This window comes from Lygodium microphyllum, chromosome 25 (assembly GCF_053477565.2).
Source record: "Lygodium microphyllum isolate KBCC chromosome 25, Lygodium_microphyllum_v1.1.10, whole genome shotgun sequence".
Classification (NCBI taxonomy): Eukaryota; Viridiplantae; Streptophyta; class Polypodiopsida; order Schizaeales; family Lygodiaceae; genus Lygodium; species Lygodium microphyllum.
This window is the reverse complement of record NC_141159.1, coordinates 16,384,163-16,528,341: the sequence shown is the minus strand read 5'-3', so window position 1 is coordinate 16,528,341 and position 144,179 is coordinate 16,384,163. Positions and strand designations below refer to the sequence as shown.

Genomic DNA, 144,179 nt, shown 5'->3' with positions numbered 1-144,179 from the left:
AACTGTCACTAAGATGGCTTCTAAATCTCGAATGACATTACACATTACACATTAGGTACATTAAATATACATTATCTTATATAATATGGTATAATATATCTTAGTTAAATTTACTAATTATTAATAAAATTATATTATATTATATATATTAGTATTTTCAATTGTTTTTTTATACTATATTCCATGATATACATATAGTATGATATATAAATATAACATGACTTAGACTAAAATAGTATGATATAAAAATACAATATAATATGATACATTTTACTATTATAAACAAGCAGGTACTATAAGATTTCTAAATATCAAACCAAAGTACCAATTATCTTTTTTTCTCAAATAGATTTAAATTGATGGTAAATTTTCCTTAATCTTTATAGCTTCATGTCATAGAGAATAAAATATTATATTCTTTGGAGGTCCTTGTAGTTTCAACATTTAAGCATGAGATCAATGTTTCTCATAAAATATCTTTATCCTTGTTTTAATGTGAAATACATGAAATACATGTTTTAATTATTTGGTTAAATATTTTCTTATGGAGATCACAAAGGAGGCTGTCTATCCTTGTTGTCATGTGGAATACATTCAATAGAGGCTTCGATCATTTGGTTAAATCTTGTTCTATGGACATCACAAATCACAAACAATTATTATCCTTGTTTTCATCTAGCTTATATATAATGCATGTTTAAACCATATGGCTAAATCTTTTCTTGAGTATCACAAAGACTTTTAATCCCAAAGTGTAAAATACTTAGAATAGAGGTTTTGACCATCTAGCTACATCTTTTCTTACAAAGATCACAATGATTTTTTATCCTTGTTATATGTATTTTGCTTAAGGTTTTGACCATATGGCCAAATATTCCTTCCCTAATGACCTTGGAATTCAATTTTGATCAAATAGCCCTATCCATCTTGCTCCCTTTCATAAATTTTCTTTTTTAATCATCCTATTTCGACCCAATGATTTTATGTTATTCATTTTTCTATGTTTTTGTGTTCGTTCTTTCTACTTCTTTCATTTTATGTGTGAACGTCCTTTAACTCCACTAGAACTATGTTCTGACCTGACAATTCTATCCCACAAGTTTCCCTTCACCTTTTTTATTTTCATTGCACTCTGTTCCGATACACAGATTTTCTGGTATTAATTTCAAACTCCATTTTCATTGGTATTTTTGTTGCTTTTTCCATGCGAAAACATCCTACCACCCCTAGAATTGTATTCTACCATACACACCCTCTCTCTAACTTTTTGGTGGGTTTTTTCATTTGCATTCTCCTTTATTTTGATTGTCGGATTTTTCTGTATTAATTTTGATTCTCATTTTCAGATGTATTTTTATAAATTTTCCCATGAAAATGGGTCGTATCCCTATCAGAACTGTGTTCTAATGTGACAGATTGGTGCGACACTTTATCTTGTATACTTTTCCTTTTGACTGCCCTTCTTTTTTACCTACGAATTTTCCAATATTAAATATTGTGTATGTTTGCAGGCTCGATTTTTGCATTTTTTCCACATGAATGCCCTTAATGGTCACCGAACATCTCGTTTTACTTTTTAGCCCTCCTCCGCTAGTGCTTCGACATATTTTTCCTTTTTGTTGTTCATTCACTCAGTGTTTGGTTTAATTGCTATTAATTTTTTCATAATTTGTATTCTAACATTTTGTGTATTTCTTTGTGAACCCCAGCATTTTTGCACTTTCCTGTGCATTGATGTATCCGTGACGATGGTCTTTCCCTACGCATATGTTATGTTCACCATGTCAACTCGGTCGTCGCAAATCCTCCTCCCCCCCCCCCCCCCCCCCCAAACGGCCCGTGTTCATACGCTCAACGAGGGGGAGGGGATCCTTATTCTTTTACAAAACAAAACAAAAGTGCCACACCATATATTACACAACTTTATTTTTAAAAAACAAAAAAAACAATAAATAAATAAATAACAAGAAGAAAAAAAAAACGAAATAAAAACCAAACAAACACATCCCCTTCCTCCCCCGACACCCCTCGCCCTCTCCCGCTCTCCTTACCCTGCATTCCCCCCCTTCTCCTCCTACTTTCCCCTCCACATCCTCTCCCTCCTCCAAATCTTCCCCCGTGTCTTCTCCTTCCTTCCCTCTTCCCCCTCTAGGATGACGACCTCACTGCCCCGCCACTGCATGGCAACTACGTGTGGACCCAAGCCGACTGTCGCCTGCTCTACCTCACATTAGTCATACCTCCTTCGTATAATTCCCAACACCTCTATCGTCTGACACTTGACGCCACCTGGCGTAGCCATCGCCACCTGCAACTTTGCCCGCTGCCACTTGGGATTGAGCCGCCCGCCATGTTGCCTCACCTATACTACCAACGACGTCCAAGCCGCTAGCTCCGCCATTAACATCGCCAACCCCCCACCCACTTAGGGTGTATCCCCTGCCCGTTAGCTGTGTGCTTATCCCACCATGGGCGTCGCCTATCCCCTGCCCATGTGGCCATCTCCCCCCAGCCCACCACCCACGATGAACCTCTGCCCGCCGCCCACGGTGAACCCTCGCCCAACCAGTCCCCTTATCCACAGTGAACCCCAACTCAACCAATCCCCCCACCCATTCCCTACTGTCTCGCCCATCCCTCCTTGCCCACCCCTCTTTCCCACAGTGCCCACCCGTCCAACTTGGAGGCCTAGCACCTACCCCCACAACCATCCCTCCAAATCCCTCACCTTGTCGCCGACTCTTCAAAGGTCTTGTTCGTGTGGAGGGTTTTTCAACCTCATTAAAAGCATTTGTGATTGCGATCGTTTATGCACGAGAATGTGCGTACGGTTTTGTCCATGAGGTGGTGGAGAGCTTACAACTATTCACATGCAACCCACAGTGTTCGTGACCGGGAGGTCAATTGCCACTTAGTTGCCATGTTGTTTGTGTAGTAGGATTTTCCTATTTCTTTTGGATTGTTTAATGGTAGGAATTCGCACATCACACTTTGTGGGTGTCCACACGCCGCTAGGTTTTTGACTTTCCCTCCTTCACATGCACCATCACACACATTTAATTGTAATTAAAAATCAACTGACTATTGCACACACAAAATAAAGAGAATGCACATCCTAAATCTTTAATTAAAAAGAACCAACTATTAATTTATAAAAGAAACCCCGTTGTTGCACGAGCACATAGCACCATAACCCACTTATTTTGGTAATTTAAAATCCATTCACAGTGCATGTGCAGACACGCTATATACACACAGTTAATTTGTAATTAATAATGAACTCCCCAAAGTCACACATTCATGCGCTTTGCACCATAAATCATATAACTTTTTAACAAACTGAATTGCATTTTGTAGAGACCCCTAGTATAGTCCAGTAAGTCTAAGTAAGGGTTGAGCTCCACAAATGACTCACCATGCATCAATGGAGTCATTTAATAATGAACTCTGATTCATTGATCATCTAATAAAATGAGTCGTGTAGTCACTCATCCACTTCACCACACCATAGATATATGCCTTACATTTACGAGGATTGTGATTTTTCTTGGTTAGAGATAAAGGTCTTGTCTATCTATATTTATTGTGATGGTGGGAGTTTATGGTTTAGTCTTGATTTTTGTATTGTGTGTAGGATACGGTATGCATGGGCTTTTATTTTCTTTTTAGTATTTGATTACGAGATTTTCAAATGCATGTATGTGTGCATCGCATGAAGCTTTCAGTCGCATATGTGCATAGATCATGTCAAATTTTTCGTAGGATGTGACATGCTTGGGGAGGTTTGGTCTAGTCCACATAATGTGTTGTTGTTGCTATTTTTGTTTCCCCTATTATTTATCTCAATGGTGGTATATATGGGTTTTGCATGAATCCTTCCTCCTTTTCCTAGTTTTGTTTGTATGTGGATACTCTAGTGTAGTCTAAATGGCAACTTCTTCCACTCCCCCACTTGTGATCTAGCATGTACCATTATTGGTTCATGATTATTATCTTCTCTTGGATGCTGACTATATTCAAAAGGCTAGTCTTCATCTCTTTGTGGCCTTGAAGTTCCCTCTAGGGATGCAAAGCTCTGTTATTCTTTCTTGGAGAGTTACAAGAAGCTTTTGTACTTGGTTTATGGCCATTGAGTTTTTCTATCCCCTATTTCTATCAACTGAGGCCTTGTTCATGCCTTTTGCAGCTTTCCCTATGGCTAGTGGCAATCATTTATTATCCACTACAAACATCCTTTCCTTGTTGCAGAAGGAAACCTCTACTCCTTTGGTAGCACATAAGGTTATCACTAGTTCATGATTATCAGTGGCACATATTTCCTCTCCTTTATAAAAGAAATTATGCCCATTTTTCCAAGACCACGTTATGTCTGGCAAGCCTACTTCAAAGTGTTTGTCCCAAGAACTCTTCACGGCCTCTATTAGGATCCTATAAGAGGTTAAGCTTAGTTGGACAACCTTCTTGTTGGCCAAGATGGATCAACACTTTTAGCAAGTCATCAAAGGTCAACTCAATAATGTGTCCTATGGGATTTTTCTTTAGAAAATCGTTTAGTTGGCACCTCCCCTAGGTGGCATTCCTATGCCTAATCCTGTTGCCCTTCCACAACAGTCTCCTCCACCTTCTCCTTCTCCTCCTATGGAAGTCAATTTAGATCTAGCGGATGTACCGTCTACTAGAATCATTCGAAAGAAGAGTTGTACACAAGGTCCTTCTAATCCTCTACCTGCATCAACCTCTGTGGTACATATTCCGATCCTTGAGGTGTTTGGTAGCTCCCTTCCCTCATTCTTGTCTTATACCAATCTCTTTGTAGCACAACAAAAAAAACAACTAGATCCATAGATTCCTCCTTCCATACAAATAGTACATTTTGGATCTATGTTGTCTGAGTTAGTTTCTGGTATTCAGAATGCTTTCGAGACTTCTATGCCTTCATATCTTTAGAAAATCTATACATGAATGTATATCTCATTGCAAGACAAGGTGGATTCTTTGATTAGTCAGCTAAGTAAGGCTCTTGAAAATTTAGCTTCTAAAAAGATTGCTTTGAGTGATATTCATACACAAATGATTGTAGATATAGCTTTGATGGATTCATAGCAAGCCATGGTTAAAGAAATAGAAGCTAAGGTTGCTACTTTTTAGAGGAAGAAAATGTGTCATTAACCAAAGAGAAGAATGCTGCCCTTGAGGAAATGATTGAATCACCTCGCAAGCTTGGTATTTGTGAAGGCAAGCTATAGCATTCTCAAGAAATTGTAGAGTTGCAAAAGATTTTTATTAATGAACTTCATCAAAAATTTGCCACTCTTTATGTTCCTCCTCCAGCCCCCATGATGTCTTCTTTGTTATCTAAGAAAGAGCTAGATCATTTGCAACAAAAGGCTAAATTGTGTGATGGATTTTCTACCAAGGTTGAGTACCTTCAACAGCATATGAATTGTGTCCAAGAAAATTTTGTTCATTTTGTTGAATTGGTGTCACCTCCATTATCATTTTGGATTAAGTATCAACAACAGCACTTTGCGTGTACATCTCCTTGAGTAATGTAGACTTAGAGCCTCCAAAGGATGGGTGACAGAATATGTGGTCAGCAAATTTACTCAAAGAAGTATCTAACAAATCTATTCACGAGTTGATCTCTCATGAAGCTGAACCATTATCTTTTATGTATCTCCAAGGAGATCTGCACATCCATGATAAGGAGGATATGAATCTTTATGTAGGAGATGTGATTTTGTAGATAGTTATGTATGTCCGCTCAGCTGAAATGACTTTCATTGATGGCCTGAAGAATTATCATCAGTAGACATTATGGTTTAAAGGCTATGCTTGGCATCCTCCTTTGCAAGATAATATTCTAGAGCCTTGTTGTCGATAGAGTGTATTTCACAAGTCCGATATTCAGCCACTGAGATCCCAACTATTAAACCATATTGCTGCTAACAATCCTTTATTTTCTGAGGATTTCTTTTCAGCTTTTGATTTTTTATGTTCCATCTTTCCTTATGATCCTCATGATATCTTATCGTATTCCTTAATTGCTTGGCAATTACCATTTTAAATTGCCATCCTCCAATCTAATCTAGATAGTATCTCTCTTTTATCTTTTACCCCTGTCATTTTCCCTCACATTCCAATTTTTACTACATGCCCATTTATTGCTAATCCTATATCCTCGCCTACTTCTATTGAACCTACTTCTGTTGTTCAACCTATTCCTTCTATTTTCCCATCAGAATCCCATCAAGAATTTCTACTTTCTTTCCCTTCTTTCCCACCCCGATTATCCCTTCAAATATCTTCATTTTATGATTTATCTTACCCACGTCTTCACTGTTCTCCTATTATCCCTTTACCATCTCCATTTGATTATATTAATTTTTCTCCCCAATCCGTGATGGATACTTTTGGGTATAACAATTATATCATCCATTGACGAGAGTGGAAATTGAATGGTTATTTGATAGGACCAACATTTAATTCGCCTATCATTCCTCGTTCCTGGGACAATTTGGCGCAATGTTCCACTTCTTATCTACAATTTGCTAGAGCACATGCTTGTTCTAAGGATACTTTGGTATGCTTGGCATCTCATTTTTGTTGATATCTTGCTTTTGTGCATCAACAATCTCACCTGAATACGAGGAAGAGTATTCCAAACCTAATGAATAATCCAAATGAGGATGTGATTGTTGCTTAGATGAATATTCTACATTATTTTGCACAAGTTTTTCCTAGTAGATTCATTATCTTGTTGGAAAGAATGTGTTGCTTACAATTTCTTTAAAATCTGCCTCTACATTTTGTGGATGAGAACAAAAGCTTGGAACATCTTAAGCTGATTATGAAGTTCAAGAAAAAATATATTCATCCTACATAGCCGCTAGACACTCTCTTGTATGTACTGATCCTTTTTAATGGAAATCTTTCTCTTTACTCTTCAAATTTTTAAGCGCATCTGCAATTTTGACTACATTGTCTTGTGTCCATGTTAGTTGTGCATATGTTTTATGGTGTATATGTGGTATTTTATCCCTCTTGGACGAAGTTGAAGATAAAGATGAAGCTAATTGAGAAGATGACTAATGGTGGTTCATGATTCTATCTATGAGATGGATGCTTATAACGGAAGAAAACAAACCTCTTATATCCTTGAGGAGTTTTTCATACTCTTCTATTTCTAAGGTGTGATAAAGGATCAAGGTGTTTTTCCTTTTGTTGCAGTTCTTTACTTGATACAGGTTATAGGTTGGAGTCATGTTCGGTGGTGTTTCTTGAATATGCTAAAGAAGATCAAGTTGAGCTATATTTTGAACTTGTATTCTCTTTTTCCTTAGTCGAGACGCGGAGCTCCCTGATTAAGCGTAGGGATATGTTGAGGGTTAAAATGACTTGATTTTTTTGGTTGACTTTTGTTGATGATTTCATGGTACTATTAAGAGAGCATGTGAGAGAGTGTGTGTATGTGTGTGTGACATAGCCACATTTATGCAAAACAATGTATATATGAATGAGCCTGATTGTGACAGAAAGCTATGGAACCTTTAAAGAAGAATACTATGTGATGATTCTCATTCAAAGTGATATTTTCCCTTGTTTCTTTATGGTATATTGATAAATTCTATGAAGAATATGAAGAGCCTAATCAATTTAGTTCTAGTTAAAGCCATGGGAGAATTGTTTCTATGAAGCTGCGTGAAGTTTTCTTAATCCTAGTGTTCTTTTCCTTGTTGTGGTCACATCAAATATGAAAAATATATTTGTTGATGATACAAGAAAGATTTTCTTGCAATAGATTCCTCATTTTCTTGGTGTTTCTCTTGGGGCTCCACCATTAGAGCTCTACCTACAAGAGAGAGGTGGGTTGTTCTCTAATAGATTACCTTCCACTAGATGGGAAACCCTAACTTGAATAAATTCTTGGGTTGCTATGATGTGGAATTCCATCTAAAACTAATGTACTTGACTATTTTTCCCCTATTTACCCACCTCAAGTCCAAGTGAACTCTTCAATAAGTGTTGAAGATTGGTTCTTTAAGAAAAAAACTCATTTATGATAATTGATTTTAGCATGTATTTTCATGAGAAACGCCTCTAGTTCCAATCTCACTCTCTCAAGTATCACCACATTATTCCCAATGTAAAGGGATAAAAAATTTATCTACATGCTTTAAATCAGGCAACTTTGCCTCTATCCATATTGTCACCCCAATGCCCCTTAAGCCATTGACTTTCACTTGAAGAAAGTAGGACATTGCCTTCATAAAAAGCAAGAGAAAGTGGGAAACAAGGGGACAACCATGTTTTACATATCACTCTTTGCAAAATTTCTCACCTTTTCTTTTTGTTATAATCATTTGCCTACTAATAGCTAATATGTAAAATGATTAGACTCCATTATACAATATTGAAGAAAGCCCAGTCCATGGTATCCACCAAGATTTCCTAGTCCATCCTACCATAGAGCCCACTGATCTACTACTAAATAAATATTTTGCTTTGTAATCCCTGATAGGTGATGAAGAACATCATCTCACAAGCCCCATGCTATTATCCCAAGTGCTTTATTATATTCTCTTTTCCAATTTGGATCATTAGGCTCCTCAAAATCCTCAAAAATTTGCCAAATGTCTTTTTGCATTAGGTGATACATGATTTTCATTTTCCAAGTGTAAAAACCATTGCCATTGAGTTTTTCCATTGCTTCCTAGTCCAACACTCTCTCAAAATCTAGAAGAAGAAATATAGCTATCTACTTACTATATCGGGGCTCATCGGGTACCCTTAAAGAAGGGAAAATATGCTCTGAAATGCTCCAATGTCATAAAACTTTTTAGTCTAGGCTTTTAGTCAAATTTTCCCTTAACTCTAAGAAATTAGGGTTAAGTAGAGAAGGTAGGAAAGTAGTTGTGTGCACATCTTTCACACATCATTTGTACTTCTCAAGTTTGAGGATCTCTCTAGGACCTCCCAAAATTCATTAGGGTACACCTAGTATGACGATGAGTATTCATGCATTTCCCATTGTACACCTTTCTCTTATTTCTAACAATGGCCTCCTTATGCCAGGACCATTATACTACTATGAGATATTGTTGAGGCATGGTTGTGGCTTTGATCATTTCTTCAAAGAGGCTCAACTATATGGGATTATTTTGGCCTCTTCTTGTACCTCACCAAGTATATGTAGTTGCCACCATTTGGAACTACTGCGAATATCAAAGACTTTGTTTCCTAGAATCACTTGACTTTATGTTGTTGCATGCGATTGGTAGGGGGGGTTCGTGAAAGTCGCTCACCGTAGGGACACTTTGGGATGGGAGAATTCAACATAAAATAATTATTCAGAAGAGTTTAGTTTCAAGTCAAATGCAAAAACAAGTTCTTGAGTTAAGATATAGGCAAGATACATATTCAAAAGACTTTTCAGATATGATCAAAATCAATCTGAGAAAGAAGAAAAGAAGGTGAAATCGAGGAAGACAAGGAGCAGCAAGCTCAAATTCAAAAGTCACTTCAAAGAAATCAATGACGATCTTCAAAAGTAGGCGAGAAGCTTAAAGCTCAACTCAAGCCAATCTTCATAACGACTTGCGATGATGAAACTTTGATGTAGGTGAGGGGTTTAAAGCTCGCCCTCAAACCTTCTCTCCAAATTTCAATGACTGCCTTCGAAGAAGGTGATGGATACTCGAAGAAGGTGAGGGATACAAGCTCAAGCTCAAGCCTTACACACTTGATTTGATAATTTCTCACCACTAGAAGCTCTCTTATATAGATTTTCCTCCTCTTCTCTTTATGTAGTGCTTTTAGCTTTTCTTAACAAAGCTTTGGGATTTTCATCCCATAATCCTTCTTTAAAGGCTATGTAATCTTTAATGCAATAATAGCTTTTAAGGCTATTAAGCAAAAAGCTGTTGCTTTGTTTTCTTCATCATAAAGCAATCTTGGTAGCATGTTTGCGAGTGCATCTACTACTCTGGCACCCACAAATTCAAGTCTCCATTATCGAAGTCAACAGTGAACATTTGGAGGGGTACCGACACCAATCTCACCATAATAATGAGCATCCAGATAATTCTCCACCTCCAGCCACCATAGCTTCAGAACAAATGATCTTTGTCCCTCATAATCAAGTTTGAGCTAAGTGCGGCCGTTCCTCTACCACAACAGCATGTAGATACAAAGAATTAAAGAAAATCAGTTATTTACTGTTGTTGCCTTGTCTCTTCTCTCTCTATCATGCCCCTACATATCTTCTCTCTCTAAATTTCAACGTAAAAATAATAGCAAGAATAAAATTTTTAAAGAAGGATTCTGAGAGGAGAGAGAAACTCAGAATAGGAGAGAAAATTTCTATTCAAGGAGAGAGAAAGACTAGAAGTAGGGTGAGAGACAAAAAGATGAGAGTGAAAGGAGAAAAAGCCATGGAAGATGAAGAAAAAATATTGGAAATGAAGAGGACTTCAATTATTGAATGAATAATGAAAAACAAAATCATTTTATATCTTATACTTATGCTAGTATGGCCATGAGTATTATTCTCTCATTAGGAAATAAGTATCTATTCTTCAGTTCATTACAATTCATCCCCAACCACTAAGAGTTGTTGCCCTCAAAAACAAGAAAGAAGCTTACTACACTTGATTTCACATATATCTTCATAAAATTTTACTTGCAAATAATGAACATCATGTTATCTACAATAGTCCCTATTGTAGTAAAATTGAGATATTGTGGTATCTATAATAGTCCATATTGTAGTTAAACTAAGACAAATATTGAGAGGCTAATTCAAATCGAGAGGGCCTCATATAAAAACAAAGATTGTGACATGCAATTTCAGTGCATATAGATAGTTCATCTCTAAAAATTGATCATGCCCAAAAATTATTCTAAAATAGTAAGCTGCCTATGAAAAACTATCTCCAATGAAGTAGGGGCTAGATTTGTCTAATCTTCGATGAAAAGTGCCTCTTTGAGATAGGACCCAAGAGAAATATCATTGGTTGATCTTCTATGAGACCCATGGCTTCTGAGCAAAGCTTTTGGATATAAATAAATGGAATAATGCCATAGATTTTTCCTTTTTTTTCTCTATACAATCTTATCTTAAAAAGAATTATGATTCAAATTAACTTAGCTTGTTGCAATAAAGATTAAAAAATGAACCATGGAATGATTTTTAAGTCTTTTGTACCATGTACCAATACATCCTACATTCATAGGATTACTCTCTATAAGAAGACTTTATGAAGAACTTGGAAAGTCTCTAATCTCCCCCAAAAGATATTATGTGGAGAGTGGCTGACCTTGGTATGACTTCTATCTCTTCATTGACGTTGAAAGACTAGCGTTGCTTGAGACTAATCTGAAGCAAATTCAATATATGGAAGAACTAAAGCTCATGATAATTTTCCTATTTGAGGAACCTAGGGTTGACGCTAGAATAAATGTAAATGATTGGAATATCTATCAAGATCGCTATATATGATTGAGTAACTAACATCCTCTCTCTTGATAGGATAGCAAACCCAGGCTAACTAAAATAAAATATTTATCCTGTTAAAGGATTCCTAGAATTGCCCCAATAAATACCATCCTCTCAAAGTCCATGAGAACCCTCCAATATATAAAGAAATATTTGTCATTGGCTTCCATAACTAAGTCCCTAACAAGTATTTTAGCTGTGAGCAATGTACATATTCCATGTAATAGAACTTGAACTTTTTTTGGTGTGAATAATCACGTATAAACTTGATCAAAATTTTCAATATCTCTACATGTAGTTAATTTATCTTATTAGAAAAAAAGAATTTTCTTCTTAAACATGTAAAGCATCTCATCTTTAATAGTGAGGGTCCTAGAATAAAAACCAATGCTAAGTCCTAAATAAAACAAATGGAGGACTATTTTTCTATTTCTTGGACAAGTATAGCCAATTAGCCTATGCTTGTTGACTCCATCTTACCGGAAAATCTCATCTCTGGTGAAAATAATGGACCTACCTCTAGTTGATTTAAGTGATTAGAAAAGAAAATAAGTTTTTGCTTAAATAAGTAAAGCATCTCAACTTTAACAGTGAGGGTCCTAAAATAAAAACCAATGCTAAGACCTAGATTGGAAAAATAAAAGACTAATTTTGTATTGCACGGATAAGTATAGTCAATTAGACTATGCTTGTTAAATCCATCTTACCGAAAAATATAGTCTTTGGTGAAAATAATGTTGTCGTGACAAGGCTATCATCGAGACCTCCTAAAAATGCCATATTAGAGAATTTAGAAATCTCCCAAGTTCCACTTTCAAACAAGGAGCAAGGATTTGACCAAGTGGCTAAATCTTAACCCTATATTTCGGAGTTGGACTTGGTGGGATTGCATATATAGTATCTAGGGAAATTTTAACCTTTAAGTAAGTGGATAAGATTTGACCATGCCTCCAAATATTAATCACATTAGCAATTTCCAAACTTTATGAGAATTTACAAACTCTTGAATATGTGGTTTAAACCTAGGAGTAGATTAAAGTGAGAATGGAAGGGAATCCCTATCTTACCAAATCCAAAAGATATATGAGTTCTTCATCTGTTTTAGATAACAAGGGTTGACAATGGAAGGTTACTACTCCCACTTTACTACCCTCCTAAAATATGTCCCCAAGTTGAAAAAGATATAGCAAGTAGCTAGATTTTTCCAAGGCATGAACCCATCACTAAATGGGTAGTTTAAAACCACGAAGGCCTCCAATCGTAAAAGGATGCCCTATTGTGAGCTTGGCCCTTCAAGTAGACTCACTCCCCAAATGCAACTTTTGGGTGATCCCGCACCTTTTGAATCAATGATTCCCTTACACACCAAGGAGGGCCAAAGTCAACCTCTAGATACAAAGGGGTCATCTAAATATTTCCAATAATACCCAAACCCAAAACAAACCACACAATAATAACAACCCAAGCACTCTTAATATGAATACTAACCAAGTTGCTCTTTTGATGCAACTAGCTAAGCCCTATAGATAGGAATAACTTCAACAAAACTGTGGTCCAAGACAAGGAGTAGGACGGGGTGTGCATGATTGTTCTTAATTCCTAGCTAGAGAAGAAGGAGAAGACCCTTTCCATATATGACGAAGCAAAGAGATGCATCATCCATACAATAATCAAGAGACTAGATGTCAATATTTTGCCTTACAAGTTCCTACAAATCACTGAGATAAAACCCTTCAAATCCTCATTGATTGTGATGCCACTTATTTTTTGGGCTAATGCAGAAGAGACAAAAAAATATTGGATATAAACTTGTTCTATTTAAAAAGTTGCAACTCACTTCGGCCACAACCACTGACCTTATCTCTCAACAATCCAGTCTAACTAACCATGCATCCTCCTCTCCAAACCAAGAAAGTAAGAATATAATACTAGCTCTAAGATGTATTGAAATCACTTATCTTACCCTTTCGTGTTGTAGTTTAAAAGCTTTAAGGATGGTAAATGGTTCCATGGCCCAAGCAACAGAATCCAATGCAATTTCCTCTTTGTATCCACCATGAACACACCAAGTCTAAAAGCTTGTAGAGAGGAAGACAAAATCAAAAAAATGACAAAGAGCTTCACCTTCCCTCAATCCCTCACGCTCAACACACCTCTTACTTTCTCTCACTCAAAATAGAAAGATTCAATAGTTGCACTAATAGAGGTTTTGCAATTGGGATGCACCAAAAGGATAGATACAACGGAGACTTTCCACCCTTATACATATACAATTTAGGGTAAGGGTTAGTTCACTTTTGTAGGGTGGCACCCCATTTGCATTCTAGGATTTACACCTCACTTTGCATTGTGGGATTTGCACCATTCTGAACTAGACTTTAGGCCCTCGTTTAGGCATCTCCACTTTGTTGGATCTAGAGTGGCAAATCTTTGAACCATGCATGATCCCTACTCTAAATAGATCTATGCTACACTCACACATTAACATTTTCATGTGCGTAACCTACCAAATAACTACAGGTGCCATCAATACACTATGGGTAATAAATACAATGTGCACTCGTATTGTGAGTCTAGCTCTCACACAATAATACATCCTTGAATATAATGTGTCCTCAAAGTATGGAATAATAAAAATGACCAAAAATAATACACTAAATCTTTAGAAATAATAATCCACTATAAAATAAGTTTGGAAATTATGCTTTCACTTTGGTTTGATATTTTTTTCCCCCCTTTATATTTCTATTAGTCCCATGGCACTCACATGAAAGGTAGATGTGGAATGCTGGGAGCACCAATAAAGTGGTCTAGAAGAAGTAATAGTCTTGATAGATGAGTAATACTTTCTACACATGAAGAACTCTAGATGATAGAGGGATGATAAGAGTAATATCCCTATTGATGAACAAGTAAAGTTGTGTAAGAGGATGTTTTCTTGTTGACTGTACATAGTATCTTGTAGGATTGGAGTGGATGGAAAATTTGATATTATGGTTGGTAATACAACTTCTAGAAGATGATATTCAAGATGGTAGTACACTGTACCAATGGGCCTTTTCAATGGATCAAACTTGTATGGTCTCTGGAAAACGATTTGAAGATTACACAAGTTGGGAGATAGAAGAAGGAGGGATGGCTCACGAGTCTTCACTTAATTCTTATGCCTATAAAGTAAAACCTCATGTGAAGTCATTTCTTAGGAAGAGGGCTAATCTTCTATTTATGCACAAGACATAGAATATTGTTGTTTTGGGACATGAATCAAACTTGAAGTAAGCCTAAAGTATTGTCCCCCAATTGAGATTTATTTTCTTGAGAATACGCTTCGAGGAAATTTATCAATCTTTAGATGTTTTTCCCTTCTATATCCTTTTTCTTTGATTGAGCAATTGCAGTAGGCTATTGCTATTAAATTTTTTGTTTGGGTTGAGGTGATAAAGGTTCCTTGATCATGCAAGATTTTGACTAGTACAATGGACTAGTAACTTCTTGGGGTGGTTGCTTGGCAACACTTGAGGGCTCTATCTTCTCTTTCTTTGGACAATTTATCTGAACATGAGTAGCATGACTAGGAATTGGTTGCTCAATTTTTTCCTCTCCTGACTCGTGGATTTCTCATACATTGTAGATTTCTCTTGTGGACTAACAATTGCATGAAGTAGTTACTCATCTAGAATTCTAGGCTAAGCTAGCTTTGCTAAATAGTCAATTTCCGATTTTCAATATCTAAGATAGTTTGGACATTAATCTAGGTTTTTGTTTAGCTCTCTTTCTCTTTCACTTTGATTAGGCTTTGGTCAATGGAGGTGGCTTCAACAATGTAGGTCAATGCAGGTGGTTTGGGCAACCATATCTGGTAGTTTCTAGCATAAAATCCTTGCGCATGCAGTTATGGTTTGAAAATCCATTGTGGCTTTGTGCCAAATCTCCACTGACACTTTGCTAGATTGTGTGCCCTGAGTCTCCTTTTCATTCTAGATGCAATTATATTCCCAACAGCTGGAAGGCTTAGTGCAGTGGTCCTAGTAGCTTTGTCTTTCCCTTGGTTCCATAAGGAGTCTTACTTAGAGGCTCTCCCTTGTTAGAGTGTGAGTTGAGTAGTTCCTTTAGAAATTTTTGGGCATTCTCACAATGGTTTTGCTCTAGCTCTAAGACATTCTTTTTTCCCTTTGTCGGACAAGAGATAAGATTACCTTGCACAAAAGAATTGACTATCTTAACATTCTGTAAACTCAAGTGTATTCTATGTGTTTCCTCATCCACATTACACTTGGTTACATGCTTGAAAGGTCTTCCAAGTAGCACTTCCATACCCATATCTTCTTGGTTTGGAAGCATATTGAAAATTATCAATAGCCACAGAGTCTCTATTGTCAAAAGAATCTTGTATCATCCTAGGAGGGAATGAGGTGATCGATTAGAAAACACAAGATCAATGAAAGAGATAATGCACAAGATGTAGCTAGCAATAGGAATACAATTGTTGAGCGCCAACTCACACACTTAACAAGCTTCGTCTCTCCACACCAAGAATCTGCATAGCTATGGTGGAACGAGTAAGAGCAAGAGAGAGAGAGACATACAATATGTGGAAAATCACTAAAAGAATAAAGAATGAAGTAACACTGATGGGCACCCACCAATTGCAATGTACAGGTTTGCGGGTATAATATATACGAGCGGTAAGACATAGGTGCCTTTACCCCCAACAACCTCTCACTTAAACGCGAATGTGCCCCTAGTGATGAGAGAACAAGAAAAAAGTGACAAAGTACCTATGTATACAAGTACGAGTGGGTGAGGAAAGATATCATCTCATCCAATGCCCATCAACTTCCTAAGGAAGGAAGAAAAACATTGCATTAAGAGACTTTTAGTGAACAGATCTGCACTCAATTCATCCATCCTCTAGATCACCAAGAATAGAAATACACGTGAGCTTTAATCTTCAATTTGGATATCCCAAGACCTCCCTCCTCAAATGCTCTTAGTTGCACCTAGATTATCAGTCTCCGTTCCTTTCCATAATCATTACCCCCATAAGAGACAGCTAAGATTGCACTTTGTTTTCATCCAAAATGTTGTACCAAAGTAGAGAATTAGAGATATATCTACAAACATAGAAGAGTACATTATTTTGAACACCACTACTTTAGCTTGAAAAGATACAAGCTTCGCCTTCCATTTTGATATCTCTTCTTTAACTTTATTTTCTAGCGAGTTTGCACTTTGCTATGATACAAAAGTTCCCGGCACCTTGTCTATTACCTCCAAAGCCCTATTTTTGTAATAAGATATTTACTATAGTACAAAAGTTTCCTGCAACCCTATGTCTATGAATTGTAGATGCTCTGTTTAGACCTGCAAGAGCTCCCTGTGTACCACAAACCTTGCAAATACATATAGGTCCTTAAAAAGGGTGATAGGACACCTACGACTATAACATATAATCCCAATAGCGACGTTTAAAACGACGAAATTATTCATGGAAAAAATCACCCCTGTCATCGCTCTTCGCGTCGCTATTAGCGACGCGATCGATTCGTTACTATTAGCATCGCTATAAGTGTCGTTGTTTGTGTCGCTATTTGGGTTAGGGATATTTGCATCCTTATTTGGGTTAGCGACGATTATAGTGACAATTGCAGAGTAAATTTCCGACGCAAATAGCGACGGTTACAGAGGGGAAAAAAAATAAGGTGGTAAGGAATGCAACCTTGCCACCCTTCTAGCTTTATGCACCAAATATTCTTGCATAATTCATTTTCCAATGTCACCTACACCTAATGTCTAAAAATTGTGTATCAGATTTTTTTTTAAAAAAACTAAATCCTTTGATTGCAAAAGCTAGATATAATTAATTCGAAAAGGTATTTCGTAGTGAGCTTTTTCATCACTTGCTTAGGCCCGAGAGGAAAAAGAGCTTGTGATTGCAAAAGTAGATATAATCAATTCAAAGAAGTATTACTCAAGGAGCTTTTTTATCACTTGCTAGGCCCAAGAAGAAGAGCTTCACTTCAAGCTTTCATTATAGTGAGGACCCTGAGGTATGAATAAGTCCCATTGATCTTCTGCTCACTCCAGCTTATTCCTAACTTGTCCAAGTCTTTTTGGGGGAGCATTTGGACATATGTAAGAGTTATACCATGGTGTTGGAGCCAGAAACACTTATATAGGGAGTGGTAGTGTCTCTAAGCTCTACTTCTTCCTTTTTGTTTTTACATATGTTTAAGTCATCTTCCATCTCTTCTTTCTTGTCTTCATCCTCAATCTCAATGGATGGAGGTGTTTTAAGATCAAAAGAATCAAGCTCATCCTCCCCCTTCTCAAACTCCATTTCTTGAGCTCAGACTAGTTGTTGTACTCGAAGTAGATCCATGAAACGAACGAATTTCTCTTTACCAAGTGATTTGGTAAAGATATCGGCTACCTGGTCTTCTGTCTTCACATGAAGTAGATCAATGCATCCTGCAAGTACCATTTCTCTAATGAAATTATAATGAATCTCTATGTATTTGGATCTAGCATGATAGATGGGGTTGCTAGCTAGCATCCATATACAACTCAGGTTGTGTACATAACCCTCACGCTACTCCATATATACCTCTTCAAGCAAGTCACCATTCAAGAATGCATTTTTTACATCCATTTTTCATAATTTTCAGCCCTTAGAAGCCACTAATGCAATGACTATTCTCACCATTTCCATCTTGGCAAACCGAGCTAAAAGTCTCCTCATAATCTAGGCCACATTGTTGTGCATATCCCTTTGCAACGAGCCAGGCTTTATACCTTTTCAACGAACCATCTGACTTGTATTTCTCTTTATAAACCCATTTTCTTAAAGACATCGAGTACCTCATCCTTGTACTTCCGAATGTACAGGCATGTGTATCAATTGAAATCATCTATCGAACCGACAGTAGATTCTTGCAAATTTTGTTCTGCCAACTGTCCAATCGACAATAGATTCTTGGTAATAGAAGGTACATGTAGTACATCATGTAGGCTCTTCTTTCTATCGTCATAGCTGCAGCAGTCTACCTTCCTACTGGTGGGCTCATGCCCAAAATCTTTCCATCCCTTTTAGCTCCAAGTCTTGCATAACTTCCCAAACAACATCCTTATGAAAAGATCTTTTCGGGATGAGAAGCTCATATCCGCACTGCATTCTCCTTATCTCCCGAAGGGGGATAGTGCCCGGAGTCTGTCTCCTCTTCTTCTCTGGTGGTCGTTGTGCTCTTTGGGGAGCACCTGTTGTTGCTGCACTAGAGAAGGCTCCACCTTGTGCTCCAGGTGGCGGGCTTTGGTATGAGGCCTTCCCATGATCGAGAAACGGGGACATGCTTGCTTGGTGCCTGCCCCATGCAAGCTCGAGGAGGGAAAGATGGAGAAGAGATAGAGGTTGGGGGTTCCCTCCTTCTCCTTTGTAGTTGTCCCCTCTCTTTTACTGGATGTGGTGGCAATGGTACTCGCAATGGCAGCCTCTCTCTCTCTCTCTCCCTCTCTCTCAATCTCCCTTGTGTTGATATGTCTCCCTTCTTCTCTCTATACATCTCTTCATCAACAAAAAGAAAAAGATAAGTAAAGAAAAGAGAAAAAAAAAGAGAGAAGAGATAAAGCATTTACCTCAAAGCTTGAAGAAGAATCCTTTCGCGCTTTTCTCCTTCTTCTTCTTCTCCTTCACGGGTTCCCTCATTCTCGTTTGCAGTTGTCCCCTCTATTGTTGTGGTGGATTGGCGGTGGCTGTGACATTCTCTCTCTCTCTCTCTCTCTCTCTCTCTCTCTCTCTCTCTCTCTCTCTCTCTCTCTCTTGCGCATGTTGATCTCTCTCTTCTTCTCTCTATACGCTCTTCATCAACAAAAAAAAAGAGAGAAGCAAAGAAAAGAGAAAAACAAAGACAGAAGAGATAATACACTTACCTCAAAGCTTGAAGAAGAATCCTTTTGCACTTCTCTCCTTCTTCTTCTTCTCCTTCACGGGTTCCCACCTTCTTCTTTGCAGTTATCCCCTCTCTTTTTGTGGTGGATTGGCAGTGGCAGCGACCTCTCTCTCTCTCTCTCTCAATCTTCCTTGCACACGTTGATCTCTATTACTTCTTCTCTCTATATACTCTTCATCAACAAAAAGAAAAAGAGAAGTAAAGAAAAGAGAAAAGCAAAGAGAGAAGAGATAATGCACTTACCTCAAAGCTTAAAGAAGAATCATTTCATGCTTCTCTCCTTCTTTTTCTTCTCCTTCATGTGTTCCCTCTTTCATTGCAGTTGTCCCCTCTTTTTTTGTGGTGGATTGGCGGTGGCAACTCTCTCTTTCTCTCTCTCTCTCTCTGTCTCTCTCTCTTGCGCACATTGATATCTCTCACTTCTTCTCTCTATACATCTCTTCATCAACAAAAAGAAAGAGAGAAGCAAAGAAAAGAGAAAAACAAAGAGAGAAGAGATAATGCACTTACCTTAAAGCTTGAATAAGAATCTTTTCACGCTTCTCTCCTTCTTCTTCTCCTTCACGGGTTCCCTCCTTCTTTGAAGTTGTCCCCTCTCTTTTTGTGGTGGATTGGTGGTGGTAGTGACCTATCTCTCTCTCTCTCTCAATCTCCCTTGCGCACATTGATCTCGCTCACTTCTTCTCTCTATACACTCTTCATCAACAAAAAGAAAGAGAGAAGTAAAGAAAAGAAAAAAACAAAAAGAGAAGAGATAATGCACTTACCTCAAAGCTTGAACAAGAATCCCTTCGCGCTTCTCTCCTTCTTCTTCTTCTCCTTCACGGGTTCCCTCCTTCTTCTTTGCAGTTGTCCCCTCTCTTTTTTACTTCTTCTCTCTATACACTCTTCATCAACAAAAAGAAAGATAGAAGTAAAGAAAAGAAAAAAACAAAGAGAGAAGAGATAATGCACTTACCTCAAAGCTTGAAGAACACTCCTTTCACGCTTCTCTCCTTCTTCTTCTCCTTCACAGGTTCCCTCCTTCTTCCTTGCAATTGTCCCCTCTCTTTTTGTGGTGGATTGGCGGTGGCAGCAATCCCTCTCTCTCTCTCTCTCTCTCTCTCTCTCTCTCTCTCTCTCTCTTGCACACGTTGATCTCTCTCACTTCTTCTCTCTACACACTCTTCATCAACAAAAAGAAAGAGAGAAGTAAAGAAAAGAGAAAAACAAAGAGAGAAAAGATAATGCACTTGCCTCGAAGCTTGAAGAAGAATCCCTTCGTACTTCTCTCATTTTTTTCTCCTTCGGGAGTTCCTTCCTTCTCCTTTATACTTGTCTCCTCCCTCTTCGTGGATGGCGATAGTGGCGGCGGCCTCTCTCTTCTCTCTCTCTCTCTTGCCTGTTTACAAACCTGTAAAATGCCATGCTCAGGTTTTGACACTTTTTTATGAAGCCCCTCTCTCTTCCGTTTTTTATTTCTCTCCATCTCTCTTTTCCTTCCCCTCCCTTGTTCTCTCTATTTCTCTCCCTCCTTCCCTCCTCACTCTCACTCAACTCATCTCATTGCAAAGAAAATCAAAGATAGAAAATAAAAAGCTTAAGAAACAAAGATATTGAAAGAAATGTCACCCCACCTCTCTTTATCTCTCTCTCCCCCCTCTCCCTTTACTTTTCTTTATTAACCTTCTCTCTCATTCTCTCATTGTTTTCCTATTTCTCTCTCCCTCTCTCTTGATCTCTATTTTTTCTCTCTCTCTCTCTCTTTCTCCCTCTCTCTCTCTCTCTCTCTCTCTCTCTCTCTCTCTCTCTCTCTCTCTCTCTCAAATCTTTAAGCTCTCTTGCTCTCTCTTTCATTTTTTCTTGCAAATATTTTCTCGGCAAATGTTACGCTCGGGTTTTCAAAACTTTTTTCTCAGATCGGCATAACTATTTGCATCGCTATTTGTGTCGCTATATGCGTTGCTATTTGCATCACTATATTGGTCCCTATTTATGTCACTATTTGCGTCGCTAATTTAAATAGCGACACCGCTTTTTTGCGTCGCAAATGGCCGTCGCTATTGCCCCATTACCTTGTAGTGTACAATTATAAAAGTAAACCTATAAACTAGTGGATACCTACTGTGTAAACTTGTAAGACCTAAAGGAACTAATAGATATCAAGAGAGCAAAACACAATATTAGTGAGTTTGGGAATCTCCCAATTCCCATTTTTTGAATACTAAAAAGGTGGTGCCCGGATAATATGCCCATAAGTTTCTCAAATCCATATGATGTGACCTATCATTGGAAAATGCTTGAAAAATGAAATCTACTAAGCTATAGAGCGCTCCATTTTGAGTTATAATGTTCAAGTTATGACAAATCCAAAGATTTGACCATGTGTCCCAAACTGATGGAAAATTCCCATATTCCCCAATATGGTGTTGCAAGAAATACCCTACTCCTCTTCCACTATTTGTTCGAATGTCTAAATGGGTTGGGATACCATTGTACCACTGTCAACCATGGCCAAAAATGATATACATGTACATTAACTTGAAATTTGTGTGGATTCTGAAACTAGAGGGGTGTGGCAAGTCCCTCCTCAAGCCGATTGATGCACCCCATTAGGGTCATAATGAGAAAGGGAGGGCCACCTCTCTATTGTCTTCGTAAGTTACATGGCATTTGCTTTGTCCTCTGCGGAAATGAACATGGAAAGTACATGCTACTTGGCTAAGAAAATAGTAATGCTATGAATTAATTGAAAAACTCTTTGAATCTTGTAATGAAATGCAAGTGAAAAATAGGAATTGATGAATTGAAATGAGCTAAGGATAGGGTATTACCCTTTGCAGTGGCTCATTGCATAGCATGTACCCCACTTACCATTTTCACTAATATTTTTAGCCATGTAGTATCAATGATTAGCCAACAAATCAAATTTCATCTTAAGTATAAAATGTAACCAATAAATCAATGCTTGCAATTTATTTGTATACTAATATTGAGTGGACAAGATAAGAAAATATGAAACAGTCACAATCAGTCCTATCTTAGGCTCTATAAGCTCTTCAATATCAAGTTTGATGATTAATTACTCTTAATCTCCCTTTTTCCAACAATAGCATTCGCTCAAAAATAGGATAATAAGAGAGATTAAAAGCACTTAGTGATAGTAATACCTGTTGTTGGTGATAAAGAGTAATGAATAGACTTCAACTAATCAATCTAAGCCCAAACTTATCAAAATTGAGTATCATAGATTCAATTTCAATCAAAATTTAATCCCATAATAATTGCCCAAATGTGTCCTCAGCTTCTAGTAACGAGGAATGCTCCAATGGATTATAAGAACTCCATGCTTGATTAGAAGACTTCAATCACCATAGGAGAAGAGCCTTTGAGCAATGAAGAAGTACTAATTCTCCATGGATATTAAAAATTGATGAAGATACCAAGCATTCAAGTGTCCAAGTGATTAATCTTTATTGAAACTCAAATTTGAAGGAATTCGTGGCTAGACTGTTTTCCCCAAATTGGAATGAAGAAATTGCTTCAAATCTTGCCAAGAAGCTCCAATGTCAACTCAATGATGAATGTAGATGCCTATCTTCAACTTCTTGAGGCCAAGGACCACAAAAGCCCTCTCAAATCTTTAAGAAATGGTCAAAATGTGCTTGTTGTCCTAAATCTACCATAGCTAAGGATATGATATTAAATAAGAAACTATTTTACCATAAGTTCTTAGGATGGTAATGTCCTTGGTAATATGACTATAATGTCCTTGGTAATATGACTACAAGGAGGGTCAATGGAACAACAAGAAACAAGAGTGACCATGTTTAAGTAGCAAATAGTGTAAGCTCATAGTCAAACAAGACTAGGAGGTCCTCGAAAGAAGATCATTCCTTCTTGCTAATATATTACATATGTGACCAAAACTTAGAATTCGTAAAACATGAACTAATATAAAGAAGGGTAAAATTCACAAATGTTAAATTGAGGGATCATGAAGTGATTTCCTTCGTAAGCAGAAGAGTGCTAATCATAAGTTTGTGTAAAATGATAATCAAAATATTGTTTTTAAATCCTCATATATACTAGTAGGATAGTAAAGATAATATGGTTCATCTAATATGAATTCTTCATGATTGAATAACATCTACTCCTTTTATGAGTCCAATGTTGTATCATCTTTGGAATAATGTAGTTGTATTTACTTGACATGCATTGAATGTCTTGAAAGCATTATATATGCCTTCACATGGCTATTTTTAGTTTTAGTTGAAAATGAGCTACCTTGAAGTCTATAACATGGCTATATGTTCCTTGAAAAAGAACTACCTTGAAGTCCATACATGTTAGGCAAAAAAAAGTGAGCAGGCATTGCATCTCGAAGGTCTTTGCTAAGGAGAGGTCTTTGCACCTTAAGCTAAAAGGATAATCATCTAAGGCAAAATATCACCTACATAAGAAGGTTCCCTCCTATGGTGACCTGGGTACTTGTGGGGCTCTAATCATACACCAAAGTCTTAAGATGGAGAAAGAATGTCCCTCTATTGAGCATGATGTATGATTATCAAATAGGACTTGATTCTAGAGAAGTTAACAATGGATTGTCATACTAGTATCCACAAGTAAGATATTTATCTAAAAAACAATAAGTTCTACAAGATGCACAAATGAATCTTCAGATCATTGTTTTAAAAAGATTGTTCTATATTTTCTTTAATTAGTACATGCCTAGAGTCTATGTAATGAATCTTACATAAGGGGCTAATTAAGGAAGTCTTGTATACATATTGATACTATGGCAAGAGTCTTAATTAGAAACTAAAAAATGAAAAGTATGCTGGGTGAAAAGCAAGTGGATGGTGGTCTTGACAATACTATCCAAAGGATAAGTGAACACCATTAGTCAAGTAGCTTTTCTACATAGTTAACTAGGACTATAGTTGATTCCTTATGATTATCTAATTGTTAAGTAAAAACGCAAGCTAACACTATTTCAGATGACTAAATGTGTAACTATGCTACAAAAGTAGGTTGATACAGCTTCTCTCCATTCATACTCTCTTTGAACCAAGTGCAATGTTTACTCTTATCATTGATTAGTTATCAAGTTACCCTTATTAAATGTTCGTTAGAATCTCTCTTACAATCACTATAGAGATATATAGTTCTCAAGTTGATGCTTGTATACTGAGGCCTTTGATGCTTTACTATGAGATAGACTTGAAACTCTTTCAATTCACTAAGTTTGTTAATCCTTTGGGGATGGTACCCCTAAGAAAGGCATCAAAAGTGGCTACTAAATTATACCTCTTCTAGCCTAGTGAGAGGTAAATACATTACAAAACATGTTTTTAAACGTAGAATCAAGCTAACATTGTATTTTCCAAGAAGCCTTTTGAGAATCAACAAGTGATGGTAACTACAAGGGGAAACAACACACTCTTCCATGAGAGAAGTGATGTAAGGTTAGAACCTCACTTTTGGGAAGAAGAATATGATAACGCTAGCTATTTGTTTAGCTTTTCTCCCAAAACACCTTCATGCATCTAGAATAGGCTTTTCCAAAAGTTGCAGTTTTTCAAAAAAAGTGTGTGCCAAAATTGATTTAATCCTTCCAAATTATCATTTGCATGAAAACCTACTAAAGTTTCCTGAATTGTCAACTTAGATCTTATTGGTTTGGCTCCTCTATCAACATGTTAATTCCTTGAATTTTCTCTATGATCTCCAAGGTATTGAGACCAATGCAATCTTTGTTTCATTTGATAGGGATAGCTCATTAATGTGGGACCATGTATCAATCCATGTGCACGTGCAATCAAATGCACAAAAAAGCACACTAGTACACATCAGTGTACGTTGTCATGATGCTATGCATTCACTTGCTAAAAGTTTTGAAAGATGGATATATGATAGTTTTTCAATGGGAATAATGCCCATGTCACTATCAATATGTTTTGGGTTGCTTGGTATGCTAGATTGAACAACTATTACATGCTTCTTTCTTCTTCACTTATTAGGTAGAAGTGTTTGGCTTATCATAAAAGGAATTAATATGATAGATTATTATAGCAAGTATCACATCTCCCTTTCAATTTGTGATGGCTTATCACATAAGAGGAATTAGTATTTTAGATTTTTATAACAAGTATGACATCTCCCTTTCAATTTGTGATGGCACATATATTATAGGTGGCACATATAATGAAGCACTTGATATTTCACATCTTTGATATGTAACACCAAAATGAGAACACTGGCTTGCTAGAATGGGATGACGTTAAAGATGGTGAGGCTACTTATAAGATAGCTGCACATGCTAGAAATTTAGCCAAATAATATCCATGTTCCAAGACATGGGATGATCTATCAAGAAAATGTCATTTTTGAATGTTTCTCTCTCCTTGGATTCGGTTACATGGTACGGATGAAATGAATGGTGAGTTTCTTGCTACTAAGAAAATTGTCAAAGGTGAATAGTAGGTAGAAGTGAACAAGTTTACAATCTTTTTGGGAAAAGGTATGAATGTATGCTTTCTGGAGGAGTGTAATTGCATGATTGGAGATGGGTAGTTTACAATCATCATCTTACATAAGGGGCTAATTAAGGAAGTCTTGTATACATATTGATACTATGGCAAGAGTCTTAATTAGAAACTAAAAAATGAAAAGTATGCTGGGTGAAAAGCAAGTGGATGGTGGTCTTGACAATACTATCCAAAGGATAAGTGAACACCATTAGTCAAGTAGCTTTTCTACATAGTTAACTAGGACTATAGTTGATTCCTTATGATTATCTAATTGTTAAGTAAAAACGCAAGCTGACACTATTTCAGATGACTAAATGTGTAACTATGCTACAAAAGTAGGTTGATACAGCTTCTCTCCATTCATACTCTCTTTGAACCAAGTGCAATGTTTACTCTTATCATTGATTAGTTATCAAGTTACCCTTATTAAATGTTCGTTAGAATCTCTCTTACAATCACTATAGAGATATATAGTTCTCAATTTGATGCTTGTATACTGAGGCCTTTGATGCTTTACTATGAGATAGACTTGAAACTCTTTCAATTCACTAAGTTTGTTAATCCTTTGGGGATGGTACCCCTAAGAAAGGCATCAAAAGTGGCTACTAAATTATACCTCTTCTAGCCTAGTGAGAGGTAAATACATTACAAAACATGTTTTTAAACGTAGGATCAAGCTAACATTGTATTTTCCAAGAAGCCTTTTGAGAATCAACAAGTGATGGTAACTACAAGGGGAAACAACACACTCTTCCATGAGAGAAGTGATATAAGGTTAGAACCTCACTTAACCTTCCATAATGTGCAATGGAATTATTCTCAACCAAATTTCCAGTGTTGCCAGTTATCAAAACAAAGATGTGAGCCCTACCAATTAGCGAGGAATCTTCTTGAGAAACATCAATCCAAAGCTCTACTCCTATCATTGATTTTCCCATCAACCTTCATCTTTCCATGCTATCTCTCCCTCTTGCTAACATGTTGAAATTGCTTCTCTCTCTCCAACACAAATCTTGTCTCCCATAATCATTGAAATAGATGAGATGGCTACGACTCTTTACATAATTGATTTTTGGTGACTCGTGGCTTATTGCCTTTATGGACATTCTTGTAGTGTAAAAATCCTAAATTTAACCTCTTTGCATATGGAACAATGCTACATTAGAATTCTCTATGCATTTCAATGATTGAGTGTATGTGTGTGGTGGGGTGGATGAGTGTGCATGCGTGTGTACGTATGTGGGTACATACACTTGTGTCCAAGTGCGGGCTACATTATTTAGTGAGATATGTCCAAAGTCCATAATAACATGATTGTCTACTACTTATCCTATGTCTTTGTGTGTCTTGAAATGATTCATGTGCTTTATGTTTACATAGCTTCAACTTATACTCTTTGGTTTTTCTTAATGGCTTTAGTAGGGCAAGGATACATCGCATGAAAATGAAGTGTGCATGGCCAATCAAGTTTTATTGGTAGATCAACTTGAATGGAGTCAAAACTAAATATGCTAACCTTGTAATGTTCACTTTCTATGTAACTCTACGTATCCCTCTTCTCTTGCATCTCAAATTTCATTTTATTGACATGACAACCATTAACAATATTATTTGTGTTGCATGGCTAGATGGGCACATCTTGTGAAGGTATACGTGATGTAATTCTACTCATATTGATTTCTCTTATGATATTTTATACTAACCCACCTTATAGACCTTTGTTTGTCCCTCTAGAGTGCTATCTTTGCATTGGGAGTATGATTACCCATGGTATAAAGCACTATTTGTACTCCATGTTGATCTATCTATTCATTACACTATTTTGTATCTATATGATTGCATATTGATGCATCACCATGCTTTTGTATGTAAATCGTGTATATATATGTTACCATCTTTATAATTCCAAAAGTAAAATCTTTATGTATACATATAAAAGGTTTTACTCTCGAGATTGTACAAATATTAATGTGTTCGCACACGCACACACGTGTGCACAAAGAGAGAGAGAGAGAGAGAGAGAGAGAGAGAGAGAGAGAGTGTGTGTGTGTGTGTGTGTGTGTGTGTGTGTGTGTGTGTGAACATTTGTATAATCTCAAAAATAAAACCTTTTTCTTAGCAAATCATCTTGTTTGTGGTGGGTAGCTTTAGTTGTTAAATTGTTCCAACATGTTTTACTATTTCGAAGCTTGAGTTGTTTCCTCTCAATCTATCTTTATCTTCAAATTTTGAATGGATAGACATGACTTTATGATGATTTTGGAAATACTTTTAACTTTCTAACAAAAAGAACAATTAAAGCAATATGCACAATGGGATAAAGCTATAAGCACTTGCATGATTCTAATTCATTGTTGAGATCTGGCGAGGGAGGAAGCCACTTAGCGTAATGCTTTTCTATAAACTTTAGTCTACTTGGGATGGACCCAATTTGGATATTCATTTCCATACTCTACATTTCATTTAAAAAGAATCTAAGGTGAATCTATTCAAGGAAATACCACAAACATAAATATAGATACAATCAACACCAAAGCCTATGGGGGGAAGTGAATTTTGTTCAGCAACCCAATCGGTACCTTTCATGCCACCAATTTTGTTATCATGCAAATTTTATGGTTTTTTCTCTTCTCCAATAGATGGGATTTGGGATATTGTGTCATATTGATTCCTCCTTTCAAAGCCATTTGATGCCTAAAATTGTCAAACTCAAGGCCACAAGTTCCATAAGCAAAATCTCCAATCCATATATGGCTTTCTTATAGCATGCATTAGAGATATCATAAAAGAACTATTGAGATTTATTTAATTGATAAGTGATCATTCAAATTATATCCTAATCATCTAGTGATATTTCCATGAACAACTTTGTGTGATGAGCTACTTCACTACATGTAACTTGTTTGTAAGTGACAAGGCTATCCCTTAGATGATTGTGAATCGATGCTACAAAACATGTACACAACATAGATGGGATTTGGGATATTGTGTCATATTGATTCCTCCTTTCAAAGCCATTTGATGCCTAAAATTGTCAAACTCAAGGCCACAAGTTCCATAAGCAAAATCTCCAATCCATATATGGCTTTCTTATAGCATGCATTAGAGATCTCATAAAAGAACTATTGAGATTTATTTAATTGATAAGTGATCATTCAAATTATATCCTAATCATCTAGTGATATTTCCATGAACAACTTTGTGTGATGAGCTACTTCACCACATGTAACTTGTTTGTAAGTGACAAGGCTATCCCTTAGATGATTGTGAATGGATGCTACAAAACATGTACACAACATAGATGGGATTTGGGATATTGTGTCATATTGATTCCTCCTTTCAAAGCCATTTGATGCCTAAAATTGTCAAACTCAAGGCCACAAGTTCCATAAGCAAAATCTCCAATCCATATATGGCTTTCTTATAGCATGCATTAGAGATCTCATAAAAGAACTATTGAGATTTATTTAATTGATAAGTGATCATTCAAATTATATCCTAATCATCTAGTGATATTTCCATGAACAACTTTGTGTGATGAGCTACTTCACCACATGTAACTTGTTTGTAAGTGACAAGGCTATCCCTTAGATGATTGTGAATCGATGCTACAAAACATGTACACAACATAGAATGAGAAAAAGAAAATAAACATTAATTAAGATTACTGTTATATTTCCCATGCTTCTGAACATTGTTGCAATGAAGCTGCAATCACAATGTGAGTCATCTAAAGTTAAAGCACCTCCAAGATACATTGTTTAGACCCTTGGAACTACTATAAGAACTTACAACGCGGTGAATTAGGCATCCATGTAGGAGAATTGTGAATGCCAATGCTCTAAACTCCTCCATTCTACCTTTAGTTTTGCCCATGAAAGCCCTTTACCTCAATATATTTGTTATAACAATTTTGAAGTTCCTTTATAATCTTATGATCGGCCGGAAAGGCCACGCATTCTCCGTTTTCAATTTTGTTAATACAGTGAACTGTGAAAATATTAGTTATGCCCGAACAAGTAAGCTGCCTTTGTACTCAAAATGGGAGAGAGAATTAAGGCGAAGACATTATAAGCTGATTCCTCCTGCCGTCTTCAGAGCACATACTTCACGTCCAAGATGACTCCTGGTGCATCGCCACCACCTGCACATTGATCCAAAAGTAACAAGAACGACAAAAAGAAGAATAATAATATAATGTTCAACGTTGCCTGCCAACCCACCACTGTGTACATCACCACCCTGCCATACCGACATCATGCTAGAAATCCGGGTCGTTGATTATCACCTTGGCTCTAAGCATGTCGTTTTCTCGTACCAGCACTTGGACCTGGAAATACAGGCAACAAATCGTAGTAATCGATCCTTCATAGCATGCAGATTCATAATCCTATTGCATGCGAGCAGTCGGAGGCGCTAGTGCTACTTTTTTGCATAAACATTGCGTATAGGCTACCGACATGTGCGACAAAGGAAGGCTTGCGTGCACATGTAAAGTGTGTACAGGCTACCGACGTGTGCTCAGTGCGCACCCAAAGATCTAACTTTTGTTTTTGAACACGAGTCGTTTGTGCCTACCTTCTCATTTAGTTCCTGTATTTGTTCCATCAGCAGGTTGGTCTGTCAACAAATTGAGATACAACTGTCAAACATCACGATACCAATAGCTATATATTTCATTGAGCTGTGTGCGGCTCTCAGTTTACCTGTCTTGATCGTACACGCTGTCTAGCCTCTCTCAGCTGTCTTTCAAGCTTTTTTATCTCTTTTAATTGTAACTTTTGAAGGCCTTCACCCATCAAGCATCTACAACATGTAAATATGAGCATTATCGCTATTGTCAATGTGCTAATCAACCAGCGAAGTAATTACCCTATCTCCCTATTAAACACACGTTCTTGCAAGGCTCTTTAATCAAATCACACTATGGCCATACCTGACAGCATCCTGCACCACATTCAACTCGCTCTTACATCTTGTAGCTTCTTGTTTCCAATACTACAAGAATAAACAAACATTTGAAAATGGTGTCTTTCACAAGTCATATAACCTAACCGAGAAATTCACATTGAATATAGGTTTTTCACAATACTTATTGTCATACAATTGACTCCATAGTCATGCTGGTAAAAAGGAGCTTTAAAAGTAGTTATGTCGTTGGTTTCTAGTACAAATGCAAAAGTCGACAGTGGTGTTGAAGTACAGCACTAAAGTCCAAGACGGATCTTGAACTGTAACCGCAATCCACCAATGGCCCTGAAAACGGCGAATGAAGCTAGTAATAGTAAACACAGGTCCCCAGCACCTACACAACATACATCTATTAAGGTCCATGAAGATTTCAACTCTCTAGAGGATGATGGAAGGCTGACGTTCGACTGCTGGGCGTTTTAAACGAGCGCAAAATGCAGCTGGAGATACATGTTATGTTTACACTTGAATTTCTTATCTTTGAATCTACTTTCCATCTTGAGGATCTATTAGTACAGGTCACATTCCTACGAAAACTTTGAGGCCTGTGAGGATGCTGAACAATTTTGTGCACATCTATCCTTTTCGCGATCACGATTTTAATCACGGTTGTAACATGCTCCATTCTCTCCATCCTCTACTTCTTATGCATTTATTTCTACTTTTTCTACATTAGAACCTTAACATCATAGCCAACTTTAGCTCCTCCTCCTTCTGCATCGACATCCATGGTTTGAGATGAGTTTTCTTTTCCCACTCGATTATACAAGTCTAGCACACTAGTTATCAAGGGGTCTTACACATTCCATCCTTGTTTTCCTAGAGACACGGACACATTGAACCACATGCCTTAGTCCAATGCCAATTTTTAAAAAATATCAATAATAAGGCAAGTCAAACATCATACTACCCTTAGTCCAATGTCTTGATTTCACTAGGTGATCTCTTGGCTATTTCAAAAATAGATATTTTTTGCCTATACAGTTTGGTAGGACATGTGAATATACACCGAGATTTCTAAAGAATACACTAGATCTAGCGTACAAACATGAATTGTAACACAATGAACTTGGACAATAACTCAGGGAAACTAAGAAACGAATGAACCAAAAAAGGATTGAATACAAATACGGGAGCTCAAGGAGTAAAGACTTTATGACAACTACTATCTTTCATGAGAGCAAGATGAGAGGGAGTGTCTACCTTTGAGAATGGACTACTCATACTAAGATAAAAGCTAATGCAAAAGGGTGAAGATGGTGAGATAAGAAACTATGTACCAAAATGCAAAAGTTTAAACATAACCATATATTTCATAATGATAGACTTTAAGGTAAGGATGTTAATGACTATTGATGTGGTACCATAATGTACAAAAATCACACAAGAGTAGCAGCTTTAGAGTGTGTTATATGGTAAAAGAAGCAACCTCAAGCTAGAACAAAAAGAGAAACTAGGAAGAGGAAAAGAGTGGCCTAGCAGCGACATGCAAGAAAATTATAAATTCTTGAAGAGTAGAGCACATATTGCAAACTGACGGGCACCACTGAGATGATGAAGTAGCCATAGAGGAGGTTTCGACAATAGCTCCAAGGGCCAAAGAAACAACTCTAGTAGATGGGTTGTAGCATGCAAAATAAGAAGCACTAGCTGATGATGAGAATGATTATGATGATGGAGAGCTTGACAATGAATTTTAGAATGAGGGGATGAATGTTTAAAGCCCATAATTATAAAAAAAAGTGTACCAAACTACTATATTGAGGATTTCCATGTTCTAGGGTTCTCTCAGCTTCTATTGAGTTGTGCATTAGGAGTACAAGTCTTAAAGGTGGTATTGGAGCTAACTCTGGATGATGGAAAAAGACTCACTAGATCAAAGAACTCCAAGATTCACTTTTTATTTATAGTAGGTTACAAGGATTTGGTTTTCTTTAACCATAGATTCTTTGTAAGAAGACACTTTGTATATTGAGCTTGTGATGTGATAAGAACTCCAAGATTCACTTTTTATTTATAGTAGGTTACAAGGATTTGGTTTTCTTTAACCATAGATTCTTTGTAAGAAGACACTTTGTATATTGAGCTTGTGATGTGATTTGAGTGAGCACAAGAAATGATAGAGACAACACTTGAGGCAGATAGGATCACTTCACCAAGAGCTTATTATTCTCTAAAGCAATATAAATTCTTTTCAATCGATGGTTTCAACACATTGAAGGAAAATTGTCAAAATATGGGATAGTGTATGGAGTAATGTTTTGAGAGATACAAGTGATCAATGGTCCTAGATTCAAAAGATGAACATCTCAATACAAAAGTTTTGCAGGGTTAGTATTGTTTTGGTGTTCCCATCACAAATTTCACATGGATGATCATAATACATTAGGTAGGACTACTCACTTACTTCCACCTGCATTGTTGATATCTTAAATCCTTTTTCCATACAATGCCTCAACCATCCTAAGCATTTCCTTCCACCTTTTCTACCTATCCCTAACCATTAACCAGATCCTCACATTGCTCTCTTTGAGGAACAACATGTGATCATGGTGACAAAAATAATCATTCCAAAATTTAACAAGAAAGATGGAAAGCTTGTCTACACTTAGGCAAGACATGAATGTTTCCATTGCTTTAGTGTCGCAAATAAAGAGATGAAATATTCTTCAAATTGGAAGATTCTTCAATATGAACCAACTCTATATTAGAAGTTTTAGCTAAAAGCACATGCAATGAGCACTTGGGACCAAATGTGTGTGGCCATTCTTCAAAACTTTAGTCCAAAGGACTACAAATTGTAAGAATGAAGGGAGTAGCAACTTTAGTCCAAAGGACTACAAATTGTAAGAATGAAGGGAGTAGCAATTTTTTCGGTACAATTAAGAAGAGTTATTTTGTATGTTTGTCACTCACTTCACCAAATATCTATTGGTATACCCTTTCCCTACTAAGGCTAAGATAGCTTTCCATTTTTCAGGCTGCTTGTACACCAAAATCTTTATTGATGTGAAGGGTAATGTCATGATTTCTTGGAACAAGCCATGGAGTTGGCTAAAATCTATGAGAAGTGGTAGTAGTGCAAGAGGATGGGTTAACCTAAGAAAGTTTCTTCCTAGGAGGTGGAAAAGAAGTTAAATGAAGAGAATAAGGGTTTCACATGCAAATAGATACAATGTGGTGCTAAGAAATGGCCACGAAATTTTACTCAAAGGACCAAATTCTAAGGCAATAGTTAAGAACTTGGAGATAATAACATCATTCACCACAACATTTATCTTAAAATAGCACCCTTAGGGGATGTGTATCTTATTGCTTGGGGTTTCATGACCTTGCTCTTATGCAAGAAATAGACATAGGCCATTTGACACTTTGGTTGGTGGAGAGTGGAGCATTTGGGAACTTGATCCAATATAGGATTCTCGAGAGATATATCTTTGCATAATGTAATAGAAGTTGTGGGGAAAGATTTTCACCCAATGAGAAAGAGAAAAATTAAGAAATACCAATTAAGAAAGTAACTGGAAGAGTTATCGAAATAGAAGGTTTCAAGGTTTGACTCTCTAAAGGTGGCTTCTCTTCTCAACTTCAATATGATTTCAAGAAAACCATGGCTCAATGAACACATGGGCTTGGTGAATCATTACTCATGTCTAGTCATTATTTGGGATGGGACTTGGTAGGTCATGAAGACCTTGCATGGAACGTTTGCACCCTCCACAAGTTGAGCTCAATGAGTTGCCATTATTTCTCCTCTCTCAAAAAAGTGGGTAGTTTGCAAGTGCAACAAAGGTTATGATGGTGTACTTGACAAGTTTTCTTCTTCTTCATAGCGGATATGTGGACAAATGGGCATATTTCTAAACATTGGGTTCTTTTTTCTTGAGCGAATTACCTGAAGAGTTTCCCCACATCATGATGAGAGGACTTGAGCATTGAGCTAGTTCTAAGCATAGTTATCTCCTTGTGTTGTACGATATTGATTGTACCATATGTCATTGGACATATCCATACGATTATGTATCGTCAAATTGGCCGTTTTGGGCCACTGCATCCAATAGGTTTTTTCATATTCCTATGCATTCTTACTTGTGCCTTCTTGTATCGGTGTCATCTAACGTGGCACTTTAGGGGGTGGGAAGCCTTGGTTACTTCAACCCAACCAATGTTCCAACTATACACTCCTCCCTCGATCCCCTTTGGATTCCATCCGACTGGCTAACCTTACTGAGCACCATGGAGGCAACCCTCGAAAGAATCGTAGCCTCCCTTCAAAACCTCCAATAACAAATTCAAGTCTTGAATAAACAATGAGTGCAACTTCAAAGAGAACACCCTATGCATGTAGGCTTTGCACTTCAATAGATGTAAGACCATATCTGAGACTTGCAAAACAACATACGAAGTGATCAGATGATTCTATGTATTTATCATCCCCCAACAAGAGAACCCAATATCAGCATGCTAGAGAAGTTCAATGGTGAGAGTTCAAAGTTCCAAGGGATTCTTGCAACAAGTAAAGCTCTATATCCGCATGCAATCGAATAGGTATCCAAACAATGCTTCCAAGGTGGGATTCATTGAGACTTTGCTTTGTGGTCAAGCTTTATCATAGTTCACCCCAATCTTTGAAAAGAATATGCAAGTACTTTATAACTATGAGGCATTTCTTTGCAAGCTCACTTTCACATTTGGAGATTCTCGCTTTGGTCGAGTAATAGAAACAAAACTTTGGAAGCTACAACAAGGTACCATCCTACTTCTGCTTATGCGTCTAAATTTAGGCAATCAATTTGTGACCTCACTTGGTATGAGGATTATTTTATCAACCAATTCAGATAGGGTCTTTGAGATGACATCAAGGACCTTATATTCACTATGCTTGATTCAAGAAAACTCAATGATTATATCATGCAAGCCATCGAATGTAATAATCGAGTGTTCGCAAGGAAGCAAAAAAAGCAAGCAGAACGAAGGCCTTTCCAATGGAACCGAGCCCCAATCAAAGACCCAATCAAAGAAGAAACCAAAGCTAAACCAATGCAAATAGATATTACCAAATTCACAACTGGAAAATGAGGATGTGTGGTTGTAAATGAGACTGTATAATAGGACCTTGATATAAGAAAGGGTCTCTTGATTCCAACCACAACCATGGAAACTTTCCTTATCACAATCCAGATGATCCTGCTGAGAAAGGCCCTTTTCCTCAAAGCCTTGGTCAAGTCTAGGACCTTCACATGTCTCATAGATGATGGCTTTTTGAATAGGTACCAGATTCCAATACTGGAACAATCCTCCACCAACTAAAGTCATGGATGGAGGACCTCTAGCATCTGGAGATATTACCAAGGAAACTCGACCACTCGTGGTAACTCTTGGCGATCACAAATCTAGAGTATGCTTTAATGTCATATCCAATCCCACAAGTCCAATCATCCTTGGGATGCCTTGGCTAAAGAAACACAACCCAGAAATTGATTGGATTAAGCAAAATATTATATGTTGTGAAAATCAAGGAAAGTAACTATATCTAGGAACCAAAGCATTTATGTAGATAGTTAGGTAAGAACCAACCTACTTGATATATCATATGCCAACTCAAGAATCTAGTAAGGATGAGTCAGTCGTCAAGCTACGTTTGAAAAGAAGAATGCAGATATTGCCAAAATACACACCATATAATTATGCTATAGAACTTCATTAGGGGGCTAAACCACCTTTTGAACCCATCTACAAGCTATCCCTTGATAAACTAGCTGAACTATAGAAGAACACTGATGAGAACTTACAAGATAACAATCAAAATAGATACCCTTTGCTGTTGATAGTAGAGCTCTTGGACGCCCTGGAGAAGCGAGGATCTTCACAAAGATTGATCTACAAGGGGCGTATAATCTTGTATGGATCAAAGAAGAAGACAAATGAAAGACAACATTTCGCACAAGGTATGGTCACTTCAAGTATGTTGTTATGTCATTCGGTCTCACCAATGCTCCTACAATATTTCAACAAATGATTAATAATCTCTCCCAAGAGCATCTAGATGATATTACAGCTATATACTTAGATGATATCTTAATATTCTCAAAAGATCCAAAGGAATATGAGCACCATGTAAAATTAGTTTTGGAAAGCTGAGAGAAAAAGGATTATATGCAAAACTTGAGAAGTTTTTTCCATTTAAAAAAAGTGAAATTATTGGAGAACAATGTCTTAAAGAGACAAATCTTCATGGACCCCAAGAAAATTGAGACTATTCTTGAATAGCAAACATCCACATGTGTTCGCACTATCCAATGTTTCCTTGGATTTGCCAATTTCTATAGGATATTTATTAAGGATTACTCAAAGATAGTCACATCACTCACCAAACTCACAAGAAACTCAAAGTTCTCATGGACCCTAGAAGTCCAAAAGGCCTTGTAAAATATTACACGGCGCAGCGAACAGAATCTGAGAAAGAGATAGAGAGTACACAACAGATAATAGGAGAATCAGTAAATTCTTTAACTTCAAACAACTGATACAAAGATGGCTCTGTCCACCCGTACGCTTCCACTGAGTGAAGCTTAGATGGCGATCTAGACAGAAGATAGGTGAAGAGCTTAAGGCTAGCTGGAACAACAACTCTGACTGGGTGAAAGATGAGTGAGAGATGGCTGCGAAGGGGTTTAGCTTTTATAGCCCGCGAAGGTCGTTAGGTCGGCCTGCTGACCGACCTACCATATGAGCCTCCACTAGTCGGCCAGGGAATATTCTAGGGAATATTCCCTTGACCATCGGGCCGGGGGCGCTGCCCCCGGACCCTCGCCAGGGGGGCCGCTGGCCCCCCTGGGACCCCCCAGCCAGGGGTCGCTTCCGCGGCCCCCGGACCCCACAATAGGGGCCCCTTTTAACTCCCTTACCACGCAACTCAATGCAATGTGCCTCGAGTTGCTACCAACTTAACCACTCTGTCTAACCCAAAGATTAGACCCACAACAGTCACCTTTTTGCCATCCGGTCACATAGACCTCATCTGATATACAAGTCAGGACTCAACCAATGTCCGGGCTCACATTTGGCTTCTCCTCATAATGGGGGCCTTACAACTTTGAGCACCATGGATCATTGGTAGCACCTAATGAGGGTGGGGCATTGATCATATCTAACACCCCCCCTCAATGTCCACCTATAGGTGAACTATCTCCTTGGCCCAATGCCGAGTCTCTGAAGATGAACTTGAAGTAGATCCTTCGTAAGTGCTTTGGTGAAGATATCTGCTCCATTCTCCTCTGTTGGACAGTAGACCAATTCCACTATCCCATCCTCCATCAAATCACGCACATAGTGATACTGGATCTCTATATGTTTGGTGCGTGCATGAAACACTGGATTTTTGGCAATGGCGATGCAACTCTGATTGTCACATCTCAGCACAGTTGGTTCTTCATCCTGCACTCCCATATGCCATAGAATCCTTCTCAACCATACGGCCTCACATGCAGCAAAACAAGCTGCCTTGTACTCTGCTTCGGTAGAAGACAATGCCACTGTTGGTTGTTTCTTACTAATCCAAGAGAAAATTACTGAACCCAAAGAGAAACAATAACTAGAAACTGACTTCCTGGAATCAATGTCTCCTGCCCAATCTGAGTCACAGTTCCCCACAAAAGAAGTTCCGAAACTGTATGTGATACCATAGTCAAGAGTTTTCTTCAAGTATCTGAGCACCCGCATCCCAGCCTTCCAATGACTCTCATGAGGTTTGTTTGAGAACCTGCTCAAAACACCAACAACAAAACTGATATCTGGTCTGGTGTTACACAAGTAGATCAGACTGCCGACCAACCTCCTATACCTCCCAATGTCTGCTAATGCTGATGTATCCTCGACGGATAACTTTGCATTCACCTCCATAGGTGTAGCTATCTCCTTGCACTCAGTCATGCCAAATGCCTTCAAGATCTCCCATGCATACTTCTTCTGAGAGATGAAGATCTTTCCTGGCTCTTGCCAGACTTCAATCCCCAAACAATAGTGCACCAAGCCCAAGTCTGTCATTTCAAACTCAGAACTCAAAGCCTTTCGAGTTTGGTTGATCATATCTTCATAGTCACCTGTAATAAGAAGGTCGTCCACATATAGGACAATCACTACAGATTTTTTACCATCCCTGTAAACATACAAGTTAGCATCTGAGGCACATCTTTTGAAGTTTAGGTTTAAAAAGAACCTATCTATCCGCTGGTACCATGCTCTGGGGGCTTGTTTCAGCCCATACAATGCCTTCTTCAGTTTACACACTTTGTTCTCAGAATGGGGGGCCTCAAACCCTGGTGGCTGAGCCACGTACACCTCCTCCTTGAGGTCACCATTTAAGAACGCTGACTTAACATCCATTTGGTACACTGGCCACTTCTTGTGGGCAGCCACTGCAAGTACCGTGCGAATAGTGGTCATTCTGGCAGTTGGGGCAAATGACTCTTGAAAATCAAACCCTTCAACTTGTGAAAATCCTTGGGCAACCAGTCTAGCTTTGTACTTTTCTAAGGTACCATCAGCCTTGTACTTTACCTTCCAGATCCACTTGGTGCCAATAACCTTCCGCTTTGCTGGTCGATCCACTAGCACCCAAGTGTCATTCTTCATTATGCTGTCATACTCCGCTTGCATAGCATCCTTCCATGATGGATCTGCAAGTGCTTCTTCTAAGTCAGTTGGCTCCTTTACTTCTCTCATAATCTCAACCATCAAGGCCATGTTGACTATGTGAGCAGAAGCCCTCCTTTGCTCCTCTATTCTCTGAGACCTCCTTGGTCCGTCTGCCTTCTCCTCAACAGATGCAGGCATAGGATTATTGTGGTCATAGAGCTGCTTCACCCAGCGCGGCAATGGCTTTTCCGGTGGGGTGATGTCAGGTTGGTGAACTTTTTCCTCATCATCTGAAGATGATGCTTCCTCCTCCTTAAGGATAGGGATAGCTCTCGGGACAGGTTCATAGTGGACTACTTCTTCGCTTGATGATAAAGTGGAAGACCTTGCCTTCTCCTCCTCCACTGTATGCGGCTCCTCCTTGAACACCACATCACGGCTCGCGATGATCTTCTTTGCCTCTTGGTCATATAACTTGTAAGCCTTCTGCTCATCACTATAACCCAAGAAGATACATTTTCTGCTTTTTGGTTGTAACTTGTTTCTCTTCTCATCTGGAACATGTGCATAACATTCACATCCAAAAATTCTGAAATGTGAAACAGATGGTTTCTTACCAGTGTAAGCCTCATGAGGTGTTTTTCCCTTGAGAGCCTTTGTGTAGCTCCGATTTAGAATGTAGACTGCAGTATTAACAGCTTCAGCCCAAAAATGGTTAGGCAATCCCTTGCCCTTTAGCATGCATCTTGCCATCTCCACAATGGTACGATTCCTACGTTCCACAACACCATTCTGCTGAGGTGTGTGAGGCGTCGTCAATTGACGCTTGATCCCTTTGCTCTTGCAAAAGCCTTCAAACTCCTTTGAGTTGAACTCACCACCACCATCTGTTCTAAATTTCTTCACACTTTTCCCTGTTTCATTCTCAACAAGTATTAGCCATTCTTTAAACTTACCAAAAGCTTGAGCCTTATCACGAAGGAAGTACACCCACATCTTCCTACTGTAGTCGTCGACAATTAACATAAAATAAGAAGATCCCCCCAAGGCATGTGTAGGCATCTTACCACACAAGTCAGCATGCACCAACTCTAGAGGAGCATATGCTCTATTCTTGCTTTCTTGTGGAAATGCCTTTCTCTGTTGCTTGCCCATCATACAAGCTTCACATGGTTCCTTCAATTCAGTTATTGTAGGTAGGTGAGCAACCATACCTTGCTTTTGTATCTCCTTCAATACTGCAAATCCGATGTGTCCAAACCTTTCATGCCAAAGCTTACTTGTGTCCACTCCAGCGGTGGCTGTAAGAGCACTTAGCTCATACAGGTTGTTCCTTCTTTCTCCTTTGCCAACAATTGTGCCAGCACTATCAATAATTTCTGCACCTGTCTTCTTGAACCTCACTTCATGACCAAGATCAGTTATGGCAGCAACTGATAAGAGATTTCTCCTGATTTCGAGAACATACAACACATTTGAAAGCTTTTTGACTTCACCATTTGCAGCAACAAAAGAAATAGTACCTGTGCCCGCAGCAGGGCATTTAGCATCATTTCCAACCGTCACAGTGATGGATTCTTGTAGAGGCTGCATAGAACTGTATAGACCTTTCTTGTTGGTCATGTGACGGGAGGCCCCACTATCCAACACCCAAGAGTCAGTGGTAGATTCTTCTTGCGCCGAGGAGCACACTTCCTCAATGGTCGCCATGAATAATTCCAACTCTACTTCAGCCGTATTGGCTGTCTCTTTCCCTTTAGTTTTAAGGGTACCATTCTTTTCATCTGCCTTCTTGACACGACAATCTGCAATTGCATGTCCTTTCTTCTTACAGTAGAAGCACTCTCCTTGAAACTTCTTCTTGCCGCCCTTTTTCTTTTTGTCACCATCATTTTTGGTGGAGGAAACACCTTTGCCTTTTGCATTGGCAGAGAATGCAGCATCACCATTGTTGCTTCCTTCTCGGGCTTTCAGCCTCAACTCCTCCTCCATTAATAATGCACAAAACTCCTCAAAAGTCAAAGCTTGAGGTCTCACCTGAGTATTAAGGGCAGTTACTAGTCCATCAAACTTTTGTGGACAAATCCGAAGACACCTCCGAGCTAGCTCTTCGCTAGTCTTTTGTATCCCAGCGCTAGCCATCTGGTCGCGCAGATTCTTAATCCGAGTGATGAATGCTTCAACCGTCTCTCCTTCAGCAAACTTCTCCGCTGCTAGTTGATTCTCCAAGTTTTGAATCCTTGTTTGGTTTCGTGTTTCATACTGACTCCTTAGTACATTCCAAGCCTCTAACGCTTTGGCTGTATGCTGAATCAGAGTCAAAACACTGTCAGAACAGCTTGTAACTAAGGCACACAATGCATCTGCATTCCTTCGTTTCCAAGCTCGTAGAAGATCTGCATTCGGAGGAATCATCACACTAGGATTTGATGGGTCGGGGATAGGCTGTGGTTCTGCGTCAGTCCCCAGCACAGTCTCCAGAAGCTCATAAGAATCAAGGATAGTTGTAATTTTGAACTTCCACAAGGTGTAGTTTGTACCATCTAACTTGCCTTCGCTGAAGGTTAGTGGACGAATCCTCAGTGTTTGAATAGCCGGTACAGCAGCACCACCTCCTGCACCGCTTCCTGATGCGCCAGAACTGCTTCCCGGAGTCGACATCGTTTCTCTTTGCTGTTGAAGCCTTTGCCTCTTGCACGCTCTCCGATCTCTAGAGCCCCCTGGGCTCTGATACCATGTAAAATATTACACGGCACAGCGAACAGAATCTGAGAAAGAGATAGGGAGTACACAACAGATAAGAGGAGAATCAGTAAATTCTTTAACTTCAAACAACTGATACAAAGATGGCTCTGTCCACCCGTGCGCTTCCACTGAGTGAAGCTTAGATGGCGATCTAGACAGAAGATAGGTGAAGAGCTTAAGGCTAGCTGGAACAACAACTCTGACTGGGTGAAAGATGAGTGAGAGATGGCTGCGAAGGGGTTTAGCTTTTATAGCCCGCGAAGGTCGTTAGGTCGGCCTGCTGACCGACCTACCATATGAGCCTCCACTAGTCGGCCCGGGAATATTCCAGGGAATATTCCCTTTACCATCGGACCGGGGGCGCTGCCCCCGGACCCTCGCCAGGGGGGCCGCTGGCCCCCCTGGGACCCCCCAGCCAGGGGCCGCTTCCGCGGCCCCCGGAACCCACAATAGGGGCCCCTTTTAACTCCCTTACCACGCAACTCAATGAAATGTGCCTCAAGTTGCTACTAGCTTAACCACTCTGTCTAACCCAAAGATTAGACCCACAACAGTCACCTTTTTGCCATCCGGTCACATAGACCTCATCTGATATACAAGTCAGGACTCAACCAATGTCCGGGCTCACATTTGGCTTCTCCTCATAATGGGGGCCTTACAACTTTGAGCACCATGGATCATTGGTAGCACCTAATGAGGGTGAGGCATTGATCATATCTAACACTTCTTGACCTTGAAGACTACTTTCACCACTGCCCCAATCATAGTCCACCACCTTGATCCTACCAAGCCATTTTTCTTGGAGACCGATGCATCAAACTATTTCTTAAGAGCCATCTAACCCCAACATGAAGATGATGGTCATATGCATCCAATGGCATTCCACTCAATAAATTTCTCCTCTCCAAAGATAAACTATGAGATCCATGACAAAGAACTCCTTGCCATTGTAGATACTTTTGATACCTAGCGTCATCATCTAGAGGGTGCAGGCGATAAAGTTATCATCTATACAGATCACAAAAATCTAGAATAGTTTATGAAAACTCACATCCTCAATCAAAGACTATCCCGTTGGAGTAACTTATTATCTATGTTTGACTTTGTCATCACCTGTTGCCTAAGACAACAACAATGCCAATCGAATTCTTTATCAAGAAGATCTTACCTAGAACCGAAGAAGGGAGAAGGAGATTTTGATCAACCACAAAAGATGCTCTTCAATCCAGAGCACCTCTAGCTAGCATCCATCTCTAGTTGTCATCAACACAACCATACTTTAATCTAGTTAATCCATGAAGCCCTGGTGCATGATGATTTGGACAAGAATGTCGAGAGAAAAAATCAACAAGAAAAAGGAAATGAAGTTTGTGAGTTTTAAGAAACTAATGAACTGTTATACTATAAGGATCCACTTTACATCCATGTAGGAAAGTCGAGACTCCAAGTACTCCAGCAACGCCATGAAACCCCAACAACAAGACAATTTGGCAATAATAAGACTTTAGAGCTTATTTCAAGATATTTTTGGTGGACGTAGGCTTCGAAAGAAGTTAGGAATGTATAAAATTGTGTGATACTTGCAACATGACCAAGGTATCTCGCCACAAATCACATGGCCTCTAGTAATGCTTGCCTATTCTAGCACGACCCTAGTCTTCTTTGTCATTGCATCTCATAATAAACCTTCCCAAATCAAACAAATAGGACTCTATTCTTGTTGTGGTAGATAGGTTCGTGAGAATGTCATATTTCATCCCTACCACCAAGACCATCAGAAATTCAACTACCACTAGACTCTTTCTCAAATACATTTTTAGATTACATGGACTCTGAATGACATCATCAGTGATAGGGATCCCCAATTCATATCTAGTTTTTTGGAAGAGCCTCTGTAACCTCCTTGGAGTCCAAACCAAGTTATCCATAGTCAATCATCCATAGATTGATGGTCAAACAAAATGGGTAAATCTTCTTGAAAAAATATCTCAATTGCAACATCAACTACCATTAGAATGATTGGTTTGAGATATTTCCCATTTCAGAGTTTACTGATAATAATAGTATCCATGCGTCTACCAAGAAAACTCTTTTCTTTGCAAACTATGGCGTGTATCCAAGGATGGATGTACATCTCTCCAATCAAGTAAAGAAGCTTGCTGCCCAAGATAAACCTCAACACCTAGCAGATATACACCAAGAACTCAAGCAAGAAATCCAAAAGACTCGGAATAAGTACAAACACTATGCGGAGAAACATCGTCTCCAACATCAAGCATATAAATTTGGAGATAAAGTATGGTTACTCAAGCATAACTTCCAGATAACAAGGCCCTCCACCAAGTCAGACCACCAAAGATTTGGGCCATTCACTATTGTAGCCTAGATCAACCTAGTTGCTTACCGATACCAACTCCCCAGGACTATGAAGATCCACCCAGTCTTCCATGTTTTCTTGCTTGAGCCATGCCATAGCTCACCACTGAGGGTAGAAAGATCTAATCCCCCACCACCTATCTAGATTGATAATCACAAAGAAATTGAGATCTAGTATATCTTAGACTTGAGAATCTTCAGAGGTCTATTCGAATACCTTGTTCACAAACACTGTAAAGGATATGACATCAATCAATGCACTTGGAAACCTACAAAATATATCCAAAGAGCACCTGTCAAAGTTCAAGAATTTTACAAGAGAAATCAAATGAAACTTGGACCAAAGCACTAAGCCGCTCTTCACGGAGCTCATCGTTAGAGGAAGAAGTGATGTCGTAGACATGCTATGATCAAATGTACAGATTAATTCTTGCTCATACCATATGAATCCATACCCATGCAAACACACCCTAAACAAGACATCCTCAAGCAAACCATACAAACCCACCCTTGCCATGTCATTATCGAGCCTTCTACAAGATATGCCATATCAATGCCTACATCATCGATGATGTTCTCATAGAACATTCTAGAAGATATGCCATATCATCACTTGCATCATCGATGATGTCATCATAGAATATTCTAGGATATCTTTAGCCACCCTCCCACACCCATAAAAGGAGAAGCTTGCCATAGAGCTCCTCAATCTTGCCAATGCTAATCTTGGGACCTCACGGGGTCCAAACCTCCAAGTAGGTAACTTCGAGTTGGAATTCTATTTCTATCTAGTCATGGTATCTAGTCATGTTTTGTGTTCCATTATACGCATATTGTCTTGTCACCTTGTAATCTCATTGTATGAGATCTTGTCTAGTATTGTCTTGTATCTTGTTCATTCCCATCAAGGGAGATCTTGTGATTCTGATATCTTGTATCTATACCTATGGTCCCAAGTTGTGGGATTCTTCATATTCTATCAAGTCCTATTGTCCATATCTACGGTCTTGAGTTGTGGGATTTCTCGTATCTTGTTAAGTTATCATTGTACCTTATGTCCCTACATGGGATTATCTTGAAATTTGAATTCTTGTAACAAATCTTACATCTAGTCTAGTCTCTTAAGTATAGTCCAGTGCTCCCATAACAATACCTACCTATTTCTCCTAAGTATTGAAATAATTCATGTGCAATTTAGCATAGCTTCCATTATTTTAAAAAATGATGCATGTGCAATCCAAATTGAAAAATAAAGGTATAAATGATTGTTTGATAATTTATAGATAGGGCATAAGCGATTTATTCATAATTGGTTAGGTCTAAATTACATGATTGTAATCCAACTATCCTGTATATAGTTAAATACAAAAAACATAACTAACTTTAAATAACTCAATCTCAAAGTACATAATTTCAACGTAAGTAACCCGTATAAAATTGGATGTAAGACACAATTAACTCCAAATAATTGATTGGAAAAGTATTCAATTGCAATGAACTATCTTGTATATGACTAGAAATAAAGCATAAGTTGAAGCAATTCCAAAGTATACAAATGATGAAATATGCTTACAACACATGTTTAAATTGATAAAGTGACACAATTCAAAAGAATATAAATTATGAATAGTGTTTACAATGCAACTATACCTTTTCTTATAACAATATCTCATGCATTAATGTTTGATTGCCTAGCCTCATCAATCTTTGTAGGGCCTATATCATTATGTAAATTCCCTTAACTCATGGATTACATGAGCTTACCAAGGACGTGGTCAATAACCCACTCATCTCTACATTATCTTTTTATCATCTCAACTCTCTTGGCCTCAAGCTCTTTTGGCAAATCAACAATATTCTATCATCCCTAGTCTTCTTCATTTCATAGCACTTTTTTTTCTTCTATCAAGATATCTACTTAACTAGCTCAAGTTGTAATGAATTCACCTAACTTACTTTCTTGCATGTGATGACTCAAAGGCTCAAAGATTGTTCCATGACTATGATCAATACAATCCAATGCCATCTCTCCTTTCATATCCACCACCCAACACACCAACCAATTGAGGAGATATTAAAGAATATGAGCAAAGAAAGATGACAATGAAGCACTTCACCTTCCTTCAATGCCTCACTTAAGACACCTCTCACTCTCTCAGTCACTCTCAACACAATGGAAGCAAGATGATAGAATGGAAATATTGAATAGAAAGCTTGAGTAGTTACACTAACAAGGCTTAGGCAGCATGGCTGTGCGAAGAAAGATTAATACAAGTGAAACTTCCCACCCTTATATAAACACAAGGTTAGGGTTTGGGTTTGCACCCCTTCTACATTTAGGGTTTCCACAACTGTGAATTAGGATTTGCACCCTCTTTTGGGTGTCCTACCCACTTAGTGGGGGATTTAGGATGGTCAATCCTCATTGCTTGCTTGAACCTTAGCCTAAATAAACCAAGCCTATGCTAATCTAATCGCACATACATGTGCGCAACCCATGCAACACTTGTAGGTGCAACCAATAAAACTACGAGTAATAGATATAATCTACAAAAGAGTGAGCTTAACTCTGATGACCAGGAAATCAGTGCAAAAATAGGCACCAAAATGTGCTCACATGGAAACAACTTTTTGTAAAATGACTCATTGCAAATGTACCCCTTTGTCAAAATTTCAAATATGAAGCAATGTAAAATGAGTAGTCCAAAAGGCTCACATTAATAAAATGTTGAAAGGAAAAGGAAAGGTCAAACCCTTTTGTCTCATTCCAAAAATTGAGAGGTCTTTAGACCTTAGCCAATGTATGCAAATTTGAATTTCATAATTCAAGAAAAGAAAAGGAGGTGGTTGCAGTCGTGGGATTTAGGAGGTGGGAGGTTGAGGTGGTTACACCCTCTCTCTTCCTTTATCTTCTCCTCTCACGGTTCATTTCTTCCTCTCTCATTTTTGGCACAACTCTCATCTTTCTTGTTCTTGCTTCCCTCTCTTGTGCTTTCATTGCAAGATCTCATGGAGAGTGAGGAAGAGGAAGAGGGTGAGGATGGAAGAATTGTCCAATTTCTTGTGTGTCTTCCTCTTGTGTGTTTGGAGAGCATGGTTCTTGGTGAGAAGAAGGAGAGTTTTCTTGCAGGTTTTGTGGCCAGCAAATGTATTTGCAACCTCTCTTGGCCGGTTCGTGGTTCTCATGGTGCCGTGGCAGGGTGCTCTTCATTTGGTGCACTGGCCGGGAATTGGGGTGGCTATGGAGCTTGCAAGGATAAATGGGCTTCTACCATTGCAAATCTGAAGCCAAAGATGGTCAAATAGAAGAAATGAACACGGAGAGGTTCATAGGCCACCAAGGTTTGCTTCAGGAGCCTACAATGTAGTTTCAATTTGAAGAGATTTCAAGAAGGATCGAGAAAGATGGTGAATCAGCGTGTTTTGCTTTGTTCTGGGAGGTGGTGTGCGATGAGCACAGGATCAACCCCACGGGTGCATACCACAGTGACTCGGACCTGCAAATGGAGTGTATCAAAGTCTACTTCAACGAGGCCAACGGTGGGCTATGCCTCACGTGCCCCGCGCCGTGCTGATGGACCTAGAGCCTGGCACCATGGACAGCGTTCGCTCGGGGCCTTACGGCCAGATCTTCCGCCCTGACAACTTCGTCTTCGGCCAGACCGGCGCCGGCAACAACTGGGCCAAGGGCCATCTGGGAGGTGGTGTGCGACGAGCACGGGCGACCCTCTGATCTGCACCTCAAGTTCTTCTCTTCTCGAATGTGCGTCTGTTACAATTCCATCGTCTTATCCATCCAAAATTCACGCTTTAATCGATAATCTTTTGAACAAATACCTTCTTGATGGTGGTTCGTATGCATAATTTCCTAAGCCTTAAGTCATACCTTCTCTTACCAAGCCTATTCTCTAGTATACACAAAGTACTTCCATGAATTTCCTTTTAGCTTTTGTTTTATTCCTAATATTACCTCCCTTCCTTTTCCTTTCTAAAATTAAACTTGGTGGAGTACATCATTGCCATATCTTTCATGAGGATTTGCTTTATTGTGATATCTTTTTCGAGTTCTCTTTCTATGCTTAATGAGTGGTTATCTTTTAGTTCATGCTAAGTGTGATGTCTTTATGTGCAAATTGTGTGGAAAGCCCTATCTTTTGCCTAATGTATGATTTTATGTGGTATGCTCGTAAACTAGGCTCCCCGTCCTAGTTGTGTGTGTATTTTTGTGATTATTTTCCTTTCCAAATCCAATGACAATTCAAAGACAATGAAGAAAAGAAATGAATATTGAAGAAAGAGGATGAAGATTTGTCCAAGCTGATCGTGGTTCTTCTTCGAATTTGTTCGCGGGGACGCTTCACACTTAAGCATGGAAGGAAATGATGACCAGGAAATCAGTGCAAAAATAGGCACCAAAATGTGCTCACATGGAAACAACTTTTTGTAAAATGACTCATTGCAAATGTACCCCTTTGTCAAAATTTCAAATATGAAGCAATGTAAAATGAGTAGTCCAAAAGGCTCACATTAATAAAATGTTGAAAGGAAAAGGAAAGGTCAAACCCTTTTGTCTCATTCCAAAAATTGAGAGGTCTTTAGACCTTAGCCAATGTATGCAAATTTGAATTTCATAATTCAAGAAAAGAAAAGGAGGTGGTTGCAGTCGTGGGATTTAGGGAGGTGGGAGGTTGAGGTGGTTACACCCTCTCTCTTACTTTATCTTCTCCTCTCACGGTTCATTTCTTCCTCTCTCATTTTTGGCACAACTCTCATCTTTCTTGTTCTTGCTTCCCTCTCTTGTGCTTTCATTGCAAGATCTCATGGAGAGTGAGGAAGAGGAAGAGGGTGAGGATGGAAGAATTGTCCAATTTCTTGTGTGCCTTCCTCTTGTGTGTTTGGAGAGCATGGTTCTTGGTGAGAAGAAGGAGAGTTTTCTTGCAGGTTTTGTGGCCAGCAAATGTATTTGCAACCTCTCTTGGCCGGTTCGTGGTTCTCATGGTGCCATGGCAAGGTGCTCTTCAAACTCTCATAAAGTAATACATCCATGATGATATGATGATGTACAATAATAATACAAGTGCATTGATGTTCCAAAAAGTAATACATTGAAGCTTCAAAAATACTAATCCATCAAAAAAGAGTATCTACACTTGCACTTCCAATTTTCCTTCTCAAATTGTTGGTAACATTTTATTTTTCCTTGAGATAAGTGCTAGTCCCATGGGAATCACAACGTAGGTAGCATGCAATAGCTTGCACCAAAGATGCAAAATGTTGGAAACAATTAATGTATGATTAATGGTCTTGATGGAGAAATATGAATGTTGCTAATGAAGGACTTTGGATGTGCTATTGAAGATGAATGTGTCTGATGAAGAATGGTGTGATCAAGAACTAGTAGTGGAGACTAAGACACTCCAACTCATGGTATAGATGATGTCCAAACATTGAGGCTCACCGATGATGGTAGCCTGAAGGATCAAGGATAGCTCCATTAAAGAAGAAATTATGAAATGGAAATGAGGTAGAAACCACAAATGTGGATGCTTCTTCTGATCTTCAAATCGCCCATTGCAATAACCTAGAAGCTAGCTCCCGCGCTCCTTCCCTAAAGTGTGTGTCTAACATACATGTGTAGTGATTTGTGCATGTGCAAGTCCAGTGGGAGATGGGTCGCCTCCAAGAAAGCCGAAAGTGTTGTCCCTCACTTGAGGACCCAATTGGTGAACTGTTATTGTGCACTGCAAAACATCAAGGTGACAAGGTATTTGAGCAAGCCCTAAGATTGTGCAGTGAGGGAAAGGCTAAGGGGCTAGAGGTAAAGCCAACCAACCAAAACCACTAGATGCATCCAACTTGAGGACCCTTAGGTGCAGTGAAATGTGAGTGCACCTAACTAATCATGAAACTTTTTCTCTCTTTTTTTTCTTATGTTCCTTACTTTTCATTTTTTTATTTCTTCTTCTTTTTTCATGTGAATGTACAAGTTATTCACTCCACAGAGAGTGGAAACAAGGTAAGTGAAAGCCACCCTTTGCTCAAGAGATATGGCTTAAGAAAGGTTCAAAGATCAATGGGTGATTTTGAGTAGAAAGAGTCTATAAAATAGACAAATCTACTATCCACCATATCCTTAGTAAGGCTACACAACAATAAGATGGAAAAAGTACAGCTTGAAAAAGAAGTTTCACCATGGCAATGCGGTAAATCTTGTGTTAATGTCGAAGAGCAAGGGAGGCAATCCATCCTCATAGGGAGTCGGTGGCTGCTGTAAGAGCTTGACTATGAGGTAGAGGTAATTGCAAGTAAGTATGAAAGTAAGATCTAAGCGATTTGAGTACACTTTAAGGAAACTGGTTAAGAAAACTATCCTTTCAAAGCATTCTTGGACCTCCGGTACCATTTTTGGTATTGGTGGTGGTTCATGAGTCTCCTCTATGGCTCCCTTCTCCTATTCAACAAACTCTTGGGGGTCTATGTAATCAAAATAAGAAACCATGTTTGCAAGAGGCTCTACAACAGTGGGGCCTTCAGCAAGTGATTGTATGTCACACAACTCAATGGATGTTGGGTGTACCATTCCTACATCTCTCATATTTTAATCATTATAGTCTATGTCATGCGATTGAGCAATCATGTGGCTTCGAGTTGGGTCAGATGTGAATAACAAGAGCCCCATTCCCTGGTCAAAATTGGCCGAGGAACCTGGTGCTAGTCCCCAACTGAGCTTTGAGTTCCTCCATACTACTTATAGTCCTAAATGATATGGTGCATATAGCCTGCTGATACAGCCCTTGCGATAATGATAATGCATGTTTATAGGCAACTGCATGAAGCTTAAACTAGCATTGCTTCATTTGTAAGTAGTTGTTGTAGCCTCTTCTCATAAGCTCTAATAGCTTTCTCCTCAACTTGATTGACATCAATAGTCCAACTCGTTCTGACAGTATCTTGCAGCCATGTGAAGGTTTTCTTCATCTATGCTTGAATCTAACATGCTTCTACTAAGTTTCTAGTGAGAGTCACTGCCCTTTTCCTTTCCTCCTCCCATGGGACCAAAAGATCCACAACCTAAGCACATATAATTTATTCTCTTTTCCTCATGATCACAACTTCTTGAGGCTGTTCTCTCAGCCCCTCCATCTTCTTTTTGTTCTCTACAATCTAGGTTTGTAAGTCTTGTAAATGTTGGGTTGAGTGCCTCAAAAATTCTTGATGAGACGATCTCTCTTCCTCGTACTTATTTTGTAATTCCATTCTCTCCAAAACTACTTGTTCCTTGTCCTATTTCAACTCTTCACATAAGAGCTCTAATGTGGCAAGACCACACAATTCACTAATGTCCTTGTGTAGTCTTTTGAGCTAGTGATAGTCTCAACATGTCCTTGCTTCTCCATATAAGAACTGACTGTAACATCTTTATTTTGTTTACCTAGTTCCAACTTGTTGACCTTGGCCTCCATGGTATGTATAGTGGTCATGAGAATCCACAATCTGCCAGACCCATCACTGAGTTTTCTTCATGAGCCTCCCCTTGACCTTCATCAAAGTCTCCTCCCTTTCTAGTAATTACTTTATCTATTCCCTCTGAGATGGAGGATGCCTTTCTTCTCATATTTTCATCAAATGATTCATGCATGGCTATGGTCAGTGCCTCCTTTTACTTTCGAGGAGCTTCCTTAATGTGCTAGGTATCGTTTGACAAGTCCTTGAGGGCCTTTTGGTAATATTCTTGGTATTTTCCTTTCTTTCTCCCTTCCTGGCTCCTTTTTTGGATGGATTGCTGCCTACTTGGCCCTTTGTTTCTCTCTTGGTCTTGTCTTCCATTTGCTCCACCTCTACCACATCTAGGTCCACTTAGGTTGACTCAAAGAGTCCTAAGGCTACAATGATGATTGTGGTGAGAGAACTATCATAGTTGATTATGCAAATCTTGGTCCATGCAGTAGTAGGCTTCTCATTAGGGTTTTTGGGGAGGGCTCAAGGTGCCCTTGCAACCAAGAATCATTCAAATTTCCCTTAACGATTTTACTAGATAGTATATCTTTTGTGAATCTCTTGGGTATCCTTCCTGAATGGATGCTAGGCCTGTTGTAAGCAAACAAGTGATGAAAAACTTATGCAAAGATCCTAAGATCCTCCTCCTCAATAGATGAAATCAATAGATCATCTGAAGTAATTACACACTTATCGCTCCATCATGGATCTACCAGTTTAGTTTTAAAGGGTTTACCATGCTTCCCCGATCCCCGATCGAGACTTAAGGCTTGTTCCACTTATTTTGGTGAGTACCACCTTCCCATTTTTCTGCCCTCCTCCTACCCAATATCTCATCATTTTTGTTTTAGTCTCAAGCAGAGAGTTTTGCAAAAAGTTATAACAATTAGCAAAGTGAATAGGCCCATTGGTTGCCCTAATATAATCATTTAGCCCACATGTAGCCACCAACTCCTTGCTTTAAAGATACCTACTTAGAATATTTTCCAAGTTGGTAAGGTGACAAATCTTCAAGCTTCCATAGCCCGAAAAACTAACTTCAAGACCCAATTCTTTGCATTGCTTCATCGTAAACACAATCTTTTCATCATTGTAATGGTCAATGGACACCCTTGTAGGTATGTTTGCTGGTTTGTCGGCTAGAGAAATCTACATAATAGGCATATGCTTTTAAAAAAACTAGACCACATCTTGAGAAAATTTTAGTTAATCCTCACAAAAAGTTACAATAAGAACCAAATCATACCGTTCACACATGCCAACAATGATTGACCCTATTCCCCCCTACAAGCAATGAACACAAGCGAGTTTCATAGCTCAAAAGGGCAATCAAAGGACTGGCAAAGATGTTAGTGCAACTCAACAAAAAAGAAAGAGAGACACAAGACAAAGTATGGGCAAAGAAAACACAAAGACAACAAGGCCAAAGGGAAATATGTGAAGGAAGGGTAGACAACCACCAAGTTTAAATGTTGGGATTATATTCCAATTCGAAAAAATGCATCAAGGTCAAATGGACATAGAGCCAAACCACAGAAATAAGTGGTAATATCTATGAGGAGACACGGACCAACAAAGAAACTAGTGACATGGATTTTCTCCTCAAGAAGAATCTTATTGAAAAATGGATGGGGTTGCACGTTGGATGGCACGTCCAAGTCATGAACCAAAATGATGGAATGGAGTGAAAGAGGCAAATGATATGTAGGATCAGCCCGATGATTACTAATGGCAGGTCATTGCTCAACAATTTTCATAAGGTGACTACGAGCATGAGCGATCTCAAGAGGATGGCCATACCAAATGGGTAAGAAAGGGCAAGAAGTGCTGCATTGGGCCAAATGGTTTGCAATCACAGTAGCATCATCACATTTTGTCGTAGGAGCGTAAGAAGAGATGAAATGGAAGGACTGGAGATGCTTTGGAGGAAGAATCTTGGCATATACTAAGCTTGCACCAAGATACTTTTGCAAAAGAGATGTTCATGCTCCTCCCACGTGGGATTCCATCAAGTAGGAAGTTCAAGCTCCTCGTTCTCAGCAAGGTCGAGGTCAATCATAGCAAATAATTTTGAAAAAGTTGTAAACATAGGGTCAAATTTGAGTAACCAACTAGCTTTGGAGGAGTTCTTCAACATGGCCAAGTCTATTGCCATGCCACTAAGAGAGCAACATGCGAGCAAATATTTGACACCAAAAGGGGTAGGAAGAGCAATCGAACTAATCTAAAGATGAGGTGGAACCAATTCCCCATGTTCATGTTGAATTTTAGCTTGGGCTACCTGATCCAACTAGTGGACTAGCCATGAGGGGTGGCCAGAAGCAGGATGCCGTAGATCAGTCTGAGGGCGCAAGAGTGGGTGTGCGAAGAAGGTCACTAGGTAAATGTGGAGAAAAAGATGGACATAGGGAGTAAGAGAAAGGCAGTATAAGTGACTCCTCCGACAGTGGGTGTGCAAGTGGGATGGAAGGGGATGGAGAATTGAATGCTATAGAAGATTGCATGGTGGGAGTTGGGAATAGATGAGAAGCTCACGCACAAGAAGTTGAGCACTTGGAGCTACCAAGAGTATGTCTGAGGACAAATCCTTAGAAGAAATGACACATAAACAGGTAGATCATTTGAAAATCCAAATGTAGACATTACCTTTGTAATAGCCTTGGGCCTTCAAGAGAGCATAGCCCATCCAACACAAGGAAATTTTGGGCTTGGGAAGAGTCTTGTGACATCAAATTGGCCACCTATCTATGGCTTTGAGAGTGGGGAAGGTGGAGATGGAATTGATAACGGGAGGCAAGGCCGCCACTAGAAGTGAGCAAACTTTGCAAGTGTGGGGTTTGAGACTCAATTAACAATGAAGGGTGATGGTGGGCGTGGAGCAATTGACAAGATAAGGAGCTACAAATTTGAGAAGGTGTGGGATGAGAAGATAGCACTTTCTTGCAAAAATATCCCCATGACTAAAGGCAAAACAACATGGGCACTTCGAAATTGCAATGTAACGCGCTGATTAACATAGTTAATGGTGTATGGAACATGATACTTAACAAATCGACCCAAGAGAAGGTCCTTACCCACATACTCTTAGTTTAGAAAAAACACGAAAAAGAAGAGGTATGCTCTCAGTTGAAATAGTAAGCAAAAGCTTACCTTTACCTAATAGCATGGTTGGCCATCATAGGAATGAAGCATAGTCTGAGTGGGTGTTAAGGTGGGTTGGTCCAAATCCAAGAGTGTTGAAGTTACAACCTTCATCAATGAGAGTGTCCGTAGTATCTTGTTTGGTGGCACTCAAGTGGATCCAAAGGAAGGCCAAGGGAATGTCAAGGTCATCCTTGGGGTCAATTAAATAGATTGAAACAGCTCGTACATGGAAAAAGAAATAGGAGTTCTACGGTGGGGAGGTGAAGCTAATTGAGGAGTATCATCCCTCTTCTCAAGTTTCTCATACTATGTTTGTTCAATCACCATGATGGCACTAACAAGAACATGAAGAGGGTACATGGGACGTTCATGCAAGTAAAATGGCCTGGGGGTTAATTCCTCTTAATGCGACTACCATTGAAGTGGCCAATTCCTTCCCCATCTAGGGTTTCAAGCTTAGCATGGCCTATCCTGCTAATTGGACCAACACAATAGTCCTTGACCACGAAGTTTCAATTTTCCTTTGTGGCCCTTAAGAGAATACAAGAGCACTAGGTCACCTTTGTCAAAGGTATGTTGTTGCATGTGTTTATCAAACCAAGCATTACATGGGGCCTTTTCAATGAGTGTATGGCTGGCCAAAACAAAAGTTTCACTGAGGCGTTCCAACTCCACAAGGCAATTGGTTCAACTAGGAGTGTTGCCTCAATGCTCTTGTATTGCAAGGCAAAGACTAGGGATGAGAAAATCAAGTAGCATAATGGCATCAGTGCCATAGGTGAGTCGGAATGGAGTCTGTCCAATTGCAGCCTTGAAAGTTGTGCGGTGAGCCTAAAGGCTAGCCATAAGATTATTATCCCAATCAAAGCATGAAGCAGAAAAAATCTTGGTCAAACATAACCTTGTTGTTGGACTCAACTTGGCCATTGGCCTAAGGATAATACGAAGAGGACTTGCAATGGATAATTAGGAAGGTAGATAGCTAATGCTCAAAAACCTCATTCGAAAAAAGGTCCCATTATCACTAACCAACTCAATTGGGCAGCCAAAGTGAAAAATCACATGTTCTCACCACAAGAATCTAGCCATTGTATGAGTGTCATTCTTGCCGGTGGCTCGTGCCTCAGTCCATTTAGTCAAATAGTCGATTGCCACAATGTAGTGTGCTTGTGAATACTGGGCGACAGAAGTGATAGGTCCTATAAAGTCAATCCCGCATTTTTCAAAAGGTTGTCTAGCAATGACAAGTGATAGCTCCATCTTGTCCTTGTGAATAGGAGGTTTGGTGCGTTGGCACTCATCACAATGCTTAACAAAATGTGTTGTGTCCCTAAACAAGGTGGGTTTGTAAAACCTTGTGTGATATAGGTTGACCATCAAAATGGCCACAAACAATGCCTCCATGGGCTTCCTTGAGCACACACTCCATGTCATGTTCACAAATGCATCCTCAAAGGAGACCGACTTGCCACCCTAGTTGATAAAGTTGAGGAGCAATCATCTGGTGGGATTGGGTCTTTAATCAACATGCAAGTGAGACAAGCCTTCTCAATTGGGTGTCCACGCATGCCCTTCTCTAAGATAGAAATAATATCATTTGCCCAATGGGATGTGAGATCAGCCTTGAACAATTGGGCCTCTCGTTGAAGTCAAAACAAATGGGCATCAAATAAATCATCATCAATGCTAATTTCCTTTTTTCCATTGGTCAATTGAGACATGTGATCAGCCATATAATGTTGCTTTCCTTTCCACACAACCACACAGAAATCAAAGTCAATCAAATGCAATAACCACCAATCAATTCTTCCCAATGTAGTACATATCTTGTTCGCAAGTTAAAGTAAGGCTTGATGATCAACAAAAAACGTGAAGAGAGTACCAAGAAAATAACGTAAAAAATTCTTAAGTGCATAAACTATTGCTAAACCTTCCTCTTTAGTGGTGGAAATATTCATTTTAATCTCAGTGAGTGTTAACCAAGTTAGCACAAAATAGCTCCAAGGGCAATTTTGGATGCATCAATATGAACATGGAATATGATTGTCCAATCTGGGACTCGTAAAATGGGTGTAGAGACGGGCCTTCTTTAGGGTCTCATAGGCATTGTGGCATCCAGTAGTCCATTTCCACACAACCAAAACTTTATAAATTAATTTGGAAATAGCAACATAGTTCAAAATAAAGCGGCAATAATAGCCAGTATGCCCAATAAAGCATTGAATACCCTTCAGATTGGTGGGAGGTGGAAGCTCCATAATAACCTTGATCTTAGCTATATCACTAGCAATGCCATTCTTGGACACAACATGTCCTAGAATAATTACATGCTTTACCCAAAATTGACATTTCAGTGGTTTAAGGGAAAGCTAATACCATCCACATCTTTCAAAGACAAGGCAAAGCTTGGCTAAGTTCTCTTCGCTACTAGCATGGACACAGAGGTCGTCAAAAAAGACTTCAAGCCACTTATGCAACATGTCTTTAAAGATGGTGCACATCAATCGTTGAAAGGTGGCAGGTGCCTTGGTCAGCCCAAATGCATGGCACTATAAGCAAAGATGTCCCACTTAGTGGCAAAAGCAATCTTGTGCGGCTCATTTGGATGAACCTAAACTTGATTGTATTTGAAGAATCCATCAAGAGAGCTATAAGCCTCTTTCCAAGCCACTCTCTTAATCATGTAATCTGTGTCGGGCAACAGATAGTGATCACATTTGGTTTCTACAATTGACCTTCTTATAGTTGACATATACTTGAATTTTGCCATTCTTTTTTAGTACCATGAGAATGGGTGATACCCAATTAGTATGCTCAATCTCATAGATGAATCCCGTGTTCTCCAATTCATCCTTCACATGCTAAGTATAGCAAGAATTTATGGGGTAGGGCCTCTACTCGGCAAGTTTAGCATCTCGCTGCATGGGAATAGTGTGAGTAACTACTTGAGGTGATACCCCTTTGAGATCTATGTAAATCCAAGCAAGCATGTCACAAAATTCCTTGAGTAATTAGATGAGAACCTCCTCATCTTCTAGGCTTAAGTCCTCAACAATAAAGGCAACTTTAGGCATTTCCCCCCTCATTAAGGTCAACTTCATTTACTTTTATTAGGCCTTCAATAGATTCACTAATTGTGCCCTGGGTTTGGCACCAAGCATAATGGCAATCCAATCCCCTTTCTTGAACCTAGTAAAGTGTTTAGGGAGATCCTAGGGCGTACATTGATCAAAGTCAAGGTTCTTTTGAGCTTTCTTAAGATTCTTCTTTTACAAGTGAACCAACAAGTTCATCTTAAAGCATGAAGCAAGGGTAGGCTAAGGGGTTTCAGGATTTGAGTCAGTGCTAGCATCTGACGTAGAATCAAACTCCTTGAAAATTGGTGGAGCATCAAAAGGTAGGTCAACTAAGGGATTAGTAGTGAATAGATCAAGGTTGGAAGCGGAGTCAAAAGTGTGGGACTCCAATTGAGCACAATCCATTGCCTGCAAGTACTCCAACCATTCTAAGTAGGATATAACATGGACAAATCCATCATCAATGTGCAAAGTGAGGTGTTTGGAGGGTTTTTGGTCAACTATAATTTTCTCAATTGTTGTTCCCTCAGGTTCTTAGTTTGTATCAGAATCTACATCACTTTTATACTTAATCAATTCATATTAAAAGTCACTATCCTCCTATGTGTTCAAGACATCAAGGGAATCATGGAGACAAAAAGGCTATTATGATAGTCGAAAAACTTGATGTAGTTCAGTCTAGTGCCATGTGGGACATGTTAAGATCTCTCTAAAGATCATTAGATTGGCCTTGTCCACATTCTTGAAGACTGGTATCCATGATGAAAGGAGTTTACCAAGATCAAGGAGATTAGTAGGCGCACGAAAGCATTTTGGCTTAGATGTTTGTGATGGTCCAACATGCATCAGCAGTAATGGCACAAAAGAAAGTTCAACAAGAATATCAAGCTTGTGTACAAGTGCTTTCCTAAGCCCATATTGACTCATTAGCTTCTTTGTACTCACCTTCCTCAGTGAATGGCAACTCCGAGATGACAAGAATAGGAAGCGAGTCATGCTCATATTCTAGGCATGGAACATATTTATTCAAGTGTTTCTATGTTGCAGACAAATGGTGTCACCCTACATCAAGCTAGAAATAGCATCTAGGTCGACTGAGGTACTCTTCCAACTATCCATTTGAATATGCACATCCTCATTATGGTTCCCCAAAAATAGGACACCGTTTTCCCAATCTTCAATGAGTCGTGTATTCCGCATCCAAGGTCGACCAATTAGTAGGTCATAGTCAACTTCTTTCATGACCACAAATATAACATAGAACTTGACGTCAGTAATCTTGACTGGTCACAATCCTTCAACACACCCAAGGGACACCTTAAAACCATCAATAATGGTGAGATTAAAGTAGAGAGGCTCAATCGAAGAGTTTCCCCACATCTTAAGCACTCTTTGATTCACGATACTTAAACCCACTCCGATATCTATAGTACATCCTTGCGTGGAATCATCGAAGACTTCCATAGGTAGAGCTGCATGTTGTTCAAAATCTTTCCAAAAGGTGGCAACTCCAAGAGCATCTAGGACAAGGGTAGGCGGGGACCTAGACAATGGATTTTCTTGGATTAATTTCAATAGGATATGTCTCATTACTTTCATCTATCCAAGTCTTGAACATGGTCCAAATGGCAAGATTGTTCTTGAAGAGCATGGCAATTAGGATGGAGACACTTATAGAGGCTAAGGCAGCTAAAAGCCCAAGGTCTACTTCCTAATCTTATAGCTTCCTTGACTAACCTTGGGTGAGCCATCATGCACCAAATTAAGTAGCGGATCATCCAAAGGTGTTAGGGCCAATTCTTGAGGCCAAGTGAAGTGTGATATTGATGCCATGTGGTTGCAAATTTTCCTTGGCTTCTTTAGCCCTAATTTCATTCTTGAGCCTCTTTCACCCAATTCTTCACTTTGCTAATCAACTTAAGTTGATGCTCAAGATCAAGGTATTCACATACTTTGGCTTATGCAACCATTTTTTTGTGTGGAGAAAATGTAGCGTACTCAGTACTTAAAGGAACTACCAGACCTCAAGTGATCCCGTCACTCATTGAGTTTGAGAGCAACAGCCTTAGTTCTCATCTTTGAATTCTTCTTTCCAATGATAGAACCAATAGCCAAAGATGGACCAAGGATACTAATGCCACCTTTCTTAGCTTGCACATGGGTAATGGCATTAATCGATATGGGAATCACATCATCATCTCTCAGCATTTCAATTACAAAGGGAGTTAAGGGCATAGTGGGTACTATAGCTTTGCTGGAGCTAGCTTTCCTTTTGGCGAAATAGAAATAGATATAAGTTATTATGCATTCCAGACACCTTTGGTCAAATTTATTCTCCTTTGGTTGTTCTTGTTTTTTAAGGGCACCATGTGATGTGACCAAGTTGGCCACAAGTCCAACAAGAAAGAGTCTTTCAAGGTTGCATCAAGCAATGTCCTCGACCTCATGCTAACATCATGATTGGGACGGTCTTTAGTCCATAAGCATCATGTTTCCTTCTTCATCATAAGAGACATATGGGTTGGTATAATCATCATCCTTGGTAAGCTCTTCAACAAAATGGATTGGAGTATCACTAGGTGGGTGAGTTATGAGCAAACCCGGAGGCCGTGGGATGCACAATGGATTAATGTCGATCGACAAGCTACAAGTTGTTATTTGACAGGATTAAGAAGAGCCCTTTGCTACGGGCTTGGGTATGGGAGCCCACGATTGGCATATGGCATAGCAAAGGGAAGCCGCCTAGGAGCTCAACATGTAGATGCCTTGTGACCAAACCATCCAAAATTAGTGCAAGCCCTACTTTGTCAAGAGAATTCAAAGAATAAGTGATCACCACCACAATGTATGCACTCTATGTTTGATCGATATGGTCGAGTCTGCCTGAATAAGTCAATGATTTTCAAGAGCTCTTATTTTTGTTTCATCATGTCGGATATGGGATTTTGAGTTTGGATGTTGCCTATCTCAAGTTTTCCTCTACTAGATTGGGAGCCAAATTCTAAGCCACCTCTTTTCTTGCCACAAGTTCTCTTTTCATCATATGGATTATGAGATTTTGAGTTTGGATGTTGCCTATCTCAAGTTTTCCTCTACTAGATTGGGAGCCAAATTCTAAGCTGTCTCTTTTCTTGTCACAAGTTCTCTCTTTGTGTTGGTCCTCTATTCTGATTGCTTCATCTAAGAATCCATTGAGATTTGTACAATCTAGCATAGAGTTGCAAGCCAATGCCCCATTGAGCTTTTCATCGTTGATATCCTTGATGAAATCCCTCCTAACGACTTTGGTAGCTCATTTTTTGGCCAGTGGGATTCTCTTGTAGAGACATCTCAATCGAGATACATAAGCTCGCATGTGTTCTTCATCCTAGTGCTCTATGTTCATGAGTGGAACAATTAAATTGTCTTTATAGCCAGCCTCTACAAATTGTTTAATAAAGAGAGTCTTAAGAGATGCAAAGGAAGCCTTCTCCACCGCATCCAGGACAGTGAACCAAGTATGACCCTTCTTGCCCATGCAAAGTCCAAAATCTTGAGCTTGTATGGCATGGCCAATAAGGTTATTGGCCTCACAAACTTGCTCAAATTTATCTATGAAGCTGTATGGGTCATCTCCAACATGATGCTTGTCAATTTTATTAACCACTAGGGGTACCTTGGCTTGGTTTCACTGAGTAGGTGTGTTACCATTCCACTCATCAATGTTTGGGCCATATGAGCTCCTACAGTGAGTAGATCCATGTGATCAAAGAGCCTACGTTAAACAAGGTCCGTTAGGGTGTCAATGGTCAATCCTGATAATCTTGCATTCAACAGCATGTCCTTGATCCCATCAATTTCAGATTTCATGTCAAGAAGTTCTTGCTTTCTATCCATTGTGTATTTAAGGATCTTGCTAAAAGTACTAGCTCCTTGGTCTTTAAGGGTCATGCGTTTTTCCTCGAAGTTAGTAGGGAAGATTCAAGCACAATAAAAGTAGGCAGCTTGTTGGTAGTTGGCCAAGGATTCTTGAACATCTCTTAAAAGAGAGTCTAGAAATGTGGCCTCATCCATTGTGTTAGGTTGGGGACCTAAGGTTTCTCGATTGGCCAAGTCAATCACTTGATCACGGAGAGCTATGAGATGTGTGGTCATGTGGATTGATCCTGTGAACAAGAGAGGATCCAAGGTGTGATATGGTCTAGGTGGGTTTGGGACTAACGATTTTCTCTGAAGGGGGAGAGGGAATTACTTTGCCATTTCGCAAGCACATATAAGGAAAGGAGTGTAAGCTTGGAGCTTAAGCCGTGAAGTGCTACGAAGTGTTCTATAATCTAAACCTTGTGATGTGAGAAGCTATTGGTTCATGTACTTGTCTTCAACTTTACAAAATTCTTATGTAATTCTTAAGGCCTTTAGGACGTTCTTTCCAATAAGAACCTCTAAAGAGAAAATTTTGCAAGCTATGTGGAAATACTAGAATTCCAAGACAGTGAGGTGTGTACAATGAGGCTTTGTTCCTTTCAAAATTCAAAGTACACTTGTGCAAAAAATTCCACAAAGCCACACTATCATCAGAAAGATGGAAAAATATCAAGACGAACCAAATAAAAGAGACAACAATAAGACTCTTAGAGGCAATTTTGCAAAGGTAGCCAAAACAAGACGTCTAGATGCACCTAGATGCAATGAGTAGAAATGGAGGTTGTGTGAGGGTAGACAAGTGTGTGTGAAATTATGTGTTTGGAGTATTGTGTGTGTGTGTGTGTGTAGAGTGTGCTAGGGAATGCAAATGTGTGCAAGTGATCAAATGCATGCAAGTGAACTAGTGTGTGTAAGTAAAGTACGATGAGGAAATGTGACGTGAACCCTATTGTGTGTGAGTAAACTAGTGTGTGGGAGTGAACTATTGTTTGTGATTGAATTGATGTGTACGAGTGAACACAAATAGTGAGGAAATGTGATGTGTATCCTATTGTGTAAGAGTGAACACTAAGGTGTACGGGTGATCTCAAATAGTGTAAGAAAATGTGATGTGTATGTGTGTGTGTTATTAAGAGAATGGAGGTTCAGGAGAGGGGTGAGTTTACAGAGTGAGTGAGTGTGTGCATTAGTGAGCATGTGAGAAATGAGTGAGTTTTGAGTGTGAGTGGAAGGTAGTGTGAGTGAACAGTGAGTATGAGTGTGAGTATAGTGGTTGATGTGTGTATTGACACATTGTGTGTGTATGAACTTTAATGTGTGCATGTGAATTTTAATTGTGTAAACCGGTTTTTATATGGGTTTGTGCAAGGGTCGCATGTGTGTAAATGTGTGTGTGGTTGTGTGCATGTGTACTGTGAGTTTGTGCTGGTGTGTGAATGGTTGTTAGTGGTGCCTCTTTTTTCTAAAAAAATAAATCAAATTATTTATGTAAAGTAAGACTTACCTGCATCAACTATGTCCCTCGATCACACCACCATCATCTACATTATCATGTTGCCATCACCTATGTCATCACGCCACCATTTCCTACGTCATCACATTGCTCGCTCCAAGGAAAACGTCGCATTGAGCTAGTAAGAGGATCATCTATGTTATCGCATTGCCATCACCTATGTTATCGCACCACCATCGCCTACATCATCACATTGCCTGCTCCAAGGACAACGTCGCATTGAGCTAGCAAGAGGGTTGCCACAATGCTGAGGGAGAGGGAGGGAGAAAAAATTTACCTAGCCCAACACTAAGCTCACGCCCTTTGCGAGAGTCAACACCGCCTTGAGCCGCAAAGAGAGGGCTACCCTAATGGCAATACAAACAAAGAGAGAGAGAGAGAGAGAGAGAGAAAGAGAGATTTATCTCCCTAGTTCCTCACTAGCCTATTTACCCTTCATCCTCTCATCGACCTATTCTAATTTTTATTTTTATTTTTATCTTTTAAAATAAAGTTCTTCTCTCACTTTTGTCTTTTTCTTCCTCCTACCTCAACCTTTCTTTTTATCTTCTTTCTCTACCTCTTCTTCTTTTTCTTATTATTTCCCTCCATCTTCTTCTGTTCTTTTATCTTCTCTTATTCTTTTATGTCCTTCTTCTAATCTCTCTCGTCTTGTCCACCTTCTTCTTCTTTCTTAGAACCTTCTTCTCCTACCTCTTCTTCTCTTACGCCTTCTCATTCTTTTCATCTTAACCTTCTTCTTTCTTCTATATTGTTCCTTCTACTCCTTACTATTCTTCTCTTTCTTCTTCTTACTACTCTTCTTCATACTCCCCTCACCTATTCCCTCTATAACTTATTCATTCTCTACATCAACAAAAAAATAGCGTCATGAGGCAAGTACAAGGGTAAGCAATATATTTGGTTTCCATTAGATCATGAACATGTAGTATGGAACCACCGATAAAGGCAGGCTAGAAAGAAAAATCTTCATTAAGCAACCTTGCTATATAACAACATGCCCAACAAGAAGAGTACCTTAGTTTTGTGTTTTGTGTTTGAGTTTTTTAGTTTTTGTGTATTGGGATTTTCTTCTACTCTACCCTATTCAAATCTCAATCCAAAAAATAGATTCCTTCCAATTTGGCCTTCATAACCTAGCCGAACGAGTTTCAAAATGCTAGCCACAAACACGGATGATTGATAATCCCATCCACACGCATGCACAAGACTCCTATTCTACAACACAGTATGAGTGTGAGAACCTCGACAGTTGCATAGTCCTTGGTTCCGACAATGAAACCAAAGTGTTGGGCCAAACACACTTACAATCGGGACTTTGAATAAAATTCTATTGTTTTGAAAGTTGCAACTCACATCAGCAGCAATCTATCAGCTTCTCTCTTAGCACTATGCTCTAACTAATCAAGCATCCTCCTCTCCAACCCAGGAAAGCAAGAACGCAAGACTAGCTCAAGTTTTAATGAACTCACCTAGCTTACCTTCTTGTGTGTGATGACTCAAAGGCTCGAAGATGGTTCCACACCCATGATCAACACAATCCAATGACATCTCTCCTATCCACCACCTAGAACACAATGAGTCGAAGAGATGTTAAAGAAAATGAGCAAACAAAGAAAAAAACAAAGTCCTTCACCTTCCTTCAATGCCATGCTTAAGACACCTCTCACTCTTGCTTAGTCACTCTTAACACAATGGAAGCAAGATGATAGAATGGAAAGATTAAATAGAAATCTAGAGTAGTTACACTGACAAAGCTCAAGTAGCATGGATGTGCCAAGAAAGGTGAATACAACTAAGACCTCTCATCCTTATATAGACACAAGATTAGGATTAGGGTTAGGCTTGCACCCCTTCTACATTTAGGGTTTCCACAACTATGAGTTAGGATTTGCACCCTCTTTTGGAAATCCTATCCACTTAATAGGATCTAGCTTGGTCAATCCTCATTGTGTGAACCTTGAAGGCCTAAATATACCGAGCTTATGATAATCTAATCACACATACATACGTGCAACCCATGCAACACTTGCAAGTGCGACAAATACAACTACAAGTGATAGATACAATCTGCATGAGAGTGAGCCCAACTCTCACAAAGTAATACATCCATGATGATATGATGATGTCCATGAGCATAATAATAATACAAGTACATTGATTTTCCAAAAAGTAATACACTCAAGTTCCAAAAGTACTAGCCCATCAAAAAATCATATCTGCACCTACACTTCTAGTTTTTGTTTTCAAAATACTATTGATAATGAGAACTTCAATATTATTTTATTCACACTTGAGGTGTCCATGACCTATTCTTCGCCTTTTAGGTGACTTGCTCTTGGTCATGTTACATCACCCCTTCACAGCTTGTCCTCCACCTCCACCCCAGACTAGCATGAGAGGCATATATATGATTGACTAGTGATCAATAAAGAGCTTCAGCTAGAATAATTCACACTTGGATCCACCATGCCTTGTTCCATCACCCCTCCATAGCTTATCTTCCACCTCCACCCTAGACTAGCATGAGAGCCATATATATGAGTGACTAGTGATTGATAAAGAGCTTATGCTAGAATCATTCACACTTGGGGCCACCATGGCTTTTTCTTCACCTTACAGGTGGGCTATCCCTTGTGTTGAATCCCCCCTGCATGGTTTCTTCTCCTCACAAAAAAACTACCATGAGATGATTATATATATGAGTTATGTACGATTTATAAAGGACTTTAACTTCACTATTGAGTTCTTGTACTTCATTGTAAACATCTTTTAAGTATTATATGTAAGCACGCTTTATTCCACAAAAAAAATGTACAAAGAAATCGTCGAGTAGAAGGAAGAGACATTATGAAACCATTGTATTCATCTCATGTCTAGATTTATACTAAGGTTAACAAATTTGTGGTTAGGAACACTACCATGGTGGATAAAGAGATGCTCATTGAGAGTAGAGCTATTTAAGGGACTTTGGTTAGGAGTCCTAACTTGGTTGGTGAAAAGGCTTTTTGGGCACAATGGTTTAGAAGTTCTCTTCTTGTAGCAAGCAATGAGCTACTGGTATGTAAAACTAAATGAAAATGCAAAAATGATATCTCTTTCGCTGAAGTATTACTAAAGAAACAAAATTTCATAAGTATACTGTGGAAAATGACATGGTCCGATAATAGCACTTAAGAAAATTATTGGATGTTAAATATCCAAGCATATATTCATATAGAAATTAATGTAAAAAATATGGCTATTTTTTCTAGATCTATCAAATGCAACCTTTCAATTTCCATTTCTTGCTCAATACATTATTAGTATGTTCAAAGTTTACCTCAAGGGAGCTTGCTAAATGAGCTTGATCACATGTTCCAACATTTATTCTTTCGTATCTCTCTAATATTTTCTCCATGCTAGGATACATATACATTCATTTTAGTTCTCTCTCTCTCTCTCTCTCTCTCTCTCTCTCTCTCTCTCTCTCTCTCTCTCTCTCTCTCATCACACACAAAGATGCAAAACATACTTTTGGATACAAAGCTGCCAAACATTATGTTGAAAGAAAAGAACATCACATCATGATGGTTTCTAGGTGTTTCTTATGCTTTTAAGAAAAATCTCAGATAGAGTGTCAAATGAAATGTGCACTGAGGATATTAAAGGATCTGATGATGAAATGAATGATGTCTCAAAGGAAAAAAATAAAATAAAACTATATGCCAATGCATTATGTGAAATAAATGTGTCAATGAATACATTTTGAGATGAAGTGGATATCAATGATTCAGGTCATAAAGCCAACATATTTTGCCATTTTTCTACTAATATTACATGTGTAGACAAAAAACCCTCATGGGGATAGTATTGTTGTAATATGTATCCTACTAGGAATATAGAACCATCATTGGGATCCTAACTATGTGTGGAGAAAAATCATGTTGTTTCACTAGCTAGTTTGTACTTTATTTAATATTTATGAATATTTGACTGATAGTGTGTAGATCAACACCCTTACTTACAATTTTGTCTCACTTGGGCACATTTATACAGTGCATTGGCTTGATAATGAGCTTATAAGATGTTCCATAAAGCAAATATATAAGTTCTATTTATTATGTTGAATGTGCTAACCTTTAAATCAATCCTTGTATACATTGGGTGTTAACCAAAGTAAGAATTCAAGTTATAGGGTTTATTTTCCATCCATACAAATAGAGGAGCTTATATACTGGAGAGAAGTGGAAAAGTAGTGAGAAGCCAACAAATAGAAAGCACATATTTGTTAGCCAAGTGGGTTATGAAAAATTTGATGCCTTCTTCAAACAAGATAATCAAGTAGATCAATAAAAGCAAACACAAATGATTACATTTATAACATCACACTTTTTCATAAATACATTTGCATAAGCCAAGTTATCCAAGCAAACCTCAATCAAGTTTTCAAATAATCCAAATCAAGTTTTGTGGAAGATCTAAGCAATCCAAGAAATATACTAAGAATCTAAAATATTCTATGGATGCATATCCATCTAATATTTTGAAGTATACAACCATTGTTTCATTTCAACTTCTATATTTCAATGCTAGTGCAATAGCTTAAAATCTAATATTTGGAAGTATACAACCATTGTTTCATTTCAACTTCTATATTTCAATGCTAGTGCAATAGCTTAAAACACATGCCATATAAAATGAGGCATTGATGAGTTACTATCATTTTGGATAAAAGTACATCTCAAGGATGTTACTCTTAAATCATGATTAATCTCTAAATATGAACTAGTATGATTCTATAGCACATTTAATGTGAGCGATATGTTATGCACTCACGAATGGTAATGTAATAAATACAAAAAGTGAAAACTATTAAACCATTGATCATTGTATCAAAATCCTAAGATATAATTGAAGAGAATAAAGATAGAGTTTTCAAGAACCAATGTGCCCTTATGAGCAAACATTTGTCCTATACCAAGCTAATCCCAACTAGTTCAAATGAGATTACAATGTGTCAACATTAACTAGTCAACCATGTTCAAGTCCTTCACAAGGCCATCCAAAATCCTTGGAGTGCCCAGACATGGTCCATGAGGAGAGTCTCTAGTCCACAATGATGTGACAACCTAATAAGAGTTACTTTTAGGTAATCTAACATTACTTTAGAATTCACTATATTTCTAAGTAGTTCCACTGTACCCTTTGGGGCTAGGAAGTACCTATATCTACCAACCAAAAGTACATCTTGGTTCATAGAGAACATGGGTTGAGTTTTATGAGACTCCATTGATTAACAAGGAAGATAACATCATGTTCTCTTACGAGAGTTCTCTCTTGATATAGTAATCGTTAGTCATTACTATATTACACAATAATTTGCCTTATTCAGTCCATCCATGCAAAAGTCGTGTTTGTCAAGACTCAAGATGCCCACTTTCCACTCAAACTAATTAACTTATCCAACTAGACCCCATAATATTTAGTTATTTTTATGTAATAAATCTATGTATCACACCATAGAATATGCTAAAATAGCTTTCTTAATTTATCCTTTTACACAAGGACACCTTTAACATTTCTAATGCACAATGCATAAGCCCTAAAGACAAAGCATCCTTTTAATTTTCCATAAGCATTAAACATCCCTTGACTTTACTTAATAATTTATTTATTAAATTACCAATATCTACGTCAACCATTTACTATGTCTTCAAAGACTAGTGTTTTCTAAAATGTCTCTTTCACTTCCCATGAGGCTTAGGCAAGTGACAAATCTTATTCCCATATGAAGTCAGAGTACATATATGATTATCTTGCTCAAAGCTCCACTAAGTTCTTCGTGTGCCATAATGAATGGTTGCATTGTCATGTTGGCCATAACAAATGATTACATCGACATGGTGGCTATTATTATCAATTGACCTTGAACCTTTATATTCAGTATTTTGAGCTATTTATTTCCTGTTTTAGTACTACTGATAGAGTAATTGGAAGAGATCCACTATCCAATAATATACACACATTTTGCTCTTCTACATGCATAATGCGAAGAATTAGCATGTTACCTAGGATCACAATGAAAATTTCAAAGAATACCCATTCTAAAATACAACCCAAAACATCACTTCAAAAAATCACTTTATTTCCTTGTACCATGGCTAGTGATTACAACAAATTAATGACCTTAAGATCAGCATTTTAATTCTTTTCTTGTGAATTTCTAATGATTTTAGAGGGATTGACAATATACCCCTCTTTAATGATATAGAAATAATTGAATAAATTCCCCTATAGTTCTCTTCTCATCCACTTAAAACCACTAATCCTCCATCTTATGAGTTTTTGATATAAACAAGCCTTACTTATCTTAGGTACACATAGGACTTCTTATGTAAGACTTACTAAATTGATGAATCGATATTTTTTTTCAAGACTATCAAACAAATCCATTGATATATTTTCACTTCTTCCTCATTTCTTCCTCTATATAATCACACCTATATAGGTATAGCCTCCCTTTCATTTTGAAATTATATAACCATCCCTTAGTCTAGCTCTCCTAGCTGCCTTTGCTTAGCTATACCTTGCTTTTATCAATTTGATATCTTTCAAGATATATTTTTACTTCTCAATTATTATTACCGCTAGATAATGTTATCTAATAGCTGTACCATCATTTTCATTTGATTTACACTGAAGGAATTCATCTCATCCTTTATCCTTCATTTACCTGACCTTGCTGTCGATGGAGTATATGCATTATCCTTATCTACTCTTTCTTCCCTAGCTTTATACTATATTCTTATGAGTTGGTCATAAGCCATATTTTATTAATTTTCTTAGTTATCTCTTATTATACATTACTCATTTTAAAGTCCTAGGCTGTTTTTTCATCATTTGGACCATTAAGTAATTTACTTCCACTTTCATTAGTTATTATCAAGATTTTAACTGACACTATAAGGAAATATTCCAAACGTCCCATGGTATGTAAGTGGTCCTTGTTTAGATCAAATTTTTGATATCCTAAGGTTCATTATATGACCTTTGTCTATATGTCCCAATTCTTAAATTGGCTTTTTAGTTCTTAAGTAGAACATTGTACTAAACTAGTTCTTATCTTACCTTTCCCTTTTTCTTTATTACATGATTGTTTACCAAGACTTTTAGTTAACATATTAATAAAAATAAATAGACAAGAAGGATATGATTTTCTTGTCACAATGATGTGACTCTTCAAATGGTTCCTGTGAGAGTAGTGTTGACTCTTCTATTTGGGACCATGATCCTTTCTTAAATAACTTTTTGAAATGTCTTGTACATGTCCCGAAATTCTCTTTTTAAAAGGTGACAGACACTCTTGACCACACGATGCATAAAGTAGGGTAAACATAATGCTTTTGTGAAACAATGAATTTTAAAAATTTTGCATGTAAACTCGACTAAGTTAGAGTCATCACCTTTTGGCTAATGTATAGATGTGTTGTCTTGTGTAAAATATCAAATGGATAAATGCAAATTTTTTTATTTATTCCCCTCCCCAGCTGACTGTTGTGCTGGAAGGAAAGGGGAATAGAAAGAAGCCAGAAGCTCCTCGCTGGGAGCTCGCAGGGAGTAGTGCCATGCGTGCTGACACGAAGGAGAGGGAGGATCCCCCTCCCCTCCCCTATTTAAACCACTGCATTGCTGCCGCTAGAAAAAAAGAACGGCATTATCATAAGGGTGACGTTGCCCAAAGCATCCGTGAGTGAAGGAGGGGAGGGCTGATATACGTGAGGGTAGTGCTGTCTGTGCCGCTTGAAGGACTGAGAAAGGGACCCCCCTTCCTTTACCTTTTATTAACCCCCCCCCCCCCCCCCCCGGTTTTAATTCCCTTAAGCCCCCTTTCATCCCCCTTGTTGTTGCCTCATCAAATTTTTCCCCTGGGTTTAAAATCCTACTAACCCCCCTTTCACCCTCACGCTAAAACCCCTTCCTTGGCATTTCGGAACCCCCCGTGTTAAACCCTTAAGCCCTTCTTTTGGGATTATTAACCCCTCCCCCCAGTTTTTTTTAACCTTATAAGCCCCCTTTTCCCTCTGAAAAAACTAACGCCTCAAATGTCTTATCTCCCTCCGTGTTCTATAAACCCTTAGACCCTCGTTTTGCGTGGATATTGGAATCACCTTTTTTTTTGTTGTTCCCCGTGTTTAAACCTTCTCTAACCCTCCCCTTATGGCATATTGAGAACCCTTTTCTCCAAGTTGACCTAAGGGTCCTTCGTCCTTACTTATAACCTTTATGGTTACTATATTTCCTTAGAGTTCTCTCCCGCATTTGTGTTTTTTTTTCCATCCCTTTTCGTTCCTCGTTCGAGCGAGTCATTAAAAGACCATTAAGCCTTCCCCATGGCTTCAATAGGTCTTAATCGTAGAAGACTCTGAAACACCCTTTTGAATTTCCCTGACTTCCAAGGAGGGAGCCTTCCAAAAACTACTATCGACAAGCAGTGCAAGGAAGCGACGGTGGAATTCCTAGGAGGAGTTGTGGAGCTGCTTCCACGTTCCAAAAACTACAATTGCGATGCCTCCTAAGAAAGTCCAAGGCGTAGTCGCGGGAGGGTCATCTCCCGGTATCCATGTGGATATCTCACCCCAAAACCAGGTTTTTCTTCTTGGCTTTAATTCAATTTTAAGTCAATCATGAAAAGGAAAATTGCTAGAGATGGGATATATTTGTTCGAGTTATTTGTAATGAAGGATTTTAGCTTATTTGAATGAATGATAATGTATAGAACTTAGTTTTCTTCGAATAGCATCGAGCATTATAAATTACGAGCAAGATTATCTATTTACTATAGTAGTATATTTTAGTTAATTCCTAAAAGGTATAGAAATTATATCTTGCACCATTAGTCTTATTCCTTTTCGCAACAAATCATTGTAAATGATTAAATTCATGAAAGGTTTCTTTCATTGCTCAAATTACTAGGAAGTTATCTTTGCTAACTGCACATCTTAGCAAGGCAAATGTTTGTTATTTAGCATGAGTTCATATGTAAGGAAAACGGAAGTTTAAATTGAATTGTATTGACTGAAAAGTAAATTGTCACAAGGATAGCAAAACTGTGACAAGACGATTAACATTACCTTCCAAAAGATAACTAAACCAATCTAAACATAGAAATATTCATACCCTAAGCACTTGACTACTTTCCTTATTGTAGGGTCAAAAAAAATTCGTAAAGATAAAAAACTAGGGCTGTCCCCGAGATCCTTAAAAAGAAACCCTAGACCCGACATACGTCAGCTTAAAGAATCTAAAATGGATTATTCCATCGCAGGACTTGCACAGCAAGTACGAAATCATTTAGTCTTGTGATTGATTCACAAGGAAAAAGGGTAAAAATCCTCAATAAGGATGGCAGATCCCTACGCAAGTTATCTTGCAAAAGGACGTATTTTTGGATATCCTTCTAAATAAGGAAAGTTGTAAACCGGAAACTAGCATATCTAAGGAACTTTAGGGTTGACCAAGTTGGGTTAATAAGGTACGCCCTACACCGAAATGTAAAGGATCTTACCAATTTACAAGACACCTTGGGAACGAGTGCTGATACACTCAAAAGGAAAGAACACTTCCTTAGCAATTTGCCAACCAACACGGTTGATTAATGAAAATGTTTGTGCTTGCTAGAGATTTTAGGGCTCTATTTGAATTATGAATTACAAATTAAATGAATACCTATACTTAAGGGTTAAAGGCTTGAAGGAAGAGGCAGTTTCAGTTACCCCCGACTACCTACCTAACCCTAACCAAGGGGGTTGTTCACCGTGCCAGGAACGTGGACCGAACCCGCCGCAAGAGGTCTCTCAGTTGAGCTCTACTTGGAGTAGGAGGACGTTTGGGTGCCAGGGGGGGCTCTGGCCGTAAATCCCTCGCCTTCCGGGTCCTGCACAAGAGGCTAATGTGACTCGGGATTGGATCTCGAGGCCCGCATACTAGTTTACGGGCGGAAGCTTGGATTAATGATCCCTGGGGATTACTGGATAGCCGTAGGCCGGATTATGGACAAGCCTACGGGTAGAACTCTGTAACGTGTCCACTAGAATCATCCCGGACACGTCTTAGCAGTCCATCGAGAAGGATGTCTAGAAAGCTCCGCCCGGCACTCCCATGGAATGTTACGGGACTTGCGATCTAGGTCTTCCCGCGTCTGCCACGTAGCGGAAGTATCCTGGCCGTTCCCACTTAGGATCGACCTGAATTTGGGTTTTCCTGTTTGGTCATTATCTAGCAACAACTAGCGTCAGACCCGAATGAACTACGTTACGTAGAAACGCCCGGTCTGAAGCGGATTCAAGCTGCACTTGGTTCAAGGAGAATGGGAAACGAGAGGGATGCAAAGCTCGACCTCTCTGCCATAAGGCATAGTCCCATTCCGTTCCCCTAAAACAGCGTAAATCGGGTAATAGTTAATTCTAGGTCATCGTTCTCGTTACTCGTTTCGATGATGACTATCATCCTCTGTTCGTCGAAGACTTTGAGAAAAGTTCCCGGCTAACCGAGACCACCTTTCCATAGGACAGACCCATGGTCCATCCTCCGCACTTTCCTCGGTTTGTTTTAGTTATGTAATTACCTACCACATTAGTTTGACATATACAAACAGCTTCTTTGATTAACCCTGTTATGCACTGGTTCCTTCACGTAATCTTATCACAGGACATAAAGAATACAATGTCAAACAACTCCTTTGTTATCATTATATCCTTTTATCTTCGAAATACAAGGAGTTCCCGCCCGTAGGCGTATTCATAATCCCCCCGAAGGCTTTCCAGTAATCCTTCCTGTGATTACTATCCCAAGTTTCCGCCCGTAGACTAGTATGCGGGCCTCGAGATCCAATCCCGAGTCACGTTAGTCTCTTGTGCAGGGCCCAGAAGGCGAGGGATTTACAGCCAGAGCCCCCCCTGGCACCCAAGCGTCCTCCTGCTCCAAGCAGAACTCAACGGAGAGACCTCTCACGGCGGGTTCGGTCCACGTTCCCGGCACGGTTCACAACCCCCTTGGTTAGGGTCAGGCAGGCAGTCGGGGGTAACTGAAGCTGCCTCTCAGGCACCAACCTGAAGCTTTAGATATATTTTCATCCTTTAGTTCATTGAGCAAACAATGCAAACAGTCCTTTCTAAACTGTTACAAGCACAATCAATTTCAATGGTCGTTTAGCTGGCAAACTGTTAAGGATTGACTCCTTATCTCCGAATGCAACCCGCATTCGATCCGGAATCAATTGCAACTTAGCAAGATTCCTATCATTCTTGGGTTAGGGTCATACCCTTCCAATACATTAGGTTTATTGTGGCAGGATCCAGCGACCATGATAGCAACTGTAACGTGTCCACTAACATCCTCTACGACACGTCTTAGCAGTCCATCGGAAAGGTTGTCTAGAAGACTCCACCCGGCACTCCCATGGAATGTTGCGGGTTTTGTAATCTAGGCCTTTCCTCGTCTGCCCCGTAACGGAAGTGTCCTGGGCGCTTCCCACTTAGGATCGAATGGAATTGTTGGTCATTTGCTAACAGCGTCTAGCGTCAGACCTGATCAAACTACTTTACGCACATCGCCCGGTCTGAAGCGGATTCATGCTGCACTTGGTTCAAGGAGAATGGGAAACGAGAGGGATGCAAAACTCGACCTCTCTGCCAAAAGGCATAGTCCCATTCCGTTCCCCTAGAACAGCCTGAATCGGGTAATTTGTATTCCTAAGTCATCGTTCTCCTTTCTTGCTTTGGTGATGACGATCATGTGGAAATATTACATTCTTACCGTGTGAGGGGCGTGAGAGGGAGGCTGTTGAGAGGCAGAGGCCGGCCGTGTGAGGGGTCATGCTGGACGGAAGGACAATGGGGGACTGACGGCCGTAGGCAGAAGACAGACGTGAGGAAACAATGGACGGAAGGCTATGGGAGGAGAAGTATGCCGGACGCTGGATGGTCGCCAGGCTGCCATGAGGGGAGGAGCGGCCGTGAAGAAGGATGCGGCCGTGATGAAGCTCGTGAAGGAGAGGCCACAAAGGCCCGTGAGGAAGCTACCGTGGAGGGTCGTGAGGGCCGCCCAGACCTACCACCAGCGCCACGCCAGTCGCCAACGCTGCCGCCCAGCCACGCCACGTGCCGCCAGTTGCTGCCGCCTGTCCGCCAGCCGCCATCCTGCCCGCCACGCTGTTCACGACCCACGTGGTTCTGTGAACCAGAAGCTTCTTAGAAGCTTCTTCAAGAAGCTTCGAAGGGGGCTTCTTAAGCCCCCTTCCCACTACCTTCTCCCCCTTAGATCTATCCACATTTCCCCGGGAAATTTGAAGAGAAGGAGGCGACACGGGAAGCCTTCATGAGCCCATTTTATCCCGGGATTAATTCCCCTTTCCTTTTTGATCTCACACAAGCTATGCTCTAGGCGGGTTTTAAAGGCCCTCCCACTACATTGCCCATCGGTCTATCCACACACACCCCGGAACTTGAAGGAAGAGGAGGCGACGAACCCTCTCATCGATTTTTCCATAAGCCTCTTGCCCAAGATCTTGTAGAGAAGAAGAGGAGTCCTTGAAAGCCTTTTCCCAATATCTTTAATCCTCGGGATTTTGAAAAATAAAGTGAGGAAGCCCATAAAGGCCATCCCACTAATCACCCCCAAGGCCGGTCCTTGGATTTTTGAAAGAAGAATAAGAACTCTAAAGTCCTATTCTTACAAGGCCCATTTGCAAGAGCCTTTTTCCGCGGACATCATCAATCCTTCCTTAATCCGGAATTTCAAGGAGGACTAAAGCTCTCAAATCGCCACTGTCAAAGGGATCTCATAAGAATCCCTAAGGCCCGCCAAGGCAAATTCCGCAAATCGGAACTTCGGTCAAGGAAGCCATATAACAAAGAGAGTTGCGCATACAAAGGAGGCGAGCCAAGGTCATAAGATTACAAGCCAAGGCAAAAAGTTGAAGTCCACAAAGGCTGGCTGGAGATCGAATTCGCGATGGTCTCTAGGAAGGTCACAAGGTGCGATGCGGAAGGCTCAACCCGAGCATACGTGGATATTTTCCAGAGTCCGCGAGTCCAGGTTTTATCTATTTGGATTCCACACAAAAGTATTGAATTATTCACGATAACTTCATGGATTAGGAGGCACTCATGCATGTCAAATGCAACTAGTCAAGTTAAATGCAATTAGGACATGAATTGGCTATTTGAACATTATTAGAAATAGCTTAAGATATGGAAATTGATCATTGGTACGTTCAAAGGAATGAATGAAAAGAGCATAAAGTGTCTATGCATTTGTAGGACCTTATTAGCAAGTTTCCTTTTGTGCATTCAAAAGTGACGAGCCAAGGACAACTGTTGCCTCATCACAAGGTTGAAATTATTGAGGTACACCTTTTTACTAGGCATGGAAAGATTAATGGCATGTCCCATTTTTAGATAGATCTTCCTTGTAATGATTCATGAGGAAAAGTTAACACCCATGAGATGTTATTCGAAGAGGAATAGAAGGGCACAAACATGATCTATGGACTTGCAAGAGGCTTGATTATTTGAGGTAAGTCCTAGTAGGAGGTCCTAGGAAAAGTTAGTAACCAAATTATCGTGCACCAAGGAAAGATTGTATGATTCGCCAATGCATAAGTTTCGAGAGCATAGACTACAAAGTATAGGCTTGATTAATTAGGAAAGTTAAGTATTTGCCTTGAAGCAAATGACTGACAATAAACTAAAGCGACATGGTCGCTGGATCCTGCCACAATAAACCTAATGTATTGGAAGGGTATGACCCTAACCCAAGAATGATAGGAATCTTGCTAAGTTGCAATTGATTCCGGATCGAATGCGGGTTGCATTCGGAGATAAGGAGTCAATCCTTAACAGTTTGCCAGCTAAACGACCATTGAAATTGATTGTGCTTATAACAGTTTAGAAAGGACTGTTTGCATTGTTTGCTCAATGAACTAAAGGATGAAAATATATCTAAAGCTTCAGGTTGGTGCCTGAGAGGCAGCTTCAGTTACCCCCGACTGCCTGCCTGACCCTAACCAAGGGGGTTGTGAACCGCGCCGGGAACGTGGACCGAACCCGCCGTGAGAGGTCTCTCCGTTGAGTTCTGCTTGGAGCAGGAGGACGCTTGGGTGCCAGGGGGGGCTCTGGCTGTAAATCCCTCGCCTTCCGGGCCCTGCACAAGAGACTAACGTGACTCGGGATTGGATCTCGAGGCCCGCATACTAGTCTACGGGCGGAAACTTGGGATAGTAATCACAGGAAGGATTACTGGAAAGCCTTCGGGGGGATTATGAATACGCCTACGGGCGGGAACTCCTTGTATTTCGAAGATAAAAGGATATAATGATAACAAAGGAGTTGTTTGACATTGTATTCTTTATGTCCTGTGATAAGATTACGTGAAGGAACCAGTGCATAACAGGGTTAATCAAAGAAGCTGTTTGTATATGTCAAACTAATGTGGTAGGTAATTACATAACTAAAACAAACCGAGGAAAGTGCGGAGGATGGACCATGGGTCTGTCCTATGGAAGGGTGGTCCCGGTTAGCCGGGAAATTTTCTCAAAGTCTTCGACGAACAGAGGATGATAGTCATCATCGAAACGAGTAACGAGAACGATGACCTAGAATTAACTATTACCCGATTTACGCTGTTTTAGGGGAACAGAATGGTACTATGCCTTATGGCAGAGAGGTCGAGCTTTGCATCCCTCTCGTTTCCCATTCTCCTTGAACCAAGTGCAGCTTGAATCCGCTTCAGACCGGGCGTTTCTACGTAAAGTAGTTCATTCGGGTCTGACGCTAGTTGTTGCTAGATAATGACCAAACAGGAAAACCCAAATTCAGGTCGATCCTAAGTGGGAACGGCCAGGATACTTCCGCTACGTGGCAGACGCGGGAAGACCTAGATCGCAAGTCCCGTAACATTCCATGGGAGTGCCGGGCGGAGCTTTCTAGACATCCTTCCCGATGGACTGCTAAGACGTGTCCGGGATGATTCTAGTGGACACGTTACAGTTGGTATCAGAGCGAACCAACAAAGGATTTGTTTGTAGGAAATTTTAATAAGAGGAAGTAAAGCAAATGTTGTGTCCCAAACATTTCCTTACTTTGAATACTGTCTTGCAGAATTACGAGGCGTGGAACAAGTTTTTGGTGTTCCGGATCATGTTTATGACTGCAATGCACTCTCCGCATTATAGGCAGAGAATTGAAATGATGAACATCCTAAACCGCACTTACAATCCATCACCTGTGTACATGGAACAGAGATGGATGGGTGTTTTAGGGATCTATTACATAACTGCCTATCGACCTGCGTACCTTCAAATTAACTTGAAGAGAATCAAGTGGATGGAGGATTTGAAGATCGTGAAGCTGTTCATCTTTGTTGAGGCTCACGCAAACGCAACCCTACAGGTTGGAGGTCGAAGGGTTAACCAGAATAAGTATGTGTACGGAGAAGTGATTCAAAGAATCCATGCCGACAGAATTAAGGTTTTGGGACTTCATGAGAAGAAGGGATATCAAAGGAAAAGATACCCTAATCTTCCAATGAACTATCGATTCCTGAAAATCGATGACCCTAATCTGTACTACTACTCAGTTCCTGTAGCTGAATGCAATAATATCTTATTCTCCTCGAATTAATGTATTAACTTGTTCATCGGCCCAAGAAATAATTGTACCACGAAAGGGCTATGCTAATATGAATGGAATAAAACTTTTTCCCGATTGTCTTGACTATGAATATTGATAAGGAAGTAAAGTGATTTGGTCACTTGATTGAAGGAATACGTGGACGTAGTTCTGAAGAGTTAACAGAACTCCCACTTCAAAGAGAAGTAGATCATGAGATCAAGCCAGTAATAGGAGCTGTGCCAATTTGAAGAGAACCTATAGAATGTCTATATCGGAAGTAATTGAGTTGAAGGAACAACTCAAGCAACTACTAGATTAGGGCTACATCCGTCCTAGTAGTTCCCCATGGAGAGCTCCAGTCCTATTCCAGAAAAAGAAAGATGGGACACTTCGATTATGTATTGGTTACCGTGGGTTGAATTAATCAACAGTCAAGAACAAGTACCCTATTCCTAGAATAGATGAGCTTCTTGACCGCCTTCAAGGTGCAAAGGTCTTCTTCTCCAAAAATTGACCGCAAGTCAGGCTACTATCAAATCAGGATCAAGGATGAGAATATTCCAAAAACGGCCTTCAATACAAGATATGGGCACTTTGAATTCTTGGTTATGTCATTCGGGCTTACAAATGCACCTGCCACCTTCAATAGATTAATGCGGGATATTTTTAGGCCATATCTTGATGATTTCGTGCTTGTCTTCTTCGATGACATTTTAGTCTATTCTAAACAGGAAGAAGATCATGAACCCCAACTACGGATTGTGTTGGAGACAATGAGGTCTCATAAAGTTGTATGCAAAAATGAAGAAGTGTGCATTCTTCAAACGTCAGACTGAATATCTAGGATTCATAGTATCATCAAAAGGAATATCAGTGGATCCAGCCAAAGTCAGAGATGTGCTTGAATGGCCAATACCAGTATCTGTCAAAGAGATACGTAGTTTTCTTGGCTTGACAGGATGGTATAGGATCTTTATCAAAAACTATGCTTTGATTGCAGCACCTTTGAAAGACTTACTGAGGAAGCAAACATTGCTTGGTCAACTGACGAACAAACTAGCTTCGATAGGTTGAAGCAAAGTTTGGTATCAGCACTGATCCTAAACTTCTAGACCACAGTAAGGAGTAGGGGTAGTAACTGATACTAGCATGCTTGCCTTAAAGATATGTGCTCATGTAGGAAAATCATCCAGTAGCATATTCCTCAAGGAAATTGAAGAGTCACGAAAAGAATTATGCCACGCATGACCTGGAGTTATTAGCTGTCATCCATACTCTAAAGTTTTGGAGACACTATCTGTTGGGTAACAAGTCTACTCTAGTAACCGATCATACGAGGCTCAAATGGATTTTACCCAGAACGAGCTCAACATGAGGCAACGTCAATGGATGGAAGTATTGGAGAAATATGATTTTTAAGATCAAAGTACCGACCTGGAAAGGAGAATGTAGTGTTGTAGCACTCAATCGCCAGGCATTCCTTAATTCATTAACCTTGCAAAAATCTATCAATAGCTAGGTCTTTAGCTACAGAGGTAAACGACCTAATACTTGAGCTAGCTAGAGAGGAAGGATGCCATGATCTAGCCTAACAAAGGATGCCAAGGGAAGTCTTTATCAAGGACCAGAAACAAAAGCTAGAGGCTAAGTATCGTGAATTTTCTATCAGTAGTGGACTTGTCTACTATAGGATGAGAGTATGTATACGAGCAAGCCAGTTATTTAAATGGAAGATATTGTGCAAGCTCATGATTTCACTTTCTCGAGACATCAAAGCTATGAAGGATAGACAGAAGGCATACACGGATTTGAAGTGTCAAGATAGAATAATTGAGGAAGGAGACATGGTCTTCATTCACGTATGCCCAGAGATGAGTTCTCTATCCTTAGGAGATTGTAGGAAGCCAAGTCCAAGGTATTGTGGACCATACGAGATCCTTAAGCGCCTATGACCTAATGTTTATAGACTGCAACTCTTTGAAAACCCAAAGGATCATAAGGTATGCCATAACAGTCTATTGAAGAATGAAGTATGTACCTAGCACTAATCATGTACTTGATGACCAACAGATTGTAATGCCTAGTCAAGGAGTCTTTGAACTAAGGCCGGACAAGATTTTTGATGCTAGGGAGAGACAACTGAGATCCAGAACCTTGAGAGAATGCCTCGTCCAGTGGAAAGATCATCCTAAGGAGGATGCTGCCTGGATGGATAAAAGCTCTCTCAATCTTCGATATCCCCAGTTTACCTCGAGATGAGGACATCTCGATTCTTCTAAGGGGGAGAGAATGTAATATTTCCGCGTACGGCGTACGGTAAATATTAACTCTCCGCACGTCATATGAATCTCGTGCAAGGATTATCACTGGTGCCAGCAGTTGATCTATAGCTACACGCGGGGAATAGAGACACTCCATCGTACGAGAATAGGGCCGGGGGATTCAAACCGCATAACCGCGTGAAAACAGTCTCTTGGGAAGAGGTCAAGAGGATAAAGGTAAGATTATTGCAAATTTTTTTAATTTCCCCAGCCGATGTGTGGCTTGGGGAAAGGAGATGGGTTAGCATGGGAAGGAAGGATGGGAGAGAGGCCATGCATCTGACCACAAGGGGGAGGAACCCTCACTCCCCTTGGCCTATAAAAACCCCCTCTTGGGGAGGAGGAGGAAAGGAAGGATGGTGAGAGGGTTGTCGTATGCCGTGAAGAGGAAGGACTGTGGTGAGATGCGCCGGCCGTGGTCGTTACTGCTGCGGACCGTGTGAGGGGCGTGAGAGGGAGGCTGTTGAGAGGCAGAGGCCGGCCGTGTGAGGGATCATGCTGGACGGAAGGACAATGGGGGACTGACGGCCGTAGGCAGAAGACAGACGTGAGGAAACAATGGACGGAAGGCTATGGGAGGAGAAGTATGCCGGACGCTGGATGGTCGCCAGGCTGCCATGAGGGGAGGAGTGGCCGTGAAGAAGGATGCGGCCGTGATGAAGCTCGTGAAGGAGAGGCCACAAAGGCCCGTGAGGAAGCTGCCGTGGAGGGTCGTGAGGGCCGCCCAGACCTACCACCAGCGCCACGCCAGTCGCCAACGCTGCCGCCCAGCCACGCCACGTGCCGCCAGTTGCTGCCGCCTGTCCGCCAGCCGCCATCCTGCCCGCCACGCTGTTCACGACCCACGTGGTTCTGTGAACCAGAAGCTTCTTAGAAGCTTCTTCAAGAAGCTTCGAAGGGGGCTTCTTAAGCCCCCTTCCCACTACCTTCTCCCCCTTAGATCTATCCACATTTCCCCGGGAAATTTGAAAAGAAAGAGGCGACACGGGAAGCCTTCATGAGCCCATTTTATCCCGGGATTAATTCCCCTTTCCTTTTTGATCTCACACAAGCTATGCTCTAGGCGGGTTTTAAAGGCCCTCCCACTACATTGCCCATCGGTCTATCCACACACACCCCGGAACTTGAAGGAAGAGGAGGCGACGAACCCTCTCACCATCCTTCCTTTCCTCCTTCTCCCCAAGAGGGGGCTTTTATAGGCCAAGGGGAGTGAGGGTTCCTCCCCCACGTGGTCAGATGCATGGCCTCTCTCCCATCCTTCCTTCCCATGCTAACCCATCTCCTTTCCCCAAGCCACACATCGGCTGGGAAAATTAAAAAAATTTGCAATAATCTTACCTTTATCCTCTTGACCTCTTCCCAAGAGGCTGTTTTCACGCGGTTATGCGGTTTGAATCCCCCGGCCCTATTCTCGTACAATGGAGTGTCTCTATTCCCCGCGTGTAGCTATAGATCAACTGCTGGCACCAGTGATAATCCTTGCACGAGATTCATATGACGTGCGGAGAGTTAATATTTACCGTACGCCGTACGCGGAAATATTACAAACTCCTTGTATTTCAAAGATAAAATGATGAAATGTTAAAAAAAAGAACTTGCTTGATATTGTTTTTCTATGTCACGTGATAAGATTATGTGAAGGGACCAGTGCTTAACAGGATTAATTAAAGAAGCTGATTGTTATATGTCAAAATTAATGTGTTAGATAATTACATAACTAAAACAAACCGAGGAAAGTGCGAAGGATAGGCCATGGGTCCGTCCTACGGTTGGGTGGTCCCGGTTAGCCGAGAACTTTTTTCAAAAATCTCGAAGAACAGCGGGATGATCATCAAAACGAATAAGGAGAACGATGACCTAGAGTTACGACTTACCCGATTTACGCTGTTTTAGGGGAATGGAATGGGACTATGCCTTATGGTAGAGAGGTTGAGCCTTGCATCCCTCTCATTTCCCATTCTCCTTGAACCAAGTGCAGCGTGCATCCGCTTCGGACCTGGCGTTTCTGCGTAAAGTAGTGCGCTCGGGTCTGACGCTAGTTGCTGTTAGCTAATGACCAATCAAGAAAACCCTAATTCCGGTCGATCCTAAGTGGGAACGGCCAGGATACTTTCGCTACGTGGCAGATGCGGGAAGACCTAGATCGCAAAACCCGTAACACTCCATAGGAGTGCCGGGCGGAGTTTTCTAGACATCCTTTCCGATGGACTGCTAAGACGTGTCCTGGATGATACTAGTGGACACGTTACATCTTGCACATGTCTGACATCCTCTCTTTTTTTAAGGTAATAGATACTCTTGTCCATAAAATGCATAAATGGAGTAATCCTATGCTTTGATGAAATAATGAATTATACAAAAAAATCGTGTAAACTTGACCAAGCTAGAATCATCAACTCTTGGCCAATGTATAGATGATAGCAAATTCCATGCTTAGAAAGTCACACTTTATTCAAGAAATAATTAGAGCATGAAGCTCTCATGGTATCTACATGTTCTCTATTTCAATTCCATGACGAGACAGATACTAAGTCACATGTCTTAGAATATGATATTTCATTCTTCGCAAAATCGAGTCTTGGTGCATTTAGGGTATTTTCATACGTCAAATTTCCAAGTATGGGATAGTGATGGGCTTTCCATAAGATCTTCTTTGATTTTAGGCACTTGATTGTTCATAACCGATTTTTGGAAGCACACATAACAATCCTCAAGATAGTAATACTTGATTTGGACTTAGTCTTGCTATAGATCCAACTTTTTGAAGTTTGAATACCAACTCTTGATCTTCTAAATTCAAAGGAACTTTCTTCTACATATCTTCTAAGATTGGGATCTAGGCATAGCAATTAAAACAATTATGGATCCCCTAGTTATACATGCTTTTTGCCTTTAGGGCACTGATGAAGCATAGTTTTTGATGGAGATGCCATACAAGCATGTCTATCCTAGAAATCCATTGGTCACTCTCACTAACTAGGTGGTCACCATGCTAAAATATCCTAAAATCATGCATCCTAGATATTTAATATCTCATCCAAAGAAAACACACACTCTTTATTGACACAAAACTTAATCTCATCCCTTAAGTACTATCTTCAAGTGCTATCGATGTTATTCATCTAGCTTGAAATAGTTGAAGATCTCACCAAAGAATACAAATATGAACTCATGATGGTTTGACACAAAAATATCCATAGAAATCAATTTGAAGAAATTAACATCTTTTTAAACCAAAAGTCACCAACAAAAAACTCATAGTATCCACATTATATATCGAAGTTTGTTTTGGAGAGATTCTTATCATTGATCCTAATTTAATAATACCTGATGCCAGGAGGCATATCTCACAGTGGATTCCGTGCCACGGTGGATTCCGTAAACTTTGTTGAGAGGGACTAATATACAAAGTGGATTCTTCGTGCAAGAAGTTGATAGGGACGCCTATCCTTTTCGGACATTTCATTAGTTTAGTGTGTACATGGTGATTCCATAGCGGGTGATTTCACAAAATGCATATTAAATTAATAAACGTTTATGAGTTTAGAGTGCGCATTTGTAATAAATTAAGGTTCGGATTGATTTCTAACCAATTGATTTATTTATGTAACTGAAGACTGTAAAGTATTCACTTTTGTCGGTTTAATTGTATTATTTTACTAACGATTGTGAATGCTTCAATTGATGTGTAGAGATAGCAACAGTGGCGGAGGAAAGCATTGGAGGATAGCATGTATTCGAGTTGTCACTTATATTTTGATCGGCGCCTACCTTAGGCATGGCGTCTATATTTTGTCGCGCCTATTTATTGAGAAATTGGATATTTGTTTATTATTTGTATACGCATAGGCACACGCTTATGATATTTGTATTTGGGCATTGTATTGGGTACGCCTGATTCTTTGGACGCCCATCCATTAGCTTTATTTCTATTTTGTGCTAAAGCAAACTCAAAAGCCAAAAGCGTGCTATTTTATAATTTGGGCTATTATTTGCGCTTGAAGATGATTAATACATAAAATACATGCTTTATGGAGCGCTTACACAAGGCATGGGAGGAGATTGCACCCAATTGGTCTCTTATTCATATCGTGCATACTTTTTTACCTTGCGTTTTGTGCAAAAAGTAGAGTTCTTTTGCTCTTGGGGACCTTCCGACATTCATTACGCAAGCATACGGCATCCGATCTGCGCACCAGTGGTATCAGAGCGAAGATGAGATCGAGAGCTTCCAATCGCTACTCATCTTGTGCAAAGGCAGAGCTCCTAGAACGATCGAGCTCTACGGTCAATCTCATCGCGAACGGTTGATACGGGTGGACTCCTGGCAATCAAGAATCTCTATTTCCAACCTCTAATCGCGAAGGACCGGCCTGCAATGGCAGAGGACCACTCCTGCATCCTCTTATCCAAGTCTTGGATATACAGAGATAAGTCATATCTTTTCTTAAGCTTCAAAGCTTAAGTTTTTAAGTTATAAAGCTTACCTTAGCTTGAAGCTTTAAAAAACTTCAAATAATCAAATCGTTGATCAACGGCAGTAGGACGTGCAACGCGGCGAAAATTCCTCCGAGGACATATTCATATCCTAAAAGTTGACAACTAGTGAAGTGAAGAAGCTAAAAGCTTCTTAGTAACCTAAGTCTACTAAGGTTCTCCAACTCTTCAAGTTCAAATTTTCCTATCCTACAAGTTCTGTTAGTCATCAGTCACATAAATCTACCAAGTTGAACAAGTTTCGTAAGTCTGTAACTCTGCAAGTCAATCAAGTAACCAGAAGTCAGAACTGACTTGTGCCCAAAATTCCTATAAAAGCTGCTCCTGTGCAGAAGTTCCAAACTGCAAAGTTGTTTCCTGGAAGGTACTGTACGCATATGCAGACTTACTGAACCAGTTTCAGCACACGCAAAAGGTCAAAGCGCAAATTTTTCAAAGATTACAAGTCCCGCAATAGCCAAAGATGAAGATTGTAAAAGCCACACACAAAAATATAGAAACCTTGTACACCCGATCTTGAGCTACGCTCATCCCGCTAATTGGATTTTGAGAGTGTGAGATATTTTGAAGTTTTGCAGGATGACAGAATAAAATATGGATGATTTGATAGCTGAAGGCGATCTTCCTGAACCTACGATGGAGCAAAAGTTGGATTTAATTATGATGCAGTTGGATAAAGAACGACGAGCCGGATAAACATTGCAAGTTCAATTGGCCAATTTACAAAGATCGACTACCGACAAAGAGGAACCACAATCCAAAGATCTTATCCGATGTACCATCGATGCGACTCTCGAAGCTCAATCATTCCGCAAAGAAACAAAGATAAGTAAAAGAAATTTCAAATTCTGTACTTTCAATGGCACTCGAGATGGAAATACTGTTCTTGCATTCATTAGTCAATCTGATGATTACTTTCATGAGGAAACATACGCTAAAAAAAGATAAAATCAAGTATCACTAATCATTTAGTGGATAGAGCATCTCTTTGGTGGACCGTGGTTCTTAAGAGCATAGATTGTCCCACTACCTGGGAGAGTTTCAAAAAGAAGTTTATGCAGAATTTCCTTCCTCCACAATTCCATGAAAAAGCCATAAAGCAATGGGACCTTCTTCAACAAAGAGATCGTGAGCCTATTCCTCAATATACCGAACGCTTTTGGAATGCATTACTCCAGTTACACATGCTTGAAGACGTACCTGAAGTGACTCACAAGCGCAAGTATATGTCTGGATTACTTGGGCATTACTACGCTGAAATCAATATGTTCAAGCCTGCAACTCTTGAAGATACAATTTCTTTAGCTCATGACACTGAAGACAAGCTTCGAGGAAGAGACAAGCGTCCACAACAATTTCAAGCCATTGGTAACTATGGATCTAAGCAATTTAATTTAAATTTTATAAAATTCAATCAAGGTCGATTTCCTTCATCATCTTTTCGTAAGTCTTGGGTAACACAACCTGCTTTACCATCAAATACCAATCAAATCCCTAAGCCAACTTCACAAGCAAATCCTAATATTCCTAGACTTCCTGCCATTGCAAACAATATATCTAAAGCCAAACCGATAGTGTGTTACAAATGCCACCAACCTGAACATCTAGCAGCCAATTGCCAATCAAATAAGCCACATGTCCATATCAACTATCTTGGAGCAATGGAAGATGAAAAACATGAAGAAATGCCTGACTTTACAGAAGATGAAGACGACATTACTATTCCTTCAGATACTTTACCAGGTATGTCAACTCCACATTCTTTGTTGACAATGAAATGTTTAATGCATGGAAAAGAAAAGATTATTTTGCATGATGATGGAAGTACATATGATTTTATTTCTGCATAGTTAGTGAAAGAATTGAAATTACAAACTATTTCTACGCATTATCGCATTAAAGCAGCATTCTTAGGCACAAGGTATAATGGAACACAAGAGGTGCATGATCTAGAAATTCAAATTGGTGAATATATTGAAAAAATGAATTTTCTAGTTGTAACATTACAGTCCAGTGATATTATTCTAGGTATGCCTTGGCATCATCAAGATTATCCTGATATAGATTATTCAACGCATTCAATTACTATTCATTTTCAAGGAAAACATATTACATTATATGGTATGCATGCATCTAATACTTTTCCACTGCTTTCTCATACTCAAGCTAAACGTGCATTACGCAAAAGTAGTAAATCTTATCTAATTTGGGTGAATGAACTACAAGCTCAAGAAAAATATATGTACCCTAAGCATAAAGAATTTCTTGCACAATTTAGAGACCGTTTTGCAGAAAATCTACCACCTAATTTACTTTCTTCACGTCTTGAAGACCACAAAATAGATTTAATTACTGGTACACAACCACCTTGTAAAGCACCATATAGACATAACCAAATAGAGCAAAAAGAAATTCAAAATGCAGTTGAGGAATTACCAAATAGACGATTGATTAGACCTAGTAGTTCTCCATTTGGTGCACATGTTTTGTTGATAAAGAATAATAATAATACTTATCGTATGTGCATTGACTATCGTGCTCTAAATAAAATTACTATAAATAATAAATATCAAATTCCTAGAGTCGATGATCTTATGGATAAACTGCAAGGTTCTGCTATATTTAGCAAAATAAATCTTAAATCTGGTTATCATCAGGTGAGATTAGATAAGTCTGACATATTCAAGACTACATTTAGAACACAATTTGATCATTATGAATTTTTAGTGATGCCTTTTAAACTGACTAATGCACCTGCTACATTTAGTAGAATAATGAATCGCATATTTTTGAAATATCAACATTGTGTTATTGTATTCTTTGATGATATCTTGATCTTTAGTAAAAATGAGAAAGAACATTATGAACATCTGTCCTTGGTTTTCAAATTGTTAAAAGATAATCAATTATATGCTAATCCGAAAAAGAGTGAGTTCTTTAAAACAAAAATTGAATATTTAGGTCATATTATGTCATCAAATGGTATTAAGGTTGACCCTAAGAAGATAAAAGCAATATTGAACTGGCCTATACCTAGAAATGTGCATGAGTTACGATCTTTTCTAGGTCTTGCTAGTTTTTATAGAAAATTTGTGCAAAATTTTTCATTACTTGCTTTGTCTTTGACTAAGCTTTTAAAAAAATGTATTGTTTATCATTGATCTGATAATCAACAGAAATCCTTTGATTAATTGAAACATGCATTAACCCATGCTCCTGTATTACAACTGTCTGATTTTAATAGAACATTCTTTTTAGTAGTTAGTGATGCTAGTGGATCTGAAATAGGAGCCATACTTATGTAAGATAATCATCCCATAGTCTATTCTAGTTGTAAACTGAAACCCTCCGAACTTAAATATTCCACATATGATAAAGAATTATTAGCTATGGTACAAGTTTTAAGAGAATGGAAAAATTACTTAATGAGTTCTGACTTTATGATCAAGACTGATCAACAAAGTATTAGACATTTACTTAGCCAACCTCAAATATCTGACCGATATATCAAATGGATAACTTTTATTCAGAGCTTTCATCCAATTATTCAATATCAACCAGGTAAAGAAAATATAGTGACCGATGCATTAAGTAGAAGACCCACCATTCATAATATCTCTGTTATATCATTTGATTCTCTAACTCCTATGAAAGATACTTATCATCAGGACATTACTTTTCATGCTGATTGAAATAAATTAGTTGAAAATAACTGGATTCCTATTGATTCACTGTCTTATAATGATGGATTCATGTTTTATGAAAAGAGATTATGTGTTACAATTCCATTCAGATATTTTGTTTTGAATGAGATTCATTGTCCTCTATACCAAGGTCATAGAGGTATCATATCTACTTTACGTACATTAATTGAAGATTTTTATTGGCCACCTATGGACACTGATGTATCTAACTTTGTTTCTGAATGTTTCATTTGTCAAAGAGTTAAGAGACATCATGGTAAACAATATGGTTTGCTTATGCCTTTATCTATTCCATCAAGACCATGGGAACAGATTTCTACGGATTTTATTACTGATTTACCTAATACTAAAGCTAACCATGATATGATTTGGACTATTGTAGATAGGTTTAGTAAACAAGCATATTTCATTCCATATAAGAAAACTTTAACAGCATCTCAGGCAGCACAATTGTTTTTAAAAACTGTTTTCACTAATCATGAATTACCAAAAGTTATTATTTCTGATCGTGATTCTAGATTTTGTAATAACTTTTGGATTACTTTGTTTGCTAACCTAGGAGCAAAAATTGATTTCTCATCTACATTTCATCCTGAAACTAATGAACAAACAAAAGCCACCAACAATACTATTTTAGATCTTTTACGTGCTTACACTATTTCTAAACTACAAACATAGGACACACATTTACATTTACTACAATTTGCATATAATAATACACCACACACATCTACAAAGATAGCACCATTTAAAGTGATTTATGGTTATAGATTGTCTACACTTGTTGCATCTTTATCAAATAGAATTCACAGTGCTGATGATATTGCTACTATCCACGCTACTATTTTTTATAAGGTTAAAGTCATGATTGCCAAAGCCCAGCAATCATATATCAAACAAGCCAATAAGAAAAGACAAGCAATGAATTTCAAAGTTGATGACTATGTTTGACTGAGAATAGAAAAACGTAGATTACAAAGTGTAGATAAACACCCAGTTATGAAATTAGCCCCTAGATTCTATGGCCCATTTAAGATCATTCACAAAATCAATGACAATGCACTCAAGTTAGAATTACCACTTCACTGAAAAATTCACAACACATTTCACATTAGTTTATTACGACCCTTTAGAGACCAATTACCTATACACCCTGTTTATGAAAACCCACCTTTGTTAGATAAAGAGATTGAAATACTTGAACCTGAAGCTATTCTAAATACTGACTCTATGACCACTAGAACTGGCCTAAGATATTCTAGATATTTAGTCAAATTTAAAAACCATCCTGTAGAGGAAGCCCAATGGATGCACGCTAGAGACTTAAATGCTTTCCCCACTCTGTTAGCTCCACATTGAGCTAATAGCAATTGATCTCAATTGCTATCCCACCCCGGGGGTATGATGCCAAGAGGCATATCTCACGGCGGTGGATTCCGTGAGGTTTTACGGTGGATTCCGTAAACTTTGTTGACCGGGGCTCATACACAAAGTGGATTCTTTGTGCAAGAAGTTGATGGGGACGCCTATCCTTTTCGGACGTTTCATTAATTTAGTATGTACATGGGTGATTCCATAGTGGGTCATTCCGCAAAATGCGTATTAAATTAATAAACGTTTATGAGTTTAGAGTACGCAGTTGTAATAAATTAAGGTTCGGATTGATTTCTAACCAGTTGATTTATTTATGTAGCTGAAGACTGTTACGTATTCACTTTTGTCGGTTTAATTGTATTATTTCACTAACGATTGTGAATGCTTCAGTTGATGTATAGAGATAGCAACAGTGGCGGAGGAAAGCATTGGAGGATAGCGTGTATTCGAGTTGTCACTTATATTTTGATAGATGCCTACCTTAGGCATGGCGTCTATATTTTGTCGCGCCTATTTATTGAGGCATTGGATATTTGTTTATTATTTGTATATGCATGGGCACACGATTATGATATTTGTATTTGGACATTGTATTGGGTACGAGGCATGGGAGGAGATTGCACCCAATTGGTCTCTTGTTCATGTCATGCATGCTTTTTTACCTTGCGTTTTGTGCAAAAAGTAGAGTTCTTTTGCTCTTGGGGACCTTCCGGCATTCATTACGCAAGCATACAGCATCCGATCTGCGCACCAGTGGTATCAAAGCGAAGCTGAGATCGAGAGCTTCCAATCGCTACCCATCTTGTGCAAAGGCAAAGCTCCTAGAACGATCGAGCTCTACGGTCAATCTCATCGCGAACGGTCGATACGAGTGGACTCCTGGCAGTCAAGAACCTTTATTTCCAACCTCTGATCGCGAAGGACCGGCCTGCAATGGCAAAGGACCACTCCTACATTCTCTTATCCAAGTCTTGGATATACAGAGATAAGCCATATCTTTTCTTAAGCTTTAAAGCTTAAGTTTTTAAGTTATAAAGCTTAGCTTAGCTTGAAGCTTTAAAAAAGCTTCAAATAATCAAATCGTTAATCAACGGCAGCAAGACGTGCAGCGCGGCGAAAATTCCGCCGAGGACATATTCATATCCTAAAAGTCGACGACTAGTGAAGAAGCTAAAAGCTTCTTAGTAACCTAAGTCTACTAAGGTTCTCCAACTCTTCAAGTTCAAATTTTCCTATCCTACAAGTTCTGTTAGTCATCATCACGTAAATCTACCAAGTTGAACAAGTTTCGTAAGTCTGTAACTCTGCAAGTCAGTCAAGTAACCAGAAGTCAGAACTGACTTCTGCCCAAAATTCCTATAAGGATTGTTCCTGCGCAAAAGTTCCAAACTGCAAAGTTGTTTCCTGAAAGGTACTGTTCGCATACGCAGACTTACTGAACCAGTTTCAGCACACGCATAAGATCAAAACACAAATTTTTCAAAGATTACAAGTCCCCAATAGCCAAAGATGAAGATTGTAAAAGCCACACACAAAAATATAGAAGCCTTGTACACCCGATCTTGAGCTACGCTCATCCCGCTACTTGGATTTTGAGAGTGTGAGGTATTTTAAAGTTTTGTACGATAACGGAATAAAATATGGATGATTTGATGGCTGAAGGCGATCTTCCTGAACCTACGATGGAGCAAAAGTTGGATTTAATTATGATGCAGTTGGATGAAGAACGAGGAGCCGGGTAAGCATTGCAAGTTCAATTGGCCAATTTACAAAGATCGACTACCGACAAAGAGGAATCACAATCTAAAGATCTTATCCGATGTACATCGATGCGACTCTCGAAGCTCAATCCATCTGCAAAGAAACAAAGATAAGTAAAAGAAATTTCAAATTCTGTACTTTCAATGGCACACGAGATGAAAATACTGTTCTTACATTCATTAGTCAATTTGATGATTACTTTCATGAGGAAACATGCGCTAAAAAAAGATAAAATCAAGTGTGTCACTAATCATTTAGTGGATAGAGCATCTCTTTGGTGGACCATAGTTCGTAAGAGCATAGATTGTCCCACTACCTGGGAGAGTTTCAAAAAGAAGTTTATACAGAATTTCCTTCCTCCACAATTCCATGAAAAAGCCATAAAGCAATGGGACCTTCTTGAGCAAAGAGATCGTAAGCCTATTCCTCAGTATACCGAACACTTTTGGAATGCATTACTCCAGTTACACATGCTTGAAGACGTACCTGAAGTGACTCACAAGCGCAAGTATATGTCTGGATTACTTAGGCATTACTACGTTGAAATCAATATGTTCAACCCTACAACTCTTGAAGATACAATTTCTTTAGCTCATGACACTGAAGACAAGCTTCGAGGAAGAGACAAGCGTCCACAACAATTTCAAGCCATTGATAACTATGGATCTAAGCAATTTAATTTAAATTTTATAAAATTCAATCAAGGTCAATTTCCTTCATCATCTTTTCGTAAGTCTTGGGTAACACAACCTGCTTTACCATCAAATACCAATCAAATCCCTAAGCCAGCTTCACAAGCAAATCCTAATATTCCTAGACTTCCTGCCATTGCAAACAATGTATCTAAAGCCAAACCGATAGTGTGTTACAAATGCCACCAACCTGAACATCTAGCAGCCAATTGCCAATCAAATAAGCCACATGTCCATATCAACTATCTTGGAGCAATAGAAGATGAAAAACATGAAGAAATGCCTGACTTTACAGAAGATGAAGACGACATTACTATTCCTTCAGATACTTTACCAGGTATGTCAACTCCACATTCTTTGTTGACAATGAAATGTTTAGTGCATGGAAAAGAAAAGATTATTTTGCATGATGATGGTAGTACATATGATTTTATTTCTGCATAGTTAGTGAAAGAATTGAAATTACAAACTATTTCTACGCATTATCACATTAAAGCAGCATTCTTAGGCACAAGGTATAATGGAACACAAGAGATGCATGATCTAGAAATTCAAATTGGTGAATATATTAAAAAAATGAATTTTCTAGTTGTACCATTAAAGTCCAGTAATATTATTCTAGGTATGCCTTGGCATCATCAGGATAATCCTGATATAGATTATTCAACGCATTCAATTAATATTCATTTTCAAGGAAAACATATTACATTATATAGTATGCATGCATCTAATGCTTTTCCACTGCTTTCTCATACTCAAGCTAAACGTGCATTACGCAAAAGTAGTAAATATTATCTAAATTGGGTGAATGAACTACAAGCTCAAGAAAAATATATGTACCCTAAGCATAAAGAATTTCTTGCACAATTTAGAGACTGTTTTGCAGAAAATCTACCACCTAATTTACTTTCTTCACGTCTTGAAGACCACAAAATAGATTTAATTACTGGTACACAACCACCTTGTAAAGCACCATATAGACATAACCAAATAGAGCAAAAAGAAATTCAAAATGGAGTTGAGGAATTACTAAATAGACGATTGATTAGACCTAGTAGTTCTCCATTTGGTGCACATGTTTTGTTGATAAAGAATAATAATAATACTTATCGTATGTGCATTGACTATCGTGCTCTAAATAAAATTACTATAAATAATAGATATCCAATTCCTAGAGTCGATGATCTTATGGATAAACTGCAAGATTCTACCATATTTAGTAAAATAGATCTTAAATCTGGTTATCATCAGGTGAGATTAGATAAGTCTGACATATTCAAGACTGCATTTAGACCATAATTTGATCATTATGAATTTTTAGTGATGCCTTTTGAAGTGACTAATGCACCTGCTACATTTAGTAGAATGATGAATCGCATATTTTTGAAATAACATTGTGTTATTGTATTCTTTGATGATATCTTGGTCTTTAGTAAAAATGAGAAAAAACATTATGAACATCTGTCCTTGGTTTTCAAATTGTTAAAAGATAATCAATTGTATGCTAATCTGACAAAGAGCAAGTTCTTTAAAACAAAAATTGAATATTTAGGTCATATTGTGTCATCAAATGATATTAAGGTTGACCCTAAGAATATAAAAGCAATATTGAACTGGCCTATACCTAAAAATGTGCATGAGTTACGATCTTTTCTAGATCTTGCTAGTTTTTATAAAAAATTTGTGCAAAATTTTTCATTACTTGCTTTGTCTTTGACTAAACTTTTAAAGAAAGGTATTGTTTATCATTGGTCTGATAATCAACAGAAATCCTTTAATTAATTGAAACATGCATTAACCCATCATCCTGTATTACAACTGTCTGATTTTAATAGACCATTCTTTTTAGTAGTTAGTGATGCTAGTGGATCTGAAATAGGAGCCATACTTATGCAAGATAATCATCCCATAGTCTATTCTAGTTGTAAATTAAAACCCTCCGAGCTTAAATATTCCACATATGATAAAGAATTATTAGCTGTGGTACAAGCTTTAAGACAATGGAAACATTACTTAATGAGTTATGAGTTTATGATGAAGACTGATCAACAAAGTATTAGACATTTACTTAGCCAACCTCAAATATCTAACCGACATATCAAATGGACAGCTTTTATTCAGAGTTTTCATCCAATTATTCAATATCAACCAAGTAAAGAAAATATAGTGACCGATGCATTAAGTAGAAGACCCACCATTCATAATATCTCTGTTATATCATTTAATTCTCTAACTCCTATGAAAGATACTTATCATCAGGACATTGCTTTTCATGCTGATTGGAATAAATTAGTTGAAAATAACTGGATTCCTATTGATTCACTGTCTTATAATGATGGATTCATGTTTTATGAAAAGAGATTATGTGTTACAGTTCCATTCAGATATTTTGTTTTGAATGAGATTCATTGTCCTCCATACCAAGGTCATAGAGGTATCATATCTACTTTACGTACATTAATTGAAGATTTTTATTGGCCACATATGGACACTGATGTATCTAACTTTGTTTCTGAATGTTTCATTTGTCAAAGAGTTAAGAGACATCATGGTAAACAGTACGGTTTATTTATGCCTTTATCTACTCCATCAAGACCATGGGAACAGATTTCTATGGATTTTATTACTGATTTACCTACTACTAAAGCTAACCATGACATGATTTGGACTATTGTAGATAGGTTTAGTAAACAAGCATATTTCATTCCATATAAGAAAACTTTAACAGCATCTCAGGCAGCACAATTGTTTTTTAAAATTATTTTCACTAATCATGAATTACCAAAAGTTATTATTTCTGATCGTGATTCTAGATTTTGTAATAACTTTTGGATTACTTTGTTTGCTAACCTAAGAACAAAAATTGATTTTCTCATCTATATTTCATCTTAAAACTAATTGACAAACAAAAGCCACTAACAGTACTATTTTAGATCTTTTACGTACTTACACTATTTCTAAACCACAAACATAGGACACACATTTGCATTTACTACAGTTTGCATATAATAATACACCACACACATCTACAAAGAAAGCACCATTTAAAGTGATTTATGGTTATAAATTGTCTACACCTGTTGCATCTTTATCAAATAGAATTCACAGTGCTGATGATATTGCTACTATGCACGCTACTATTTTTTATGAGGTTAAAGACATGATTGCCAAAGCCCAGCAATCATATATCAAACAAGCCAATAAGAAAAGACAAGCAATGAATTTCAAAGTTGATGACTATGTTTGGCTGAAAATAAAAAAACGTAGATTACAAAGTGTAGATAAACACCCAGTTATGAAATTAGCCCCTAGATTCTATGGCCCATTTAAGATCATTCACAAAATCAATGACAATGCATTCAAGTTAAAATTACCACTTCACTAAAAAATTCACAACACATTTCACATTAGATTATTAAGATCCTTTAGAGGCCAATTACCTATACACCCTGTTTATGAAAACCCACCTTTGTTAGATGAAGAGACTGAAATACTTGAACCTGACGCTATTCTAGATACTGACTTTATGACCACTAGAACTGGCCTAAGATATTCTAGATATTTAGTCAAATTTAAAAACCATCCTGTAGAGGAAGCCCCAATGGATGCACGCTAGAGACTTAAATGCTTTCCCCACTCTGTTAGCTCCACATTGAGCTAATAGCAATTGATGTCAATTGCTATCCCATCCCGGGGGTATGATGCCAGGAGGCATATCTCACGCTGGATTCCGTGAGGTTTTACGGTGGATTCCGTAAACTTTGTTGACCCGGGCTAATACACAAAGTGGATTCTTTGTGCGAGAAGTTGATGGAGACGCCTATCCTTTTCGGACGTTTCATTAATTTAGTATATACATGGGTGATTCCATAGCGGGTGATTCCGCAAAATGCATATTAAATTAATAAATGTTTATGAGTTTAGAGTGCGTACTCGTAATAAATTAAGGTTAGGATTGATTTCTAACCAGTTGATTTATTTATGTAGCTAAAGACTGCTAGGTATTCACTTTTGTTCGTTTAATTGTATTATTTTACTAACGATTATGAATGCTTCAGTTGATGTGTAGAGATAACAGCAGTGGCGAAGGAAAGCATTGAAGGATAGCATGTATTTGAGTTGTCACTTATATTTTGATGGGCACATACCTTAGACATAGCGTCTATTTTGTCGCGCCTATTTATTGAGGTGTTGAATATTTGTTTATTATTTGTATGATATTTGTATTTGAACATTGTATTGGGTACGTATGAACCTTTGGACGCCCGTCCATTAGCTTTATTTCTATTTTGTGCTAAAGCAAACTCAAAAGCAAAAAGCGTGTTATTTTGTAATTTGGGCTATTATTTGAGCTTGAAGATGATTAATACATAAAATACATGCTTTGTGGAGCACTCACACAAGGCAGGGGAGAAGATTGCACCCAATTGGTCTATTGTTCATGTCGTGCATGCTTTTTTACCTTGAGTTTTGTGCAAAAAGTAAAGTTCTTTTGTTCTTGGAGACCTTTCGACATTCACTACGCGAGCATACGACATCCGATCTGCGCACCAATACTTATTCTTAGTTTATCTAAGTCCCGATTGACGATGCAGAGTCTAAAGAATCTATCCTTCCTTTCCAAAAATAGCACTAGAGATTAGCAAGGTGAATTACTAAAAAGATGAGCCCCTATACAAGCAACAACCTCAATTGCTCCTTTAGCTCTATTGTTTCAAATATGAAAATATTACAAGGTACTTTTGACATAGGTTTGGATCCTTAAATGAGCTTTCTTTTATTATATAAATCATGTAAATGGGTGTGATTTTGTCAAATATTTAGTAAACACATCTACATATTTCTTAAGAAAATGAATTTCTACTTGTACCTTTGGTTGTCCATCCTTATCATCGATTTTTAGATATATATGTTAGTGTTTTCTCGTCCTTTGTAAATGCAAATATTTTTACCTTTAGTTGGTCCATCTTAGTTAAGGATAGATAGAATAGATTTTCCTTTTCTCAATGTTTCTAAATACAAGTGGCTTAGGCTAGCTAGATATTTAGCCCACGTCAATTATCCTAGGTCTAGCTCAAATCCTGTGAGAATTGATTGAAAGTCGCAATGATGAATTTGAAGTGGATTTTGGCATCATTTCCCATATGCCAATCCATTACAAGAAGACAATCAAAAAATCCTTATTAGATTACTTTGAAGTTTCTGGATACTCGCTCATCTCCTACCATGACCTCAATTTAGTTTAGTTATTGGGCCAAATTTCAACTGTTAGTTCATTTATTACTTCTAAGATTTTGATCTACATGACATTTCGTAGTACTAATGGAGAGATAGAGGTGTGAATAATTCCACAACCGATTTGAAACTAAAAGGTTTACCTTTATGAGTGATAGGAATCTAAATCAGTGAGTGTTAGAATATGCAAGATCTAGAGCATGGCAGATGTGAAAGCTATGGAGGTTGAAAGAGGAAAAAACACTCATTAAGACATTGACCCTGACAAAGAAAATTTATCCCAAAAGTGAATTAGGTTTCAATATTGAGACTTGGACTCGTAAATACAATCTTGTGTATTGACAATGACAATACCCTTTACTGGAAAGAAAAGAGTATTATCATTGCATTAGAAAATGAGTGAAAGTAAATGCTTTATACGAATGTAGTGGTGACACTTTCTCCTTCTGTGCATATAGGATTCTGATTCTGAGTCCTCAGTGCTCCTTATAAAGGGACTGAAATAGATGTAATTGCAAATATCTCAACATCCCTCCTCAATCACAACCAGAAGTACAAAGCATACAGAGACTTTAGTGAAAGTAACACCTGAAAAGTGTGAGCACACCATAAACATGGCAAAACACCAGAGGTTGTCACAAAAAAGGCTAAGTGTGGATACCACAAACATGATGGTCATCCAGAGGCTATAGCAGGGGCCTCACAATGTGTACAGAGGCTTTATTACAAGGCTAAATTGAGGAGTTTATAAGTTTATGTTTGAAGCACTAGGGCTAGAAAATACAAAGCTCAAAAAGTCTATGTGAATATAAGGACTGATGAGATTTGTCCTTCTCCTGGTGGTCTTTTTCTTCTTATTCTTCAGCCTTTGCTCCATTTTCTTCCTCTTCTTTGACTGAAACTAGATAGGCCTTTTGAGACCTCTTTTTAATATGGCAGAACTTCTTTATATATCCGGTCCTTTTACAGAAGTCACAAAAGAGTTGATTCCTCTTGCCTTGTACCTCTTGCCAACATCTAGTGCATGTTTATCTTTGGAGGTGCTTGGTTCTTCCTTAGTTTTTAGCTTCTTTTCCTCCTCTAACAATGATACCTGGATATCAATAAGTTCAAGGTTTAGCATATTAATTAGAGTTATTGAAACATTATTATATTCAAGAGGCAAACTCTTAAGTAGAACACCGATGCAAACATCTTCCATTTTAATGTTGATTCCTGCAAGTTGGGTTAGAAGTCCTTCCATGAAATTTCAGATGTGTGGCAAGTGATGTGCTAGACTTCATTTCAAGCCTGAAAAACTCAATCAAGAGACCATAATTTGATGATTTAGACTATGCACCAAACAAGGTGTCAAGTCTCTTCCATGTATCATGTGAAGTCTTACAGTTATCCACATGGTGAATATAGTTATCGTCTAGCTCTAGTTTGATAATGGCATGAGCCTTATCATCTTTCTTTTGCCAAGTGATAGCAAGGTTTGCATCACGAGGTTTCTTTTCTTTTCCAATAGTAATGGCCCAAAGGCCCTTCTTCATTAGGATGAGTTTAATGCGGGTCTTCCAGGTATGAAACACAACTTCCTTTGAAGCAAGCAATTAGAGAGTCTTTGCCAATGTTAGATGGATGGAGTAGCAACAAATAACTCGAGAATTCTTAAATTTTATTAGTGGAAGAGCATATTACAATGCGTCAAGAGACACAAGTAATCATAGTGTAAAAACACACTATGTAAAGACTATGTCCAAGTTTATGTCGAACTCAAATCTTCTCGGTTCGGGATCATTGAACTTCCATCAATAAATCCACGTTCTTCTTCTTTATTTGACACTAGAACAGTAGATCGAGTAGTAATGGGTTGTTCCAAGCGGCAAAAGAGAGAAAATGATGGGATTTTTAAGCTTAGGTGAAAATGGCTATGGAGTCACAGTTAGGGTTTTTGTGGCAGCCTGATTTTTCTGACCTTACAGGAGCTATACTTGATCATTTTGAAAAACACTTTTATGGAAATTAAGCGCTCTTCATGCTCCACCAAAGCCCCATGATGAATGTCATGATTGATGCCGGATTTAAGCGCGGAAAGTGAATAATAGCAAAATGTGCATTTTCTTACAATTCTCCACATTTTCTTCAATGCAAGTCTCAGCGTGCATCAATATCAACGATTTCCGTGGTAGGATGAAGCGTCTTGACCTAGAGAAGATCTTCATCGAAGGAAGCTCTGGAAGATGTGACTTGGTTGAAGAGATCTCAGCCCTCAAAGTCAAGTAGATCCTGCAAGCTATGCCAAACACACAAGGCAGCAACTATGAAGAATCACAATATTGAAGCTATACTTACCCAATGTCAGTGATTGAGATGCCAAGGAGGACCGAAAAGTAGAGAGACACTTGTCTAGAAGGAAGTTCAAAGGGATTTGACCGGTGGAGAGAGATATGAAAGCTTCAATCTGACAGGGTGCTACTGGCTATGGTAGCCATGGAGGCAAGCTTGAAGGTGGAGATTAAAAGTGAGTTCATAGACTAAGACTGAGCTGAGTAGAGATGGACCAGAGGTGAAGAGCGACTAAAATGAGCTTAGCCATGCTCAACTACACTCTGATACCATGTTAGAATATGCTGGATCTAGAGCATGGTAGATGCGAAAGCTATGGAGGTTGAAAGAGGAAGAAGAAACTCATTAAGACATGGACACTGACAAAGACAAATTGTCACACAAGTTAATTAGGTTCCAAGATTGAGACTTGGACTTATAAACACAATCTTGTGTATTAACGGTGACGAGACACTTTACTAGAAAGAAAAGAGTATTATCATTACATTAAAAACAAAGTGCAAGTAAAATGCTTTATAGATATTGAGTGGTGGCATTTTCTCCTTCTGTGCATATGGGATTCTGATTCTGAGCCCTCATTGCTCCTTACAAAGGGACTAAAATAGATGTGATTGCAAATATCTCAAGATTGAGTACTACTTATTGGTTTTTGGATTGTCACTTATAACCCTCATCATTTCGTGCCACACTTCATTAACAACAATTGGATCAAATGTAACCTCACTCTCATTATACAATATTTTGATCTAGTTCTTTTACACTCACCTCAATTATACAATTATTTTTATCTAGTTTGTTTTCCTACCTCATGGAGATCAAGGGCTATTCACAGTTTTCATTCAACCCTAGTTTTGACATTGTGCTTGAAATGACTAAGTTTGTTACATAGATAACAATGCCATTGTGTGTTAGTTTTGTCATCTTGGGCATTGATGGCCTAATTGGCATAATCCTCTTATGGTTGGTCCCATGGTAGTTGGCCCAAACTCTCCTAAGAAGAAAGAATCTTCCTCAAATTGTTGTGGCTAGGTTGTGCAACTCTACTATGTTGATTACTCTTGCTAACTTCTTTCATTTAATCCTAAGCTCAAATGAGAATCTATGAAGGTCATTCAATTCATGAACTCCAAATAGGTACATATTAGTACACATAAGGTTTGTTAAAACCTAGCAACTTTGCTATGTTACTTCTTATTGAGGTACACACCTTTTAAGAGTTCTAAACTTTGAATAGTGGACTTATAAGAGGAAGCCCAATTGCTTCAAATTATAAAATTTTCCCATTGAAATTGTAAATATTTATTCATTTTAAGTGACTCAATAGAGGGTGAGAAACACTTGCCTCTCAGAGTAGCTTGGATTTGCTACTCAATTACTATGCTATTATGACACCACAAGTTCCACCATAACAAGGCCTTGCTTATGAGACACAAGCAAGACATGATAAATTGTGGTATATACCCTAACATATTTCTACAATGGAAAAATAATTGTCCATACACTACAATAGATTGAAACTATTGTGATGCTAGTTTCTAATAGCTTCCATGTTTCTTGGCATACCATTGATATATGATCCATTAAAATTATCAATATTCTCATCAATATATATGACAACATATTTGTGTCAATATATGCACCCATATATACCATCGCATATATCATTGCACGTTTTGGTGTATACACTAATACATATATTAGTGCAAATATCAATACTATTTTTTAAAGACGCCTAAATCAAGAATACTAATTTATTTGCACATTTCTCCACTTTGCAATAACCTAAAATACTCGAGTACACTATACATCATTCTTTCCTCCATTTTTATGCATCTTTAGTTCTTTTTCTTATTTCTCTTACTTTATACACTACATAAACAACATGCACAAAACACATGGGTGTGCCATCTTCATGTGCTCGTGAGAGAGAGAGTGTATCAAAGGGAGCATGAAAAAGAATTAAGTAAGAGAAGGCAAGAGAATGAGCTATGTAGGATGTACAATTGTATTTGTTGCTCATTTTATTCCATAAAAATAGAATAAAAGATAAAAAGAGAGGGAGAGGAAAAAGAGTGAGAAGAAGAGAGAAAAACAATTTGACATTATAGATTGTATGATTCATTGTGTCTTTTTTCTTCTATTCTTAGTTTTTTTTGCTATAAAAGAAACAAAAATGAAGAGAAAGAGTGAGAAAGAAAGAAATAGTGATTTTTTGTTATGTATGCTAAGTGAGTAGTTAAACTTGCATAATCGCTACTTTCTTTTTTATGTGAATTTAAGAAAATTTGGAAAAGAGAGAGGAGAGAGACTAATAGAAGGATAAAATACCCTTTTTGTTTTAAAATTAGGTAATGTAAATTAACTATAGGCCCAATAGATTAGTGAAATTTATGTCAAATTTCCCATTTAGGTCCCTTGTTAGATGTAGAAAATTAACTAAAATAAAGAGGCTTGATATATTGCGAAAGGTTTATTGACTACCTAGGTGTTAGATTTTTAAATATTTCAAGAGGTTGTATGCATATGCAAGATGTCCAACTTTGGTCGCTTCTTCAAGCTTACATCGAGTATGAAATGTCTTTAATTGGGTTTTTCTTTCTAATTAAATGATATAGAAATACATATTCCTTTAAGGTTTAATTTAGGAAGTTATATTTTATTCTTTTATGCAAGTGTATTAGCCAAAAGGTGTACATTCATTTGACAAGAATATTTGAAAAGTAAAAATGATATAGAGTAAGGGGTTAAGATAGAGCTATACAATTGTTCACATAAAGAAGATGAATATTGAAAAGATAAAAGGTAAAAGAAAAGTAGTAGAAATGACTTCGTGGGTAGACTTCTCAATAGTAGACAAGCTTAGGTGTATATAAGCTTCTCAACAATCAACAACATTAAGCAATACATTTAAGGTTGAAGAAATTGGAATCATTCCTTTTCAACATTGCAACTATAAAGATTACAACAAGGCTTCTAGAGGATGAATTAAGGTACATTGTCACACAATTGTTGCTCCAATTTTTTTTTGTACTAAATCTATAAAAATTTTGGGTACTCATCTCGAAGGTACTTTGCATCTCTTGATTTGAATCTAAAAGTACAACATTTAGACATGGAGATGAAAAGGTATAGGCATTTTATTGGCAATGTCTCTGGCAAAGAGTACCTACAATGTTAGGTGACAAAGGGAGCATCATCACAACTGTCTCACATGTAGTGATGTCATGAAATCTTGGTTTGTGCAAAGTAGATTGTGGCATGTGGTACTTGAACCTATTGTCCATCCTCATATCCTGGATCCTATTCCAAATAATTGGGACCATGACAACTACCAAGAAGTTATACTTACATTGGTGGTTAGACGATGCACATACATATTCTAGTTTACTTTGATATATTTTTAAAGATATTATTTCAATAGTTATCTCCAAGAATACCACTTTAGAGATGTGGAAAAATATGTAGATATTGTACTAGGTTCAATCAACAAGGCATGGAGTTATCCTCTATGGAGGACTTGAACAAATAAAGTTTGTGCCCAGAGATTCCCTTCAATCTCTTTTGGGATCTATAGAGCTAGCCAACCTAATGGTTTTGGAAATTATGTTATGCCTATTTATTTTAGTTCCCATATCCTCAATCATTCAGTCATTCAATCACTTGGTAAAATCGTTCAGAGAAGGTCTTGTTGGAGAGAGGAAACTAGTGCCAATGTCTATGCAACCACAACATACACACATGGTTTGCTTCTATATGACTCAATCACCCATGAATCTTCTTGCTAGATGAAATGTGAGCTAGGATGCAAAGTGTGCTAAGTGTTATTGACATCAATCCTTCTAATATTAGTGCAAAAGGCCTAAAAGAATAGTGGCATGAAGCACCAGGAGGATCTAGGCATGAAGCACCTAGCCTTTGTTTATGCTTGCATTACATTCATGCCAAATAAATGTCAAGTAAATCTAAGGACTTCTTTAAGTTTTATATGCATCCATTTACTATTATTTTACACAAACTCAAAAAGTTATAGTAAAATTAAGATTAACATCATTAAAAACTTAAAGGCTTAGGCTAATAGGCTTAGTTTATACTAAGCATTCCATACTTAGACATGCCAATATCTTCATGCAATTCAAACAAGGCTCGAAATAATTTGATGAACGAGAGATAGATGAATGAGAGAATACCTTGATAATGCACCTAGTGCAATATAACTATTAGAGAGCAATTTCACACAACTTCTAACACAGGCACATAGAAAGTTATGAGATGTTTGATGCCTTCCAATTACATCCACTAGTGGAAGAAGTTAACTTCTCTTTCGTATGCCTCAGGACTCTATCCTTTGTATGCACAAGATGTATGACTATATTTGAAGTACTTGTAAACTATAGAGTAAGGGGTTCTCATGAAGAGGCCAGCTCTATCAACTAATGAAATGCATTTGTAGGCCGCAAGAAAAATCTAAAAGTGGAGGTAATATGCTCTTCACAAATGGTCAAGGAAAATCACCAAAGGAGGCATCTAGTGGAGGAGCTGAAAATGAGACTCTTCACATAGAGATGGCCCAACCAACATGAACATGGATAGAATGATAGAATTTCTTCTTAATGAAAATGACCCCTTTGTGAATGCCTTAAGAAAATTAGGTAAATACATAGGTCTATGAGGGATCAAAAATATCCAATCTAAAGATGTCTTTTTCATTGCTTAACTTACAAAGTATTTATGGATTGATCGATGCAAGTGTGACAACCTTATTTAGGCATACAATTAAAGTTTGTAGCATACCTCATAATATTGCATGGTTCAAGAGATAAATTATATTGTAAACTAATTTTATTGTAGGTTGTTAACAAATCATATTTTACCAGTAACAAATATAATGGCTAACACTTGTAATGAGAAAAATTTCTTGCAATCATTGGGTGTTAACTACAAGGGCATCCATACCTACCCTAATGACTACATTCTCTTCAAAAATAGAGGAAGGATAACTAGCTTACAAAAAATAAGTAGGTTTTATATGATGCATTATCTAGGCATGAAGTAGTGGCTTGATTTATACGAGGTTGCAAATGACAAATGAGAGCTAGGAACTCAAGCCTTCAACGTAACTCAAAGAACACAACTTGTGGGTTATCCATAGTGGCTAGATGCATTACTCGTCTTCATGAGCTTAAGGTGGTTGTATGAAGAGTTATAAAGAGCTACCCATCTTGGGTTACAATGTAATGGAAAAGTTTAAACAAGAGTCATCAGAAGGCCACATGCAAATACTATGGTAGGTAAAATAGAGTACTACTAGAAGAATCAAGCAATTTTGGGGGATCCATTACTATATTTTTTACATATTGAACTTGGAAACTCAATGGTACAAAGTGGTGATGGAGGATCCACATGCAACTACCCAAAGGGAGCCTTTGAGATTCATAAAAATACGCTCCTCAAACTTTTGAATTGACTTGCACAATACTTTTTTTATTTCTAAGCATTGCAAATAGCGTTTTAAACCTCATTTCCATCCATTTCTTTGAGGGGTGCTCACTCTACACAACTTTATCATATGAGATATTTTGCAGATAAGTCATTTTAGTCCCAATTCATTGGATGAGCATTGGATCTATGTGGTAGAAGTTGTTATGTGCTCTCAAAGGTTGCATGAAGAGTATAATATAGTAGAAGAGAGCAATGATTTTTTTTAGATAGTTAAATTAGACTCTAATGCAAATGAAGAAGTGAAAGATCCTAACTAACTTCAACAAGAGTTTGCTAATGAGTAAGATTTGGCTAACAACTAGGACAATGACAAGCAAGATCTTTCTTGCATAGATAAGAACCATCACTTTAATGAGTTGAAGGTTTCTCTAAGAAAAAAATTGCATATAAATCTAGACATTTTTAATGATTTATGCCAAGATGAAGTGGAGTATAATATTTAAAGACCTAAATCCTTGCATCTGATATAATTTCGAGCAACCTATATACTTTTTAAAAATTAATGATTAAATATAATAAAAATTTATGTCAAACAATTTTTCAAAAGCCAATTTATTGTAATGATATGTCTTCATCATTAGCAATAAGAGGAGAGGGGAGCCAAACTACAAGAAAAGAGGGAGAGAGAAACAAATAAGGAGGAAGAGAGACGAAGCCTGGAATAACGTTACACAATGAATTGCTTGTTTTTTCAAAGGTAGCTACTAATTGGCATTGCATAATGCTGCATAAATGAAATAGGACACTTCTTGGCTAATATAGACTACAACTCTATGTTTCGATTGCTTGTGATAGCACAAGAGTTATCTCAATCTACTTTGAATGTATAGTTAAAATAGTCAGCTCTTAGTGTTGTGTACAATCCACACACTCATCACCACTACTCCTTAGCTTTTCATAATCATTGTGGTTGTAACTTTGGTAAAGGTAACCATGTTGCCTCATCATCTCATTAGCACTTAGCTCAACATTCCCCCCTCCCCCTGATATCATAGACTAAAAAACCTTTGCATGACTATTTGCTTCTCAAATCCACCTACCTGTCTTCATATGGATATTCTATCATTACTTCTCATCCAACTTTATCTACATTGGGAAAATAAACTCCAAATCTTTAGAACCATGGCTTTACAAGTTCTGGCGCTTTTGAGTTGCTTCCAAGTTTCATAACCTACCATACCAATATGAACCTTTCTTTTCTCATCCATAGACTTGATATCCTTGACCAAACCACTAATCACATCCTTGTCTCCACTCAATGTGACCAAGGTCACCCCAATTTAGCAATCATCCCTCCAGCCATGAGGGAGCCCATCAATAGATAACGACCATCCCCTCGCTTCAAAAGTACCGTACCTCACAAGTCAAGATGAGCATCCTTAAGACCTTTCCATAAGTCATATATGATCATCATTAAATAAACAAGTAAATTGGTCATAAACAATGAAAGGAAAAACTCATTGCAAGGTTGCATGAGCTTGTTGTGCAGTCATGCTACCAAAATATTATATCATATATAAATTGCATATTGAGTTTCCAAAGCTATTTGCCATTGATCAAGTTTCTACTTCTTACAAATGTATAATCATTTGTGAGCACCTATCCCATATTTTTTATAAGGTAGTAATGCCCATTACCATGGGTTAGAGCAACCTAGGTTCCCTCATAAGAGGCAATGGCAAAAGATCAAGGATGAGTTAAAGAAAAACCTTTGATAAGTGGAAGCCATAAAAGAAGAAAGCCACCGCTTGCTCCTATTGTGATTGGCTTTTCATCACATGTTTCAAGTCCCAAATGGCCTTCTTCGAGACAAAGTTTGTAAGCTTTATGCTTTGATCAAATTATTTACATCCTATTTTTGGGATTCAATATACCATTTCAATTATCTATCTATTTTGTCTAGTCTTCAATACTATGTCTCTATGTTTTTGCAATATGGTTTCATTAGTCATTTGGTGACCAAATTTGAGAAAGAGTATGCAATGCATCATAAGGTCATTCAACTTATGGATAAGTTATTTTTGTGTTGAGAAGAGATAATTAGTTATTATATACTAGCAAGCTTGCAAATTTTCTTTCATTCTAGGGTCCTTAGGATCTATGTTTTTTTCCTTATAGTATTGGATCGATATGGGTTATGCAAGGATGAGATCTCTAATTGGGATTTGCTTCTAGCATTAGGATCTGTGACCCTATAGGAGCCCTATAGCAACATTTTTTTGTGTATTTTTGTACCTATGCCGTTTGCATAAATTTTTATGAACTCATATATAACCAAAACACTATTGAATTTCTTCTTACTCCCACATGTTTTGTAGTGCCTTTCTTGTGTTATACCTAGTGTTAGATTATAATTCTCCATACTTGGGATTCTATACACGTTTCAACATATTAATCCATGTGTGAAAACATAATAGATATTCATAACAAGGATCTAGCCCTCACATGGCTAGATCCCTATATGTTTTTTCTACACACATGGATATAAGCATTAGTACATTTTTTGTGAGTTATAAATAATTGAGTAACCATGAGTACAAATACAAAAAAAAACACATCTAATGTTTGTAGTCAAATATATGTGCATAATATTTATAGTGTTGTACAAATCAACACAACCAATGTCTAATATTTGTAGTCACATAAGTGAGTACAAGATTTCTAGAGTTTTAGAAATTTGCATATCCACCATACCGTTCGTATACCCTTCATCGCAAAGAAGAGAGTTCTATAGTATTAGTGTATCCTTCGATTCACTTAGATTCTTCCATTTTTTATCCTACAATAGTAGTAATTGGAAGTATATGAGCTAAAAGTACATATAACCAAGAAAGCTAGCTTGATGAGTACTCAAGTATGTGGGCATGTTGAGTCATCAATAACAAGAACCTTAATGCTTGTGGTAAACTGAGTCATACCCTTTACTTCATATAATTTCAACCCATCTTTCCCTAAGCATGTTAGTTTCTTAGAAAAACAAAGAGTTTGGAAAATATAATAGGAAAAATATTAGCTTTTCTAAATGTCAATTTAGATATAGGTCTCCTGTATAGTAGCTTGTAACATCAGATTGAAGCATCAACTCCCCTCAATGATTTGTTTTTATGGGCCACATTATCATTACTTTGCTTTCAATCATGATACTAGGATATAAATGATGCTCGATGATACAACTAACCACTTCATTGGGATAGATGGGTGGATATGACAAATACTTGTTATAGGGGCCATTTATAATTCCAAGTTTTTTTCCATGAGGCAATTGTAAAATGACAAGAAAGCAATATAAGCAAAGGTTATGTACATTAACATTTCTATTTTGTTGTTCATTTGTACTGAAAACTATCAACACATTAGACCAATACGAACAACACCAACATGTACTTTTAGTAAGTCTAATGTTCATTCACAATCATTAGAATTTTTGGTGTCGATAAGATGATAAGATCTATGATATCGATAAAATTTTCAAAATATTAGATACAACCTTCTATCAAGTGATGGATACTACTAAGAATCATCAATTCAAAAAAAAGAATATAACAAAAGCAATATAAAACATGTGATTGAACATTACTAAGGTAGCAATTCTCATGTAAAAACATGTAAGGTCCATATACCATCAGCCCAATATACCTACCCTTGTGGACCCATATGGCTCCACTACAAAATTAAAGCATTTTATAAATGAGAGGAAGAGTATATGCTTCCAATGAACCCACCTTTTAAAAAACAAGGTTTCTTTATTGTATTCATAAATATACTAAGCTTATGAATGCTAAGTTCACCTATACAACTAATGTTATGTGAACAATATAAATACTCTTCAACAAGCTAGTTTGAGGAAAAATAGAGAATTGATTATCCAATACACTAGAGTTAGATAATGTTTCTTATGCCAATTGGGCATTCAATGTTCATGTTTATCCATCAAGTTAACACTTACTAAAACATTACAATGGCTTTTAGAAGGTATCTGTGAGTGTAGCTTTGTTTCACACAACATCAATAATTTTCCCATACTAATTTGTCTACTAACACCATTAGTTCAATATTGTTAATTTCAATCAGCACACATTTGAGGTTACAACCCCTAACTTCTTTTCGTGATCAATGACAATTGTGCACATTTTCCAGCATGCAATTGTATTACACTCTTGTTCCCATACTAATTTGTCTACTAATACCATTAGTTCAATACTGTTAATTTCAATCAGCACATATTTGAGGTCACAACCCCTAACTTATTTTCGTGATCAATGACAATTGTGCACATTTTCCAGCATGCAATTGTATTACACTCTTGAAGAATAATCAAGATAATACAAAAAAGTTGAGCAAATCACTTCGATGATATTTTCATTGAACACTCTACCCACCACATATATTTCATGAAACTTCATTTAAGCAAAGTTTCATTTTAACAACATTGCCTTCAGCAATGTCTAATAGGGTAAACATTCAAATAGACACTGGTTTTCTACTTGTTCTTGTTTCTCAAACCTAGAGAAAATATGCCACATATATTGTTCAATATTTGTTTCTGTTTTAATAATTAAGTCAACACGATTTTCAATTTCGTCACACTAAGTAATACACGACTCCAGTACTCTGTAAACACAGAAGCTAACCAAGCAACACTAGTTTTATATAAGGCCAGGGCATCCTACATTATTTGGAAGCACACACTCAACCCCTTGCACTGAAGCAGTAAAGAGCTAGACTACGTAATAGGTACTGTATATTTGCATATTTGATGGCAAATGATACAAAAGATCGGTATTTGATATGCAAGCAGTAGTAGTATCAGGAAGAGCAAGCACCTGGAGTTGCAGAACTCGTAGAGCTTGCCGGTGTGGGAGAAGATGATGACCGCCACGTGTGCATCGCAGAGCACGGAGAGCTCGTGAGCCTTCTTGAGGACCCCGCGCCTGCGCTTGCAGAAGGTGACCTGGCGGTTGCTAGGGTTCTGGATGGGCCGGATCTGGATCCTCCCGCGCGGATTGAGTGGCACATGTCGGTCACCTCCGGCAACACTCTTAATACATCCCTCTGCTCTCTGGCCTGTGTCTGCACTGATCTCTTCCTTGATCATGATCTCGTTAAGGTTGTAAAGTTCCGGATCATCATCATCATCATAAGAATTCACATTGCAGGTATTACAGTTAGGGCTAGCCGACTTAATCCGGACGTGATCTGTGAGATCCTGATATTGAGTTGAAAGGCCACTAAAGCTTAGCTGATACCGCCTCTCATGCGCGTTCACAGGACCGCAATCACTTCTCATACTACCTGCTGCAGGAGCTGCTGATGTGATATCGTCATCGTCCACTATCATAATATTGCGGTTCAAATCCAGGCCATAGCTCATCGAAATATGAAACGCCGGCTGGCCCGCGGTCTGCTTCTCAACATCAGAAGTAGCAATACCGTCCTCATGGCGATGAATATCAAGAGGATGATGAACAGACGCAGGAGATCGGAAAATATTGTCGGAGGATGCAGGAGGAGCCGAGCTCATGATACGTACAGCTTTCTGTATACTCGGCCTAAATAAGGTTAGAATTGATTGATTGCTTTAGGACTATAATATCGTGCCATGGTGCCGCATGGAGGTGAGCTTTACGAGAGAATAATTACTAATGCTCGACTTCAATTTCGCTAATGAAATTTGAATGAATGAATTGAATCACCCAAGAGGATCGTTCTGTAACGGGGGGAGAGAGAGAGAGAGAGAGAGAGAGAGAGAGAGAGAGAGATGTGCGAGTGGGTGTTTGCATGTGAGGCCGTATAGTGGTAGCTAGTGTACCGTCGTACATCTTCTAAGGAGGATGCGTCTAATCAGGACAGCCTTCCCAAGTTCCCACATCAATGACGGTAGAGTGCATATTACTAGTTAAACCAAGCGCTTACCCATGGAAGCGTCCTAGACAAACTCTCTATAACTCATTGGAAAGAAAATGGTTTTGCATACGTCGGAAATTTGTGCCACAACTCATTGGAAAGAAAATGGCTTTGCATACATCCGAAATTTGTGCCACCTCAACTATTCACCAAGGTTCCGAATGGTTGTGATTAAGTTGTTGATATCATATTTTTCGCAAAAAGAAAAATGTAATTTGTGTGAAACATGTAATCTTACTATTATATTATTTTGGTTGTAAGTTTGGGAAGCTCGGAACATTTAGTCGGTTTCCTGAATTTACTTCCTTTTCAAACCTCCCTTTTTTTAGTAAAACATTTTCTCTCTCACGTATAATGTCTCCCTTTCTCTTGGCCTTCCCCTTTTTAATTAAATTTCCTCCCCCTTCCCAAACCTCAAGAGCGTTTCTTGAACCCACCCCCTTTTCCAAACCTCTATTTTTAAAATTAAAACCTCCACTCTCTCACGAATAGTCTCTCCTTTTCTCTTTCTCTTTCCCTTTTTGATTAAATCCCACCTCCCCTTTACGCATGTAAAGCCTAGGCTCTCTCTCTCTCTTAATTAAACTTCTTTTTAAATCAAAACTCTCTCTCTCTCTCTCTCTCTCTCTCTCTCTCTCTCTCTGATCAAGCTTTTACTATTATATTATTTTGGTTATCGGTTGGGGAAGCCTCAAACCTCCAAAGGACTTCTCGAACTTATCCCATTTTCAAATCTCATTTTTTTAAAATTAAAACCTCTTCTCTCTCACGTGTAATCTTTCCCTTTCTCTTTTTCCGTCCCCTTTTTTTTATTAAATCCCCTCTCCTTCCTCCCTCCCTACCTCCCGCCCTCACATGTAAGGCCTAGGCTCTCTCTCTCTCTCTCTCTCTCTCTCTCTCTCTCTCTCTCTCTCTCTCTCTCTCTCTCTCTCTCTCTCTCTGATTAAAATTTTTAATTCAAACTTCTCTCTTTTTTTCTCTTTAAAATTAAGTATTTTTAAAAGCTCTTTTTTAATTTAGAGTTTTTTTACATACTTTTTCACACATTTAAGAGTAAGCTAGAAGAAAAAGAAGAAGATAGAGAGAGAGAGGGAGAAAGTGTGAGGAAATATAAATTTTAAGAGATAGAAAGAGAGAGAGGAGAGAAAAAGATGGGAGAGAGAGAGAGGAATGCTAATTTTTAAAAGAGAGAGAGAAGAAAAGGAAAAATGAGAAAAGGGAGAGAGAAATCGAAAAGAAAGGAGAGAGAGAGAGAGAGAGAAAGAAAAAGAGAGAGAGGTAAAGAAAGAAAAATAGGAAGAGAGGGAAAAAGAGCAAAGACAATATTTTTAAAAATTAAACCTTTTTAGACATAGTTTTAAACTTAGAAAGAGAGAAAATACATAATTTGAGAGAGACAATAAATAGGGGGAGAGGGAGGAAGAGAGGAAAGAGAAAAATAGTGTATGTGTGTGTGTATATATATATATAGACAAAAAAGAGAGCGACAAAAACTTGATAAAATAAGAGAGAGAATAATCAAAATAAGGAGGGAGAGAGAGAGAGAACAAAAAACCAAGAGAAAGATACTGATATAGAAAAAAAGAAAAAAGAGGAGAGAGAGTGAGTGAGAACAAAGAGAACTATAGAGGGATGATAAAATTTAAGAGAGGTAAAAAAAGAGGAGAGAGAAGGAGAGGAGAGGAGAAACAAGGAGAGAAGATAAGAGGAAAGAGAGACTAGGGAGGTGTTACTAAATTGATTGCTTATTATGCATTCTCTATTTAGTAAGTTTATGTCAATAAATTAATGACTTACTTTTCTTTAAGTGTTGATGATGATCTAGCATGGCCATGAGACCATTTAAAGACCAGTATTCCTAGTGTATCACTTAATGGGGTGATCGTAGCATTGTGACAGGGATATCTGGTACATGCAATACAAGTTATGAAGGGGGAAGGAAGTGTCTGCCAAGTGTAAGAGTGTACATAAGAACCAAGGAGTTCACATAAATGAATACAAATTGAGTTCTAAGAAAATGAAGTTCATTAACATTATACATATGTATTTATGTGTGCATCCAGGGATGCCTGGGAACGTTTACTTGTGTGTAATGAGCATTGCATTCATTTGGGATCATCCTCTCCCTTACAAGTGAAGGTTTAAGGTATTTTCTCTCTTAATGAATGAAGGAGAGAAGTAATTCTTTCACTAAGAAAAACAAGAGAGCTAATTCTCTCACTAAGAAAAACGAGAGATGTGATCCTTTAAAAGTGAGGAGAGAAGTGATTTTATTTTTTTAAGGTCAAAGATGACACAAGCTTTTGTGTGAAAGCCAATCTTAAGATTAAGGCCCAAGGCAATCTAATGAACTCTCCTTATCTATGGTTCAAGGTGGTTGCATGGACCATAAGTTAAGAATAGAGTTTAAAAAGCTATTTTTCTTAAAATAGACATGGTGAATCCATTTTTAAACTATCTTGCGATAGAAAGACGATATCTAAAAATGGCTCGCTAACGTTATCAAAAACGGTGAGATCTACAACTTTTGTGTTGGATTTTTTTCCATCCGAGTAACACACAGAGAGAGATTCCAAAATTCGTGCTACAGAGTAGGTCCTAGAACAACCACATCTTACATAAAGATCAATCTTTCCAATTTTGGCACTCAAGTATCTCTCTAATAAGAGAAGTTCTTGAAGCCTGTAAAAGGGAGGCTCTCATTAAGTGTGGAGGAGGTAAAGAAAGCACGACTTTGCATACATGGAAGAAAAGGAGAGAAGGGGATTCGAGTCCCACAAAGTGCTGCGGAAGCTCTGTTAAAATCAAGTACCAAGAAGAGAATGTATAGGAGAGAAAAAGAGAAATCAAGAACATCAAAGGAGCCAACTTCCGAGTTATGGAAGTGCTCCCCGATTGTATACCGTGCAAGGATCTGTGTAAGTTCAAGCTCGCCAACCCTCGAGTTATGTAAGTGCTGCGGAAGCTTTATTGAAATCAAGATCTAAGAGGAAATCACTACACAATATATGTAGGAGAGAAAGAGAGACTCAAGAAGTATCAAAGGGTACAAACTTCCAAGTTATGCAAGACTTAGTAGGTTGTATACCGTGCAAGGAACCATGATCTTGTTCCCAAGATCCACAAGTTAAGAACTAGTTTATGTGTAATGGAGGAGCTTGCTCCTTGTTAATAATATAACTCCACAAGGGGGGACTGGCCCATCTTCCAGCCCCTAATGTGTTGTCAATCTCTCTATCTCTCTCACTTTCTCTCTACATCTTTCTTTTCTATCATCTGTTCTCTCTTTGCGCCAGCATAATATGGACTATATATCTTTTAAGTATATAAGAAGGTCGAGCATGTATCTTGGATCTTATAATAGGAGGAAAGAAAATGAGAGAAAGAAAATAAGAATAAGAATACGAGAGAATTATAAATTGAGAAAAGATAAAATTTAAAAGAGAGAGACAATAAAATTTTTAGAGGGAGAACGAAAGAAAGAGGGGGGAACACTACAAGATACAAGCCTCATACTGACGTTCAAAGCAATAAAAATATTCATAAAAAAAATTCTCCCTGTTGCGCTAAACCTATTAGTATTAACATATCCACAGAACCGTCGCTATTAACGCCGTTATTTTCATCACATGACGTAAATATTGGTGTCGATAGTGACGATTTGCGATGTATATTGCAACGCCAATAGTGATACCAATAGCGCCATGTAGTAAATTTGCGATACTAATAATGATGGTTACAGAGGGAAAAAAAATGTGACAAGGCAGCTTGTGTAGCACTATGTGTTGTACTTATATTCTACAAATGGATTACATGTTAAGTGTATAATGGTCATCAAAATGAGGAAAAAATGTACTAGAACCCATAAGATTGAAACATAGAATAAATATAAGATCGCTAAAAACTCATGAAATTATGGAAAGATATAAAGGATGATAATAACATAATAGATATAAGATATCCGCATAAATCACATGACCAAAAAGGAAGAGGATGTGCGTTCCATGAATCCAAGCGTGAGCTATAGATCCTTACAATATCTGAAAGCTCATCCTAACATAAAGAAGTATCGAACGGAGTCTGTTAAAAAAAATCTGCACATCAGTCCACCATACATAATGCATTTTAATAAAAATAATAACTACGGACAAGAACGATGAGTGACTTATTGGGTTGTCGCATGCATATAGTCTATGGATCAATGTAGTCAGACTGTGTCTCTCTACATATCGAGTTTTTAGGCTAGTGGGATCGCGATTTGTAATGGAGTACTGGAAAGACAACAAAATACAATTATTAGAAACACGATTATTAGTACAAGTGATATTGCAAAAAAGAAAGCAAGAAGAACAAAATAAAAACTTACAAAGTCCTCCAGATAAGTCCAGTGGCCACCACTCCCAAGATGATGGACTACCCCTACCTCTGATCATGTCCTCCTTGCCTCGCGGTACTATCTCTAACATCCTGGAGAATCTATAACCTCCTTCTTGAGTCTCCGCCAGTCATCTACGTCTAGCCACTAGGGCTTTGAGACATCATTATTGATTGTCTTGCATGCATCCCCAATCATTTGTGTGACATGTACACACGTATGCACTCCATCATCCAGCCTATGGAAAACCTCTTTGCCACAATGGGTATAAAAATTTGTTCATGCAAGGATGCTACTATGTAGTCCTTACTCCCCTTGGGTATGTTCTTCTAATGGTCCAAGATGTGTTGAAAAACTTGTTGGCACAACTCTCTTATATAAGCCATCACCTTCCTCCCCTCAGCATTCATGATCACAGTTCCTTTCCTTTCATCTACAAGGTATCAATATCTCTCTAGGGTATGTCCAAGATGTGTCCTCTCCCACCTATGACCGCGCTACTATGCACTACGAGGAGACCCCTATACACCTGGTGTATCCATGGAGGTGGTATCTCTTGGAGTAGCACCTATAGGGATGCCACCTACAAATGATTGGAGTCATTGGAGCAGACATCCCCATAGGTATGATAAATCCTATAGGTGCTAGCTCCGCCAAAACGACAAGACAAAGACACTGTATCAGTGTCTCCACAACAACCACATGAGCCACCCTCTCGAATCTGCATGAGAGCGAGATGTAACACATGTATCTGGAACCGCCCACGGGGTCACTACATCCATGTCTCCGCATCATCCCTCAGAACCGCTCTCTCTATCTAGCTCAAGTCTAGAGTGTCAACCTCGTCTATTAGAAATCAAAGCATCAAAGTATGTTGATATAGATCTAACGGAACGGCCTGATGGTGCCTGAGATAGCTCCTCATCCGCCATATCTCTTAATTGAGCCATATGATTTGGAGACATACGTGTGAATATATCCTGCAACTTCTCATTGCTCATCCCTCAAATCATCGTGCTCTCCAAAATATCGTCAATGGTCACTTGCACAAACAAAAAGTAATGTAAACATAATCAATATTAAGATTCAACCAAAGCATGGTAATATAACTCTCAAAAAAATATTGTTACTTAAAATGCATATTCTAGAGTACCCTTATAAGTGATTCATCAATAAATTGTGTAAGTGGATGTTGCAAGTATGACATAGCCTATGGTTCCATGTCAATCTCCTGGCACAACTCCGCACACATTGGAAGGTCGATAGACATGTCACCAAAAAAAGGATGAGTCCACCTCGTTCTTAAAGAATTATTGGCCTCTTGTCTTTCCGTCATTGTTATCCAATATTGCCTCCTCTACACACTTCAATCCATCTTTGATCTCCACTCCTTGCAATATAAACCCTTCCATTTGCATACTATCCTCATCTACACTGGGAACATTGCTTTTATCATGCACTCTTGCACTCCGGGGAGCTAAAGGCACAACATACCACCATCGAAGTTGTTGAGGGTCTGGATAGAAAATTATGTATTCAAAATCACATACAAGAGAGATTCAACATTTGTGATGTATACCATGTTGTAATAAAATTTAAAAAAATAGTTCATGCACGTGTTCACAATGGGCGAGAAAGACAAACGTGTCATGTATGTTCGTCCATCTTTTTTTGGAATCTATTTCAAGAAATCCAGATGGACCTCGTCTTGCCCTGGCTCCTTCCATTACCACTTTGAACTATTGCACATCGAATATAATCATAAAGAAGCTACGGTAATCCACCATGATAACACTTTGCAAGTTTTCAAAATATTCCATCTCATCTATAATGGTATTTGGATCAGTGGCTCGCCATCTACTCTCTTGCTCAAACTTTGCCATGACACCACAATCCGATGTGGTGTGTATTTTGTCAATGCGCTCAATGTAAAAATGTCACTTGTGCGACCATGCTGTACTATATATTTTGTAATTTACATTGAAATGGTTCGATTAGTTATCACATAGAAAATCTAGATATGACAGCTTATAAAACATGTGCTCACCTTTGGATTGCATCCCCTCGAGAATTCCCACTCCTCAGTAAATACCTCTACCCCTTCATGAGAAGCTATAATCAAAGCTTCGTGTAACTATCACATAGACATAAACAATGGCATCTCCCACATGCCCTTGGGATATTGAATTGGTGGACGACGCATATTGCATCGAAATTCTGATCACTTGTATTTTCAATCTTTCTTGGCTTGCTTGTACCTAGCGACCCACGTCTCTATAGATGCATGGTGTAACATACAAAAATGATTTACTTTCTCTTCTATTGTAGCATTTATCCTTTTTTCACCCATTTCCAACCACCACATCTCTGGTCAGTCTATCATTATCCTTAAACAACCATAGCATACTATTGTCTGAATCCACCGTTGCTAGCCTTTGTGAAATATACACTAATGCCTGAAACACCAATCTACCGTTAACCATTATACCTTTTAGCCTAGGTCATTATCACACAAAGCTTTTCAGGGTTTTCATGAAGCGCTTCAAGAAAAACATCCAATGCCTATGGACAGGTCCCACAATCTCCACTTCATCTACAAGATGTACTAGGAGGTGGGTTTGTATCGTGAGCATGCTTGTGGCTAGGTACTTCTCAAAGAGATAGACCATCTCCACTGCTTCCTACCTTTCAGATTCAATAGAGGATGTCTTGATCTCCTTCTGTGTGATCAATTACACTAAATTTAACAAGCCGTAAATCACCCTGCGTATTTCTGGAGTAAGGCATCTTGCGATCTCGACCAATAGTATAAACTGTCACAAATGAAGAAGCATTACAAACACCGACTAGACTCCAAATAGCAAAATACACATGCCACTTACAATCCATTCATAGTACAAACCTGATATATCTGATGCTACTCATAGGATTTTAGCCCTCATATAAGTCGGTCGTCTTTAGAAAAATCCAATTTGAGAGAACGCATCATACTCGTTGGAGTGCGGATAGACTTCATAATTTGCTTCAAAACGTGCTCTTCTTTAGTGAAGGAGCACGAGATAGTTACAAGTGACCATCAATACTTGACTCTAGCCAAAGCGCATCCATCTTGCCTATCTCCTTCAAATCCATTCGTGCCCCTGCAATGTCTCTCTTTCCTATGATGTGGTCCTATAGTAGACTGCCCACATTCTAAAAAATATGCATGGGATCCAACAAGTGGTTGATCTATAAGTGGGTTCAATAGAGCAACTTGTAGAAAATCGAGAACCGTTGAATTCCATTTGGATGTGACTCCGTGTGGACCAATTTCAACTCCTATCATCTTTGGGCATTCATTTGTACTAGAGGTTATTCAAAAAATATTCTCTCAGTTCATGACCCTTCAGCAAGAAAGAGGTGTGTCCTTGATATACCATCTTCTTTATGGTTCATAACCTTCAGAAGTCTCTAACTATGGCCCACACAATAGACATGCATGATAATCTGAGGTAACCGAACATGTCCCAACACCTCTATTTAGTGAACACAAACTTGAATGAGCTATGATAGATATGGCCAATGAGAATGGAAGCCTACTTACTTGAGCACTCCCTAAATCTCGAAAAGTCATGCATGGTCAATATGAGAATCGCTTGTATATTGGCAAACCGTTGACCATCACACTTGCTCATATCTTCCACGGTGACCCCCTTCTCCCCCAAAATCTTAAGCTCATCGACTAATGAACGGAGATAGACGTCCATATTCTTAACTTTGTAGCGACCAAGAATGAGCAAGCTAAGGATCAGATATTCTTTCTTTATTGAAAGCCATGGCGAGATGTTGTAGTTAACAAGGACCACATACTACACACTGTAAGAAATTGAGCGAAGACCGAATGGGTTCACGCCATCCATACTAAGAGCAAGCCGAAGATTCATTGGCTCTCTTACAAAGGCTGGAAATATAGATTCAATGTGGCTCCATGCACGTGAATTAGCTAATATTCGTTGGACTACATTTGTAGATCTATTCTACACATGCCACGTTGTCAAGCTCGCTATGCCCAACGTACGAAACATGTGACGTATAGAGGGGATAAGTGAAAAGTTTCTAAGAACTTTCTCAGGGATGTCCTTGCAAGTCCTGCCAATACCTATAAGCACCAAACTTTGAAGATATCTCCGTAGTCTCGTATTCTTCTCAAAACATCAGGCAATCGTTGACACATGTATGGATGTTGTTGTAGTCTATGTCAAGCTTTCGTAAAACATGTCACGTATTATCACGAGAGTCAAGCATGGTATTTCCAAGTGGTAATATAAAATACTTTAGGAACGTGAAAAGAAATCATAAAACACCTTGAAAAAGTACAATTGTTTTTTATAATGGTGTTGAAAATAAATCAATGAAGTATATGTAGAAGGTACCTGAACAACTGGGTCACACTCGCATCACTCAATCTGTATTTTGCTTGCACACTTAGGAGTGTAATCTTTAGGCAAGATACTCGGCACCCATCATATAATGATATGGATAATTTCTCTCTTAGCAGATCAAATGTCTCATCATCCATTGTAAGAAGCTAGGAATAAGGAATTAGTGTAAATACCATTGATATTATGCCATGCCACACTGACATTGGTATAAAAGGAGAGGACATGTAATTTTTCGCATCTTTTTGACACATTAATACAACTAATTACAGTCTTTCTCTCCCATCTTGCTCACAGCTTCTATGGCTTCTCCCTCTTTCCTATTTTTCTCTCTCTAAATCTAGTATTTCTCTCTCCTCATCACTCTTCTTCTCTCTCTTCCTGCAGTCTTTCTCTCTCTTCTGCAGTATTCTCTCTCCTCTCTCTCTCCCTAGTTCTCTCTTTGACAAGTGGTATCAGAGCATTGGTCTTTGATCCATTTTTTCTTCTATTTTCAATCTTATTTTCCTCTATTTCAAAATGAATTTCAGACAAAAATTGTACAAGACAGTGACTAGTGAAGTGCTACAGATCATCTACAGTTAGTAAGAGACTACATTTGGAGATATCCAAGGTTAGACATGGAGGAGGATAGCTTAAATGGTAGGTCGTCATCAAACTTCATGCAAAAATGGAGGTAACTAGGGTAAATGATGGTTAACCGGGCTTAGTTAGAGTTTAAACTACAGTTACTTTTCTAAAGAGAGCTTCTCTTCTCTCTCTTTCAAGCTTTTGGCTAAAGCTTCCATGGTGGATACCAAGAAATCCTCAAATATCTTTCTCTATTGATCATTTCTTACTACCAAAGCATGGGGCAAAGGTTTCTTGTTGCCTGAGCTTCAGGAGGAGTACCATGGTTAAGTGATGATGTAGGTTATGGAGAGGATAACAGGCCGACAAATGTGCCAAAAAATGCGCTGATTTTTTTGCTCTTCTTCCCTACTTGATCTACTCCAGATCTTCCATCCATTGATTAAATGCTTTGAAGGACTTCATCAACACTTGCCTACAAAAACTCTGAGCTGGAGGAGAACTCTGATCATCCATTCCTTTGCTCAAAACCCTAAAAATATTGAGAGAGAGAGAGAGAGAGAGAGAGAGAGAGAGAGAGTACGAGAGAGATACACAAGACATGCTCCCAAAGAATGATTCATATTGATGTAGAGTTAGTATATATAGGTGAGACCCAAGTCAAGTGAGAGATGATATATATAGTTGTAACATCCCCACTCAAACAAAGGTCTCTGGCTGCGAGTGAAAAAACCCTTGGGGAGAACAAGGGAAAAACCCGAGCCCCTACACAAACCATTGATACAAAAATGATTTACTATAAAATTTTCTTGAATACAATGATACATGCCTCAATTAGTGAGATAAGAACTTGGAACAATGCCAAGTGCATGTCTTAATGAACTAAAGCGAGCTTCACTAAGAGCTTTTGTGAAGATGTCTGCAACCATTTGATCACTGGGACAATGCTCCACCATAATGGAACCTTTCTTGACTTCATGTCGAACATAATGATAATGAATAGCAATATGCTTTGATTTACTATGTTGTATATAGTCTTTGGTAAGACTAATAGCACTTTGGTTATCGCATTGAAGAGGTGTACTAGACGATGAAAGATGTCCCAAATCTGCAAGTAGTTGGCGAAGCCAAACTAGCTCACGAGCTATTAATGATGCAGCAACATATTCGGCTTCAGTTGTAGAAACCGCAACACATAGTTGTTTCTTGCTGGACCAAGAAACCAAACATCCATTGACAAAGAAACAATTCCCACTTGTAGATCACATGGATAAGTGTGAACTTGCCCAATCAGTATCTGTATATCCAATAAGGTCAAGAGAAGTTGAAGAAGATAAAGAAGAATCCTCTCGATGACGATAAATAAGACCAAATTCCTTTGTACCCTTGAGGTACTTAAGAATACATTTTTCAGCACTCCAATGAATAGTGGAAGGGGAAGAAAGATACTGTCCCAAAAAGTTAGCTGCAAATAAAATATATGGTCTTGTGTTTAAACCAATAAATTGAAGACAACCAAGAAGATTAGCAAAAGGTTGATGAATGGCTGATTCTTCATTGTGTGTTGTAGATGTACCCTTGGTAGAGCTTGAAAGAATGGGAGTGTTAGCAAAGTGCGCATTTGTCAACCCAAACTTCTTAACAATATTATTAATAAAATTTGTCTGGCGAAGAAGAAGAATGCCTTGTTGTCGGTGTCGTTGAACTTGAATACCCAAACAAGAATGTATCTCACCAAGATCCACCATTTCAAATGTAGTCGATAAAAGCTTCTTCATAGCATCTAAGAAAGCAATATTATTTGACATAAGAATAATATCATCAATATATAGAGCAAGAATAATAAAACATTTGTCCTCCCTTTTGATGTAAAGATTTGGGTCAGCAAAACATGCAACAAAACCTTTAGATGTGAGGAACTGATCCATCTTAATATACCAAGCACGAGAGGCTTGCTTCAATCCATATAATGCACAATGAAGCTGGCATACAAGATGCTCCTTTCCTGCAATCATAAAACCTTCAAGTTGCTCCATAAAGATTTCTTCTTCAAGATCTCCATTGAGAAAAGCCGTTTTAGATCAAATAGTGTTGCAAAAGCCAAAATCATACGAACAGTTGTGGAGCGCACAATGGGAGAAAATGTTTCTTGATAATCTACTCCTGCGATTTGCGAGTAACCTTTTGCAACAGATCGTGCTTTGAACTTATCAAACGAGCCATCAGCTTTGGTCTTGGTTTTATAAGCCCATTTACATTTGATAGGAACACGATTTGGGGGGAGTTCAGTAAGAATCCATGTATCTTTGGAGATTAAAGAATCATACTTAGCTTGCATAGCTTCTTGCCATTGATCCCTTTGAGACGAATTGATAGCTTCCATATACGATATAGGATCCTCTTGGACAGACATAGCATCATCAAAGACATCATATTCAATAGAATAGAATCCATGCTCTATCTCAATAGGAAGATCGACATAGATCTCCAAATTTTCATCAATCTTCTTTGGAGGTGAAGGAGGTTTATGATCATTAGAATTAGTAGACTCACAAAGCAAGTAAGGAAATGCACTAAGAAAAGACTGTGTATCATTTGAACCATCTGACGACCATGTGCCACCCATAGTCTTCTCATCAAATATAGCATCACGACTAATGATAACCTTTTGAGAAGAAGGATCATAAAATTTGTAACCTTTGGAATGATCTGAATAACCAAGAAAAATAACCTTCAAACATGGAGGCTTCAACTTATGTCGAGTGTCCTTGGGCACATGAATATAAGCAATGCAGCCAAATGTGCAAAAGTGAGAGACTAAAGGTGTCTTCCCTGTCCAGATTGTTATAGGAGTTTTACCAGCAGGCAGTGCAGTAGTTGGAAGATGATTTTGAATAAAAACGACTCTTAGAAGTGCTTCAGTCCAAAACTTTCGGGATAAACCAGAGTGTATAAGCATGCAACGTACAACATTAAGAATAGTGCAATTTTTTCACTAAGCAACACCATTTTGCTGAGGAGAATAAGGAATTGTAAATTCATGATGAATACCTTGATCCTTACACAAGTCATCAAATAGATTGGATACATATTCACCGCCATTGTCACTACGAAGCGTCTTTATAGAGAATCCAGTTTGAAGCTCCACACTTATATTGTATTGTTTAAATATAAATAAAGCCTCAGACTTATATCGAAGAAGATAGGCATGTGTGTACCGTGAGAAATCATCAATGAAAGTTATAAAATATCGATATTGAGACTTTGAGGCAGGAAAATGACCACAAATATCAGTATGAACCAAATCCAAGAGAGCACAGGAATGTGATGAAGTAGAAGTGTGGAAAGGCGAACGATGGTGTTTTCCAAGTGCACAGTACTCACATATTCCCATACGTGGATGATATTTAAGATCCATACCTTGCACAATACCATGACGATGAAGATCAATAATTTTGGCAAAATCGGAGTGTGCAAATCATTGATGCCATAATTTGCAATCTGCATCTCTAGGGGCAGTAACAACATTTGCAATTGTATCGTTCAATGATAGCTCAAATAGATTACCATGTCGAGGAGCCACTACTATAGTATGTCCGTCTTTCTCTATACGACATTGATTATGATCAAAGCCAACAAACGAACCAAGATCAACTAGACGAGCAACAGAAAGAAGACATCCAACATAAGTGAGTCAAGAAGTGGAGACAATATATAACGATGAGCCGCTTTGTCATGACGAATCCAGTCAGTATAATCAATTTTCCATTGTTCAAATAATGGGCCATCGGTAATCACAGAATTGTTATTCATCACATCAATAGGTTGAAATGGGCAAGACAGGTTGCCCTTTTTTATTGGTGCTTGTCAAGTGTATATTTGTTTCACTTAATTTCATATAGTCAACTTAATTTTCCACTTAATGTTATCGGTTGATTGGTGCTTCTCAAGTATATATTTGTTGTAGTTGATTTCATGAAGTCAAGTGTATATTCTTAGGGATGATTTGTGGGTCTAGTTCTTCCTATGATCAAAAGCTTGAGGCTTGAATCTTCTTTGACATTATGTCACCTTCCAAATTCTACAAATATTGAATGGTCTTCTTGGAGCTTTGAGAAACTGTTGGACATTGATGAGCTACCACATGTCACATGTTTTTTTTGTATCCCATGCTTCATAATTGTTGAATCTTCTTTGCATTGTCTTCAAGGCTCATCTGGTCTATGTGTGAGACTTGAGTATTAATGGTTCTAACATTAATCTCTTGTTATTATAGCATTTATTAAGTATCAAGGGCGGCTGCTGAAAATGTCCATGTCACTCTATAAAGTGTATTGTGGTTTTGCTTATTAGGGTCCTAATTTATATTATTTATACTTTACCTTGTGTTGATACCAACTAAGTGCATGATCTTGCGATATTGTAATCAGACACTATCTTCCTCAAGAGAATAGCTAATTAGCTAAGGAAGATAGTGGAGTAGCTCTCTCTAAACCCAACCAAGCATGAAAGATGCCCTTTCCAATTATTTTTTTCTTTGGGATGATTTGTGAGTCTAGTAGTGCTACAATCAATAGCTGCACACTTGAATCTTCTTTGACATTATGTGGCCTTCCAAATGCTACAACTATTGATTTCATGAAGTCAAGTGCATGTTCTTAGGGATGATTTGTGAGTCTAGTTGTTGCTATGATCAATAGATTGAGGCTTGAATCTTCTTTGACATTATGTGGACTTCCAAATGCTACAACTATTCAATGGTCTTCATGTCCTTAGGGATGATTTGTGAGTCTAGTCATTGCTATGATCAATATCTCAAGGCTTGAATCTTCTTTGATATTATGTGGCCCTCCAAATGCTGCAACTATTGAATGGTCTTCACATGTGGGAAGTTGTTTTCTTATCCCACGCTTCATATTTGTTGAATCTTCTTTGTATTGTCTTTGAGGCACATCTAGTCTATGTGTGAGACTTGAATGTTCATGGTTGTAGCATTAATCTCTTATTACTATAGCATTTATTAAGTATCAAGAGGGGGTGCTAGAAATGTCAATGCCACTCTATAAAGTGTATTGTGGTTTTGACATTAGGGTTCTCATTTATATTAATTATACTTTACCTTGTGTTGATACCAACTAAGTGCATGATCTTGTGATATTTTAAGCATACACTATCTTCCTCAAGGGAAGAGCTTATTAACTAAGGAAGATAGTGGAGTGGCTCTATCTAAACCCAAGTAAGCATGAACAATGCCCTTTCCAAAAAAATTGTATTTGACCCATTGTGGTGTTACAACTATATATATCATCTCTCACTTGACTTGGGTCTCACCTATATATACTAACTCTACATCAATATGAATCATTCTTTAGGAGCATGTCTTGTGTATCTCTCTCGTACTCTCTCTCTCTCTCTCAACATGGTATCAGAGCTATGGATGCGTAGCAACAACAAGGAAGATAAGTTGTTTCATTATTTATACTTGATTGAATTCTTTGCACAAGTGATGATTTGATACATGAACTTGTTCAAATTAGAAGTATTAGTTAAATTTGTCTCGTATCCTATCAAAATCGCTTGTCAATTGGAGTTCTGGATCAAAAGTTATGACAGTTCAGGATTCAAGACAGCAATTCTGCTCGAATTTGCGATTCTTTATTTAAAACTGTATTTCTAATTACCGTTCGTTAATCCCCAATTACAGTTTATTAATCGCTCGTATTCGTTAATAATGTTGATTACGACAAGCAAACATCTTGCTATGTTTAGCGATGTTTATTATTGTTCACGTTCTTTGCTCGATCGCAATAGCACTTTTCTTATATGCGTCATCTCGTCTTGCACGTTACGCCTCTCTATTTCGGGATTTCTTTTTAGTCACTCAATACTTTTCGTTGTTCTTACGTGCATATCCCTATTTTGATTGTCATGAGTCTCAACTACGCTCGTCTTGATCATGGTCTGCAGATTATGCGATCTCATTTGATTTGTTTTCTCTCGACATACAGGCATGGCCAATTGCGTAATTGTAAACGGATATCCGTTTGGCCAACGTTCGGTTCCCTTCTTCCAAGGACAAGGATTTCTTGGGTGGAAAGCAAAGATGATGCTAATTCTTGAAGGTGACGAATTATTTGATATTGTTGTGGGCGACCTGTCTTGCCCAGTTCAACCTATTGATGTGATGAATAACAATTCTGTGATTACTAATGGTCCATTATTTGAACAATGGAAAATTGATCATACTGATTGGATTCATCGTGACAAAGCGGCTCGTTGTTATATATTGTCTGCACTTCCTGACTCACTTAGGTTGGATGTCTTTCATCTGGAAACCTCTCATGCTATTTGAGAGTATCTTATCTCAACGTTTGAGAAGAAATCGGTCACCGAAATTTTATATCTCCAAACTTGTTTGAAGAATTTTCAATATAAGGTTGGTACTTCTATGCACTCTCATATCGAGGCTTTTAAAGACATTATCAATCAGCTTGGTGCTGCCAGCGCTCCTGTTGCTAAAAATCAGATTGTTACTCAACTTCTTCATACCATCAAAGATCCTTTATATGACAATATCATCACTATTTTGTCTAACAAGGATGATATCCACTTTGACAAAGCATGTATATCTCTTATTGAATATTCTCAACGTCATGAGCATCATTTGGAAAAATCTAATGCTGTTTTGGTCACTCGCGAACAAAGGGATTTTGATGCTACTTTTGTTGCTCGCAAGTGTCCTGCTTCACGTTTTCAGTAGGGTGGACGTCCTAATCCAGGTAGTAGATCTTCTCGTCTTGCTTATCCTAACAAACATTGTTCTTATTGTGATAAGAAGGTCATGTGGCTCTGTGGTGCGCAGATCGGTCGCAGTATGCTCACGTAGTGAATCCTGGAAGGTCCCCAAGAACAATGAACTCTACCTTTTTGCACAAAAAACAATGTAAAAAGCATGAATGACAAGAGCAAGAGACCAATTGGGTTCAATCTCCCCCCATGCCTTGTGTGAGCGCTTCACAAAGCGTGTATTTTATGTATATTTCCATCTTCATGCTCAATAATAGCCCAATTTACAAAAATATGACAAGCTTTTAGCTTTTGAGTTTGTTTTTACAAAAATAGGAGATAAAGCTAATGGACGGTGCCCATAGAGTCTGGCACGCCCAACACAATGTCCCAAATAGAAATAACATATCTGTGCGCATATGCGCATACAAAATAATAATAAATAATAGATGCCTCAATAGACATAACAAAATATAGGCGTGGCGCCTATCAAAATATAATCCATAGGTCGAATACTCGCTAGACTCCAATGCTTTCCTCCGCCACTGCTGCTATCTCTACACATCAACTGAAGCATTCACAATCGTTAGTAAAATAATACAATTAAACCGACAAAAGTGAATACCTAGCAGTCTTCAACTACATAAATAAATCAACTGGTTAGAAATAAATCCTAACCTTAATTTATTACGAGTACGCACTCTAAACTCATAAACGTTTATTAATTTAATATGTATTTTGCGAAATCACCCGCTATGGAATCACCCATGTACACACTAAATTAATGAAACGCCCGAAAAGGACAGGCGTCCCCATCAACTTCTCGCACAAAGAATCCACTTTGTGTATGAGCCCCGGTCATCTAAGTTTACGGAATCCAGCGTAAAACCTCACGGAATCCACCTTGGCACGGAATCCACCGTGAAATATGCCTCCTGGCATCATACCCCCGGGGTGGGATAGCAATTGACCTGAATTGCTATTAGCTCAATGTGGAGCTAACAGAGTGGAGAAAGCATTTAAGTCTCTAGCGTGCATCCATTGTGCTTCCTCTACAGGATGGTTCTTAAATTTTACTAGATATCTAGAATACCTTTGGCCAGTTCTAGTGGTCATAAAGTCAGTGTCTATGATAGCTTCTGGTTCAAGTATTTCAGCCTCTTCCTCTAATAAAGGTGGGTTTTCATTGTGCTTCCTCTACAGGATGGTTCTTAAATTTTACTAGATATCTAGAATACATTTGGCCAGTTCTAGTGGTCATAAAGTCTGTGTCTATGATAGCTTCTGGTTCAAGTATTTCAGCCTCTTCCTCTAATAAAGGTGAGTTTTCATAAATAGGGTGGATAGGTAATTGGCCTCTAAATGGTCTCAATAAACTAATGTGAAATGTATTGTGAATTTTCCAATAAGATGGTAATTCTAACTTGAATGCATTATCATTAATTTTATGAATGATTCTAAATGGTCCATAGAATCTGGGAGCTAGTTTGATAACTGGATGTCTATCTACACTTTGCAGTCTACGTTTTTCTATTCTCAGCCAAACATAATCATCAACTTTGAAATTCATGGCTTGTCTTTTCTTGTTGGCTTGTTTGGTATATGATTGTTGGGCTTTAGCAATCATATCCTTAACTTCATCAAAAATACTGTTATGCATACTAGCAATATCATCAGCACTCTGAATTCTATAAGACAAAGATGCAACAGGTGTAGATAATCTATATTCATAAATGACTTCAAACGGTGCTTTCTTTGTAGATGTGTGCGGTATATTGTTATATGCAAACTGTAATAAATGCAAATGAGTGTCCCATGTCTGAGGTTTAGAGATAGTATATGCACGTAAAAGATCTAGAATGGTGCTGTTTGTGGCTTCTGTTTGTCCATTAGTTTCTGGATAAAATGCAAATGAGAAATCAATCTTTGTGCCTAGATTAGCAAACAGGGTAATCCAAAAATTGTTACAAAATCTTGAATCATGATCTGAAATGATAACTTTTGGGAATCCATGGTTAGTAAAAATAGTTTTCAAAAATAATTGTGCTACTTGGGATGCTGTTAAAGTTTTCTTACATGGAATGAAATATGCTTGCTTACTAAATCTATCTACAACTGTCCAAATCATATCATGGTTAGATTTAGTATTTGGTAAACCAGTAATGAAATCCATAGAAATTTGTTCTTAAGGTTTAGATGGAATAGACAAAGGCATTAGTAATCCATACTATTTACCATGATGTCTCTTAACTCTTTGACAAATCAAACATTCAGAAACAAAATTAGATGCATCTGCATCCATATGCGGCCAATAAAAATCTTCAGTTAACATACGTAATGTAGATATGATACCTCTATGACCTTGATATGGGGGATAATGAATTTCATTCAAAACAAAAGATCGGAATGGAATAGTAACACACAGTCTCTTTTCATAAAACATAAATCCATCATTATATGACAATGAATCAATAGGAATGAAATTATTTTGAACTAATTTATTCCAATCAGAATGAAAAGTAATATCTTGGTGATATGTATATTTCATAGCAATCAAAGAATCAAAAGATATGACATAAATATTATGAATTGCAGGTCTTCTACTCAATGCATCAGCAACTACATTTTCTTTTTCAGGTTGGTATTGAATGATAGGATGAAAACTTTGAATAAAGGAAGCCCATTTTATATGACGATTATAAATTTGGGGTTGGCTAAGTAAATATCTAATGCTTTGCTGGTCGGTCTTTATCATAAATTCTGAACCCATTAAGTAGTGTTTCCATTGTCTTAATGCTTGTACAACTGCTAATAGTTCTTTGTCATATGTGGAATATTTCAGCTCAGAGGGTTTCAGCTTACAACTAGAATATGCTATTGGATGATTGTCTTGCATTAGTACGGCTCCTATTCCTGATCCGCTAGCATCAGTCACAACTAGAAAGAATGGTCTATTAAAGTCAGGCAACTGTAAAACACGGGCATTGGTTAATGCATGTTTCAGTAAGTCAAAGGATTTCTGTTGATTTTCGGTCCATTGATAAACAATTCCTTTCTTGAGAAGTTTGGTTAATGGTAAAGCAAGTAATGAAAAATTACGTACAAACTTCTTATAGAAACTAGCAAGACCAAGGAATGAGCGTAACTCATGCACGTTTTTAGGAATAGACCAATTCAATATTGCAACAATTTTCTTAGAATCAACTTTAATTCCTTCAGATGATACAATATGACCTAAATACTCAATTTCTGTCTTAAAGAATTCACTCTTTTCAGGATTTGCAAACAGTTGATTTTCTTTCAATAATTGAAAAACTAATGACAAATGCTCATAATGCTCTTTCTCATTTTGACTAAACACCAAAATATTATCAAAGAAAACAATCACACAGTACTGATATTTCAGAAAGATACGGTTCATCATTCTACTAAAGGTAGCAGGTGCATTAGTCAATCCGAATGGCATGACTAAGAATTCGTAATGGCCAAACTGTGTTCTGAATGCAGTCTTAAATATGTCAAATTTATCTAGCCTCACCTGATGATATCCAGACTTAAGATCAATTTTACTAAATATAGAAGATCCTTGCAGTTTGTCCATAAGGTCATCAACTCTAGGTATAGGATACCTATTCTTTACAGTGATCTTATTTAAAGCTCGGTAGTCAATACACATACGATAAGTATTATTATTTTTCTTGACTAAGAGTACAGGTGCACCGAATGGAGAACTGCTAGGTTGAATTAAACCTCTATTTAGTAATTCTTCAACTTGACTCTAGATTTCTTTTTGCTCTATCTGATTGTGCCTATATGGTGCTTTGCAAGGTGGTTGTGTTCGAGGGATTAAATCAATCTTATGGTCTTCTGGATGTGAAGGAGGTAAACCTGGTGGTAGGTCTTCTGCAAAACAGTCCTTAAAATATGCAAGAAATTCCTTATGCCTAAGGTGCATATGATTTTCCTTTGCTTGCAATTCATTCACCCAATGAGATATGATTTAGTACTCTTGCGTAATACACGTTTTGCTTGAGTATGCGAAAGCAGTGGAAAAACATTAGATACATGCATACCATATAAGGTAATAGATTTTCCTTGAAAATTAATATTCATTGTGTGTGTGGAATAATCTATATCTGGATTATGCTGTGTCGCCAAGGCATTCCTAAAATAATATCACTGGATTGTAATGGAATAACTAAGAAATTTTTTCTTTCAGTGTATGAACCAATTTGAATCTCTAAATCTTACACTTCATGTGTACCATTATACCTAGTACCTAAAAATGCAGCTTTTATGCGATAATGCGTAGGTACAGTCTGTAATTTCAATTCCTTTACTAATTTTGCTGAAATAAAGTCATGAGTACTACCGTTATCATGCAAAATAGTCTTCTTCTTTCCATGCACCAAACATTTCATAGTCAATAATGAATGTGGAGTAGGCATACCTGGTAAAGTGTCGGAAGTAATAGTAGTGTCGTCATCATCTTCAGTGAAATCAGGCATATCCTCATGCTCGTCTTCGTCCATGGCTCCAAGATAGTTGATATGAGCTCGTGGCTTCTTTGATTGACAAATTGTAGCGACATATCTAGGCTGGTGACATTTATAGCATACTATTGGCTTGGCTTTGGTTACATTATTTGCAATGGCTGGAAGTTTGGGTACATTTGGATTTGCTTGTGGAATAGGCTTAGGATTTGGATTGACATTGGATGGTAATGCAGGTGGTTTAGCCCAATTCTTGCAGAAAGATGGTGAAGAGAAACGACCTGGATTAAATCTTCTAAAATTGGAATTGAATTGTTTAGATCCATAATTACCATTGGCTTGGAATTGGTGTGGTCATCTGTCTCTACCGCGTAACTTATCTTCAATGTCGTGAGCTAGTGAGATGGCGTCTTCAAGGGTAGCAAGCTTGAACATGTTCACTTCAGCGTAGTAATGTCCAAGAAGTCCAGACATATACTTCCACTTATGCGTCGTCTCTGGTACGTCTTCAAGCATGTGCATTTAAAAAACGCTCTATATACTGTGGTATAGGCTCACGATCCCGTTGTTGAAGTAGATCCCATTGCTTGATAGCCTTCTCATGAAATTGCGGTGGAAGGAAATTCTGCATGAACTTCTTCTTGAAATCTTCCCAAGTAGCAGGACATTCTATGCTCTTGTGTACTACAGTCCACCAAAGTGATGCTCTGTCTACCAAATGATTAGTAACACACTTGATTTTATCTTTTTCTGGATAGGTTTCCTCATGGAAATAGTCATCAAACTGACTAATGAATGATAAAACAGTCTTTCCTTCTCGTATGCCATTGAAAATGCGAAATTTGAAACTTCGTTTACTTATCTTTGATTCCTTGCGAATGGTTTGAGCTTCAAGGGTAGAGTCGATGGTACGTTGAATTAAATCTTCAGCTTGAGGTTCTTCTTTGTCAGTAGAGGCTCTTTGTAATTTTGTCAATTGCGCTTGCAATGCTTGCCTAGCCCTTCGTTCTTCTTCCAATTGCATCATGATTAGATCCAGCTTTTGTTCCATGGTAGGCTCACGTAGGTCGTCTTCAGTCATAGGATCATCCATATGTGGTTCTGTCATCCTGTAAAACTCAAAAGACCTTTCTCACTCAAAATCAGGTTAGCGGGATGAGTGTAGCTCAAATTCGGGGTTACAAGGCTATGTGTTTTTGGGTATTTCTTTCTCAATTTTTAGAAAATCTGCGATGTTTCCTTCTTCGTATGCTGAAAATACTTCAGTGAACCTACGTATGGGTAGAATACCTTGCCATGAATAACTTTGCAGTTTGGAGTTTCTGCGTAGGAACAACCCTTCTAGGAGTTTTGAGCACTAGTCAGTTCTGACTCCAGTTGACTAGTCTGACTTGCAGAGTTGCAGACTTAGCCGACTTAGTGAACTTGCAAGACTTGATCACAATTGACTTGCAGAACTTGATTTCTGGAGTGCAGGACGTGGAGTTTGGTGATTTGCTGGAGATTTGTCTTGTCTGACTTAGCTTAGCTATGGGACTTATGGCTTACTAAGCCAAATGTGATTTTCTGGTATTGCGGCATGTTGACGTCATGTTTGAACTCAGCGAGAATATACTGACGCCACCCGAGATGAAATTTACGAGGTTAAGCTTATTAAAGCTTAATACTAAGATTGAATACTTTTGATTTTTAAGCTTTTAGGCTTGTAGTGATGAAACTTAGCTCTGATTTTTTGATGACTTGATGAAGGAGATGAATGCGTGGTCCTCCACCTATACAGCCTGGTCCTTCACAATCTGAGAGTAGAAATAGGGGTTCTTGATCGCCAGAAGTTTGCCTGTATCGACGGTTCACGATGAGATTGACCATAGAGCCCGATCGTTCCAGGAGCTCCGCCTTCGCACGAGATGGGTAGCGATTGGAAGCTCTTGATCTCAGCTCCGCTCTGATACCACTGGTGCGCAGATCAGTCACAGTATGCTCATGTAGTGAATCCCAGAAGGTCCCCAAGAACAATGAACTCTACCTTTTTGCACAAAAAACAATGTAAAAAGCATGAACGACAAGAGCAAGAGACTAATTGGGTTCAATCTCCCCCCATGCCTTATGTGAGCGCTTCACAAAGAATGTATTTTATGTATATTTCCATCTTCATGCTCAATAATAGCCCAATTTACAAAAATATGACAAGCTTTTAGCTTTTGAGTTTGTTTTTACAAAAATAGGAGATAAAGCTAATGGACGGTGCCCATAGAGTCTGGCACGCTCAACACAATGTCCCAAATAGAAATAACATATTCGTGCGCATAGGTGCATACAAAATAATAATAAATAATTGATGCCTCAATAGACATAACAAAATATAGGCGTGGCGCCTATCAAAATATAATCCATAGGTCGAATACTCGCTAGACTCCAATGCTTTCCTCCGCCACTGCTGCTATCTCTGCACATCAACTGAAGCATTCACAATCGTTAGTAAAATAATACAATTAAACCGACAAAAGTGAATACCTAGCAGTCTTCAGCTACATAAATAAATCAACTGGTTAGAAATAAATCCTAACCTTAATTTATTACGAGTGTGCACTCTAAACTCATAAACGTTTATTAATTTAATATGTATTTTGCGGAATCACGTGCTATTGAATCACCCATGTACACACTAAATTAATGAGACACCCGAAAAGGACAGGCGTCCCCATCAACTTCTCGCACAAAGAATCCACTTTGTGTATGAGCCCCGGTCATCTAAGTTTACGGAATCCACCGTAAAACCTCACGGAATCCACTGTGGTACGAAATCCACTGTGGAATATGCCTCCTGGCATCATTCTGATTGCTGGGCACGTCAATATGATGAGGAGCATGGAGTTACTACAAAGCAACCTCGCTCGTCCAAAAGTTTTCCTCCTTGTGATTATTGTGCACATACAGATCATCCATCTCGCCGTTGTTATAAAGGCAGATATGATGAAGAACGTTCTCGAGCTTACATTGTTCAACAAACTATAACTGATGATGATCATACTCATCAGGGGCTCAATTTCATCCATTATGATATCTCTCTAGACAAGGTACTTCATGTTCATGATGGTTCTCTATTCATCGTTGATTCAGGTGCCACTGGAAACATGACATACCAATCGCAGTGGCTTCACAATTATCATTCTCTTCCTGTCAAGAAGTTTGTTTACCTTGCGGATGATACGACTTGTCAAGTCAAAGGAGTGAGTGATTTATATCTGGGGACTGTTTCATCCACTAGAATATTAAGAGGAGTTCTTCATGTTCCAGATTTGCAAAGAAATCTTCTTTCTGTTGCTCGTCTAGTTGATCTTGGTTTGTTTGTTGGCTTTGATCATAATCAATGTCGTATAGAGAAAGACGGGCATACTATAGTAGTGGCTCCTTAACATGGTAATCTATTTGAGCTATCATTGAACGATACAGTTGCAAATGTTGTTACTGCCCCTGGAGATGTAGATTGCAAATTATGGCATCAACGATTTGCACACTCCGATTTTGCCAAAATTCTTGATCTTCATCGTCATGGTATTGTGCAAGGTATGGATCTTAAATCTCATCCACGTATGGGAATATGTGAGTACTTTGCACTTGGAAAACACCATCGTTCGCCTTTCCACACTTCTACTTCATCACATTCCTGTGCTCTCTTGGATTTGGTTCATACCGATGTTTGCAGTTCTTTTCCTGCCTCAAAGTCTCAATATCGATATTTTATAACTTTCATTGATGATTTCTCACGGTACATACATGTCTATCTTCTTCGACATAAGTTTGAGGCTTTACCTATATTTAAACAATACAAGATAAGTGTGGAGCTTCAAACTGGATTCTCTATAAAGATGCTTCGTAGTGACAATGGCGTTGAATATGTATCCAATCTATTTGATGACTTCTGTAAGGATCAATGTATTCATCATGAGTTTACAGTTCCTTATTCTCCTCAGCAAAATGGTGTTGCTGAGCGCAAAAATCGCACGATTCTTAATGCTATACGTTGCATGCTTATACACTCTGGTTTGTCTCAAAAGTTTTGGACTAAAGCACTTCTAACAGCTGTTTTTATTTAAAATCATCTTCCAACTACTGCACCTGCTGGTAAAATTCCTATAACAATTTGGACAGGGAAGACACCTTCAGTCTCTCACTTTCGCACATTTGGCTGCATTGCTTATATTCATGTGCCCAAGGACACTCGGCATAAGTTGGATCCTCCAGGTTTGAAGGTTATTTTTCTTGGTTATTCAGATCATTCCAAAGGTTACAAATTTTATGATCCTTCTTCTCAAAAGGTTATCATTAGTCGTGATGCTATATTTGATGAGAAGACTATGGGTGGCACATGGTCGTCAGATGTTTCAGATGATACACAGTCTTTGCTTAGTGCATTTCCTTACTTGCTTTGTGATTCTACTAATTTCGATGATCATAAACCTCCTTCACCTCCAAAGAAGATCGATGAAAATTTGGAGATCTATGTCGATCTTCCTATTGAGATAGAGCATGGATTCTATTCTATTGAATATGATGTCTTTGATGATGCTATGTCTATCCAAGAGGATCCAATATCGTATATGGAAACTATCGATTCCTCTCTAAGGGATCAATGGCAAGAAGCTATGCAAGCTGAGTATGATTCTTTAATCTCCAAAGGTACATGGATTCTTACTGAACTCCCCCCAAATCGTGTTCCTATCAAATGTAAATGGGTTTATAAAACCAAGACCAAAGCTGATGGCTCGTTTGATAAGTTCAAAGTACGACTTGTTGCAAAAGGTTACTCACAGGTTGCAAGAGTAGATTATCAAGAAACATTTTCTCCCGTTGTGCGCTCCACAACTGTTCGTATGATTTTGGCTTTTGCAACACTATTTGATCTAGAAATTCACCAAATGGATGTTAAAACAGCTTTTCTCAATGGAGATCTTGAAGAAGAAATCTATATGGAGCAACCTGAAGGTTTTATGATTCCAGGAAAGGAGCATCTTGTATGCCAGCTTCATCGTGCATTATATGGATTGAAGCAAGCCTCTCGTGCTTGGTATATTAAGATTGATCAGTTCCTCACATCTAAAGGTTTTGTTGCATGTTTTTTTTGACCCAAATCTTTACATCAAAAGGGAGGATAAATATTTTATTATTTTTGCTCTATATGTTGATGATACTATTCTTGTGTCAAATAATATTGCTTTTTTGGATGCTATGAAGAAGCTTTTATCGACTGCATTTGAAATGGTGGATCTTGTTGAGATACATTCTTGTTTGGGTATTCAAGTTCAACGACACCAACAACAAGGCATTCTTCTTCTTCGCTAGACAAAGTTTATTAATGATATTGTTAAGAAGTTTGGGTTGACAAATGCATACTCTTTCAACACTCCCATTCTTTCAATCTCTACCAAGGGTACATCTACAACACGCAATGAAGAATCAGCCATTCATCAACCTTTTGCTAATCTTGTTGGTTGTCTTCAATTTATTGGTTTAAACACAAGACCAGATATTTTATTTGCAGCTAATTTTTTGGGACAGTATCTTTCTTCCCCTTCCACTATTCATTGAAGTGCTACAAAACGTATTCTTAAGTATCTCAAGAGTACGAAGGAATTTGGTCTTATTTATTGTCGTCGAGAGGATTCTTCTTTATCTTCTTCAACTTCTTTTGACTTTATTGGATATACAGACGCTGATTGGGAAAGTTCACACTTATCCATGCGATCTACAAGTGGGAATTGTTTCTTTGTAAATGGATGTTTGGTTTCTTGGTCCACCAAGAAACAACGATGTGTTGCGGTTTCTACAACTCAAGCCGAATATGTTGCTGCATCATTAGCAGCTCGCGAGCTAGTTTGGCTTTGACAACTACTTGCAGATTTGGGACATCCTTCATCATCTAGTATACCTCTTCAATGCGATAACCAAAGTGCTATTAGTCTTACCAAACACTATATACAACATATTAAATCAAAGCATATTGCTATTCATTATCATTATGTTCAACATGAAGTCAAGAAAGGTTCCATTATGGTGGAGCATTGTCCCAGTGATCAAATGGTTGCAGACATCTTCACAAAAGCTCTTAGTGAAGCTCGCTTTAGCTCATTAAGTAATGCACTTGGTATTATTCCAAGTTCTTGTCTCACTGATTGAGGCATGTATCATTGTATTCAAGAAAACTTTATAGTAAATCATTTTTGTATCGTAGGTATGTGTAGGGGCTCGGGTTTTTCCCTTGTTCTCCCCAAGGGTTTTTTCACTCACAGCCAAAGACCTTTGTTTGAGTGGGGATGTTACAACTATATATATCATCTCTCACTTGACTTGGGTCTCACCTATATATACTAACTCTACATCAATATGAATCATTCTTAGGGAGCATGTCTTGTGTATCTCTCTCGTACTCTCTCTCTCTCTCAACATGTGGAACCTCCTTCTTAGAGGGTATTTGATGATGAGAAACATGAAAAACAATATCCATAGCTTTAAAAATTCAAGATTTGCTAGGTGATGTCGCGAGAATTGATTAGTCACCTAAATTCTCTGTTTGATTGAATGCTTTGGGACCCAAAATGGATATATTTGTTATCAATGAAAATCTTAAATTGGCCTATTAATTCTCAAAAACATATCAAATTTTGGAAAACTTTTACAATTATAAGAAATTGGCAAGGTACCTTTGTATCTAATTTTTTCATGGTACTCCTTAACATGTGTGTTGAGAAACTAACGCATTTGCCTTGGGGTTTTGATATCTATCACATTTTCTATTACAAGACTTTAAACCTCAACTATGCTTGATTATAGGTAATATGAGCAATGTATCCTTAAACTCTAACATGATTTGGGATAATCAGAGTAAGTGCAACAAACTTGTGTATGTGAGAAAATGAAAACACCCTAACCTTACAAAGATGAAATGCCTCATCATTCTTTGTAAGTTTTATATGTTTCTTTGGAGGTTAGTTATGTTGATGCTTATTTTAGGGCATTACCCTTATGGAAAAGAGGATCATTTTCATATGTTTTAGCAATGCATATGCACTAGAAATGTGTGGAAGAAGTTGCACAAATGGCACACACAATAGGTTCCTAATTTCTATAAGTATTGAGCTAGGTCACATGGTGCTTAGTATTAAATTATTGATCAGTATAGTTACCTTCATAGGGCTTGGTGCACAACCAAATAATCTTTAGAGGTGTAGAAGAGTTTGACCAAATTTTGTAAAAAGGGATGAGAAGAAATGTCGTATTATTAAGTGACCACTTAATTTAAGCCTAATTTGTTTGGTGACCACTTCCCACAAATTATATCTTGGCATAACTATTTGTAATCTTCCATAAAGTGTATATAATTGATATAGTCGATATTTGTAATTTCCCAATTTGAAATGTGGGGAATCGAATTCCCTAGTTATGTAGCCTACAATTCCCTACTCTACTAGATGGGAAATGGGATTCCCTAATCATATGACCTATAAATCCCTAGTTTAAAATGTGGGGAATAAAACTCTGTAGTTATATAAAAGGAAATCATATATGCATGCCTAAAATTCCCTACCATGAGATGTGGAAAATGCAATTCTCTAGTTATATATAGGGAATCCATATATACATACCTAATAAAAATTAGAGAAATTCTTACATCTCATAAGTTTTCCTATGTAGGAATTGTTCAAGAGCTCCTTGTGGGATTCCTTGGGTGAAAAGTGAAGATGTTGCTAATTCTTAAAGGTGATGACTTGCATGATATATTCTTGGCAATTATGAATGTATGCCTCAACTAATTGATTAGACTCCTGATAATACCCTTGTAACTTAAGGGCCTATCTTTGAAGAATGGAAAATTGTTTATAATGAGTAGGTCAAACGCGACAAAAAGCTCAATGTGTTGTTAACATCTAATTCTTCTTTATCCTTACTAGTGTATATTTATTTCTAAATGTAAACATAATTGTAAGGGATGAATATAAATTGACACTAAGGTGTTATTAATTTATGATAATATTAAAAGTTTAATTTATTTAAATTAATCCTCACTAACTTATAATCTTTTTACTTTTAATGCTATTTTAAAAAGTACTTTTTGAGAGTGTGAAGATCAATTTGTTGATTTTGATCATGGTTGTATTGATGTGAGCTAAAATTATAATAATTTCAATTCTTTCTTTTCTACCAAGATATTACTCAGTCGCTTATTAGGTGACTAATATGAGGATACACTAATAACTCTACAGCTACACTATACCCATGTAGTCCACCACCCTTGGTCATGGCACACTTATTATACCATGTCTTCTTTACTCAGTAAGTTCACACTTAGTGATCGTAGGTACATATATTGTGATAACTTCATATTAGTATTTATCATATTATAGGCTTAATTCTCTTGTGTGAAAGAAGAAGAAAAAAGGAGAAGATTTCAACCCTATGTATCTATATTTTCAAGTCTCCATTGCTTTTATGTGTTGGCTCTTGAGTTCTTCACTTCTCTCCCCTCTTATTTGTTTTCATGGTATCAAGTCATCCCATGGCTGCACAGAGCTAGATTAAAGAATGAGGTGAAGGAATTTAAGGAACAATGTAAGAAAACAAGCAACATGTAAAAAGCTCTTCCATATTGCTCCATTTGCCTAAGGTTATAACTTTAGGAGGCTCTTGAGTCTGGTAGAGTTGCAGTCTCTGATTGTTGTGAGACTTGGTAAGCAAGAAGAACAATGTGTATATTGGACCTCTATTCTAGATCTCTAAGTGGTATTGATAATATTTTTTAAGTATGCTACAGTTTCAACTATGTCAGCCCTTTACAGGTGCATATGTTACAAATTGTAAATATCTAAGGAATTAGGTATTTGCTGAGTTATAGACATATAATGCGTTTACATAAAAATTGTAGATTACACTTATTGTTGTGGAATTGGTGAAAAGGACTATGTGTTTAGTTGTGGTGTACATGGTATCAACTTGGTTTCTATGTTGGATTATTTTGCAAGGTTGTCTATTTTGTTAAAATGTTTAACAACTTCAACTAGATTAAGAGTGAGAAGCTTTTTTGCAACAACTATCCTACATAAAAGTTTAGGATGATCAATCTCTTGAAGGGAAAAGGCATTTGAAATTATATTGAATGAGACATGGCAATAGTACCTGAAGTTCTTCCACCTTACTTCATTTGCCTAGGGTGATAGCTACACGAGGCTCTTCAGTTTGGGAGATTTGCGATCTCCCACTGTTGTGAAACTTGGTGAGCAAGAAGAACAATGTGTATATTGGACTTTTGTTCTATATCTCCAAATGGTCTTGACAATATTTTTTCAGTATGCTACCATTTTGGCTATGGTCTTGACAATATTTTTTGAGTATGCTACCATTTTGGCTATGTCAGTTATTCACAGGTGCATATGTTACAAATTTTTTATATGTAAGGTTTTAAGTATTTGTTTAGTTATAGACACATAATGCATCTGCATAGAAATTGTAGATTAGAATCATTGTCATGAAATTAGTGAAAAGGACTATGTGTTTAGTTCTAGTGTAGATGGTATCAACTTGGTTTCACATTTGAGTTTTTTGCAAGGTAGTCTATTTTGTTAAAAATGTCTAATAACTTCAACTAGCTTTTTTGTGAGAAGCTTTATTAGAACAACTATTCTTAATGAAAATTTAGGATGAAAAATATCTTGAGAGGCAAATGTGTTTGAAATTATATTGAAGGAGACATGATAGTAGTACATGAAGTTCTTATGTGAAATGCTAATACAGAATAGGTAAAGGCAAATAAAGATTAGGACCACACATAAAGTCATGTACTAGCTATCTATCACAGTGTCACAAATAGCATAATGGGCTATTATTTGGGATTTAAAACCCTTGCTACCGCATGAAAGAATCTAGCAAGGCTGCTTGAAGTAAACACAAAGGTTAGAAAGCTACAACTCAAGTCAAAACCAAGTGAAAAGAGAAAACTTGTCCATTAATGATTATGTCTTGAAGACCAAGAGTGTTGTGGAAGTTGTTGAATTCATCAATGTGAGAGTTGACGATGATGATGCTATGCATGCATGCTTAGATAGACTTGGACATGAATATAAGAGCTTTAGGTCATATATGAATATGAGGGATGATATCCCTTGTTTTGCAGTCTTGATTTTTATGTTGATACTTGAGGAGAAGGACCTTGGGTTGGATTGTACTTCTTCTCAAAGCATGAACAAGTCTAAAGAGATGCTTTACTCTACTAATAGAGGTAGAGGTTATGGTAGAGGCCAAGGCGTAGTCATAGTCAAAGTTATGATGTACAAGAAAATAGGGAAGGACATTCTCGAGAAAGGGAAAGTCAAAGAGGCCAACTTGTAGATTCTAAAAGGCAACATAATTCTAGTGATAGCAAGAATTATTTACATTGTGGTTAGAAAGGCCACATTTTAAAAAATAGCTTCCAAAAGAGTGCCACATTAGAAATGATAAAAAAACAAGACAATTATGCATCGAATAGTAGAAATAATAATGATAGAAGTGAATAGTTGTTTGTTTTGTAGCACTTTATGAATATTATGATTATTGATTGTTCATTAAAGAATTATGTATGATATATAGACTAAGGTAAAAATTAGGGGAGAATTCTAGTCCAAATGGTATTTTTTGGAGGTTTTCTTGGCCGCTTGGCTAAATTTTTAGGCTTGAAAACTCAAAAAATCACCCTTATATGCAAAAACTTGTATATT

General features: G+C 38.1%; 1 protein-coding gene across 2 annotated transcripts; it reads right to left on the bottom strand.

Moving 5' to 3' along the window:
- Positions 1 to 29,634: 29,634 nt before the first annotated feature.
- LOC148013943 (floral homeotic protein AGAMOUS-like) lies at positions 29,635 to 112,709 on the bottom strand. 2 transcript variants are annotated; one of them, XM_087666715.1, is made up of 7 exons: positions 111,709 to 112,709; positions 67,141 to 67,219; positions 30,892 to 30,953; positions 30,662 to 30,761; positions 30,534 to 30,575; positions 30,179 to 30,285; positions 29,635 to 30,081 (listed from the first exon to the last, which is right to left on the bottom strand). In XM_087666715.1, the coding sequence occupies exons 1-6, from the start codon at positions 112,404 to 112,406 to the stop codon at positions 30,217 to 30,219; spliced, it is 1,050 nt and encodes a 349-aa protein (XP_087522841.1). In that variant the 5' UTR covers positions 112,407 to 112,709; the 3' UTR covers positions 29,635 to 30,081; positions 30,179 to 30,216. The 2 variants fall into 2 exon arrangements, with proteins under 2 accessions (XP_087522841.1, XP_087522840.1); XM_087666714.1 differs by having other exon boundaries at positions 29,635 to 30,099; positions 111,709 to 112,707.
- Positions 112,710 to 144,179: the final 31,470 nt, after the last annotated feature.

Coding starts and splice junctions, on each gene's coding strand:
- LOC148013943 (XM_087666715.1), bottom strand. CDS start 112,406: ATGAGCTCGGCTCCTCCTGCATCCTCCGACAATATTTTCCGATCTCCT. Junction 30,762..30,891: donor GTGGTGCAGGATGCTGTCAG/GTATGGCCATAG, acceptor TACATGTTGTAG/ATGCTTGATGGGTGAAGGCC. Junction 30,576..30,661: donor AGCGTGTACGATCAAGACAG/GTAAACTGAGAG, acceptor ATTTGTTGACAG/ACCAACCTGCTGATGGAACA.